The sequence below is a fragment of the Apteryx rowi genome, unplaced genomic scaffold (assembly GCF_003343035.1).
Source record: "Apteryx rowi isolate R43461 unplaced genomic scaffold, aptRow1 scaffold_173, whole genome shotgun sequence".
NCBI lineage: Eukaryota > Metazoa > Chordata > Aves > Apterygiformes > Apterygidae > Apteryx > Apteryx rowi.
Window position 1 is genome coordinate 149,851 of NW_020448008.1, and position 144,140 is coordinate 293,990.

Genomic DNA, 144,140 nt, shown 5'->3' on the forward strand with positions numbered 1-144,140 from the left:
TTTGTGATTACTGTAAGTAGAGGTCTCAGATGCTCTCAGCTCACTTAGTCAGAAGGGTGAGAAATCCTATTGCAGGTAGAGGCACCTCTGCACTGCTCATTAGTTGTCTGTTAGCTGCTATATGTGGAGAAGTACAACATCATCTGATTCTATTTGGTATTCCAAGAAGCCATGCAGAAAGTAAAGGGACTTTTTCATCTAGTAGGTTGATAGCTGCAGGGTTTCTGGCTATGATGAGCTAAAGAGATGCTTTAAGTCAATAGAGCAACTTGTGGTCTTAAAAATGAAGTAATAGAGAGCCACTAGGAATCTCTTCTTTCTTCTTCTTCTTTCGTACATTGGCCAAATTTAATATGTTTAACAACCCCCAGACAAAACAACAAATATTGCCTTTGGGAGATTTTAATTAAATTCTGGCAACTCTTAATATATAAAAATGTTGTTCTGAAACAAAATCACCACTTTTAAAAAAACATTAAATGGTATGTTTTGACTCTTCCTAAAAATGTTTGCCAGTCATTTCTGGCCAAAACTGTTTGCCAAATCTGAATCATTTCAGTTCTCTAAAACAGTGTTCACTTAAAAAGTTTTGCCATTTTCTTCTTGGAAGGACTTGGTGAGGGTGTGGTATTTTTGTTTTTCCTGTGTCACTCTGCAAGCTTGTAGGAATTCCTTCATCCATAAATAAGACCYGGCTAAGAAAGAACTGGGGTCTCATCTGCTCTTTGACAGGCTTGTTGTGGGGAAAGGTTAAAGATAGATCCTTAAATTGCTCAAATAACACGCAAAAACTTCTGATCTTGTTATTTTGTTTTACCTCTGCCTTCATTTATCCAGAACGTTATTCTGCTGTCCTTGTACTATGTCAAGAACATCATACTGGATAATAAAACAGAACGGTGAGACAGCAGTTGCCCAGTACCTAGTAGTGCTAGTTTCTCCACAGTGCTGTAGTATTTCTTATGTAAGCTCTAAACTGCTTCTGTTTCTATGAGTAATTGAACATGCTGCTGGTCACAGGCTGTAAGTGAGGGGAGGACCTGCTGGATCTCAGATGCTTGTTTCTGTGCCTTTCTGGAGCTTGTAACTCTACTTCTGTGCTGGCTTCTTTGTGGGACTGGGTTTAAACTGTTAAACTAAGCTTATGCTGCATAATAAGTCTAGGGTTCACAATCATTCAGGCAAAGTAATGGTCTCACTGTAAAATCTCTAACATTGTACTGTGATACTTGTTGTTATGGGCCCCAGAACTCTCTGGGAAGACTCTTGGTTAGTGCCCAGAGAGCTTGGTTAGTAGCAGAGAGCCTACTACTTTGCCTGAGAGAGGAGGCAAACACAGCAGAGAGAACCTGCTCTAACTGGATGTCAGCAGAGCCCTGAGCCCAAGGTATGAGAGGGAGAGGACTTTGCAACCAGGAACAGCTGCAAAAATGATCAGTAGACTATCTAGATTGCTTCACTTCTCTTGAACACAACCTTTTCCAATGTAAATGGCCATTACCTTAAATAACAAAACAAAAGCCTTTTATGGCAAAACTTGAATTTCTATTTTTGAATTAATCAAAGCTCTGGTTGAGTAACGTGGTAGTATGTGCAGATGGAGAAAACTGGGCTTTGTTTCTGCTCCTCTTCTCCTCCTAGACTGCATGAATTTAACCTGAGTGACAACAGACTGACCTCAGGCAGGTCAGTCATAAAGTGGGATTGCTCACTTGCCCTGCTTGAACTTGGGAGAGGAAGGAAAAGGAAAGTGGTCTGGTGATGCAGAGCACTTGGCTGTAATCAGGGCCTGATTCAAGCCCAGGAGAAAATGATGAAATGAACTAGACATCCCTTCTCTCTTGTATTTTGGAGAGCAGAAATCAATCAAAAGACAAGAAAATAAAGCAGCTAGTATATTGAACTTCAGCTGAATCCGTTAGTTCAAGAACAAGGAATCAAAACATGCTGGGCATCCAATCTAAACTGATTAGGAAGCTAAACAGTATGTGGCATGGCCTGGGTTAATAAGTCCAGCAATGAAATGTGCCCATTTATGCATAATAAATGGATTTTTGTTGTCTTAGCAACAGCCTGGAGATGTGTCATCTATCAGGATAACAGTCTGTTTTGATGTTGTCAGGGTGACAAGCTGGGTACCTGTCCGTGTTACTGCTGATATCCTTCAGCATTGCAGTTCTCTAGCTGACTACCCTAAGCTTATGCAGGAGATGTTTTATGAGCTCATTCTCTTGATGGTACACAGAGCATTCCTATCTCCAGCTACAGTATTCATCCTATCAGTAAGCTCATTGAAACTGTGCTCTGTTGCCCAGTGGACTGACTGGAACTGACTCATTCCAGGGCAACCTGGGAATTCTCATTTCTGCTAGTCCTCCATGTGCTAAGAAAGCTGCTCCATAACACTCTCTCCTTTACATCAGCACTGGCAAATATAAGAAACCTTGATGTGTAAGCTTGCTTAAGTTCTCTTTACTCAATGTAAAAAAAAGAATAAAAAAAAATTATGAACTCTGCATCTGGAGCAAAGCTGCACAGGTCCTATCATCAACCCAGCTCCCACACCAGTGCCCTTGACTCAGTTTCTGTAGTTAACAGTGTGACTTAGTGTCTCCAAAGAACTCATTTCAAGCCAGCCTGAATGCTCCAAGAGACAGGAGTTGGCTTGTTTATGGGCAGGGTTGCAGGTGTAAATCCAGGGGCTTGAAGCAAGGTCAGTCTTAGCCTAGAGATATAGAAAACATTTGCTGCTACTGGAACTTATCCTTTAACCTCATCTACAGGCAAAACTGCCATCCATTGACCTGTCTCTGGACATGGTTCTAAGCAACTCTGAGACAAAATGATTGTTTCCTCTTGAAACCATATGGAAGTTGTTTTCCAGTGAATTTTCTTTCGAGCTTTTTGGGTTTGTCCCAAATATCAAAGCAGATTCCTTTTAGTACATGACACTTCTGGCAGCAAGATTTAACCTCTGGCTTATTAGGCTGTCAAGGTTTCTAATATCACTCAGGTATTTAAAAGAAAAAAAAATACTCTTAGCACTGATGAAAGCTGATAGGTTGACAGTGCTGGAGACTGACACTCTTTTTTTGTTTACCAAACAAATCCACATTGGCAGTGGCAAAGCAGACTTTTCTGCCTTAGGGACCTCAATGCTGGTCTATGGGTAAGAGCTGCTCTGCTGCTATGGCTCAGTTGGTCATCTGGCTTCCTATTGAGGCAGCCCATGGGGACCATTTATGCATGGGGACTTTGGCTATGGAGAGCTGAGCACTAGCAGTGGAAACAAAGCTGCTATGTTGGAACAGCCGTCAGATCTATTTCTAAGTGTGGTGATGGGCAGGTATATACTTGTGCATTAGTGAGACGGACTGAATTTAAATCAGTGTCCCAGGACTGAAAGCTACTTTAGTGACCTGGGTTGCCCTTATTTTTAATTCTGTGTTTTAGTCCCTCTTGTTCCTGTCATTATGCCAAGATGACATATCCAAAGCTGGGGGAAGCAGATATCAATCAATACATTAAATTTTTATTTCTGCTGGGGATGAAGAGAAGCAAAATTCACAAGTTTGGTAACTCTAGCAAATTGACTCAAATTTTTTAGAAAGCAAAACAATGTTTGCTGTTCTGGATAAACACTGGATGTTCTTGAGTCTGACAGACCTAGAGGAGTGAAAACAGATATCCCCTACTTCAGAGATTTATCTAATAAACACATGAATCAGATTTATTATCCCAGAACAAAATGTGAGGCTATGTCCTAAGAGTGGAAAATTGTTTAATTGGTAATTTAGTCCTTCAGCAATGAACCTTAAGGTGTCTGCAGAAGCAAAGATAAGGGAAATGCTGTGGGTTACAAATGATCTCTTCGTGCCCCACTTGATAGGCAGGGATGCTTATTTAAAGAAGCAAGTGCCAGGTGCTAGAAATGCTGAAAGCATTTCAGCCTGTTTGGTAAGCGGTCTTCATCATGTGGGTCAACACATGGGTCATGTGCCATGTGACTACTGGAAGATCCACATCTCTGGGAGACTGAGAACCTGGTACATGAGAGAAACCCAGCACAGTGAAGGCTCCATTGATAACACAGTTTGCTGAACTTCAACCCTGTCTCTTTCACTGTGCTTTTTCTATAGTATTACTTAAAGCTGCAAGGAACTATCAACCCCTTAGCTGCTCTCTTCAATATCTTCTGCTAGTGATTTATACTGGATATTGATGTAAGAAAAAAGCTTGTTTCACAGTGACTGCTGCTTCAGGGTCTAGAGTGCATGAGGAGCTCAGGATGCCTCCTAGAGTGAGTTACAGGCCTTGCCATAGGTTAGCTTTCCCTAGATATGTGATGACAGAAAACAACTTACATTCTTCTAGACATCTGTTCTTGGCTTATCTGTGTGTCTTTCTCTGTTTCAGGCTCCTTGGAGCAGATTATAACTGCCCTATTTTAGTCTTCTCCCCCAGCTCCGGATTAGCTTGGTGAATGTGAGAAGTGACAAAAAGAGATGATCAAGAGGTTAGGCATGGGACTAGTGTCTGAGAAGTCATCTTCTACCTTGACTCTGTCAATGACAATGAAATCTTGGGCGGGACATGGGGCAAGATCCTCAGCACACATCTAGTTGGATGAGAAAAGGCCTGGGATGTAGGTATCTCTGGGCAGGGCTGGGGTGCTTTCTTGGCAAATCACTTATTCTCTAGAAAAAGAAGGGCTCCATTCAGCTGCCTAAACACAGGGATCAAGGGCCATTTTTGGATATCCGTCTGACCTCTGGCTTTCTTTCAGGAAGGGTCCAGGTCTCTTCTCTCATAGGTCCCATCTCATAACTATCACCCCTGGAGAGATGTCTTGAAAACATCAGGGCATTTCAGATGGCATGATATGCCCAAGCAATTTGACATGAGTGCTATTTATGTGCTAAGCAGAGGAGGAGGACGATCAGTGGTATTTTTGCCTTCTGCTTTTACCATCTAGTATGCTGATTCATCTAGAGTGACACAGACCTTGTTCAAATCCCTGAAGGACTTGAACACATCTACCGCTTCACACAGGTCTGCCATAAAAGCAGGTAGCAGGGCACTCTGAATCTGGTTGTTTTGTATCGCTCGTGTCAAAGCATCTAATTTTTYTTTGAAATACCCATTCAGCAGAGGATTGGTGTTTTTATTGGATTCTAGCTGTTCCAGCTGGGTATCCTCACCACCAGGTTACAGTGTTATTCAGAGTGTTCTCTGGCCCACTGAACATGTAGATATTTTCGTATGTGGGAATTTCACATGTAGGAATTTTTCCTTCCTTTTATATGAAAGGAAAGTGCTTCATCAGGAAGGACTGAGAAGTCCTGAATCCAGGATACACTATGAGAGGGTGGCTAGGCTGCTTCCCTCTGAGGCAGATGGAGAGCCAAATCTCCTCTGGCAGACTGAGGAGGTTAGAAAGTTGGTCTCTCCCTTCCTGGATGAGTGCTTGGGCTCCTGGTTATAAGGTACAAGCAGGAAGCACTTGCTTTTCCTTGTAAGCAGAGACCAAGCCTCACCCTTCCCTCCCATTGCTTTGTTTTCATTTCATGCAGGGCACTTTTAGACAGATGTCTGGTTTTATTTGCTCTGAGATGATCTCTTCTGCCCTTTCCTCCTTAATTGGCTACCTAACCTGAGAAAGGCAATTACTTGCGCAGCCTTTCTTCTGAATCTGTCCCAGCACTGAGTGCACACATGCTAACACATCTTTAGAGTTACCCCTGTGCTGGAGGCATTGTTGAAAGCCAGGAAGACAGTTTGGGAGGCTTCTGGATCTGTGGAGGTCAGACCTAGAAATAGGTGTCAAGCTGAAATCCACCCACCTGCTTTGGCTGAGCTCTGTCTCCAGTTTTAACATTCATTCTTCTTGATTGTGGTGTCATTTGCTGTGCCCTTGTTCTCTCCAATTTTTATAGGTGCTTGTTATCCAAGACAACTGGAGGTCTTCTCTCTGGCAGCTCTTTAGGATGCAGAATAGACCTGCTCAACTTTCTGCTGTTGGAGTGTTGTGCGTTTTGTGCTTGTTAGTGTGGGGATACTGGGGACAAATGCACTGAGGAATGGGTTAGGGTTATGTTGAACTAAAACAGTGGAGATTAATTCCAGCGTAAGCCAAAAAGAGAGACAAACAGATCAGAGAGGCAAACTAAATGGAAGTGTTTCAAGCTCAGATGTTGTTCTTGGGACCAGAAGAAAGTACTGTGAAACTTTTCTCTTTCTACACTCCTGGTTATATGAACATATGTAAGCTGTGGTTTCTACAGAGCAAAAACCTCAGAAAGTAAAAATAAATGCAAACCATGTGGATCTGTGCAGATTTCACTTGTGTTTTATCATCTGGGCCAAATTCTGGCTCTTCCTTTGGGCAGAGTGCTGCTGGCAGGAGAAACAGCTGGAGGCCTTGGGCAAGCAGGCAGGATGGGATACCCCCAGGGGGAGGGGGAAGAGGGAGGGAAGAGAGAAAGATGTCTGTCCCAGAGCTTTGTTTAATTGGCTTGGTCACGCGTCCTTCTGGCGTTGTGGTACTGCTGAGCATACTCTTCAGTCCCTCACTGTTCAGGCAGAGCTAATGGGAGGGAACACTTCATCTGGGAGCTGAATCAAGAGGCAAGAGAAAAGGGAGTGGGGATGGAGACACTTCTTACACTTCTCTCCTTAGCAGTTTTCCTTCTTCCCTTCCACAGGACCAACCAGAAGTTGAACAATTTCAACACTTTCTTTTGCAGCTCCCTCTGTTTCTGAGGAGAGAGCAGGGGAGCAGGAAGCATGTTGGAATAAAACTGACATCCTATCTTCCAAATCCATCTCTGTAGAAAAGTCATGCTAGGAGGCTAACACGTGCATCTGTGGCTTTTCAAGTGCTGTTCATAATACAGCATGTCATTGAACTGTTCCAAGGATTCCCTTTGTAATGTGTAATTACTTTGAGATATGCAGTTCAGTGCCTATTGCAGCTGCTGTTTTGGATAATCTTGATACAGTTAAAGCTGTCGCTGGATCAAACAAATTTATGCAGATGGAAATTTTAAAGTTAATGTAAAGAACAATTTTATAGTCTCTAACACATCAGGTGCTTAAAAATTCTGTACTTGGTGCATCTCTACTTGAATTTTACCTCTCATACCCACAGGACTTTGAAGCATGCTTCCAGCTGTCTGTTACCTCTCATGAGGTCTCAGAAGTGTCTCATTAAAGCTGATGTTAAGGCCTATTAAATACATGAATGTGGCTTCTAATGATGCATCTCATTTAGGTGAGTTGTCACCAGGAAGTGGCAGGGATCATTGCTACTCTGATCCCCCAGTGACAAGGGTAGCAAGAGCCACCTGGAGAAATGCAGGATAATACCTTCTTATGTATTGAGAGACAAAAGGCAAAGTGCCTTGAAAAGGCTGCTGACTTCCTAGGGAGAGACAAACCTTGCCACCTTCTCACCCTAACAGCTCCCCCTCTCCCCCTGCGAAGTGCAGCCTCAGCTCACAGAGCCTGCAGATGGGAGACATCTGTCCTTGGGCTCTTGGTGTCTCCAGCCAGTTAATTATTAATCATCACAATATCCCTTATGTCAAGCATCTTAAATGGCCATGAAGCATGGAGAACTGTTTTGTCAGCCAGATCAGAAAGGCTCTAGTGTTCTGCCAGTCATGTTATTTGTACAATTGCTATTCTCACAGAGAGCTTAGGTGCTCAGGGATGAGCAAAACCAAAACACTGGTTATTGAATCTAAATCCCATACCAGATGACCTGGTACCACCAGAAACATGGCAGGAGGGGCAGTATACATCAGGAACAGAGAAACCATAATAGAAGATAAACCTTGTGTCATGGATCCTGCAATAGTACTGGTGATGTACCATTGAGTGTTTAAAACTGTAATGCTACTGCAGTATAGGTATATTGCCCATTATAAGCACCTACTAGGATTTTCAAAAGCAGCTAAGTATTTATCTCCCTTGAAAGACACCTGAAGGCCCCTTAAATCCTGGGAGGAGCAATTATTTACCTCTGATTCTTGGCTGTCCATTGTGGCCCTCTCTGAGGTGCTGCTGCTTACTCTTCTACTAGAAACAGTGAGAAGCCTCAGCTTGCATGTGGCTCTAGGACTTGCCTGCTCTCTGTATTCAGCCTGTGGGCTAGTCTAAAAGAGAGACTGACCAGAGACAGATCAGGGAATAAACGCGAAGCAAGTAATTGCTTGGTTTGTATTGAGACTTAAGGCATGTAATGTTGGGTGTATTCTCAGACATGAGAACCTGACCCTAAGCCTTTTCCAGCTGGAACTACTCTATTGAAAAGGGAATGGCACCAACACTTTATTTCTGTTTTAGTTCTGATAACTTACATTGGAGCAGATCTGAAAACAAACAAAAACCCTAGCTACTTTCCATTCATCTGTAGGGCAGTTTTTCCAAGAAATAAATTTGTTTCCTTCTGTCTGTCTTCAGCAGAAGAAGCATTTTAAATAACATCCTACTCCAAGGATCACCCAAATACGAAGACAGAAATGTCCTGCTGTCTTTTTTTTGCAGTGACACAATCTACTCACCTTTTCTAAACAGTCCTGTAGCCTGCAGTCTGCACTCGTCGCGGTGGTATCTTTCATTGAATGCTGCCAGCCTTTGAGCACTTTGTAGAAGTTTGCCAGAGCACTCTTTAGTAAGAGCACATTTCTAATAAGCTGCTTCAGTTGACAAGTGAGAGCAATGTTATACTTCTCTGCCACCATTTAAAATCCTTGGGTGATGCAAGTAAATGAGTAAATGAACCCATTAAAACAGGATCATACATGAGTTAAACTGGGCTCTTTATTGTCGCTCTGAAATGTTTAGGGCCTCAGGTACTTGTATGTTCTCTTCCATCTTTCCTTCTTTCTCAGAACACCATGAAGAGCAAAAGAAATGATCTGACAGGATGCTTTTTTTTTTCCTCTCTCAGTAAATTGATAATAGATTATTACTAATTAGCACAGCCAGGACCCAGTTCACTCATATTCCATCCTCTATTAATAGAGCATGATAGTAGGATACCAACTCTTATTTATGTGTAATAATAGATGGAGAGATATGATTTTCCTCCCTTCAGTTCAAACATAACATCATGTTCAATGACAACACAATGTTTTGTGAAAAGTATAAGTGCTCTGAACATGTGGGAATCAAAAGCTCTAAACAGATTGTGTAATGCTGCCAACAATTCATGTCCTTGGACCCTAGCCGAGAACAACCAAACCTTCATTTTGAGTAAATCACAGGATTTTGAGAAATACCAAAGCTTTAGTCCTAGTTCCTACCTCAGTCAGTCTTCTGGCAAGTCGCTTCAATCTCTTTGCCGTGGATCATCTCGTCTGTAAGCAGGGAGAGTGCTTTTGTTGGTGTGGGAGGAGATGCTTCTGGGATGCTTGAGAGGTTAAAACGCTACCTGTTTTTTGATATCTGGCATGTAACTGCCTGGGTTCATGTGATTCCTAGAGGAATATGAAACAGCAGCAGGGTTTACTGGTGATAGGCTGAGGGACAGCAGCCTTACACCCCACTGTCAGCACCATCACAGCCTTGCTCCCACTGCCTCTGTGGCTGTCCCTGGCCTGTGTGTGAATCCAGAGGTCTCTCCTTCCTTCCCTCACTAGATCCTGCTTAAAGCAGGGGTGGGGAGGTTTCTTTTATCAGGCAACCCACACACCTGCTCCTGGCCTTTGCTTTAAGTGGCCTCTGACCCCATAAGGCAGATGAGTATTTAAAGGCAGCTGTTATTTCTGTCATTATCATTCAGGCTTCCTAGGAGAAAACTGCTGGCTTTGTGACAGCTGAAATCTGATTCAGAGGGAGCTTTTTACTTCAGCAAGTACAAAAGCAATGGGAGAATGAAGTAAGGGGGAGGGAGCGACAACACTCAATTTGTAGTGCATTTAATTCTGTCAGAAAAGCCCAAGCAACTTAAGATGACTGTGTGCAAATCAGACGTGCCTATTGCAGCACAGTGGATGTTGTTCAAGGGACTGAGAATGCAGAAACAGTGTAGCTGGTGAATGCTCTCGAAAAAGAAATAATGCAGTGCAAGCAGGCTGTGTGCCATGCTTCTTGCCAGGATACATTAGCTACCGCTGAGTTCTGTGCTCCAGGGGCTGCTGATGGTACTTGCTGGTTTAAAGCAAGTCTGAAAATCTCTGTGCTGTGTGGCTGTTGCAGGTACTGCAACAGGAGGGTACCCAAAAGATCTGCTAAGCCTTCACCCTAGTCATTTCTCAGTCTTCTTCAGTGTACTTCTCTTCACAGCACTTCTCCAGAGAAGGAAAAAAAACTGTTATTCCCATCTTACAGCTGAGAACCTGGCATGCAGACAGACTGACTTGTCTAATTCTTAGGTGTCTGGTAGCTGTGCTGAGTCTCTTGGGTTTTGATTTAGAGCTGTTTGTGAGACTGCTTTTTCCTCTCTTCCAGCTGTGACTGTTGAAAATGCTCAGGATTCTTTTTAAGGATGGTGATAGATGTCTCAAAGCAAAGCATTTTAGTGAGGCTTCCCAGTTTACCTGTGCTTCCCTTTGTTGTAGTTCAAATAGTTTCCAGCAGTGGAGGGGATTATGGGTCAGGAGTGCTCTTCCACTGCTCACTCCTCTTAAACTGAAAACACAGGCTCACTGTTGATTTCCCATTTAAAAGAAAACTCATACAATTTCATGTTGTACTGTGACACCAACAGATTCAGAGTTGGTTCTTCCCAAACCAGTTAATTCACATAGCAGCTCTGGGAATATAATTCAAGAGGCCTTCCAAAGACATGTCGCTTAGTGAACAGGGGTAGATGGGCCAGAGCATGAAGGATAAATGCCCTACTTGTTTCCCATGACTCTGTACAAGCCTTGAACTGAGATAAGAAGAGATGAGGAGAAACAATTGATCCTAGTTTTGCCCAGTGACTAGACGGCAGGATTGCATGTATGTTAATCTATCAAAATTCATCCTCTGCATTAGAAGTGAAAAAGACTGTTCTGGGCCTGTCTGAAGTCATTATGCAGGCCATATTACATAGGTTATCATTTAATTTGATGGCTAACTAATTTGAAAGTCTTCTCATGTTTTATCTGGGGCTTGTCAAAATAAAATCTCCCTAGGATTTGGGGGATTGGAAAACAGTTACATTACACACTAGTGCTACTTGAGAGGACGAGGTTAAATGCTGCATGTACGTATGTGCTCTGGGGACAGCTCAACAGACTGCAAGCTTTTGGAGAGAAGTAGCCTAGCAAAGGAGGGGGAAAAGCATCTGTCAGTAAATAGATGGATAAAAATGCTCTGTGCAGCTTTTAAGAAGCACCAATCATCTTTAACTTTGACAGGTGGCAACAGGGAGGAGGGGAAAGGGATTCAGAGAATTGTGTGGGTGGTAAAGAAATTAATCCTAATGAATTGGAAGAGAAAATCCACAGTGGACAGAAAGCTTTGGATTTCTGCCCTACTGGATATGGATAAATGCAAGAGAATCCCTTTTGCATGCAAGAGCTAATTGGGCAATTACAATGTAATCTTGAAACCTTTGCTTAAACTGTATCCTGACTATCAAAGAGTGAGGCGGATTCCCTCCCAGCTGTTCATAAGGCTTGCCCAGAGTCTTTCAAATGGGAGTTTGAAATAGGTCACCTCTTTTGGTTCTCTTTGGGGACTAAAACTTCTCTGTGAATTTTGTTTTTTTTTGTTTTTTTTTTTTGTTTTTGTTTTTTTTTGTTTTTTAATTACTGTGCTGTTATGGGAGAACTCATTTCCAAAGTTTCCTTTCAATATTTTCATTGCTCTTCAAACACAAGAATATACTAATGTAACAATGGCCAAACTGGCTCAGACCAAGGGTTCATTTAGTCTAATATTCTTCTATTGGTGTCTGCTTGTGGTCACTGTGGGAGACAGAGCAGGACAAGCATATATGACATTTCCATCTAACACTCTCCCAGCTTCCAAATATTTTCAGCTCTGGGGCTTTTCTGAGCTTGACCTCTGTCCCTTCACTAAGCTTTGGTGGATCTTTCTTCCATTCAGTTCTCTTGAACAAATGTAACTTTGTGCATCCACATCCTTTAGCAGGGAGTTTGCAAGTCTGCACACTGGTGGAAAAGCAGCGCTTTTTGCTTTGAACTGGCTCCTATTGGCTTCCTTTGATGGTTGTGTATCAGACAGTGAATAGTCAATTCCTATCTATGCTTTTCATGCCACTTATTATCCTGCAGACCCCTAATGTATCCCTTTGTCTCATGACTGGTTAGTTTTCTTGAAGATATTTGCTGAGGAATGTCATCAAAAATCTTTTAGAAATCTAAGTTAACTATGTCAATGAGATCGGCCTTTTCTGCATGTTCATTGGTTTCTCCAAAGAATTCTAAGAGGTTGGTGTCACAGGACCTCCCCTCACAGTCATGTTGATCCTTACACAAAAGATCATACTTATTAAACTGTCCACTACCTCTAACCTTTATTACAGCTTTTACTATTTAGTTCAGTCTAGATGTCAGGTTTATAGACTTGTAATTCCCTGGATCACATATGAACCCCTATTTAAAGTTTGGTATTATAGTTGCTACCTTCCTGTGCTCAGGTCCCAAGGACATTTTGCATGAAAGGTTGCCCATGATCTTTGGTAATTCAACTATTTCATCCCTTAGGTGAATATTGTTCTACCCCTAGGATTCTTTAGGGCTGATTCTGTCTATTTGTATCATAAACTTATCCATGTCAGCTTTAGATAGAGCCTCTTCTGATTTACCCCACTCTTCCTACTCCTCCTCCAAAAATAAAGGTGGGAGATTCAGGCACAGAAATCTCATCAGTTTTCTTCTGGTGGAAAGAAGCAAGCTCTGATGCAAAGATTTCATTCAGTTTCTCTGCAATAGCCATGTCCACTCTGAATTCTCTGCAATAGCCATGTCCACTCTGAATTCTCTTATAGCTTTGTCATCAGTCAGCCCTATGGACTTTTCTTTTCTGATATGTTGAAGGAAGGAATGAAGGAATAGCTAAATGTTATTAGCCTATTTTTTAACCTTTTTCTGGTCTGACTAGAAGCCACAAGAGATAATGTTTTCATCTGCTTTTGAAAGCCCAGGCTCTCGAGACAATTTGGATGGGCAATGATCAGTAAGAGAGCTCTTTACCTGCAGTGCTCTCTGTTGGATACCTTGGAGTTTTCCCACACCAAATTTGTGGGTCTGTGGTTTCTACATCTTTTACATGACTGTGCTTGAGCTAAGGCTTGAGTGCTATAATGACAAACAGTTGCACACTCCAAATAAATTGAGTGTATGGGTGCTTCCAAAAGACTTTAAAGCTCCTTGTATGATTGGTTCCTGTCTACTTCAAGCATCTTCCAAATGCTCTCTTGTGATATGGGGCATATTATTCTCCTTCCTATCCCTCCACTGAACATAGTCAATGTTCCTTCTCTCGGAGGGAGTGTTTTTCTTCAGATCGGACACCAACACAGTGATTCAGCATCAGACTGGTCTTGTTCACATCCTTCATCTATTACCATCTGACCAAACAGATGAAAAAGAGCCTGTACCTGGGTTGGACTGAGTTGGAAGGGAGAGCAAAGAAGACATCCTCAAATGCAAGTCCCCAAACCCCACTAGTCACAGAATCACAGAATCACAGAATGGTTGAGATTGGAAGGGACCTCTGGAGATCATCTAGTCCAACCCCCCTGCTCAAGCAGGGTCACCTAGAGCACATTGCACAGGATTGCATCCAGGCGTGTTTTGAATATCTCCAGAGAAGGAGACTCCACCACCTCTCTGGGCAACCTGTTCCAGTGCTCTGTCACCCTCACAGTGAAGAAGTTTTTCCTCATGTTCAGATGGAACTGTCTGTGTTTCAGTTTGTGCCCGTTGCCTCGCGTCCTGTCRCTGGGCACCACTGGGAAGAGTCTGGCTCCATCCTCTTGACACCCTCCCTTCAGATACTTGTACACATTGATAAGATCTCCTCTCAGCCTTCTCTTCTCCAAGCTAAACAGGCCAAGCTCTCTCAGTCTTTCCTCATAAGAGAGATGCTCCAGTCCCCTCATCATCTTTGTAGCCCTTCACTGCACTTGCTCCAGTAGTGCCACATCCCTCTTGTACTGGGGAGCCCAGAACTGGACGCAGTACTCCAGATGTGGCCTCATCAGGGCTGAGTAGAGGGGGAGAATCACCTCCCTCGACCTGCTGGCAACACTCTTCCTCATGCACCCCAGGATACCATTGGCCTTCTTGGCCACAAGGGCACGTTGCTGCCTCATGCTTAACTTGGTGTCCACCAGCACTCCCAGGTCCTTCTCCGCAGAGCTGCTTTCCAGCAGGTCAGCCCCCAACCTGTACTGGTGCATGGGGTTATTCCTCCCCAGGTGCAGGACCCTGCACTTGCCTTTGTTGAACTTCATGAGGTTCCTCTCCGCCCACCTCTCCAGCCTCCCCAGGTCTCTCTGAATGGCAGCACAGCCCTCCAGTGGATCGGCCACTCCTCCCAGTTTTGTATCGTCGGCAAAGTTGCTGAGGGTGCACTCTGTCCCTTCATCCAGGTCATTGATGAATAAGTTGAACAAGACTGGACCCAGTACTGACCCCAGGGGGACACCGCTAGCTACAGGCCGCCAACTAGACTCTGCGCCACTGATCACAACCCTCTGAGCTCTGTATTAATGTTCAAGTGATGTAACAACCATGGTTACAAGATTACACAAAATAGAAATGAAGCTCATGTCACCATTTCTGTCAAAGACGAAAAAAGATCCGTTGGTGGCTGGTATTTATATATTCAGCACTGTTTTCATGCCTGGTTACCAGGAAGCTGAAGCTGATGAAGTGTAGCAGACCAAGCTGTGTACTTGTTCTCATGGCTCATGGTGTATGAATGCACCTTGAAGGATAAACTAAGCTGGGAGGGAGAGTTAAGATTTTGCTTCTCTTGTGGCTTCATCCTTACGGAAGGAGGCTGTCCTCTGAGTGGGATAACTATTGAGACAGAGGGTGTAGGTATTTCCAGGGATGCTACAGCACTGCTGTGCAAGTGACCATGTTATGGAGGAGGATGTTTAGGCGAAAATTGTTTCTATGAGGACGCTTGCCATGAACAAATCACCTTTGGGAACTTCTGCTACAATACTGGGCCCAATTCTAGCCTTGGTAACATAGAATAAGTTGGACTCAAGATTATTAAAGTCAGTGGAACTATTTTACTGGAGATTAAAATGGTGTATGTGAAAGGAGGCTTATTGTCAGTCTTTCCATGGTTGGCTTTGTACACACTCTTAGGGATGTTTGCTYATCACTAGCAGGGCATCCCATGTAAACCAGAAAATTAAAATGTCTGTCCTTTAAGACTTAGTTGTATATTTGCAGACTTTATGTGTGTTTTTGTATATGTAATGTATGAGCAAATATATACTGTTTTCTTGTGCAAGTTTTATCTATTTTTTTTCCTGCAGAATGAGATAATCCTCTCCTGCTTACAGTATGCCGGTGTCTGCCTTGTCCTGCTATTAATGAATTATTTCATAGCAGCTGTGAACCCTAGCCACGAACTGTTATTATACTATGTTTCATGGAGACACTGTGTAAGGCAGAATAAGGGATAGTTCTGGCTCCAAAGAGATTAAAGCTGCTTTTCTACTAGATCTGATAGGTGAGTCTAGGATGCACGCAAGCAGCAATTGGTTTATTAATGCCATCTGACAACCCCAATTTCTTGCAAGCAGAGAGCTCCCACAGATGCAAACATTTCTTTGGTCATAATGTCTAGTCAGATGCAACCTTTGTATCTATAAAGTTGTATACTGATTTTTTTAATCCTTTTTTGTCTCTTCCACTGGAAGTGAGGCTGAGCAAAAGATTTTGAGGTGTTAATGTGATGCACAGTAAAAGAAGTCATATAAATGCTACCAAACTTTAGAGTAGAAATTGGGCGGTCTCAGATCTATCCATCTATCAAGCCACTTGCATAACTTTCATTGCTGCCATGTCTGGATACTTCCCTGGTATATAGGAATAGAAATCTTTCTTTTCTCCCAGTCTGCAGGATAATTAGCTTACTTAATTTATATGTTCTGAGAGCATTTGCATTCCCTAGCTTGCTTAAGGGAACTTAATGAAGAAAAGTAGTGCAGAAGAAATGAGATCCACATCTGTTGTACAGTCGGATTTGTCTCTTGTAGTGGTCATGTCCATAGCCTAGACTGAGTCCAGCTGTATGGAGTTCTGCCCTTGTTTACTTGTTCTATTGACTGAACATTGCTTAGGGCCAATGGAGCACTTTGGAAAGCATGTAGTGATTTTTTTCAGGTCAGGTAGGTCTTTGGCTCTTTGTGCAGCACTTCCAGGGGAGTATGGAACAGACTTTGGTGTAGTGTCCTATTATTAAGAGTATGGGCTTTTATTGTTGGTATTGATCAAAACGGGGGTGCGCTTGGAGTATGCTCCTTCACCCTTGCAAGTGAGTTGCACTGAGAAAGATGGTGGGCCACTGTCAGCTAGAACTGAATAACGGCCTTGTTTTGCTACAATAGGTACCTGGACATCTAGAAGGTCCTTAGAAGGACCAAACCAGAGGGCTAGTTTAATCTGAGAGCAGATGTCTCTGATACTAGAGGATGTTCTGAGGTAGATGAGGTATTTAAAGTGCTTACCTCTTTCTCCTACATTAGCCTGGCTACAGTTGAGATTAGCTGTCTACTCTGCATGCAGTAGAATTTTTTGGCAGGCCTCTGAGAGATCTGGCAGATGGTACCATTTGCATGCTGTGGTACAAATATACAATCACTTCCCTTTTCACTAAAATAAATAAGAGCCAAGATGCAGTTGCAGTATCTAATGGATTTTTGTAGAGATAAATACAAATATGAGAGGGGTAAAAGGGATATTCCCAGTGAAAACTGTTATATAAGGCAAATTCTCCTCCTTGACCTTGGAGTATTTCCTTATCCCCTTTCCCCCTCCCTCCCATCCTTGATCTCCCTGGGTATATTTCAGACATGGAGATACCATTAGATGAATGTACGTGAAGAAACTAGTTGGATGAATCACTAGGGTCATTTCAGGCCTATTTCTAGACATATGCAATACACAGTGGACTAACATGGAAGTTTTGTTTTGGCACAAGTCTAGAATTATTACTGTGCCAACAGAAGAGAATTATTTAGGGCAGTTCAAATGATATTCCAAGACTGGTCTCATGCATGCTGTGCTGTTTGAAGAAGAAGAAGGAGGAAAAAAAAAAAAAAGGATAGATTTAGCATTTTCTAAAGAAGCTATGTATGTGGCATGCCTATGCGACTTCTGTGAGAAGCAGACACACAGGCTGTCCTTTTGAAAGGCTACACAAATACCTGTGATTTTAATCTGAAGTTGTTTTAATCTGAAGCAATGTCTTCATGGTACAAAATGCTGATGGCTTGTTGTCAGGCATTGCTGCTAAGCATCACTTTTGTCTTTCAGAGATGGACAGGCTGCTAAATGGTATTGCAGAGCTGCACATGCAGTGCTGCTCATTAAATAAAGACAGTGGGAATCCTTGAAGGAAAAAAAAAAAAAAATCTCTGCAGCCCCCACACAAACCAGAGTACAGCAGGTTACATCAGAGTCATTCAGATACTCCTACAGCATTTAATTTTTTCTCAACCGTCATGGCATGCTGCACATATTAATCATCCTGTTGTATCTTCATGTGGTGAAAAAGCATCCTCAAATCAGTTTGTCAGCATCCAATAGCTAAATGTCAACAATTAGAAATGATGACTCAGATTTCTAAAACTATTAGTGTTTAGTATCATCTCCAGTTGTTTTAAACAGTGCTAAAATCACCCAGCGTAGAAGCCCTTGGGTTGTATTTTGTAGACAAGATTCTGTTTGAATTTTCCCGATCACTGTGTTTATACCAGTTTTGTACTTTGTAGAAGATAGTTCTTCAAAAACTCCAGTTTGGCATTGGGCTAGACTATACAGCCACACCATCTTTAGACAATTCCCTTCTCAAGGAAATATTCCTTGCTCTACTTTTTTAGTGTTATAACACCAGCATGAACCGTCTCTTTCGGGGAAGAAGTATTTAAATCTCCATGGCATAGCAATGTTTTACCATTGCTATATTTGACTTCCTTCCCTTCTGTTTTATCCCTAAAATTTTAATCTGGACGCCACTGCAATTCACTTTTGTAGTAATTGTGCTAGAACAGCAGGGAGAGAGTGAATGATTATGGCAAAAATGTATCCATATCCTTTTTCTTGTAGGAAAAGTAAGACAGTGCAGAGAGATGTGAGACAGTGTGGAATTGGCACTGTATTTCAGGAGTTTTATCCAAGACAGGACACAACACTGGAGGAAGAAAGGATAAGTCACCAGCTGAGGGAATCCATGTTTCCCAGTATTTTTCTAAGCTAAGCTGGTTAGAAAAACTGCCAGCCAAGCATGGTCTCTGGAACCTCTCCAGGAAAAATCTCCTATCAGATTGTTAATGGGTTTCCCCCATCCATGCTGGAGAAGAGATTCCCTTTTCAGAAGCTTAGAGATAAATATTGATTTTGCAATAGTAAATAATGTAAATGGCATCCAGCCAGTTTCCCTCATGGGTACAGTGAGGTATTTTGAACATGTGCCACCAAAGCCAGCAGGGAGTGTAGCTTCCTTTGGTACTGCCAGGCCCCCCCCCCCACCTCTTTTCTGACATTGATGCTGTTGGCTTACAGGGCAGATATAGCTGTTTGTTAGCAAGGGAATGAGACCTGAGTGAACTAGAGAGGAGGGGATTGGTCTATATGACATGTAAACAGTGGGCTTGATTTTAGCCTTAAGTAGCACTTGCATGGACAGGAGATTAGGGGAGTGCTGTATTCATTTTTCTGTTTACAGTGCCRACTAGAGATCTAAATTCTGTTTAGTGTCATTCATTTGTGGGTAGGTTTAACTCCTGGCGATGAGGCACTGTAGCTGCTGTTGGGAACTCTGTGGTTAGGTCTATCTCTAAAGATTTCCAGCAGCAAGCAACTCATACTGGAAAGGAGAGCTGTGACCCCAAGTGGTGGGGCCTCTGTGTGGGGAAATCTCATTATCTGAGTAGGAGGCCATCTGCTTTAGCTGTGGTGGAGTGGAAAGATCCTCCATTCAGACTGCTGATACTGATGGTGTTAGGCACTTCAGGGTAAACTGGAAGTTGAAGAAGTGTTTGGGGGAKCACAGTTTTGGGTTTGAATGAAGTACTGTCTTGATGAAATTTTAGTTTAGATCTGGGCCAAGGTAAATTTGTAGAAAGTCCATAGCAGACTGTGGAGTATGAACCTGAGAAATTCTTGTCTGGCATCCTATCTGTGGGGCTGTCCTTCATCAACAGTTTGTCTACAGATGTTTGAACATGCTTCCACATCCTGTCTGATCCCAATATCTTTTCTCTGTTTTCTTTTGGGCAATAATTTTCCTTCTTTTAAAGTCTGTATGCCTCTCAATTTTTTTTTTCTACTGAAGACATAGCTTTTGTATAATAAATTTAAGCCTGCCAGCCTGCAGATTCATTTGAAGTAATCTGTTGTCCCCCATGGGTTTCTGCACAACAGGTTAAACACAATGTTATTGTGCTCTGTATTAATGGGATGGAACAAAATGACTGTTTATTCCATTGCCTCTGGTGGTCTTGGTCCTTCTGTGACATCATAAAGGGACTTCTTAACCCTTTGTGATGGCTGTAATTACAATAACTTTGTTACTATCTCAGTCTTCTCCAAGCAGTTATCCATGTTGGAACTTGGCAGAAGTCACAAGTTGCTCTAACTTGTTATGCTTTGCTGGCATCAAGATAGTAGGTGCCCCCTTGTGTTTGTAGGAGACTATTGTCCTTGATGAAAACATTAATGAATTTGAGCTGTAATGTAAAAATGAGGCCAATGCAGCGTTGTCAATAAGATGTTTGACTTTTAAGGCTAGAATTCCTCTGGAGAAAGTGCAAGCTGAAATTCACAATTGAAACTTGAAAAAAATTCCTCCATATTCTCCTTTCTTCTATAAGCCTGTTTGTCAGATAGGATACGAGTTCTTCATCAGCAGGTGATCTTGTCTTTGGCAAAGGAAGCCATTGCGATAACCCTTTTCAGAAGAGGTACTATGGTAAATCAGCCCCATTCCTTTCCATTTTAACAAACATCATGATACTCTTGTGCTTGTGATATCACTTCTCTTTGGTGGGCAGTACAGAAGTGTTGTTGGATTGTTAAGCTTTGAGCCAGGATCTTGCAGCTCATCTCTGCTCCTGATTTGTTGCATCTCCATAGTTAAAGCACAAGCTGTCTGTGCTAGTATTTTTTTTTCCTGCCTCTAAAATTAAGATTATGTTTTCCTGTTTCACCCAGATGCTGTGAGGCTTAACAACTTAGTGCTTGTAAAGTGCTTTGAAGCTCTAGAAGGACTGCAAAATAGAGAAGCAGAGTGTTGTTAAATCACCTGTCCTAAGACTGAGTGCAACAAAGTCTTTGAGTGTATCTTTGAATGTATAGACAGTGTATACCTCAAAAGCTGTCTTCTCTACCATGCCTGGGAAGAACTTGCAGCCTCATGGTTTCCAGATTAGCAATTCCTGAGCATCTTTCCCTTCTCTCATTGCATCAGAGAAGTTTTTTTCTTCTCTGGGGACAGGCAAAAAGCCAGATGATGATAAACATGCACATTGTTTCTCTTCAGTTCCTGGGCTTCGCTTGCTCTTGCTCTGAGTTAAGCTTGCTACCTAATTCCTTCCACTTGGTAGTTAACTCTAAGCATTTTTTCCTCACTCCTCAACATAATAAGTCTTCAGAGGGCAGCACTTCAGGGAATGTTCCTGCCAAAATAAAGTTGAAAGTGACCTGCATGCAACTGATCTAAATTTTCAGGGTCATATCTATGACAACAGGGACAATTGTGTGCTAATCTCTTCAGGATAGTCACAACCTAGCATTTCAGAGACGATTTCCCTTTCCCATCTTACTAACTAGAGTTTGGATAAAAAGCAGACTGATCTTGGCAGGTGAGCAAGGCTGCAGATCTGAAAGGAGGACTGAATCTGTTTGTCTGGATCACCTGGCAGGTGTAAGTAACTTTCAGAGCATCACTGAAAAACACATTTCAGGAAGAAGAGTGGACTCTGCAGTCCACTGAGTCATGGAGCTCTGCCCCTTGTCAATAGGATGAGCAGACAGACTTTTTTTTATTGTAGGTATTAACTTTCTCTCACAAAGGCTTGATGGCTGTACCTACCAATCTGATCCTGCTGAGCAATACATTGTACCTGATTTACCTATGAATGAAGACAAAGTGGTGGAGGATTAGAGGTACCTTGTAGTCTGAAACACTTTAACATTTTGATGTTCTCATTGGAAACCTGAGAAGAGAACCCCAAAAACGTGCCTTAAATGGTCAGGCATAGACTACTGGTGGGCCTGAACTGGCCACGAATAGGTATTTGTGTTTGACCAGGCAGGAGCACCCGAAGAGAGAGCAAGCCATTTCAGAAGAATCTGTGTCCCATTAACATTTTGCTACTATGGGAGAGAAAAAGATTCAGATATCTGAGCATGTATCTAGATCAGTCACTGGTAGAAAAGTACTAACCACCAGTTTATTTGGTGGCATGGGTGTCTCTGTCTCTCCTGCTGGGACTCTTTACATGTATATGTGTTTCTTTGATGGAGAAGCTATAGTTAGTGATTAGGATGGTTATCATGGATATGACAGGCTGAAGTTCAAATCCCTGCTATGAATCTGTAGCAGAGGTATGAGCTGTGCTTTTCAGTATTTCAGGGACATGTTCCAGCTGTCAGGTGATTAGCTATTCTGAGGAGGGCCTGGGGTACATATTACCTGCAGCCTGGTTCTCTGAACAAAGGCAGATGCTTTGGTCTAGGCAAGATTGATATGTAGACTGGAGTACATGTTTTTGAGTGATGCACTGAAAGTCAGTTTTCCTGATAGCTGAGTCCTCTCTAATGCTGGACATCAGGACAGGGCTAGTCTCTCCTTGGGAGAGAAAGACTGGTAGAGATCCACAGGATCTGGATTTGGGCAGTCTTGAAGATGCATCCTCTCTTAAGAAAAAGCTGTGGCAAAAGTAGATTGTGTTCTGAAGTCTAGGCAGGTATTTCCTGAACACAAGCCAAGAACTGTGCACTTCTGAAAGCTTGGATCACTTTTCTTCTCCCCTGCTGTGACACTGGGATCCAAAGATAACACAAGAGGGAATCTGATATGTGAAATCACAAGCCGGTGATGATTGGCCACCTCAGCCTGCCTGCAGAAGACTTGGGGTTACTACAGCTGAACTCAGTGGCAAGTAACAAGTTGAGTCTCCTAGTCTGTGTCAGATCAACTCTCTTACTGTGGTTGTAGTTAAACTAAAATGGAGGAAAGTGTTCCTTATCTTGACTTCATCTCTGTTCTCTCCAAGGATTTGTTGCACTACCTGTGACAAGTTCCAGGGAGGATCCTTAACACCTGCCTGTTTGCTGTGTCTGTGGCTCACTGTGCATGGGAGATCCACTCCCACCTGCAGTTATTTTAGCAAGCAAATATTCTCAGCGTTGCATTTTGGAGACAAGGTGAGCCAGCAGATGCCGAGCAATACAGAGAGAAATCCACTAGTGCCTATATTTAGTGAGGCAGGGGAATACCTGCCATCTTCTGTGTGGGTGGTAAGCAGTATCCAAACCAGCAAGGATCCTTGCCAACAGGGAGAAGAAAGTGCTAATGATTTTGGCCAGAGCAGGGCCTAGACACAGCTTTGCTCCACATCTAAGAAATCTTTTAACAGCCCTATTTGTTAATTATGACAGTCCTAAGTTATGTCTGCCCTACAAGGTGAACTTCAGAGAACCCTGAATCCATATTACTGGCTTTAGTTTGGCCTAAGCATGCCTGGTAGCTCCAGGTTCAAAGCATCTGCACTGAGTGGCTGAGCTCAGATATCTCCTGGTAAACTGAGCTGTAGTGTCTTTGTCTCCCTATGGTTTTTCTCAGGCCACCTGAATGACCTTTGATAGGAAATCTGTTCAGTCACTTTCCTGACATGCTCTGAAGACTGGGCTGAGGGCTTACAGTGCACATAGTAGATGTGCAGGGTCAGAAATATGTTCAGCTGAGGATGTTAACAGCCTGCTAGATACTGACAGAGGAAAATGTTTCAGACTGTTTAATACACTGTCCCACACAGGCATGCTAAGGCTTTCTTGATTTCTGGCTTTCAGTCATACAAATGGGTTCTTGCCCTTTCTTACTACTGGCAAACTTCTAAATACTTAGCCTAAATCTCTCTTCTTTTTAAAAACTCAATGCATTACTTCTACTTGAATCATTTTGTACCATTCTTAAGAAGTCTTCTCCCATAATTCATGTCAGCCTTTCAAATGTTTGCAAATTTCTCATCTGTAGTCATTGCTTTGCCAAGCTATTAACTCTTTTAAATTAATTCTCTTGCAAGTCAGTCTCACCATTTCCCTGATCATTTTGCTGCTGTTCTTGAATTCCTTCCAATTTGTCATTGCGAATGTAGCTAAGGCAAAGGTGTTGGCACTTTACTAAGTTTATCACATGTCCAAGCTTCCCAGGCACATTCCCTTCCTCCTCCTCTCTTGTAAACTCACTGCTTTTGTCTGAGTGAAAAATAACAACTGTAATATTGTCTGATATGTCTGAATCATCCAGCAACTCATTTAGGCCGACGACATAAGGATAATTCTACAGCACATGTACAAGTCCTGTGTATAGCTTGTGTACAGCACATCTGATGTTCTTCAGTAGAGTTAGGCTCCCTGAGTTTGTGCTGTACAGTTGGTTTGAACACAGACAGCAAACAAAATGCATCCTAAAAGCAGAGAATTTCTTGTGCGTAACACTTCTACCAGGAAAACCTTGGTTAGAAATATGGCTACCCTAAGACTGAGGACAGGCAATAACCTCGTCCCAGGAGTAGAGACTACATCACTTGAGAAGCAGGATAAATATTCACTAATACTTATTCAACAGCATAATGGAAAAAGTGTTAAGGCTAGCCTAAGAATTAATGCACTTCAGTGTAATCCTTTCCATGGATGTTTTTTTTCTGACTCCATATACCTGAGAGATTAAGATTGTACATTAAAGTATTCAAAACCAAGGAGATGCTGCCTGCGAAGTGACAAGCAATAGTACAATAGTCCTCCTGCAGGGCTCATTACACGACCATGGTCTGTGATAAGCTGTCAGTATGGCACACGCTGCTCCCATCTCCAGCAAGCTGCCCTCAGTGGTTTCTATGTATGATGCTCCCAAACCCAACCCATCATCTTCAGTCACAGTTAAGGCTGTGGTTAAGTGAAACAGGTGGGGTTGGAAAAACGGCATGTTGCTTCTCATATGGCACAAATAATATGTTACAAATACTATGTTGTGTAAACAGTCACCTAAGTGGGCCATTAGTGTCATGACTGGTGTGACAAACCCTTGGGCAAGGGTATTAGCCTCTGTTGGCTTCTGTGTGAACTTGCAAACAACAGAAGACACAGAGATGTTCATCTGCAGGGACAGAAAATAGTTGCTTAATTTAGCCAGCTAGTTGTCCTGTCTCTCCACTGATGAGGCAGCTCCTCACTCAAGCACTGAAACATAGATTGGATGAGTGTTCGCTTTCCCCCCCAACAGTTGGCAATATTTAATGCAGAGCATGCCAGATCAGCTACCTTCTGAACAGCAAGTTACAAATGTGTGTGGCTTGAGGCAAAAGATACACAGTAGTGGAATTCCTCCCCTACGTAGCCATGGGAAGGAGGCTATGCTCAGAATAACACCTGTGTCAGTGAACAGGCTAGAAAGTGGAATGGTGAAGGAGAAAGCAGCAAATTATCGGAGACTTCAAATAATATGGGGATATAGAGCCAGGACTAAGCCTGCCCACTTTTTGGATGAGGGAATAAGTGGAAACACTGATGATATCCCATTCTCAAAACTAAATATCACTGATATTTAATTAAAAATATTCAGAATGCACACAAATGTTAACTGCTAAAATGCATACTTTTTCCTTTCTGCAGAGTTGTTAATATTTTATTCTGTCCTACTATTCTTCTAATAAAATCACATTACATCACAACATTGAAGCATAAGTAGATTTCCAACTCTCCCTTGGCAGCAGCAGCAGTTTTTAATCCACGTACAACACTTAGAAAACACAGAAATAAGCTCTTTATGCTTGATGATTGCCAAGACTTGAGTGCTGGCAGGCACATMAGGCAATTCAGAAGCATATTATAAATTTCTGAAAAGCCACAGCAACCTCCAAAGAAATCCTCCTGAAGAGACACCTAAGGAATTTATTTAGCCCAGCTTGAGAGGAAAAGATCCTTTGCAGAGCAGAATCTGGCTAAAAATCTGAGACAGAGTTGGTTCTTGCAGTCCTACAGAGGCCTGGCCTATCATTCCTCTCAAGAGTGCAGCTGAGTGCTGTGCTGGCAAATGGGTATGGTCTGAAGCGTTCATGTTGTCTTGGTTTGTGTCTCTCCTTGTAGCATTTGTGAGTTTGTGTGGAGGGGTATGTTTAGCAGGACAAACAGTAAATTCGGCCTTTCATTGTCCAGGAAGTTCTTGGTTGATTGAAGTGTATAAACATGAAGGGTGGAGAACTGCCTTTGGCAGAAGCTGAGAACGGCCAGTCTGGGAATTTAAAGCTTCTTTCACACAAAATGTAGTGGAGCAGAGTCAGAACTGGATGCCAAGAGACGACTTGTCTTTTTTTTTTTTTCCCCCTGTATTGTGATTCTCCAGTCAGTTCTTCTGAAAAGTTTTCATGTCCCACTCCAAGTCTGAAGTGGGGTCCTTGAGTCTTCCCTTGTATGACCCTGTATCCCTGCTTCATCTCAGTGCTACATCAGGCTGTCTGGCTGCACTGAAAGTGCAGACTTCTCAGCACTAGGATGATCTCCTGGAAGAGACCTCGTAGTTCCTCCAGCTTTGATCGGTTTTGCCAGAATCCTGATGTGATATGTTTGCAAAGATGCCAAGGGCAACACTTTGGAAACTGTTTTTCTTGAGACTTGACAGTTACTGGCCATCACAACTGGAGGCTGCATCTGTGAATTTGGTTGGTAAACAGGGACCTGCTTACTGCACTATTTTGTTTCTTTAATGTTGCCTGGTGTTTTAAGTGAGAGTTAGTGTAACTGATTAAAATAGGCACTTTTGGCTGATTGGATTTGGAATGACTGGATGGGCTATCACACCTCTGATCCATGCAGCAGAGGACTTGCAGATTGATACCTTTTGCCAACAGTGAAGAGAACCTGGCAAAGGAAGTATTCCTTCATCCAGGAAAAGTCGTGGTCTGTGTGTGCTGTTTAGTGAGCATCCACCCAGAGAGCTTTTCGCAGGTATGAAGTACTAAAGATAGGTCTTGGTCATCAGTCCCCTTCCCAATACCCTGTTAGGCTTCTCTTTTAGTTGTTGTTCTACCTGTGGCTGTAAATATGTGCTTAAATCCTTTCATGCTTAATCTGTATTCACAGTATATTAGGAAGRTAGCGTTTTGTGCTCGGTGAACATACACTCAGTTCTCCAGAGGTCAGAGGCTTGTAAAGGAGACACAGGTCACACTGCAATAAGCTTTCATCTCATCCAATTCCTAAAGAAAACTTGCTAACAGGAGCCATGCTGTATAATTTGATATCATCCCACATGTTAGTGAGTTTCTGTTACTAGAACTCCAGGCCAGAAGTGAAGAACAGAAGGACTGAGACATATTAGCAGAACTGTGCGCATGCCTATGGTTGTGGGGCATTAGTAATACTGCTGCAATATGACTGAAGTGTCTTGGAACAAGTTCTGTTGTAAGCCCACTGTCCTGCATGCCTGTAGCTGAGGTAAACCTTCCTTCACCACTGCAAGCATTACTCAGGGAATGAAGTCGGTGATTTGTTTGGGGCTCTCTCCTTCCATCTCTATGGGTCTAAGATTCTAGGTCCTGCTTTAGAGAAATGTATTAGGGGAAACTGAAACTCTTCTGGGGTTGTTGGTCATATGGGGCTGCAATTTCACTCACTGATTTCCTGAAGTGATGTTCTCTAGCTTCCCCTCTAGTTTTGTCTTTTTTGCTCTCATATTTCACATCTGGATCAATACATATCAGAAAAATAATGCTGAGATATTACTTTGCTCCCTTGGCTGGTCTGCTGCATCAATCAGATGTTGCCTTTAATACCACCTTTTGGATTGAGCGTTGATGTCACAGCGGATTTTCCTGATCTCTGAGATATGACAGATCAGTACATTCATGACTACACGCACTCGCCTGCATGTTTTCATGAAGCTCTCTAGGTAAACTGACAGCAGGGCCAAGCACTGCCCAGCTCAGGACAAAGCCTCCAGGAAAAGACTTTACACTGTGTATCTAATGAAGGAGAAGGTGTGACGGAATGCTCCCTGCCAGTCTGACTCCATTTACGGAGCACTCTAGAAGCAGCTGGGGCCCTTGGTGTCCTGTTTGGATCTATCAAGCCATGGGTCTCTTCCTGCAATGAGCCAGCTCCCCCATTCTCCAAGAGGATGCATCATCTCTACAAAGACAAATTTGGTGTTATGGTGTGTGACTTGGCTGTCAGGGAAAAAAGGATTAAAATCAAGACCGGGTGGCAGGGCAAATAGAGTCTGTTTAGGACTTCTGCTGGCAGGAGTGCTTCACACCCAAGACTAGCAGAGGGTGGTGATTTGGCCATTCTTTTCAGTCCCTTAACATGCTCCTTGTTCACTTGCAATGTCAGAGTACCACCTGTAGCTCTGCTCCCCCATTACTTTTCTTCTCTCACTCCTACGCAAAGCTTTGCCAGTTGACTCAAAGGGGTGGAAAAAAGGAAGTAGTCCTACTGAATTATATGCAGATGGTGCTTTGAGAGGAGAGACAGTGAAGTTACTGGTTCATAATCTGCACCCATCCTTGGTAAAGCTGTCTTGTTTAAAGTAGTGCGTGTAGTCGTACAAGGGCATCAGAACAACCAGACTAGGTCAAAACAAAGGTTCATCTAGCCTGGGATCCTGGCTCAGATGGTGGTCATGTGTGGATGCATAGGGAAGAGTGAAAGAGCAAGGCAAGGTTCTTCCATTGAGTACTCTCAGACTTCGCAACCATTTGCTGAAGCCAATCTGTTTAGCAACTCCCAGTGGATTTCTTTTCCATATGTTCATACAGATCATAAAAAAGGATGGGTTAGTGTCTGTTCAGTAATGGTTGGATGTGGTGGAGTGGGGTATCCAGTCTGTAGAGTGGTGATGAACAGAATGTAGTTTAGAGTGTCAATGGCTCTAGGGAGCAGCTCTCTCCTAGAGAGTTGGTTAGTTTTGCTGTTCAACACAGGAATGCAGGAAAGATTTTGGTGATGCACCAAGGAAAATAACGGTCTGAAGTGGTGAGTTAAAAGAAAAGTTAATGATGGAAACTTTAATATTATAGCATGGTATTAATTGATGGTAGAAGTTAGCTGTTACATAGATGGGCCTCTTGTATCTGAGGGCAGTGGAAACCCATGTTTCTGGTAGGAGAAACAGGAGCTTCCCAGGAGCTAATGTTCTGAAAAGTCACAGGATGACATAATCTGCTAATACCATACCGCCTGCTTGTCCATCCCAGACCTATCAGCAGCATATCAAAATACTGTAGCTGTTTAGTTTCATCTTTTTCTGGAAAGTTAGGGCATGGTTCACCAGCCTGGTCAGACTTTTCCTTCTATCTCTGTATATGAAAGATGGATAAATGAAGTGGATAACACAAAAGCTGACTCAGAGTATCTCCTGGAATTTAAACTGTCTCACCAAACATTTTAATCTCTGAGCAAAAGCAACCATGAAATCATGGAAGGCTTGAATACAAGCTGGAGAATTTGAAACTCTACCTCATCAGGAACCAAAATTAAAAACTTTTTAAATGATACACTGCAAAATGTAAATGAGAGGAAGTTCCTCTCTGGATTTGAATTTTGAGCCCTGGCTCTCTGTTGCTTTTGTGAAGCAGATACAATCTGGTTAGCTTTCCTCCTTGACTCTCTTCACTTATGAGCTGTTCTCTGTCTCTGCTGAAGATGGAAGTGAGACAGAATGCCCCAAGTCCCTCTGCGTAGGGTTTACAGCACGATTTTGCAGACATCATGCAATGCAGGCATGAATCACAGAACTTCCTTTGAGATACTGCTAAATTAATTCTATTCCCTGGATTTTTCACCTGACTCAGAACAGGCTACAGAATTATTTTTTCACTCTAAGCAATAACCAATTTTCTCAAGAGATGGGTATTTGCTGACTCTTGCTGCTATTCTTTTATGCTCAGAATTGCAAACTCCTTGGACAACAAGGCCAGCTCATGCATGTGTGTACAAACCAAGGTTCAAATCTGGCTTGGATTCTCTCTTCCAGCTCAGCAAGTGACTGATGTTCACTTTAGCACAGCTTCCTCTAGAGAAAACCTGAAGGCTGTGCCAAAGTCCTTTGAGGCATTTGCTGCATGTTCAACCACACACCAGAGGCAGATTCTGCAGCACCCTCGAGACAGGGGTGAGATGAGGACAGAGACAGTCATGATTCAGAGCTGCTTTGCATTTTGATCTTGATGATAGATAATACTGATGATTTTTTGCATTTTCAGTCAACTAAGATCCAAATCAAATCCTATATCAATAACACCCCTGTGTTATTGAAGGTATTTGAAAGAAAGTACTAAACTAGTACAACTTTCTTTTTAGTTCAAATTCAGGTATGGCTGAGGTTGTTTCTGTTCAGTCCATATTAGTTTGTTAAAGGGGTTCATACTGAAAAATGCACCATTTAAAAATGGAAAAAAACCCCGCGATGGTCATAATGCTGCAGCATCTGGTATCAGCCAGAGAAATACTTTTGTTCCTCCCTCTGGAGGCCAGGCATTGTATGTATTTCCAGAGCTGTCCTGCAGCTTGTCTCTCAGCTCCCCGAGTTGGACAGGGTGAGTTTCAGGAGCTGTGGTTCTGTGTTGGGAATGGGAGCAGTGCAAGGCAGGCAAGGGCAAAAAGGGAGAGGACAGGGAGAGGTGGTGATCTGACAGTGCTCCACACACCCGAGGTGAGAAGGCTGTTGCTAGGGAATGGATGTTCTTAGTCAGTACATTATTCTGATCTGGTAATTAAGGGGAGGTTTTCTGTTTAGTTGTTGTTTGGATCCAACATAGACTTTAAATGGAAGAAGAAAAAGCCATAGCTGAAAGTGGTCTTCAGTTTAACTTACTTGTTCAAAATACAAAGCCTCATGCAGATCAGCCTCTGAAGATGGCCCTGACTTTGATAATTGCCAAATCATTTCTAACTTAAAAATCTTCCTTCTTTTCCTGTTAGTTACTCCCCTAAGCAAAGCAGCTGGCATGATCCGGGCATGCTGAGCTTGTATTGTTGCTGTGAGACAATAACTCAGTCCAAAGGAAGAAGACAACCTCCTTACCATATCCTCTGGGAATTGTTACAGTGGGACTCTGTAGAAACCAGTGCTTCTCTGAAAGCTTACTTGCACTATCGGAGAGTTTGAGGAGTTAACCCATGAGATCTGGGAGATAAAAGAACTGAAGTGAGGGTCATGTGTCCATGGGAGAAGTGCTTTGGTCTCCTCAGCAGATGTGGCTGGTATAGTATGGGCTCCCCTATGCAACCTCCACCCCTTTCTTCCTGGTCAGAGCAGTGATGTTCCTGCTGCAGAGGACAGGGCGATGGAAATATGTGGAGAAGGGCCACAGAAAGCAAGGGTATGTCCTGTTCCTAAAATATTAGGTGTGGTTTCAGAAAGGGTGTTCACTGCCAGCTGAGGCAGGGCATTAGCAGAGTTTGGGAGGTACTTGAACTAGCTCCAGTCCAATGCTCTGATCCAATCCTAAAAGCAAAAGTTTGTAAAATTCAAGGGAGGAGATAAGTGGGTTAGTAAAGCCTGAAGAGAGCAGTGAGCAGGAGACCTGATAGGGTCAGATGGCTTGCTGGCTTCCTGCAGTAATCATTGGCATCATTTATGGCATCATTTATGATGCCAAAACTCACAAAGAACAAGAAGCATTATGGGATTTTCTGGAGGGAAAGGGAACAGCTATATTGCCAGAGGCAAGCATTTTTAGAGACAGGGATTTAGGGTATCAAGGCTGACCCCACACCAAGTCACCTTTGGGACTGCACTTTTCATTTCAAAGCTACTGTGTTTTTCCAGAGTAGCAGTGGTCACACAGAAAGGCTTTCCAGATGATTTATGGAGCTACTGCAGTCAATGCAATAATCAAAAATACATAAGCAAGCAGAATGAGGAAAGTGGATGAAGTATGCCAGACATCTGGTTGCCTGACAGAGTCAGTTCTTACTTGTGCCACAGCTGCCAGACACGGGGGAAGGAGCAGCTCTGATGTTCTGGCTCCATCAGAAGCTGCTACCAGACCCAAAAGAGAATTTGCTTCATGTTAGCTTAATGAACCAGTCATGTCATTGCACAGTGACAAGTGAATGACACTCACTGTCCTTGAGGCACTTRACAAAAATAAGATTTTGGTCACTCTGAGTTACTAAAGATGCATCTTCACTCCACACTAGCCCCTAGTGAACTGTAAATATACCTGGTACAGGGCAGTTTCCACTCATAGCCTGAAAACATCATTTCTATAGCAGCACAGCTCTGCAGCTAATCTAATATATGTTTGTGCTTAGTAGCAGGGCTAATTATCTTCAGTGCAGCACTGCCCTGGCATGGCTCTACTGCTTCCTGCTCTAGAATTAGCTTAGCTGTGGCTTGTTTGGGTGTCTGCACTGTCCTTCATGGTATGGTAGAGACAAGCCCTGAGCGGTGCTTGGTGGAGGAGGGGCGTATGCATGYACTGGACTGTAATAGCCCTCCGCTGTTAATGTGATGGGGAAGTGACGGACCTCACAGCAATGAAGTCGCTTAACAGCTCTTCTTGAAAATTTGTCTTTGACTTGGGTGAAGCTGTGGTCCCCTTGACCTAATTTTGGAGCTGCAAACACTCATCTCTTCTGAAAACAGTGCTTGACAGTACATGGTGCTTCTGAGCAAAATGTTGACTAGTCTGCTCAAAAGCTTTTTTTCTATAAAGCAACCACCAACGTCATACTGATAAGTACTGCATGGTGTTCCTCTGGCCTATGGGAGGAATAGATCTGTCTCCAAGATCTCATTGCCTAAATATACCTGCCTAAAAACTGCTTATTAAAAATAAGTCTTGGGAGGCTATGTAAAATGGTGTGCAGAAATTGTTTTGGGACTCTTTAACCTAAAATCTTGAAGATCAGATAAAACAAGTAAGTTGGTCAAATTGGCTTAGTGTTAACTATTTAAGCGAGAAGAGATATGAAAAATCAGACATCCGTCCTGTAGCAGCTGGGTCTATGTAGGTTCAGGTCTAGTTATATATAAATACAGGGAAAGGCCTTGCATTGAGAGAGTCAGATGAGCATTTTTTTTGGAGACCTAATTGCTGCCAGGTGTGCAGATACAGTGCCCACTTCTGGCGGTCTATGAGGATTCTCTGTTTGTTTGGCTTGGGACAACATCAGAATCATTCTTGGCATTAGAGAAGTTGCCCTGAGGAAGGGAGATGGGGGATATAGCATAGGCCAAGATTCTGTGTTTCTTTTCCACTAATGTTTCCAAATGTGGTTATTCTCTTACTATAGTACTGGATAAATGAATACACCTCCACCTTGGGGATTGGTGTCTTCCACTCTGGCATCGAGATCTACGGCAGAGGTATGAAGCATTTCCTTTTCATTACCTGTAGAACCTGGAGACAACTGCGTGGCTAGTCTGATACAGAAAAGGGTCCCAAATTTATAGGTTTTGGCAAGAGATGTTTTGAGGAGTGAAAAATTCAGCCAATTCTCTTTTAAAGTCCAATGCTGAGTCCAGCTGAACTCACAGAGTTCTATCATGAATATGTAGCATTTCTTATTTTCACCATGTAACTGCAGCCTCTAGAGCTTGTGCAGATGTGTGGAATGTCAGATAAGAGGGACMAAGTAACGTTGGGAAGACGTTCTGCAGTGAAGGAGGGAAAGAGAGAAGTGGACAAAAGTGGGAGGGGAAGAAAGAGAATGATCAGTAGTTGTCTCAAGTCCTTTATATGAATATTGGTGCTGATTCAGTGTTAGGACAAATCAGTTTTGTTGTAATTCTTTACCAATGTCCCATGATCTAGAAATCTTGGAATCTGGATTTCCAGGTCTTGAAAACTGTCATTTTGAAACAGCAGAATTATAAGGAAAAGAAAGCTCCTTGTGAGACTTTTAAAATGGTCTAAGGGGAAAGATCTGACATCACTAAGTACTGAACTAAGCCAAGCTTCCTGCAGAGATCAGAAAAGTAAAAGTCAATCAGTTCACTTATGGAGTGGAGACAATGTTGACTCTAGGCATTCACGTATAAGTCACTTGACTTCACTGAGGAAAGGCAGAAGAATAAGCATATGCAAAAGCATAGGTATAAAAAGCCCCACAGAGGTATTGATGTTGACTCTCATGAGGAGCAGTCATGAGGAAGTTCAGCCCAGGCCTCAAGATCTGCTGTAGCAATGCTAAATTTGAAATTGGTTCAGGGACAGGGTGATTATCTTGTAAAAAGATAAACCTTAGTCTTATTGCAGCTGCCTATGACTGCTTGAAAGCCCAAGGGCCTCGCTAAGTCACTCGATCAGAGTAGCTAAAAGGAAGCAATGCTACACAATGGTGCAAGGCTGTGACAGCATCAGATGGAGTGCCACAAGTAAATTGATCCAAGCACAGTCAGTCTGGGCAGCAGGTAGAATAGGGTYCAACAAAAGGAACCTGCCTGTGAGAGAAGTTAGTCTGGTTTGACCTAGAGAAGGAATTATTCTCAGTCCTGGTGGGAAGAAAATGATCTTACTGTTCAGAGAGGAGGAGGTGGGGTGAACAGGAAGATGGGCCCTTCTGTATGGTATCACATTGAAAATAGGTGGGAAGATAACCCAGGTTGTGTGAAGGTGTTGACGGAGGCAGAAGGAAGGAAGAGGAAAACACTTTCCCTCAGGGCAGAGAGGGTCACTATGATATTCTCTTCACTGGTTTTCTCATAAGTTCTGCTCTACACTGATAGTAACAAGCTGGTATCTTCTGAATAGCCTTTGAGTTGTTGCTCCTAATCAGTGTGGAAGTAACTTGTTTCAGTACAGCTCTTTTGCTGGGACTATGTCACTGTGACCAGCAGTCAGGTCGTGCTGGCACCAGGGTCACTGGGTTATATGAATCCCTTGCAGCAGAAGGAAACAAGCAAAGGCTCATATCCCTGCATTACTTAGGCACACGGTTGCATTTTTAGCCCAATTTCAAGCTGCAGTGGAGTGGTGAGGGATCTCTGAGGGCATGTTGCATCACCCCATTAGAGCTGTTCTTCTGCAGAACTGTTTTTATCTCCTCACTGCTTGCTTGCTATATTGAGAAGAATCTCCACGTGGCTCTCCATCATATTTTGGAGCTCAGGAACGTTAGCCAGCCTTGGAACAACAAAACAAAAGCTGATGTCATTTGAGATGGCAGGGTTGAAATTAGAGACAATTGCACGTTGAAACAAACCTAGTTATAATTTTGGTGCTTGTGGTGAACAGGCATGAGCATGAGAACAGATCCAGAAAAAGCAGAAGATTCTCTAGAAGTTCCACTGCCTAAAAATCTCCGAGTTTCCATATGGTTTTCCAGTATGATAACACAGTCCCATCTACTCTGTGTGGGAAAGACTGAGCTCTTTATGAACTGCTTACACCAGGCTCCTGTATGGACAAGGGACAAAGTGCAAGAGCAAGTTTCTGAGGAATCCAGGAAGGTCCTAGGCCATGGTATATTTATGTTGGTTTTAAATCTACATCAACTTCTGCGGATGGCATCAGGGAAAACAGGGAGCTGGTTCAGTTCCACAGAAATGGACAGGAACCTGCAGCTCATTGTTTCAGAGGGCTGCCTGGGTCTCAAACCCCAACTGCAAAGTGATGCCTTCTATAACCACCAGAGCATGCAAGATGCCTGAATGATATTTGCAAGGCCTTGATCATGGTACTGCCAACCCACTCTGACTCTTAAAGCAGTAAAATCTCAACAGATGCCCTTCTATGTCAGAGATTCCTCATGCTGTCTTTGGGATGAATCATGTCACAGATTATGGCTGAGAGAAACCAAATTAGTGATATTTCAGGCCTTCTTTAGTGTGGTGCTGTATCTCTGCCTTCAGATGGGAGATCTAACTCTTAAAAACACGGGATGAGGAAGGATATTGGAGAATACCAGCTATTGCTACTGGATGGTGTTGAAGCTGATTCGAGTGCCCATTGCAGAAGGAACAGTCAAGAGGTCTGGGAAAACAGCTGTAGTGCAGTGAAGCCAAAGGACAGAATAGTATTACAGGCTTTCAATTTCCTTCTTCAGCATTAAATAGGAATAACTTGGGATATCTCACTTGTGTTACTTTTGGCCAGCTCCACACAGTAAATAAAAGTGCCAGTGTGCAAAGTTGCCTCTTGAAAACAGGAGCTTTCACAGGTCATGCGAGATGGCCTGTGAAGGCCATCACAAGGCATGGTGAGGCCCGTAGGCTTGACTCGTGTGCTAAGGAAGTGCAATCAGCTTGGTTTTCTGCAAAGAATTCTCGGCAGTTGCCTACAGATCCCTCTGGAAGAGGACTGATTTCACCCTACTCTAGAAAACATTTCTTTCAGCTAGGTATCACCACTGATACCTTCCCATAGTATTTCTTGATGCCTCCACTATAGAACTTCTTTTCACTGTCAGGAAGCCATTTGGACAGGCACAAAGAGACAGACTCAGAGAGAATTTTCCAGGAATTGTGGCAAAACAGTATTATTAGCATTGATGGAGTCTGCTCTGGAGCTGAGGTTGTGAGGGTATGCTCAGAGTGATAGGTAACCAGACAGTTTTTAGAGTCTGGCTGAAACTGATTTTGGCAATAGCCCAGCCCCTGCTGCTGATACTAAGCCATGCATACAGCTGCCATAGACTTTTTCGTGACATAGCCTTCATTCATTACTCACAGTCTGTTTCTTTCCTTGTCAGAGTTTGCCTATGGAGGGCATCCCTACCCTTTCAGCGGGATTTTCGAGATCACACCTGGCAGTGCAGTAGAACTTGGAGAGACCTTTAAATTCAAGTAAGGGTGTTTTTCCACATCCTCTCCCACCTTGTAACCCCCAGTATAAGAGGAAGTCCTTTCCTCTGGGTCCAGTTTTCCTTCTCCTCATTAGTACCCTCACTGCCTTCTTACACAGTCCTGGTTCAAAGGCAGCCCTGCAGGGATTTTGAAGGTGTACATTAGATGGGGAATAGTGCTGAGCTGCCTTCTGGAGAGTTTAAAAGTATACTTACAAATGAAGGTAGTTCTCTTTCCCTGTTAGGTTTGTTTTCAGTGCTTCCAGTTTCACATGTCAGTGAGAATGGGAGTAACAGTATGTTATGCAGAGCCAGAGCACAGGAAAATAGAGCTAGTCTTTTTATGAGTACCACCTATTTATGGATATTGCAGAGAGAGGAAGTATTGGAAGTCATCTCCTGTGTTTATTACTACTCTATCACAAGGGACAGATTAGCTGCTGGAGGAGTCTGAGAGGAGGCCACATTAAGACACTACTCAAGGTGCTCAGTCTTTGGGACTGTGGTTCAAGAAACTGTTAATGGGAGATGGGGCTTGACCTTCACAGATTGCCAGTTGACATTAGGGGATGTTGGAGACTTAGCCTTCTAGAAGATTGGACATTATTGACTGAATATTGAGAGAAACGATAGGCTTAAGATATGTGTTTGTGTATAAAGTTCTCAGCTTGATTTTTTTCCTTGCCCCCACCATGAAAACCCTCTACATCATGTGCACTTCTGTCCTACTGGAAGTTTCTGCTGAGGGGCTAAGGACAAGGTGAGAAGCAAGCAGACCCAGAGCTGAGACTTCCCAGGTGGTGAGCAGGAAGCTCTCAGGCTGTTGCTTGTGCTGTACCTGCTTTGTGGATAATTTGAGGCTATTAGTCGGCCATTTTGTTAGTTAGGGTCTCTTTGTCAGCCTCAGATATGCATGCCCATGTTTTAAGCCTAGCCTTATTGCCAATGCCTTGTTATCTCCTTTTGCCTGGGTTCACATCAGCATCTTCACCATATCTTTCCATGTCTCCTGTTTTGTGTTTTGTTTTCAACTAGAGAATCCATTGCCTTGGGCACCACAGACTTCACAGAAGAGGATGTGGATAAAATTATGGAAGAGCTGGGCAAGGAGTACAAAGGCAATGCATACCATCTGATGCACAAGAACTGCAATCACTTCTCTGCTGCTCTTGCTGAGGTTGGCACAGCTATTCTTTCTGTATTTTTGCTGCCTGAAGTCTGCAGTAGTGCTCACAGAAGGGGAACTGGGGTCACCACATCCTGCAGGCCAGAGCCCATAGTCGGATCTACTGTCTTTGCCCTTAACAGTTTTGGAAGCCCTTTGCTATTTAAAAGGATGGGGTCAGGATGGTGGAGATGCAGCAGGTTGATTGCAGGTTTTGTCTAAACTGTGTGAGAAATCAGGAGTCTGCATTTTGGCTCTCTGAATAGGCTTCTGAGCAGGAATTCGAAGGCCAGGCCTGTCTAGCATGCAAATGTGCATCCTTTTTATAGCAAGGGTACAAACAACTCTATATGATCTGCAAAAGTCTTTCCTAGCAATGGAATAAAAATGGCTTATCAATGTTCTGCTAATACAAATTTGCAATATTCAGGAAGTGAGTGCCTCTTTCCTCATTTAATATACACCATCCAAAACCCATAAAAAAGGAGGGGAAAAAAGTATTGGAAAAACATAGATGTTTTTCTCTGTTGCTTACACATTTTAATGATCAAAAAAACCACTGTGAATTATAACAGAGCAGTTATAAAACTGAATAGAGGCTATTTAAACTCTGCCAGATGGAAAAAATTTTGGTCATTGAACATTAGAATAATATTTAAAAAAGAAAAAGAAAAGTTAAAATAATTAGTTTCTGCCATAACATGTCTTGTAATTTCCTTGTTGAATACCCTGGTTTTCAATACAAGGAGGTGTAAGATAAGCAGTATGACAGAAGTTACAAACTGCTGTAAAATAGACGTAAAGTGAGGGAAATCCACTTGTGCCCTTAGGAAAAAGCCAAACTGAAAGTAATTCCTGGGCTAACTATAAGTTCCCCTGCGAGGACCTGCGGGTTTGAGGTCCCAGCCATACCAATGCTTTGCAGGAGTGCTCCTCACTGCAGCAGTGGGCAACCCTGAAGTATGCTGTGAATAATGTCAGAGGTACCGAGAAAGACATGCAACTCCACACACTGTCACCAAGAGTGCTTTTTGGGCATAGAGAAGGGTAGGTGCATGCAGATACAGGGAATCCTGAAACAGCTTGTCAGAGGGGCTCTTTTCAAGACAGGAGCGTGGCTCATGATTGCCCTGCAAATCCACAGTGCAATTTGAACTTGTAGAAGGCAGGTACGAGGCAAGGCAAATGTATACTTTTAAGGCTTGCACCCCCATATATAAAGGTGAAAGGTTGACTGTCAGGGGTTCAAGTGCGAGCATATAAGAGTACAAGCCCTGCTGATGCACAGACATATGGCGAGTGTACAGTACCTGAGGACAAAATCTTTAGAGAAGCAGCAGGTTGCAGCAATGCTTAAATAACAGTATCTTGAGGATCAGAGGAAGGTCAGAGTAGTTTTCTTCTGTGAAAGTTTTCTGCTCCAGGTTCTTCTCAAGTCTGGTGATACTCTTCAGTACTGAGTGTCAGGATCACACCATGCCACTGTAACTTAAAGATTTTGAAAAAGCTATCGCTGCTCAGCCCATTCGCAAACAGAAGATCACTCATTTGACTTCCCACCAGCAATTTTCGATGCTTCTGAAGTTTTCTGTCCGAGATAAATCATGGAGCCCTGTTCTTATCAGAGAGATGGTAGTTGCTACAGCATTTCTCAGGAAAGGGCAACTCACCATGGGAATGGAGAAAAACATCGTTGAATCAGTACCTGAACCAGAAGATAAGTGGAATGACTCAAGGAAACCACTCTTTCTCCCTTCATCAGTGTGATTACTGCCAAGCAACTGGAATGATCACTATATAAGGCACCTTGCTTTGGGCCACAAGACACAATTATCAAAGAAGTGTGGCTTTCGAGCACCAGAGAAGATAATCCCTTTTATTCCCCTGTAGCCTTAACAGTGRTGGAACAGCAATGATGTCAGTGGGTCTTATGGGGTCTTTTGACAAAATATGAAGATGATGTTCATCATAATTAGGAAATGAATTGAGAAGCACTGATTGATTCACCTTTAAGACTGTTGATGTTAGAACTTTACCTGAGGACTGCAGCAACAGAAGGCCACTGTTTTTTATCATGTTTCTGCTCACTGTTCATGAAAGGGGTATGATTTCTTTCTGATCTGTATGCATAATTTAAGTACCACAGAAAAGGTCATAGCCCTCTGTATCTTGTAGCAGTTTCTCAGCCTGGAGTTATTCATCTGTCTTGCAGCTGCTGTAAAACTGCTCTACATATATATTGAAGGAGAAGGCAGGCAGGAGACARCTGAGTCTGTGTTAGTAGGACCAGTTTGGGTCCCTAGGAGCATGGTCAGAGAATCTCTAGCAGCCCCCAAGACAAAATATGGTTCAGAAATACTTGGGTGAACTGGGAGAAATTCCACTTGAGTCAGTAAAAGCTGAATTTGGCTGCAGGACTGCTAAAATTGCTCTGAAAAGTGACCTGAGGGATGGTGAAGCAGAGTAAATGTCCCTATTCACTTCCTAAATGATCACATCATTTTCTTTTATACCTAGAGAAAACTATCTAAAAATACTAGAACTGACACTGCAGTTAGTGCATGGTACTCACCCACATGTGATCATTCTTCAGAAGGCTCTTTAAGACCATCTGGACTTGAGGGATTACAATCCCTTGAGGAAAACAGATTGGAATTTCATCATCCAGCTTCCTTTTGTACTCATTAATTCTTTTCACTCCTTTACATATTAAAGGATCCATTCCCTCATTGCTCAGCATTTTCTCACCCAAAGAATCCAGGAGACAGGGCTCAGAGATACCATTTGGGTAAATGGCTAGAAATTGAACTAATTGTTAGAGCTTAACTTCGGTTTTCTGAGTAAACATTTTTTGTTGAAAATAACTCATCAAAAGTGGATCTTTTTAGAAGGATCTGCCAGTTTTAATAAAACTTGTAGTAGAAGAAGTTTTGTGGGTTCATATGGGATTTCTTGCTGGAGAGGCACACACGTCCTCAAGTGACAGAGAGGTTCCTGGATGGAGAGAAGCTCTTTGGGATGTGGGAGAGCAAGTTGGACCAAAGATTTATTCACCTTTTCTCCTACGTTCCAGCAAGGACTCTCCTGAATACCAGCCATGAGACATTTTGGAGCAGGGTGTCTCTCAGTCTCTCCTGTAGGAACCATCCCACCTCAGTAATTTACATAAAGGGAGATAATACATTTTGGCAGGAGAAAAGAGAGACCCTCAATCGGAATTAGCATGCTTGCAGTTTTAGAATATCATTTTTAAAGTCATGGGATTTGTGAAAGTTTCCAGAGAAAAAAGAAACTGTATTTTGGGGAATGGAGGGTCTTGGTCGTGGGCTGAGGTGGCCTTAGAAAATAGTTAACGAAGTGAGCTTGGACTCATTCTTCTTTGACACAGGAGGAGATGAGAAACTTCTAAGCACGTGAGGTGGTTTAGATCAGCTTTGGAAAGTTCTTTAACATCCTAGGTAGGGCTGGCCCCTACAGGTAGGGGTCATAGACTCTGTCACAACCAAATGCTTTGCAGCCAGAGGTTGTTTGAGAGGTCTTAGTGCCACAGTACTGGGACGCTCACCCTGGGAAGTAATAGCTCCCAACCTCCTGGAGTCAGCAGGTCTCTCTCAGCTCTGATCGTTTAAGAGGAGGTCTCCCATTGGAAATACCCTGGTGATTAGCAGGTGGAGTCTGCACAGTGAATCCTGCAACCTGATAGTTACAGAAGACTAAAGGAGGTATCTGGTATACCAACTATTGATGCTGACCCCATGGATTATTAAACCTGCAGGCCAGATTGAACTGAAGTGCTTGGGAAAGCCACACAGAGTGAATCCTTCTGCGAGGCCCTGGGTGATCTTGGTACAATCAGGCTTGCATGTGGATCACATCTAGGTTGGATGCTAGGATTTCTTTCTCCTTCTCTGTATATTATGGGTAAAGAGCTGTCCTACTGATAGTGGGGGTGACGAGGTGGAGAGGATTTGTCATTGTGTCAGTGTTATAGCAGCCAGGGAAATATGCATCTTGTGTAACTGAACTGCAGTGTAAGATATCTCTGCAATTGGTATTAGAGCTATGTCTGATAGGTATTTCTTTGGTGGTGTGGCTGCCTTGGTTGTCCTTTGTCACAGTGGTTGGAGCCTTGGTAGGAAGAAAGGGAACTTTACTGGCAGAGGGCATGCAGCTGTGCTGAAGTGCTAGGAGCTGGGAGCCAGAGCATATTCTTTTCTCTCTAGCTATTCACTTTTACTTTCTCAACCAAGACAAAACTGATGGCATATAACAAACTTACCTCAGTGTCCTGCTTTCCTTAAAGGAGTTTGACTTTCAGCAAATTCTCTGAAAGAGGCAGGTTTGCTGAGTCATGGACCAAACAAGAGGGCAGCTTTTTAACCATCAATGAATAATTCAACCCTAAAGCTTTTCAAGGCTGTCCCCAGACACATGTGAGCTCTGACCGTAACGTTATCAAAACCTAGGAAGCTTTACTTAGCCTGAAAGCTATTGGAGAGAAAGGATTAAACACCAGAAAAGAGAACTTCAGATGTCATTTGTGTCACAGTCAGAAGAGGCAGCAGCTCTTACAAACCAGACTTCAGCATGTCCTAAGTAGCCAAGTAATACCCGTGGTTTCCTTAGTCAACAATTTCTTTTCAGTTGTCTCTTTTGTAATGAGAAGGGAGGCTGGCTTTGTGAGAAAGGTGTTTTGTTCTATAGAAGCATGTGTGCTATTCTGTTGTAGTGGGGACAGAACACTTCAGACAGACAGTAAGGGGGAAAAAAAAAACCAAAACAAACTCAGGGCATGAAAGAACATCAGGAAAAGTTTATTTCCTGGTGCCTGAGTCAATCCTCACTGAAACGGATGGAAAGACTTGCTTGATTTCACTAGCCTTTGAATATCATTAGCTCTATGGAGAACAGGCTGTGCTTGTTTTGTTTTTTAAATACCGCACACATTTAGAAGAAGTTTATTAATAAAGACATCCTGCATCCATAAGTTATCCCCATGGTTTCAGATGGATGTCATTTTTCTCCTATTTCTGCCTGTAAGTATGCATGGTTTGACTGCATGGTATTTAAGCAGCTGCTATATTGCATTCCAGATGTGGCTCATTTGCAGGAGGAAAAAAGAGATTTCTAGATGTAGCTTGTATACCAGTTCAAATTTATGAAGTATTTGGGGACCCCTGGGAATGAAGGCTGCTATAAAAGTGTAAACTTCCATCATTAACCTTTCTACCCTTACTGTCCTGAAGGAGTCTTCTGGCCTAACAAAAATGATTGGTGGAATAACTCAGATAAACACCTTTCAGCTCTCTTAGTCCCCATCTATCTACTTGCACAGGGGAATGATACTAGATGGCAAGCAATTCAACTGCCCCCCAAATGACAAGTTACTAGCACATCATTTCAATTTTTTTGAAAATGGTCTGATTTTGCCACATGTGTCTCTGCAGTTACTTCAGGTTTCACTTTAAAGTGGTCCATCTAGCCAAAGAGATGAAATGTGAAGATATTTTAAGAGTAAATTTGAAAAAAAAGAATTTCAAACTCCCTGGGACTGGTGTCAATGTGGATGTTTTGCACTATCTATTTTGCAGTTTGATTTAACTGCATTTTTGCAGCTATCTTCCCAAAACCAAAAGCCCTGTGTCCTTACCTGTTATAAATAAACATAATTCCTTGGAGCTAAGTCAGTTCATACCACCTGGGGAATTAATCTCTAGTCATGTCATCATGAAGCCTTCGAGTCTATGTGTGTGCAGTTGCATGAGAACAGATGCCTCCTTTTCACAAATGAAGATGGTGAGGAAAAGCTCTGTCCTTTTCACCAATGTCAGTTGATAAATGGAATGTGTCAGAAGTGTAAATGAACCACCTAGGTGTGTTGATAGGCTTTTGAGGACTGGAAGCTTTACTTAGTAGTTCAGTGAACTATGGATGGCAGAAAGTCTTTCTCTGTTCCTGTATGTTCCTGGAGTCTCTCTCTCGCTCTCTTCTCATTGTGTCCCCATCCTCAGTAACTTGCTGTTTACTAATGTTAGGAAACAATGCTTGAGACTGAAACACAGGATTTTTTTGGTTAGCTATTCAGAAAAAAGATGCTATTCATGTCCATCATTCTATGGGCAAGGGTTGGCCTGGTCATGTTCAGTATGGCCATAACACTTGAAAGCATGACCGTCTGAGGCATGGCTGTTCTCAGTCACTGGTCTGGAAGCAGCACCTGCTAGGGGAAGAGGGTTTGTCTTCGCATCATGAAGAATGGCATGATTATATGAATGAATTACAGTTGTTCATTCATTTGGTGAGAACCATTATTTTAAATGTCACTAACAAGCCCAGACTTAATTATATTCATCTATGGTCATCTGTTATGAAGCCACTTGCTGCCTGCTATGTCATCCTGCAGCTGCTGGCTGTACTTATAAGTGCTGATTACAAGGACTTTCATGCTCAGAGCAGGTATAGTTATGTACCAATACTGCAGCAAGGCTAAATAGTGATGCCAGTCATAGTTTGGCTCTGAATGTGGTTCATCAAGATGTCACATAGTCACATTTGCAGCCACCATGCCTTTCCACTGGAGGCCTGGTCAGGGAAGGTGAAACATCACCATAAGTGCTGAGGTGCTGTAAGCCAGCTGTCTCATTTGGCCCAGAGTTATCTACTCCATCTTCTCTACCCTCAGCATCTCTCTGCAGACTCCCATGTGGAGGCAGGTCTGTCCCTCTGCCACAGGGGTGCAGAGATGTGTCTGACATGTTCCCACTACCATCACAGGGGAGCAAGACGGTGGGTATGAGTGACCCATCACTCCTCTCAGCACTCTCCCTTTTCCTGACTCTTGGCTAGTCCCAGTGAGGTGGTGTAGGTGTTCCTTCTGCTTTATGTGGGAGAAATGCCAGCAATCCCAGGGAGGGCTTGTATGAGTGGCAGTGCCCTGCCTACTGTGGAACAGTGCATAGAAGAACAGGAGCATTTTAGATAGCTGCTTGAATTCATTTGAAAGGCTTTTACCCTTCTTCCATTTGCCTGAGGATACTACCTCCCGGAACACAGCCTCATTACTGAGCTCATTCATCATCATCTACTATTTCTCAGTTGTTCCCTTTCCCCTGCAAGATACAGGCCATTCCTGGCTCTGCTGAATGCACGCTGCATACAGTTTCATGGCCCAGTGCTACTTAATCTATTCTGTTGATCTCCACAGACTAGTTATATTCTCTAAAGTGGAACTATACAATAAATCTATTTGAAGCAATTGATCCTAGCATGCCAAATCTACTAAGGTGAGACTATGTTTCTGGGTGTGTTGCAAAGGCTTGCATGTCTGTTTTCTTTCAGGAATGTTATTTTGAGTGCATCAGCCAATCAGGAATGCAAAGCTAGAGTTATGCTCCTTGTTGAGGCACTTAAATTTCCCTAGCTCTGCCAACACTGGGCACCAATGCTAACAGTTTTAGCTTTTGCAAGGTGATAAAAAAAGGCCTTCCTTTGCATTGGGTTTATGGTTTATTCCATATGTGGCCAAGTACTAATTTTATTACATTGCCATGCTTCTGTTTTTACATATATTTTCTGGCTGCCCAATCAGAGCCTGCAAGCTTTGCCTGGGCAGTTGTGCTGGCTTGTATGTAACAGCCTTACTCTGAAATTCTGATAGGAATCATCTGTGCCATACTGCCTAGCCCTTATAGGAGTCAACACATGCAAAGATTGTGGAAAGACTCCCCTTGGACTCTAAAGGCTTTGCTCCTACAGTGTTGCGGGAAACATGTTAGACGACTCAGGTGCCAGTAAAACCCTTTGCATTTTCTATGACAGACCGAGGAAGATACTATACAGCAGCACAATGGATACATGCCCCATGTGGAGGCTGCCTCAGTTTTAGCAAGGCTGCTAAGTGAGAGTGTCAGTGGGTGGTTTAGTGGATGTTCAGTGCTGAACTCTCAAAGCCTCAATGTAGAAACAAAAATTGGACTGATTCACATGTTTTGTTTGAGAGACATAACATTGCCTCTGCACGTCTTGATTTTAATGGATAGAAGCATTATGTGGTGTCTTTGGGAGAAACAGCTGGTTGGGGTTCTGACAGACCAGAACAAGAGCTCGGGCTGCCTGCTCTTTTCAGGAAGGGCCCTCTGCAGTTCTCCTGAGGTTTTAGAAGAGGTTGCTCTTCCCTCATACTTTGGACAGCTGTAGAGACAGTGATGAGCGAGGAGTGGATCTGACTGCCAGTATGCTGGCACATTAGTGGAGTAGCTGGGCCCTTCTGGCCCGCCATCCTGGTAAATCTGGAAACATCCTGTGTTCTTTTGGCAGGGCAAGGTGTGGGAGAAGGAATGGATGAAGAGCAGAGTAGAGCTAGAGTAGAGTACACCTAGAAGGCATTCCTACTTTTCTGCAGCCTGCCTGAGCTTAGCAATCACATCATCCTCAGAGTTCTGTCCCCATGGGAAAAGGACACCATTTGCCACCAGCAGTTTAGGGCTCTGGCAATCCCACCATAGCAGTGAATTTAGTGAAGTCAGTAACTTCCACTGCCTGTCTGGAGAGCGAGCAAGCACTGGTGAGAGTACTATTCAGAACATAGTTTGTGGCCCTAATATTATGCAGACTTCACTGACTACTGTTTTGTCAGTTGTTCTCTATAGCTTTGGCTCTGTAGAAAAGCCTGAGATCTATTTACCATGTCTTGCTAACTGGACTGCRTCATTTTCTCTGTCTCATGTTATCATCTTCAGTTTATTTTCTAGATATCAAAATGTCCAAGGTGATTTTGAGGATATTCTTATAAACCTGAATATATCACTACTGTTTAAGGAAACACTGAACTAGCTAAGAAGTGCTAGTTGCAGAATGTAGGATTAGAAGAAAGAGTATAGGATTAAGGAGAAATATAGATATCTGCATCCAAAATGGAGATCTCTAAAATCTCTGCTCTGCTAGAGCCACTAGATCTCCATCAGAGCTCACTTGGAAAAAAGTGTTTTGGGGTTTTTTTTGTTTGTTTTTTTTTAAGTTCCTTGTGTTACACTTTTGTGCATGGCCTGACTCGCCCCCAGTGTATCATCCAGCACAGCTCAGAACCTATTGCATACAAGAACTTAGGATCTAGAACTAATCAGCCCTTCATCTTCATTTGAAGGCTCAATCTGTTAGACTATCTCAGATCATGCTTTGTGTATGCTAATAGCCTCAAACTGCTCACAAAATATAGCACAGACTTTTACTCACTGTTAAAACATAGAGAAGTAAGAGGACAGCAGGTCATTGATTAGCATTGTCCTCTAGAAGGCAGAAGACTCAGCTCTTTCTGTTGCTGGATGGGATTTAAACCCATGTCTCCCAGCTGCTAGGCTAAGAGTGCTCCCCCTGGCCATGGTAAAGCTTTACAGTAAAGCTTTAAGTTCTCATTGAGTGACTATATGAATCCTATTTTTAGGGCATTTGGGGGAGGAAAGAGTCATGGGTTGTAGTCCTTACTCCCAGGGCTGTTTGTTCATTTTAGCCAGTGACTGTTTAGTGCAAAATGGTGTGGCTTAAGATGCTCAGAGGCTCTTTTTATATCCCAAATTAGTTGCTTCTTCATGAGTTGAAATGCTGGTGTGGATTTGACAGCTGCCCAGAAATAGCACCCAAACTGTCAGGTTCCATTTCTCCCTCACATTTGGCTTCTGCCATGAATGCCTGAACTGCTGTTTCCACTTGACTCTACAGTTGCCAGCTGAGTCATTTGCAGCTGTTGTGCAGAGTCCACAGGAAAAAACTGTAGCTATGAGAGACTCATCTCTCTATCATGAGGTGCCACACAGTGGAAGCTGCAAGTACGTGCAGCCTCCAGAGAAGTTTCTGCCAGAAATGGGGACTGGTCTCTCAGTGGATAATTACAAGCTACACCCACTATCCCATAATGCTGGATTTCAGTCTGTGGCAGTGAGGGTCTCAGCAGGGTAAGCAGAGAGTCTTCAGGGACCTCACAGTGAGGGAAAGATGAGGAAGAGTTATGCTCAGCAACGATGGGTGGACACTATTTATAGAAGGTTTGTAAAGCTTAGGGAATCCCTACCTTGGCTGAAGTGCTTCAGGCTTTCCTACTAGCAGCCCAGCCTCTCGGGTACTCCTCAGGGTTGCCCATCTCAAACACTGTTCTGCCTCAGATAGATGTCTAAGCTATAACTAACCCCTGAGCTATCTTTCAGACTTGCATCTCACATAGACTTAGCCCTTTTGTCTCCCTGTTTGCTTCTTAAAGTTTCTTCTCCAGTCAGCCAGATACCAACAGGCTCAACTGCTTTCTTGTGAAGTGTCAAGGTCAGGCTCCACTAAAGGTATGTTACATTTTCTAGAGTGATTGTTGGGTATTTCCTGAAAGGATGATATCAGGTTAATTTGATGTGATGGTCAAGACCAGTCATTCCTGACCCATAACAGTTTATCTGCTGAGTCTGAAAGGACATGCACATGACCTAACACAGAGAGAATTGCCCCCTTGAAGAAAAACACTTGTTTGGCAAGCGTGATACCTAAAAAAGAATTCTGCTGGTGGAAACAATGGGCGGTCCCAGGGTTATGTGAATTGTTGTTCCAGTGTGCAGTTTTCATTCAAGAATTGCTCTGAAGAGCTGCAGTAGGTAGATTTTCTGTGGATTCAGATACAATTGGAAAACACCCACTTCATCTTGCTTGTGCTGTTTTATTTAAGCTCAGCTGGCTTAATCCCATTACAGTCAGGTTTATTTGATGTTTTTCCATTAGCTAAGTAGTGCTGGATACTGGATGTATCAAATACATGCTGGATAGGCATTCCCTACAGTTGCCCTTTTGCTCCTGTTGAGCCTCATGTTCTGCCACAGAGCAGTATCGAGGCTGAACTGGCAAGAGACAAGGACAAACAGGACTGAGGAAAGGGAAACCACTTTTACTTCATCATTATTCTTAAGCTCCCCAAACTGCCCTTTGCTGATTGATAGCCTGATACCCACACATCTCTCAGTTCTTTTTATGGCTCTTCCTTGCCTCACTGATTCATTCTGGGTGATGAGGCTCCCATAAACAAAAAGAAAAGCCCACAGCATCACTTCCACATTGGGAAGTGCTGTTCCAGTTGCCAGGGATCTGCTTAGAAAAGAAAGCCAAATCTTAAAACAGTATTGCTATTCCAGGCGCTCTTACCTTGTACTGTTCTGCTGCTTCTGCTAATTTTCCAAAGCATCACTGTTATCCTAGTAATATCTGTGGGAAATTCTTAATGGCTTATGACTGCTTGAGAAGTCAACTCACATGCACACATACATGCACACATCACAAGTGGTCTAAATGGAGTCATTATCTGCATTGGTAATATGTTGCCTAAGTTCCTGGAGATGAAGAAAGAGAAATGCTACAAAATCCAGAGGAATTCTACTGTATTTGTTGGCTTTGGCTCAGGTTCACTGCTTCAGTAGAACACAGAATAAAACTTTAAAAACAATGTGCGATTCAGCAGTATTCTTCTGAAAATGATCAGATGTCTCTGATGAGAAAATCAAATGGATCAGCAAATTTTCTATGAATGAATCTAACAGGCGGGTGGAGAGGACCTATGTTTATGACAGACTAGCAATGGAAACTAGGGCTGCTAATAAAGGTATTGTCCCCAGAATACAAATTTTAAGAATACAGATTCATATGGTTGTGTCTGAGGTTAAGTAGAGCGCAGCACTGCTAAGAACTGCAACCAAAGTTCTCAGGTTGTAATTTATAAAGTAYTGGATAAAGAATAGGGGTCTATGCTTGCAAGTAATTTTAGCAGTCAAATTGTTCTGTTCACTCTCTGATGCCTAATAATAATGTCTTCAGTTTCACACATTGATTTCTCCACTTTGAAACAATGCATGCTGAAGTAAAGTGAGTTCCCTAGTCAAATTAGCACAGTCATGGTTTTGCTTTCTCCACACCTTTCTGGAAATTCCACGCTGCTGGAGTAAGCTAATTTCCTTATACTCAAGGTGACTATTGCAGCAGGACTTATATTTTTCTGTCAAGGACATACATATGAAGGATCTGCTGGTCATCTGCCATAAGAATTATAGTGCCACATGGCCCATCCTCAAGAACTGCTTTGGTTGTACAGAAAACCTGAAAACTTGTTTAAATGTCTAAGCAATACATTTCCATTGTCAGCAGCAGACATCTCAACAAATATTCTCTTCAGCGGATGACAAACAAACACCCTCTTAGCTTTTGCAGCAATTAGTATTTAATTAATTAAGTATAGTTTTAAACTGGGAGAAGGTGGGAGGAAGAGCAAGGAAATTTATTATCAGCATAAGATGCAGTATGGATGACTCTGGGACCACTGATCCACATAAAACATGAAACAAGGTCTGCAGGGTGGAATTTCCTCTCTTATCTGTCTTGCTCTAGAGGGGACAGTTGTGGGAGGGAAGGAGAGCTAAGGTATTGTGACTGTTGTAGCTGCCTCAGACTGCAGGCTCTAGTATGCCGGCACAGGGCCACACAGGCAGTATATTTACTACAGATCGATTCTTGAAGCACCCCAGCTGGTTAGTTCCAGATGCTCCTTCTGTGTCTGGTAAGGGAAATGGTAAAATGCCAAGGGAAATTTTCCTTATGTGGCCTAACCCAGATATGTGGCCAAATGCTAGAGAAGAAAGGGTCTGCAGTATGCACCAAATTGTTTCATTCTACTGAACATGATATGACTGCTAGCTAAACAATATCTCTGCTAGCAGCATGTATCCCAAATCAATGCCAGGAGCATGTATGATGAAACACAGGCTTTGTGAGATGCTAGGTATTTATGCTTGTTGCTTTCTTTCTCACATTTAGGAAATAATATACAAAGAGAAATTAAAGGGCAATGGGCTACAATAGGAAAAGGATCCTCAGATACAGTCATTAAAGCTATTTTGTGGCTTGACTGACCTGGTGTGCTAGCATGAGGAAGAAAAGTGAGCAGAAAGAATAGCTCTTTAGGCATCTCCATTCATCTAGTCAGGCCCAGCTGCCAGCTCAAGTCTGGCCAGCAACAGCCTAAATCTTTTTCCAACATTTTTGAGCAACTTGGAACATGAGTGTTGTGGTCTTGATTGAGATGCATCAGCTAGGCCTTTCCTCTCACCTCTGGACTGCCTGGAGAACAGAACCGCCAAAGGAGTTGAGGGCCACGGACCGTATTCCCTTGTCTCCTCTATGTTGCTGATCAAGGGCTGTGGCTGGCAGGGCTCTCTATGTGCGTCTAGTAGGCTAGTCACTTGAGTATAAAGCTGTTTCTGACTGCAAAAGATACACCCTGCTTTCAAACAGCTCTCTTCTGAGCAATGGAGAATTCACCCTGCTGAGATGGTGGTGCTGATGGGGATAACATTGCCACCATACATATGTTTTGGTACTATTAACCATGCTCCTTTCCCGTTTGCTCCACAGATCCTATGTGGGAAAGAGATCCCTCGCTGGGTGAACCGCCTGGCCTACTTCAGCTCGTGCATCCCCTTCCTCCAGAGTTGCCTCCCCAAGGAGTGGCTGACCCCAGCAGCCCTGCAGAGCCACATCAGCCTCGGCCTCCACAAGGAGGAGCAGGGGGACACAACAGACGAGGAGTCTCCCTCCACCTCTGCAACCCCCTCAGCCTCAGGCACCTCGCGAACCTGTAGACATACCCGTGTCTAAGCTGTGCCCAGTATGCCCTTGAACACCAGTCCCCTCTCTCTAGTACTATTTCTTTCTGATGCACCCTTTTGCACACCTTGGTTTCTCTCTCCTCTTTTTCTTTACCTGGCAATGCAGTGGGAGGGAAGCCCCCATCTACTGAGATGGTGAAGCTGCAGTCCCTTTTCAAAGGGCTGCCATGATAGTTGCTTAGCAAAATGACTGTGAACTTCAACACTGAGCTGAGGAGTGTGGTGACTAAAATGGATTCTCCTCCCAGGGCCTCTGTGCCCCTCGATCAACAGTGAACTGCTGGCTCTCTAGGGCATGAGAGCATACATACGGGCAGGGGATCACCATACTGTGAAGTTCCTTGTCTGGAACTGTTTTATCTTTTTATCTTTTCCCCCACCCACTTGAGCCCACCAGCCTCCTCTCCATTTTGGCTGGGGTTGCCATTCCCCTGCAACATATTTCCTGCCCATGCCCACTGAAGGAAGCAGAGCCAGAGCTCAACTTTCTTATCTCTTAGACCAGCAACAAGCTCCAGTCAGCCCTCCCCTTTTGTAATTATCAGGTTTCTAAATCATTTGAAGGACAAATGAAAGGTGCTGCTGTTCTACAACCACCAGTTTTCAGTACTCAAATTTAAGACCTCGAATCACTGCTCTACTCTTGAAAACAAAAACGAAAAGAACGTAGAAAATGAATGTGTTACCATGGCTTTTCTTTAGGATTAAAAAAGAGGATGGGGCTAGTGCTTAGAGGCAGCTACTGAGTAGGTGCAGAGATGACGTTTGGCCATATCAGTGTTCTTTGGCACAGACCCCTCTCAGTTCCCCTACTTCTAGGCAGTGTTCCTCATTTCCTCTCTTTCCCTTTTCCCCAGGTAGGGGAATCTCTCTCCTTGTTGCAGGTTGTACTTTGGGGAATGGCTCTCTGGAGCAATAGGGTGAGGATAAGGAATTTGCTGGGAAGTTCAGTATTTCCTTCAGCTTTTCCTCCTACATTCACAGACCTAAAACAAATCACCCTTCCCCAGGGCATCTTTGAGCTAACCCAAGAAGATAAAAACTATCTAACTGGTGAACCCAAAGAATGTCCACCTGTTTCCTTCGAGGTGGAGAGGGAAACCTAGGGCCATGTCAGGAAGCATGGATGACCCTTCCCATGTGTGGGCCACCAAGGTGCCTTCTGTTATGTGCACTATTTCAGTGGCATGAAAAATGGGCACAGCTGGCTCACTGGTTTCTCCAGGCTAGCTCTTGAGAAGAATCTGCCTGGTCCTTGGGTGCATTTATGCTCATTCTGATGGCTGAGGAGAAAGCTGAGGAGGAGAAAAGGACAGATACAGCAAATCTTCCACTCAGTTACCTAACCAGAAGTTCTATTCAGAAGGTGCAGGAGAGTGCCAAAGGGGAAATCCAGGCCCCCTTTCTCCCTTGCAGCTCTTTTGGCTACACAAAGGAGGATGGAAAAGTAACATACAGAGCATTGACAGGGGTTGCCATTTTAGGAACACTGTTCTCAACAGCTCCTACCAAGTCAGAATTTCCTCCTTCCATCCAGAAAGAAACCCAAGCCGTGGTTGTTTCCTTTTATTGGTCACAGTGAGACCAAGAGTGTGCTAAGTCAAACCAGCTGTTTCTTTAGCTCAGGTATGCAGAGGTGCGTGCTCTCAGGGCTGAAGGTCCTGGCTACGAGCAGCCCTGATGTACTCATGTCTGCACTTAATAGTTTGTTACGTGTGTGCATGTATGTGCATGGGCATGCAGGTACACACATGCACAGAGAAATGAAGGAAGATCAAGCACAATGTGAAGTGATTGGAAGGAGAATTAGAGAAAGCTATCAGACTCTTAGTGAAGCCAGATTCTTTGAAGTGATCTATTGGCTGGAAATACAACTGTCAGAGGATAGTCAAACTCCACCTCCTCCTGTGGGAATGCATGTTTGTGCAATAAAACCTTTACAACATGCCCCCGTTTTCATCCTGTGAACAAACTGCTGCAAGTTCTGCACAGAACGAAAATCATGTTCCTTATTAAACCTTGGCTACTCACAGCCAATACTGCATTATGAGTAATTTTACAACTCCTGGTATCCAGACATAGCACCCATCTTGATTAGCCTGGCCTGTCCAGGGATGTTTAATAAGATTTCCATCCTGTTCTCCATTCTGCTGCCCAGAAACAACATTACACAATGTACTGTTGCACTCTATATCCCTGCAATCATGGCCATTGTAGCCTAAACCAGCAGTGCAAGCTCCATTTTTCTGAAGTTCCCAGGTGCCCACCAATAACCAGCAGCGCGTTATGTGCAGTGGCTTTTAAAATGTCTTTTTAGGTCTGTCTCTCGAGGTAAGTGAGAAGAGGCATTCCCAGAGCTTTTGTGTAGGCAGGGAAAACTGTGGTCATAAACAGCTAGCTCCTGATGCAACAAAAACCATCCAGACATCACCCTAAAGCTTCCATTCTGCACCTGAGCTCCAAAAAACATCATGCATTGAGGGCAGAACTAGGGCTCCAATGGCACATGTTTCACAAGGAAAAGCCTCTACAGTATTTCAAAAAGTAAAGCACTTAACTGGCTATAATGTAAACCAGGCGGGCAAGCTGCATTCAGCGCCCTGGGGAGATGGATATGTTCTTGAGGTATTGGGAGCAACCATTGCGGCAAGCTGTCTGTATCATAAAAAACAGGTGTTTGTTTATGTACTTCTATGTTTGTCAGTCTGTTTATGGCAATGGAGGCCACAACAAGGATGACAAACATGAAACCTCTGCTGTAAGTCAAAACCAGAACATGTTCCAATTTTCAAAAGCGTTTCTCCCCACCCCTTTCTGTTCAAGGTTATTGACCAATGATGACAAGAACAAAGGGACACTGTGGAAATAAAACATACATTGATGATAGCTTTATCTCTGTAATTTAACAGCATTTTAGATTATTAAAAATGAAGACATTTTTAAAGTCTAATTTACTGTTCATCTCTGGCACAGACTGTTTCAGGCACTTTTCTTATCCTTCCAAACATGAAATTTGACTATTTATATTTAGCTTCACATTTCCTTTCTCTTGCACTTTCCAATTCTTCTGTTTTAGATTCTAAAACCATGGGAGAGTCTTAGATACCAACAGTTATCAATGAAAACAAGAGGGCGGTTTGTGAATCTTGAAGAGAGCTCCCAATGGCATTAATGCACACTCAACCCTTCTTCCTATTGCCAGGAGCTTTTGTGTCCTTTTAAAAGGCAGAGGGGGAGGCCACTGACTCTGCACATGGGCATCAGCAGCTGTGGGTTATTTTGCTTGCAGAGAGCTAACAGTATCCAAGTGAGACAGTAAGAATGAAGGTAAGGTAGAATATTAGAGTTATGAGAAAAGACAAACTGTTTCTAGGGAAAGCTAGGCTGAGAGGAAAGAGGTAAGTAATAACCTCTTTTCTCAGCACTTCTCTATCTATAATAGCAACTCTCTTAATTTCAGGATATTATTCTTACAGGATGTTTTTGTCATTTGGGTTGCTCCTCCTGAGTGTATGATTTGAGACCTACAGTTCTCAAATGCCTACAAAGTTCAGAAAGTAATAGCTTTTCTTTCAGAAACCCTGTGTGAATAAGTCCCTGAGCCTATGCTCTGTGACAAGTTCATCCCAGTCTCAGCACAGTGCAGAGTGAACAGAGCTGTCCTCTTGCTGTCATCACTCCCAGCTGAGAGTTCTTGTTTCTGTAATTCAGGCCCATGTCAGCTTCATGTTATTGATGTATGCAAGAAGCAATCATTTCCTGCTATATTAATTTTTTTTATTCTTCAGTTCTGTTTGTTTCTAGTGTGGAGAGGCTTCCAGAAAAAGTTAGTGGTCACTGGATTGCAGTAATGTTAGTTTGGCTTGTTATTATGTATGTATGTTTGACTTTCCTTTTTAGTTTGTGTGTGTGGTGGCTTGTTGACATGTTCAGAAAACTTAAGTAAAGCACCTCCACTGTACCCGTGATTAATGGAGAAGAGGAAAGCAAGTAATCATCAGTGTTGCATTTTCCAAAATGTTTTAAATTACTCTTTCTGTTGAGGCAGCAGGTGCCCCATTCCACTTTGTTAAAAGGGGAGCTTTCATTCTCCCAGTTCCACTCTGCCATTCCCACAGGGTACCAGCACATGGCAGAGCCTTTGGCTGCAGTAATACATGAAAATGTCACAGCTTGTGCCTGGAGGATACTTTTCTTATGTACTCTTATCCCCAAACTTCAGCACTCTACAGCTGTGCATGTGGCTGTGGCTGAGAAGCGCTTGAGAGGATGACAGGGCACACACAATTACAATCAGGAATGAATGACTTACGGTTCTGAGTCTCAGAGTAGACTGTCCTTTAATGCTGTCATAGCTACCTAGTTTTCAAGAGGCTATAAAAGCTTCTGCATCTGTTGGTTTAGTATTTTATTTTAGTGATTAATTCTGGTAGTCTCTGGTTGCAGGCTAAATGGGGCTGTTCTTTGTGGGGTTATGCTTCTTATGGCTGTGTCTGTGTCCCACAATTGATTAATCTGGCTGCCTAGGGAGAGGAGAACTCATAGTGCAGCCTTTCCCAGGGCCCATCTGCAGGCTCTCTCCTCTATCCAGTCGTCATTACAATTTTTGAGCTCTTTACTCCTCTGTCACACAATTGAAATGAACCAGGGAATCCAGTGTGATTCGGATGAGGGATAACAATGCAAGCAAACAGACAGTATGACCCTGGCAGCCTTATTTCCTTAGGAAACCAGACAAAATGAAACACATCATTGTTAGTGGCTTGACCTTGAGGACTGCTTTCATCAGTGAGCTTTGATGGAAAGTTCAAAACTACAGAAGGAGGATAGCCCTCAGTGAAGGTGTGTGTTCACCTACAAAAGCTAGTGGGGACTGCATGTGTGTAGCTTAACCATGTTGGGACAACTTGCTTTTTGCTACAAGCAAAGATTCAGCTGGTTATGTTCTGGTTATCCACTGGGTGAATATTAACACAGCCCTCAGGACTCACTAGGGTGCATAGCTAGGAGTTGCATATGTTTCTCTCCAATGGCACCCTCAGTGCTTATCAATCCTAACAGCAACGTCCCCTGCTATTCCAGTCCTGCTTTCCTTCCCAACCCTGCCAAGGCATCACAATTGAAAGCTGCAGAAGCCGCTTGCTTTTCTGACAAGCCTCCATCCCAGATGAGGCCCTCAGTTCTGCAGGCTGGCTTTTGAGATGTGTGAGGGGAGCTGAAATCCCTAGGTCTGATGAGAGTCAGTGCAGCTGAACCAGGCAGCATTTGAATGTGTTTTTGCAGAGGGTCAGATTTTGTCTTTGACTCCCACTTTGCCCAAGCCAAGTTCTTCCACCAAATAATCACCCTGCTGAAGCACTTTTATCGTTGATCACAGAATCACTTCAGAACACAGAAAATTTTCAAGAATTTGAGTCAAGGGATCTCACTGGAAGGTCACGKTTTTTTCAGGAGTTCAACACAAAACAGATAGGTATGTTCAGTGAGGCTATTAACCCCACATATTTGAAATACATCTCTGTTGCTGGAAGTCTTTACATAGTACGTATGTATGTGCAATGTTAATCTTCTCTGGTCCCCAAATCACAGTATCTAGAGCTCACTGAATAAGAAAAGGCAATCCTCACCTTGCTGACAGATGGAACAGCACTCTCTTCACTGCTGGGAACACTGCAGCAACTATCAATGCTCACATGGATTTTTCTTCATTATGCACAGCATGAGCCTTTGTTTCATCCCAAACRATTCTCTGCAGGCTTTTCCTTTTTTTTTTTCTTTCCTGACAACCATTCTCTGTCACCTGGCTCTATCTGGGGAAACGTGTTCTTTCTTTCACTTTCAAGATTTTTGAAGGGAGCCTCTCCTGAGGGACTCCCTGTGATAAACCATCTGGCCACGTGGTAGCACTGAGCTCCCTCTCAGCCTTGGGGTTATCTGGAGAGTCTTTTTCTCTCTAGTCTTTTGTTGTTGTTTTCTAATTTCTGTGGCTTCAAAGGTGTCTGTACTGACAGAAAACTCTGCTCCCTCTCTGCATACACACATCCAAAAGGAACTTTATCTTAGTAGGATACTTCAGGGTCAGGCCTGAGTTACTGCAGTTTTGTGGACGGTGCTTTCATCTCATCTTTAGGGACTATGCTGTACTGAGTAACTATTTTCACTGTCCTAGAATACAGACTGAACTACCAGTCATTAATGCAATATTACATTTTCTTTAATATAATACCAGAGTATATCTATACAATGGTTTGTGATATTAGTAATAAGGTCTTCATAGGTGCCAAAATAATCAACACTAAGAATAATAGTGTAGTGCTTAGCAGCCTCCAAAGGCAAGAATGCCACTGTGCTAGGTGTGGTACAAGCACATAGCAAGAATAGGGTGTCTGAACAAACAAGTTTCCAGGAGGAATAAAGAGCGGGCAGATTTCATTCCACATGCCATAGGTGACAAATAAATAAATAGGAGCAGAAATCTCAGAGGGGCTGCAGGTAGTCCGGGCTTGGCAACCATGGAGCCAGATCATTTCAAGTCTCACTTCCCCTTTCAACATTCACAGACTGTTACTAGCATCTCCTGGCTTTAAATCCTAGCTGCTTACTTATGCAGCAGATGCTGTGGTTCCAGACCCACCCTTTCTTTCCCATGGATACAGTGAAAGCTGCGTATGACCTAAGCACTCAGCTATGCCAGGTGCAGGACATGGGGATGCGCTCCCCAACCAAGCCTTCCATGTTTCTCCTGAGAAAAGCCACTAGGGGGGATGAAATTGTCCATAAGTCCATGGACTGCACTGTGTTACCATTAGGTACCAGCACGCATGCTGTGTATGCTCAACAAAAGTCCTTTAATTCAAACAACTTTTGCGATATGTATATGTAGATGCATGTGTATAACACAGAGAAGTCCAGTAAGTATTCTGTGGCCTTTTTTAATCAATAACTTTAAAAACTTTTAAAGCACAAACCCTCCATATTCTTGCCTAGTCTGGCAGAATGATGATTAAAAGAGACCTGCCTCCAAACAGGAAAACTGTGAGATGAAAACAGGAGTCAGTTAGAAATTAGCGTAAATGCCACTCATTTGAGCAAACCCATTCCAGAAGTGAATGCCCTGGCCCAGGAACAATGTTCAAATTGTACCTGAAATTTCCTGGAGTTTTGACAGGACTTAAATCTGGGGACCTGCTTCAGTTCGTTATAACAAAATGAGGCGCTCACAAAGCTCGTGTTCAAAGAAGCTTCTCGTAGCGCAAGGGAGGCCAGAGACGGCAGGGTCTGATGCGGGCACATTTGGGCACACAGCGTAGGCCCAGCTACAGCGCCCCTCACGGAACAGCGAGGGGAGGCTGAAAGCTGCTGCTGCTGCTGCTGCTGCTGCTGCTGCTGCTGCTACATGTCGCCCCGCCGCCCCCTCGCACAGGCATTTGGCGAAGGGCCTGGCAGCAGCGCTTCCAGCCGGGGCGGTGGAGAGCGCGGCCGCGGGCTGCCAGGTGCGTTGCGCGACACGGAGGAAGAGGAGAGAGGCCGCAGAGGCTCAGACGCAGCGGGGGAGGAGCAGCTCCGCCCCAGCCGCGGGGACCGCTGGCCACAGCGGAACCAGGGTTCTGCGGGCACGTTGCCCCAGCGCGGGGAGGACCGCTGTGGCGGGAGAACTCGCGCTCTTCCGGAAGTGCTAGGGAAGGGGCCGGAGGCTTGAAGGAGCCGCTCGGGGCCTATGGATTGGGAGGGCTCATGGAGCGGCTCCGCAGGCTGTGGAGGGGCAGGACGATGACTTTCGGGATCCCCCTGTTGGTGAGCAGCGCGGGGCGGGCGCGCCGGCGGCGGGGAGAGCGGGGGGAGGCGGTGGCCGGCCGGCAGGGGGCGGCGCGTGCCCGGCGCCGCGGCCGCCTCCCGCGGGGGGCGGGGAGGAGGCGGGGGCGTGGCCGAGCGAGAGCCCCGCCCCGCGGCTTGTGGCGGCGCCGTGCGGCCGCAAGACCCACACCCTGCTCCCTCCCCCCCGGGGCCGCGTGCGACGCGGAGCCGTTGGCGCTGCCGTTACCGCCCTCAGCCACGCCCCAACGGCCGGGAGAGCCCGCCGCGCCGCGCGCGCAGAGCGTGTTGGTGGTTTTCCTTCAAATGCTGCTTATGTGTCTGTGTAAACTCCTTAGCTGTTTAGCTGCGTGTAAGCCCCAACTGCACAGTTTATCTGCTAATCTGTACGTTCAAAGAAGGGGAAAGATTTTATGAGTTAAATGAYTTCATAGGTTATAGCTACAGTTGGGATCAAAGTGATAGGTAAGGCACGACGAGTTAGATAGTTGAGATCAGAAAAGATCTGAAGTCAGAGGGATAAAACAAAATTATAAAATAGACAGCATAATATAAAATAATTCACRCTTGTTTATACTAAATACTTATGCACACTAGAGGAAAAATTAACTCAGATGCTGTTAGTAAAAGCAGCAGTGAGGACAACTTGGTGACAAGATTCTGTTGATGCAATTCATGTCTTTTTTCTCTTTAAACAATTTGTTCATAAAAAGTAAGAAAATTTGAAGGTGGACAAAGAATAGGGCAAAGATAAATCCACTATTTTCAATACTGTTTTAGAAATTAATGGCATCCTCAAATTTTGAACAGCACATCTCAGAAAAATTAAATGGTCCAAAGAATGACAGTGGCACAGTGGCACCTATTAAAATTAGGACTATCCTATTTTAAGTATGCATTGAAAAGGTTGTTTATTTTAAAGTGATATAAGTAAGTCACATGACTGAAGTCTATAGAAAAAGGTACATTAGTGGAAATATAAATTGAACACATCTATCTTAAAATACTGATAAAGGCACTTGTAAGAAATGAAAACTAATAAAATAACTGTATTATTATAAAAAACAACTGTATGAATCATTTGGATCAGCAAATCCAATCCCTGGTATTGCAGACAACCTTGTCATGTAACACTTTCAAAAACTGACCAGGCACAATGTTAAAGCTGTTTAGATATCCTACTGCATGCATGTATACCTGAAAGACTGTCCAGAACTTTGCTTCTTTGATGATTTGAATTAAATTAGCTTGTTCTCTTAATTTTTTATGCATATTTTTTGAATGTTCTGATGCTATTTAGTTTAATAATATCCTGCTTGGATGTTTAAGGCTGGATGTATTTTTAGGTCACAGTCCTGTTCTTTGCCAGATTATTATGGACTCTTCTTTTGAGCTTCACTTCTTGTCTTTTAAAAGGAGGAGAACCCAAGCAGTTTAATACTGTTCAGCCCAATTTAACTCTGTAAAGGATTTGGAAAAACATTACATGATTGAGTTGTAGGTACTTAGAATGTGATGATCTGGTGGGGAAAAAAGTCACCATAGTTTTGCAATCATATATCAGATTAGATATTTGATAGGTTAACTGGTGTAAGTAGGTGAGGAAAAGCAAATTGTGCTAGATCTTGACTTTGATAAAGCTTCTGACCTTACCTTCCCCATGAAAATTATACATTGGAGAAAGTATGGCAAAGATGTACTTCTTATCATTTGTGTTCTCAAACAGTTGAGACAATGTTATAAAATGTAGTTATTAATTGTCTTCCAAATTGAGAAGGCATCTTATGTGTTGTGGCTCCTGGAAGAATCTGTCTTGGGCCTGCTTCTCTTGAATATTGCAATTGACAACTTGGATGATGGCATAAATTTTATGGGTGATACTGTAAACAGCTTGGTAGATCTGATCAGAAGAATTTTGACAAAATGTCTGAAATTAAGATGAAATACAGCAAAGACACATGTAAAGAGCTAAATTTAGGAAGAAGAAAAATATGTGAAAGAATAGGGAATAATTGTAGGTAGCAGGAATGCAGGAGAGAATTTGGATTGTAATGTTGTGAAAAAATAGAAATGTCATTATAAGATACAGAAACTGATGTAAAAAGTAAAATAAAACATGGAACTCTCTTCCAGTCTACTCAAAAGTTGTCAGCTGGAGTTATTTTCCAGCTTTGTGGTGCCATTGTAAAGAAGATGATGACAAACTCTGGAAAGTCTAGAGGAAAGCAACATAAAAGGTGTAGAATGCATTCCAGCAATGAGGGGATGCTTGAAGGACTTAAGTATATTTTAGAGAAATTTGAGAAGTTCAGTACAGCTCTTCATGTATAGAGGACTGTGATTGTTTTTCGTATCCTGTGAAAGAAGTACCAAAATAAATCAATGTTAGTTCAGACATTAGCAAAATATTTCTTTTTGTTAGGATGCAGCACTCATAATCCATACTTCCGAGTTTTTAAGAAGAGGTCAAACAACCATCCGTCAGAGATATAGATATACTCAGTTCTGCTTCAGTGCTGGAGCTGGGACTTCAATTTTTCAGTCCAAAGTATGTCTATGATTGTCCTTTTGCACGCACATGCGCAAATATGTATTAAGAGTATTTCCTCCTTTTTAGGGTAAATTAGCTTGATATTTTTTTCTATGTTCATTTGAGTTTGGTGCTGTTAGAATATTTAAGTGTAGAAGGGAATTTCTTAGTTGATCTGTAAAACCTCAAACCAACAACAGCTTTCAGAGTAAGATGTGTAAATCACAGTTTTCAGTCATGCTTTCTCAGAAGATAAGAGTGTTTTTTTATGAGTACCAACAGTACTGTGGGGGCTAGGAATTAAATCTGTCAGAAATCTTGATCAATGAGTGATGTTTTCTTTAATTCTGTAAACTTTGCACATAGGATATCTCTGCATGGCATAGCAGTATGCATGTAGGAGAGTGATGTAACCTGGCATGGAATATCTTAACAGCTTGAGTGCTACAGCGTGTGTAGTCCTAAAGCATGAAGATGATTACATCTGTGTGGATGTTGGGATGAACTCTAGTGACCTTATGGATGTATCTGTAAAACTTGCTGTTATGTTGGAGGACTGTACAGTCTCTGTGATATGATAACTTGTGCATCTTTGTGTCAGTTTCCTACTATGGTAATGTGAACTTTTTCCTTACCATCTGAAGCTTAACTTACAGGATGATTGGTTCTTTTTCAGAAGGAGAGCTTTAGTCACTGTTGCTTTATATTCCACAATCAACTGTGCCTGACCAAAAGGGTGTGTCTGCCTATGTCCTGTTATTGCTGTTACGCTTTTGTAAGATCCTGAGACAGCAAGGCTCTTTGGCATTGAAACTAGTGGATCTGGTGTCATACTGGTCCTCTGAGACACTGAACATGTAAGGTTACTTCTGCAGTGCGGTTAAAACATTTGAAGGTTGCTGGAAGTCATTTTTTAGGACAAGTATAAATTGTGACTCCAAATCATTGAGGAAACATGTTTAAGCTTCAAAACTGCAAACCAATAACAGTTTTTAAAATGTGTTAAAAGACACTATCTGCTGATCTCATATTTTCCAACACTTGGATTTGTGGTTCCATGTTTGTCCTGTTCCAGCCAAGGGTCTTTAAGACTCTTTAAGCTGCAAAAGGAACATACAAATGCAGTTTCAGTTTCACTGGAACACGTTGTAAGGGAAAAATAGAATCCTTAGGGTCTGAAGTGGCATTTTAGCAGATAGAAAATGTATTCTGTGGCTTGGTTGTTGATTTTTACTTCATTGCGCGCATAAAATAAATGTGTTTTGCTATATGTAGTGTTGTAAGTTTCAAACTTGCAGCATCTTGCAACAGTCTCTGTATCTATAGCTGTGGATTCAGTCTTCTTTTCATTTTGCTGTTTTTTTCCTCCTCCCACCCTGTAATGAACATGTTTTTAGAAATACTTCCCATGTGTATTTCCTTCTCCATCAGGATCTTGGCTTTGGTGTTTTAAGTGCTGTTCAAACTGTTGCCGTAAGAGAAGACTGGCTAGTTTGGAACTGCAGAAAATTTTTCTCTGAATAAACATGTTTCTAAAATCTGTTTCCATCAGCGTTTATGCACACAGACTGTACTAAATTGCCATCTACATTATTGCTTGAACAAGGCAAGCTTACTTCAATCAGCATTTCGCTCCTTGTGCATGATATATCCAGGACAAGAAGAAAGGTCAGACTAGAATGAAACACTAACAGTGCTGCAGCAATGTGGTCAGTGCTCCCAGGCACCATTAGGGAATGGCAGTGGCATCTCACACACTTGTTAATGAACCAGTTGTCTTAGTTTTTTTGACCAGAAGAAAGAAAAAAGCATCTCCTAGACATCAAAGAGCAACTCCACCACCTCACTTTCCTGGCCTGTCTTTCCTAAAAAGCACGTAGCCATCCATGACAGCACTCCAGTCATGCGAGCTATCCCACCATGTCTCTGTAATGGCAATGAGATCATGGCCCTGCGACCGCACACAGATCTCTAGTTCTTCCTGTTTGTTCCCCATGCTGCGTGCATTGGTGTACAGGCATTTCAGAGAGGTGATCGAGCATGCAGGTTTCCCAGGAGGGGTAAAAGAGGGTCCTCCATAGCCACATCCCACACGCACTTCCCTGGCTGCATTCACCTGCTGGAGGCATCCTGACTTGAGCTCTCTTTTGCCAGCTACCCTGGCACTATAACTCTCCCCTTCCCCCGTCCTTCCTAGTTTAAAGCCCTCCTTACCAGGTTGGCCAACCTGTTGGCAAAGACCCGCGTGCCCCACTTTGTGAGGTGGATCGCATCTCTTGCCATCAGTTGTCGATCTTCAGACAGGGTCCCATGGTCGTAGAAACCAAAACCCTGTTGCCAACACCAGCGGCACAGCCAGTCGTTGACTTGGAAAGTCCGTCTCCTCCTCCTCTCATCCATCACATCCATCCCCCTCACTGGCAGGATTGAGGAGAAGATGACCTGGGCTCCCAGACCCTTGACCACCATCCYCAGAGCTCTGAAATCCTGCTTAATGGTCTCCAGTTTGCCCTTGTGGCCAAGAAGGCCAATGGTATCCTGAGGTGCATCAGGAAGAGTGTTGCCAGCAGGTCGAGGGAGGTGATCCTCCCCCTCTACTCAGCCCTGCTGAGGCCCCATCTGGAGTACTGCGTCCAGTTCTGGGCTCCCCAGTACAAGAGGGATGTGGCACTACTGGAGCAAGTGCAGTGAAGGGCTACAAAGATGATGAGGGGACTGGAGCATCTCTCTTATGAGGAAAGACTGAGAGAGCTGGGCCTGTTTAGCTTGGAGAAGAGAAGGCTGAGAGGAGATCTTATCAATGTGTACAAGTATCTGAAGGGAGGGTGTCAAGAGGATGGAGCCAGACTCTTTTCAGTGGTGCCCAGCGACAGGACGCGAGGCAACGGGCACAAACTGAAACACAGACAGTTCCATCTGAACATGAGGAAAAACTTCTTCACTGTGAGGGTGACAGAGCACTGGAACAGGTTGCCCAGAGAGGTGGTGGAGTCTCCTTCTCTGGAGATATTCAAAACGCGCCTGGATGCAATCCTGTGCAACGTGCTCTAGGTGACCCTGCTTGAGCAGGGGGGTTGGACTAGATGATCTCCAGAGGTCCCTTCCAACCTCAGCGATTCTGTGATTCTGTGATTGCCTGTAAAAGCCCACTAGTATTACATCTGTAGCCTAGAAAAGCAATAAATACAAAACTATTTTTAGAATTTTAAAACAGTTGCTTCCAATCAGTGATTCACATACTGTCACTGTTAATGTTTCTATGACTTGTATTCTAAATATTGCTTAAGTTTATGGTGAGATATGTCCTCATTTTCTGCTGTGCTTCTGCTTTGCATCTATTCATCTGTGTGCATTTGAATCCACAGTGGAGTGTGGAACTGTTCCAGACAAAACCATCCTCTGAACTGTCTGTGCCAGAGTGGAAGCCAGCATGCTCAAGCTGAATGGGCTTCTGTGGATTCTAGTTTGTGCAGTCTGAATTAGCTGACTTCCATCTTTCAGTTGACTGTCAGGTCTTCAAATTTTTGAGCTTATCTTTTGAATCAATGAATTCTTTATTTATTTTTTTTAATTCTTAATCTTTGAGTACTATTTTCCAGATAAACTTTTGATGAACAAATAGGCACTTTTTATACTTCAGATTTCCCCTCTGTTTCATTTTAAAATAAAAAATGTATTCATGTTGTTTAATGCTGTTAGAATGGACTAATCTGACACTTGGGGGACTGAAGTTCCCTTCTGAGCCTCAGAAAAGAAACATAAACACAGACTTCCCTATTTTCCACTCCATATGTATAGTCCTGCTGTAAGTCTCCACCTTCTTCAGGCACAAGTGAATGTAAAGATATAAGGTTAATATTAATTGTATAGTACATTCAGTCTTCAGCCCCTGTCCAGCACTGTCAACGGGGAGGTATTTCTTGACCAGTAATAGTCTCTTTTTGTGTTTCTTAATGTAGATATGAGTTTATCGTTGTTTTAACAAAGACCATCAGGTTGCCCTCACATGAAAACAGTTTCTCATCACAGTGTACTTTGACTAGATTTGAACCTATGAGTAATGGGAATGGTATTTTTTATAAGAAATAGAACTTTAACTTTTTAGAATGTTATGAAGAAAGGGATAGTGGTATTCAGAAACTGCAGCTTGACCGCTATAACAGACTTGGTTTTCAAACAGCTGCAGCTGCTGAGTGAAATTCCCTTGTCATCTGACCAGTCCAAGTACCCTATGTGATGCAAAATGACAACACTGTGGCTGAAAATGCCCATTTTTGCTAGTTCTCACACTAAGGAACATGTGGGTTGCTGTCTCTTCTGCATTGTTCTCAGATTGGTTTATACTAAATGCATTTTCTGCACTTTGCAACCTGTTATGAAATGGACATTTTAATGAACAAGGGTTTTGTTTCTTCCTAGGACATGGAATAGTAGCACTGAAAGTATATGACCTGTTTCTGTTTTACTTTGTGGCCTGTAGCCATTCATATTTGCAATCTTCAGGCTCGCTGCTTTGAACATACATTGTATTGATCCAGATAACCTGATACCTTGAATCAAGTTTAATGCTCTGCACAAAGTTCCATATTCTATAAAACTACATTATTCTGCTCCACCATGCTGTTATCAGTGGCTCTGGTTTATACCAGCTGCTCTCCTGGGGTTGCCAGCATGGTATCAGAGTGGTCATATATTGGCATATTTCATTTGCTGTTTTTGCCGTGTAATGCAGTTCAGTCCTTCTGCAATTTGTGGATTCTATCATACACATAAGTCAGTGCATTCTCATATTTTGTCCTGTATTTGAATCAAATCAGTATTAAGGCATTTGTAGTTTTTGTTTTGTTTTTCCCCCAAAGGAGGCCTCTGACCTGAACTGAAAATAATTTCCATCTGCTGCAGAAAAGAAGGAAGAGGACACCCTCTTCTGCTTGGGGACAGGGGGTTAAGGGGAGGGAGGATTTAGTAAGTTTCTGAGAAAAGCCTCTGCACTGTTTTATCCCTTCTTAGCAGTTTCAGCGTTAGAACCAAGTGTGGAAATGGCTGTGGAAAATAAACACTGAGAGTTAGGACTCTGAGGGGGACACTTCAGGTCAGAGTTACTTGCCTAGGTCTTTTGTGGGACTGGCAGTTTGCAGTGCTGCTGCCCAAGCTGCTTTATTTAGGGAATAAATAAGAGACTTCAATCTTCTCAGCATTCAAATTGGCATCTTTCACCAGCCCTGAACTGCATATATGACAGTTCTTTAAAAAGAAAACCCCCAAAACCTTTTAACTGTGATCACTGCAAACTAAAAATTATTCACATGACTGTTATGGTTTTGAAGCTGCATGATGACTAGCTGGAGGGTTTTGCTGCAGCCATACTGAAGAAGAGGCTAGAAAATTACCGTGTTCCTTCTCCAGTGATATATATCATAGTGTTTTCCTGCTTTCTTTCCACCAATGCATAATCTGTGTTGCCAGCACTGAATATTGTGATATGATTAATTTAGGGATTTATGACAAAGGGAATGTAATTTTGTAATCTGGCTTTCACAATCAGTGCTACAGCAGGAATGAGTCTCTCTAGCAACAGGGATGCTGTAATACAGCAAATGGCTAGTGATGCCAGAGAAATAGTTTCTTGTTATTTTGTTAACCTAAGGGGCTGAAGATGACTGCTTCAGATTATGCAGGAAACTAAAAAAGCAGGGATCTGCTGTAAATGCAGGCTCTTGTGGGCTTCTTGGTGAACAGCTCATTGTAGTTGGTGACAAACACAAGCATTCCCCATCCTAAGGTGCATCTAAGTTATCAGTCTGATGCCATCCATGACTAATTACGTAACCTACATCCCGATGGAGAAGTGAACAAATAGAATTTTTAGAAGAATGTTATTAAAGAGAATTTTATGTCAGTTTTTTTTTTTACATAAATCATTTATTAAGGTTGCTGATTGTATGTGACAGATGGTCCTCTTATGTCACATCCTATCTTTCATTTTATTTTGCAACATGCAAGTCTTCCATGTGTGCATAATTACATTACAACATTGTGAAGGGGGCTGTGCAGTCACTGAGACATAAAGGAATAATCCAGTGGTGAGGTCTTTGATGGGGGGTTGTGCTAGCAGTACTGTCAAGCTGTTTGTGCTAAATAGTGTTAAGTGCTGGCTAGGTAAACTTCAGTGTAAAGAAAAAAGTGAAAACATACTATTGCTTTAGCCATCTGCTGAATGCATTCAAATAACTAGATAGATGATGTTAATTACATAATAACATTTCTTCTTTCCATATTCTGTACCATATAAAACAGTAGCCATTCCCTCACAGTAAAGAGTGCAGGTATATCTGAACCTTCCAGGTTGGGTAGTCTTTAGATGTACAAGTCCTGTCATTTTATGAAGTAAGCCAGGTTTCTGTATGATTCTAACACTGGAATGAAGAAAAATACATCCTAATATTCATTATATGTAGAATTACTCCTCCGCTTTCAGTTAACTGGAGTATTAACTTGTGTCCAACTTCATTACAACTTTTTCAGCCTGATTGTTTTATTTGTATTTCATTCTGAATAGCTTCTGCTAGGATTTGTCCTGTGTTTTTGTCTGGACTAGTGGATGGAATGTACTGGACTTCGCTTTTGTCCGTGGCTTAAAGTGAGATCTTGGGCAAATTCATCCACTATACTGCTTTTTTAACTTCAGAGTGTTTATCAAAGGATTTAGAAATTGTTATCTCCATCTTACAAATAGGGAAACCAGAAATATATGTGATACGTACAGAATATATAAAGCTGACAAGCTAATAATGTTGCTGGAATGTTTCACTTGAGGCTTATCACACTTCTGATTATTCTGACCGCTGAATCTTAATGTTTCATTGTTGTTTGTATGTGTGTATTCTTACATAAAATACAATTAACGTAAATGAAGGTAATGAGGACATCTTCCCTCATAATGCAAAGGAGAAAGGAAACACTTAAACCAAGGGTAACATTTCCACTCAACAAATTATGTCACCAAGACCTGTATTACCTTTAATACTATTATAGTTGCATAAATTCATTGATGCCCCCTTGTTTTATCTTCATTTCTTTTTAATGGCCTTTGAACACAGTTTTCAAAAATATAATTGATTGAATAGCTGTCCATTGCTGTTACAGCTTGTGTAGATCAAGGCAATTCATGTTCAGTGTTGTCAGCTAACTGCATTGATGTGCTGTTGGCTGGTTAAAAGTGTTGCATATAACTGATTCTGATACCCTTTTGCAATAAAATCTTAGACATTATGTTTGGTTCTTCAGAACTTTGGTCAAATAAGATTTTAAAACATTATTTATATTTTTATGCATATTCTGTGCTTTTGAAAATTATGCTGTATCATATAATCTTAATCCTGATCTTCCAGCATTACGCTGTTTAATATTTTAGCGACATTTGTAATTTATGACAGCATTGATGTGCTTTGACTCTGATACAGCTGAACTGATGTTTCATTGTAATATAAATCACCCATTGCAGTAAAGTGTAAAGGCATCCATACTGATGTGCATGTTAAGCGAAATGTGCAACTTGCCAGGCTATGAAGACTGCTTATGGGGTATGAAGAGCAAAAGTAAATCAGAATCTAAGCTTTTTGTGCCTTTAGTAGTATAAAGGTGGTGTGAGTAATATTACAGTTTCAGGCCAAAACCTGTCCTAAGGAACAGAGGTGTATGCGTATCAACTTCTTTATCATTTGTATAGTTAACAAATGTGAAATGCAGTATATAATAAATTGTTGCTGTCAAAAAGTGACAGGATGTGATGAGATAAAATACCTAGAGTAGGACATGACTTACTTCATGCAACAACCTTGCATGGTTTTAAATGGTCAAAGCTAAAGAATGTGGTAATTCTTTATTAATTGGGAAGTGACTTCCCTAAGCGACAGTGTATCTTTTCATTATGTTAAGTAATAGCTGGGTTATGAGGAAAAGGACAGTCTTCCATCTGTTCATATTGCATTTCAGAATGGTATACTTGATGCAAGTTTGTTGTTGGGCAAACTATTTTTTAATGGGTATCATGAGCAATTACTGCTTTCTACCTAGTTTAATAGCTGTGTACTGAAACCCTTTCTAGCGCAGCTGCTATAGCCATTCTTTGAAAACATGCTAATATACACAGAGACGATAAACTACAGTTGGTGACAGCTGTAAGATTTTCTATACTACTTCTGATTTCTGTTTGTTAGGGCATGAAGTTAGTTATGTTAACCCTTAGTCTGTTTATTAGCATAGTACTCATTAGCAAGTAAAGAAGACCAGTTAAAGAAAATTTATGCTGAGATGTCAACCATATTAGGATTCAATTACTGCCTGATCCTTGAGACTTTCAGCATTTTGTGTTACCATATCTGCAGCTGAAAAATCTTCTGCTTTGATTAAATAAATCTTGAGTAATATTCAGGTTCCTTTTAACTATTTTAAAGATTTTCATTTTCTGTTTCCTGTTACTCTTTGTTATCAAAATACAGACATATGGGGAAGAGATTTTTTTTCTTTTATATTAATACCTTCTTTTCAATTCTGTATTTTGGTGATTGAATGTTTGCAAGAGCATCATTAATTCTTTGAATAGTGATGGTACTAGTATGGTGCCAATTTGGGGTAGGTCAAATTTGTAATCACTAAAAATTACTTGCTACCACATGATGTTTTTCTGATTGGCTTTTTGAAGTTGTAGTCCTGTGACCTAGCAGCTAGATGTTCGTATCACAAAATTTTGATCTGTTTGTTTCTAATTGTCAGCTACATTCTCAGCCTTATCAAAATGGCCAAGGCAGAAAGAGTTTGCGGAACCTTTAATGCCTGGCTGCTGGTCAAGGGTTCCCTACTGTGTGAACAGAGAACATTAGTTTCTGGGGTACCAACCTGTAGGCTTTGTGAGGCTTTGTGGCTTCACTGACATGAACTTGGGATAGCATGCTGTTTGGAAAGAGCATACATTTTGACTTTCTGTGCAGCATAGTTATAACAGTTACTGAACACAGGCTGTTGCTATAAGCCTTACACATTTCATGTAATTAGCCAACATTCTGTAGAAAACACCTACCAGTTGCAGCAACAGCCTGTAATGAAGGAACATAACAGCAATGTGGTATGATAAAATAGGGTGKTTTTTTTATAGTTCAGGTCCTTAGAGATTCCTCATGTTTCCACCTTCCTTAGATGTGCAACTCTTTGAAGCCTTTTGGCCTTCTGTGCATCTGCCGGGGGCCTTAACAGAGAACAGCAGACGGAGCCTGTCATATCAGAGCAAGAGCATGAGCCCCAATTCTTCAACACAATAGCTAGATTTTTAAGCAAATTTCTAAGTCCTTAATGGTGTTTGTTAACAATACTCGATCTTTTGGTTGATCTGTGCATTTTTAATGATAAAGATACAGTGACAGTTTTATGATATCCCTCTGTCATAAGAAAGAATAGTTTAATGAATTTTTTATTCAGATTTGAAATTCTGCCTTCCCCCATTTTTCCCTTTATTATTATTTTTCATAAGCTTCACAGGTGTGGAGGGAATTGCAAGGCAGCTAATGAGGCAATAATAAAGATGCAGGTGCACTGGATTTGATTTCTTAGCCTACATGATAATGTGTCATTGAACCACAGTTCCAATCAGATAGTTTGTTTCAGAAGCTTAATTGTATCTTTTATGTACAGACATCAGTGTAAGTCAACATGGTGTTGTTACTGCCCCACTAAAGTTTGAAAATGGTGAGAATAAATCCCATGGCAGTGAGGTAAAGGTTCCTGTGCTGCAGTTATGTCAGGAAGCCATATGGGAAGGTAAGAAAAAAAAAAAAAAAGGGGTGGGGGAGGAAGCCCCTAGAAAATTTGAGTCATAAAGCAGCTCTTTCTGTATGAGAGAGGATATTTGTGAAATCTGTAGGTCCAGAGAGTGTAAGAGAGCCCTGACATCCCAGCTACTCCCCTTTCTCTTATACATGTATTCCACTGAGGTTATTATCTTTAACTCCTGGTGTTCTGTTGGAAGAATAGTAGGGTCCCTTGTAAATGCAGTGGGTCAGTATGCAAAGCGTTTATTTTATTTTTTTAAATAGTCCAGGCACATCTGTTTTTATTTTATTGTTTTTCAGCTGTACCTTGTTGGTGGATCATTTGGACTCCGTGAATTTGCTCAGATAAGATATGATGTCCACAAACTTCATGGCAAGGTAATTAAAATGGTTTTCCTTATTTTTCATATATACTCTGATTTGTAAAGAATTGCGAGAACAAGCAACATATTGGTATTGGGGATTTGCTTTTCACCACTGGGCCCAGGTCTATAGCTGGGTCTCTTGGGCAGTGAGTAGTGTAGATAACAATAAAGAGGTTGAAATGATGATAGATCTTTTTACTGTCTGTGAAACCGATGAACATCAGTAGTGCAAAAGTTCTGTCCCTTCAGTTGATTAAAAGTGTCAGTTCTGAATCCAGAAAAAGGAGGTGTGTCACATTTAGAATGAGGTTATTACAAAGATTTCATACGTGATTTAGACTAAGAAAACAGCGGTATTTTAAAAGGTGCCCGATAATGTTTCAATTCTGTTTTCAAACAACACTTGTCATCTGAAGTAGACAAGGTTAAAAATGGGTTAGTGGAGATGGCCAGTTGTTGGTGGTAGGTAGCCATGGTCTACTTGAAAAGATGGCTTTGAGTTGCCAAAGATAAACAAATGCCTTAATATTGTGCTCTACCCTGTTCTTTAAGCTTTATGCAAGAAGCAGGAGCTGCCTTCTCCTACCAGTCTTCATCAAGTCTTTACGCAGCATGCCAAAATGAAAAAGCCTTCCCTCATGTCACAAGGAAGAAGCCTCTCTTTAAATGAACTGGAAACCTTCTGACTGGGGGAAATAGCTTCCTTACAAGTGCTACTTAGGCTTCCAGGGCCCTTGTTCGTATTCTGAATTGAATGCAACAACTTAGCATTGATATGACCTAGCTGACTAGTAGTGACCTAATCTTGTTGCATCTGATTAAGGTTCCAAATTGTTTATGAAATTTTCTGGAAAGAGCATGTCATTTCAGCAAGAAGTAATATTGATTTGCTTTCTCTAACATTTTAATATCCGAGTCTTCCATTGCTGTGCAGAGAGGCTTTCTGTTTTCCATTTTGCTGCCTTTCAGATGTCATGGAGCTATGAGATACAAGGCCCTTTGGTTTTTAAAGGTCACACAGCATTTCATATAAAAAGTCTTCGTGTGGAATTCCAGACAGGATGCTTAAGAGGTCCATTACAGTGTTTGTAACCGATGGAGGAGTGGGCTTACTGTGGCTTTCTACTTTCTTCAGGTTTGTCAAATCCTGAGCTATTCAGGGTTTGGAAAACCCCTTGCTTTATCTTAGACACTTGTAGTTGGCCACCAAGTTCATTTAAATACTCTTCATTTTCTTCGGGTTGTGTACCTAACTATGGCCTTTGCAGCACCATGTGGCCCATTCATGCTCACAGCCCTGTATTTGGCGTAGCCTGGAAGAGAGGGGAGAGTAATCTTACTGCTCTTTTCTCCAGTGCTGTCTTCTGAGAAGTTATTCTCTGCCTGTCTTGGGCTTTTTGGCATAGTTGGACCCTTTACGTTTTTCTCAAACTAGATGGGGACCACAGCAGGGGCAAGAACTTGCCTGTTGTGTTTTTGTCGGTTCCTTGGTCAGATTCATGCTCTGAGAATTGGCTTCCATGATCTGCAGTATGTCCACAGCCCATAGAAAACCATGGTAATAGTTGTGCTTGTTCAGATATATGAGGCTCCTTGTCCCAGCGTTTATAATCAAGGGAGGCATCATTGAATTAGTAGTAAATGAAAGCTCTGAGGGAAAGCTACTACACCCTGGAGTTCTTAAACCCTGAACATCTAAAAGAGGACAGCTGGATTCTACTATAGCTTGTATTACTTAAGGGCTGCAATGTCTCTTTTGTCTTTTCTTTTTCTTTCCATTATTATTTTATTTAGGAGTAGATGGAAGTTAAATAGAGGACAATGCAGTATTGACTGAGAACTAGCAACACCAACATTGGCCTAGTTATAGACAGACAAATCAAAGCTGTGTGTTCTGTTTCTATGTTCATAAAAATAGTTAAGAACCATTCTAATTCATAGACAGGAGAAGAGATTTGAATATATTGCAACTGATAAAGAGAAGCAAACCTGGTAGAAAATGTCACAAAACTCAGGAAAAGAACAGTGATCAATGTAATTTAAAACAATATTGAAAATCCTGATGGTCGTAGCATCTGTTTGTCACTGTTTACGATATATTTTTGTGTTAAATAGAGTATTTTGTTATATAACACACTTAGACCAGCATAAGTCCTTATCAGAAAAGGAAGGGACAAGCACTCATTTTGAGGGGATGGGCAGTAATATGCAAATTGGAATAGACACAATAAAATAAATAGGATTTTTTGTTACAGTTGCTCCTTTGGAATAATAACAAAGCTTAATTAAGTGACACTTTTCCTATAAAGAGCTCAAAAGGTTTTCACAGAATTTAAATGAATTAAACTTCATAGCCTCACTGTCAGAAAAAACAAAATTATTATTTCCATTTTACTGCTGAAGAAATGGAGGTTGCAAAAGTTAAGTAACCTGTCCAAATGCAGGCTAGGATTTATAATACCTGAGTGCCCGTCTTTTTTGATTGAGTTAAAGGATGTGCAAGCTCCAGTATACTCCCTTCTGTGAGCTTTGCTACTGGATTTGTTTCCTTGCTAATTCAGCTGTTAGATGGACAAGCCTTAGATACTCCTTTTGTGGTGTATCTCTAGTACATCTCAAATGCTAAACTGTGATCCCTTCCCTTCAAAATGCTAAACTGTGATCCCTCCCCTTTTTCAGTCTAACCATTTGCTCTGTACTAAGAGGCAAGCCAGCTTAGTGGACAAATTCTGAGTTGACAATGATATTTGGGACGAAAAGTTATAGTAGAACAAGTGCCTGTGTTTCAGTGACTAATAGGGTTAATTGCTACTTTGAAGTCTTGTAGCCATAGTAGTGATATTGCCCATGTTATTAATGTCAGACCTTTTTTTTGTACAAAACAAGAATGTTTAGAACAATTTTGCTGTGTGACATGATGAACGTTTATAAAGAAGTAAAATTCAAGAGAAAGCAGTGGTTTGGATGATGGTGGGAGTATGATTTGGTGGTGATGCATAGGGCTGAGGCTAGGGTTAGGGTTGGAAGAGAGACAGATCCTAGAGCTCTGCTGGAATGGGGCTGGGAAGTGGCCGCCAAGGGTAAAAGTAGGTGCAAAAAGTATTCTACCCTTGTAAGTTGTTCATCTGAGCCATGGCTGGGGGTCTTGGGTTAGGACTCTGCTGATGAATAGTGCTAGAGCTGGGAGAGAGACAGCCTAGATCTGCAGTTGGAGCAGGGCTATTAGCATCCCAAGAACAGATGTTTTATCTGTTTAGAATAGCATCTTCGGATATCAGGGCATAATACATGTCCATCTCTTTCAAAAGCAAAAATATATTTCAGGTATACCTTAATTTACCCAGGATACCTAGATCAGTCGTATTCTCTCAGTACACTGTATGTTCTTAATTTACATTGAACTTATGCTGAGATTCCTGTTGATGTAAATGCCTATTTATACCAGTCACAATTCTCCTCAAGCTAGTCAAGGACTTCTCCATTATCTATCGTTGCAAAAATGTCTGTTAATGGAGAAATCTTTAAATTAGATATTTGTTTCATTTTCTTGGAAGAATTTATGCAAATCAGAATTGGTTGTAGAAAGCCAGATATGCTTATGGTAAAATCATGTAAAATTTAATGGAGAAAAAATGAATAGGTTTGTATAGAGATGATTCTAAAAGCCTATATTCCTTTGTCTTATTTTAGCATTGTATATGTAATTGAATAGAGATGCCTATTTAAAAGCTTTTTTAATAGAAATATTAACTTCTATTAAATTTACAGGAAGTCCTTCCAAAGGGAGAAGTACATAATCCCAAATTTTTTTGCTTGTTTGGGGTACATTGTTGTCATTCCAAAGCATGATACAGGCTTACTGATTCAGATCAAATTTTGGTCAAACATACGGAATGTCTTGGTCTGTGCAGCTGGCCTACTAGTTACTGTAGAAGGCTGAAGGGAAGCAACATATTAACTGTCTGGGAAAATCTGTGCTTTAAGCCCATCAGCAAAGCCTTCTGACTAATAAAACAGAACTTTTAAGCTCCAAAAATATTATTGCCAGGAAGAATCTTGGAGAGCATGGGAATGGAACAGGACTGAGCAAGGATACATGCACTAGAGCCACTTCTAGGAAAACTGGAATCTCAACATTGTTTGGCAGGAAGTAAAACATCATAGCCTGTGAAGTCTGCAAATAATTCCTAGTGTGGAATATGAATGTAAAATAATGTCACTATATTGACGTTCCAGTGTTCACAAAATATGTAGGTCCTGATTGACTTTTCCATGTACTTTGTCCTGTGAAAAGTGAGTGCATCCCAAAAGTAAAATGCTAACAGATCAGAAAAATAATGTTTTCTGTCTTAATGAGATATAAATGATTGCAGAAAGAGGCAATGAAGAGTCAAGATGACAGAAATGCAGTCTTTTCACCTATGTGATTTTTACCCTTGAATCAGTTGTTGTGCATTAAAACGTGTGTGGCCACTGTGTGGCACTCTAGGAGTTAAAATCCAAGCGTGCACTATGCATGAGAATAAAGGATTGACCTGTTCTTTCAGAACATCATCTTGTACAAGCATTAAAACTGCAAACTTAGAAAGATTACAAAAGGAGTGTAACAGAAGCCTAACTTAGTGACAGAGTAATGGTGATGTTGAGAAGAATACTCATTAGGAAGCGCGCTAGGAGCGTAAAGCTTTCTTTATGTAGTCTGAGTAGATTGCTTTAAAATTTCTGTAAAGGGAATGGCAATGTTTTAAGCTCCTCAGCTAATCTTTTTTTGACTAACTGACTGGCATGTAATTACCCGTGAGAGATGACTTATAGGCATGTGCAAAGAGTTAGTGCTGCCATTGTCAATTCTCTTTTTATTGTATTTACTTGGTGTCATGAAGTCCTAAGTCATGGAAGGATGTTAGTGTGAGGATCTCATCTTTCATTTTGTAATCCTAGTCCTTGGAGTTGTGAAGAAGGGCACACATGATGGGTGGAGGATTCTCCTGGGAGCTCTGTAGTCCTTCCAAAAAGAAGAGAATTGGGAGTGGGGGAGAAAAGAAGACTAATGTTATGGCTGATGACATTGTGACATTTTATTGTTTTACAACTGTTCTCATAATTGAGCTTGATAGTGATTTAATTGTGTTGACTGATTGGTTGGTCATACTTGGTGTTACAGCCTTAGAATGTTGTTGGTGGGTCTCCAATGTTGGCTTTTAGCACTGTGGTTTGAAGCCCAAGAATGGGTGTCGGGACACACAGCAGCATATGATTTAAACAACTGCTGTTGATATAACTGGGAATCCTGTTTGTATCTTGTTCAGGTTCTTGCTTCTATTCCCTCCTCTACCGTGGAACTCCTTTGTGTGTGTCAGGGAGTCACTGAATTTTAGTGAGTCTTAGTTTGTCTGTAAAGTGGAGATAATCGATCTGCTGCTCTACTTTTCACAGGGAATAGAAAAGTTAATTAATTCAAATAGAAGAAATTATTTAAATTCAAATGAGTATTTCAAAAAATATTTTCTCAGGTGAGATCCATCAATTCAAATGTTTTGGGCCAAGGTGAAATAGTTCAGGAGGAAACAGGAGCAGAGAATTAATCCATTTCCATGAGGCCTTTATATCTGGTGAGAATGTAGGGTTTGCCTCAGGAGGGCCCAGGAAATCGGTCCAGCATCTTCTGCTTATTGTAAGTGGAGTGCCAAAAAGTAAGTGGTATCTGTCTGTAGAATGCATCTGTGTTGTAGTCAAACACATTGCTCCAGTTCACGGACATACTGTAGTTTGAAACAAACTGTTGAGCTGAGATAATGACTACTGCAGCAGCACAGTGTTGAGAATGAGGTTGCAATATTTACCCAAAAAGGGAAATAAATTTGCAAGTGACTGGACAAGACTATGCTGTGCTGTTGGCTGCCACACTCATATTGCTGGCATTACATAAACTAACTCGGGCATGTCTACAGGAACTGCAGTCACAGGCATGCCTTAAAGTATCACCACTAAAATTGTCTGTTGGTTATTGCTTCTATCTTACCTAACTGTAAACTAGAACTGGACAGGATTTCTGTGCCCAGCAGATTGTGAAATTATCCTCTAAATAAGAGAAGGGGCTTTTGGGGGGGGGGGGAAGGGGTTGGTTTTGTTTGTTGATGTTGTTTTTTTTACTGGAAAAGAAGCATTACAGAATTTCATGTACTTTAAATGGTTATTGTAAAGTTTGTGTGGTTTCTGAGCAGTCAGTCTTGTTTCTGTAAATCATGCTATTCATCTTCTTTTAAATCATGTATTTCAGGTGAGATGAAGGTTTTTAAAAAAATCACCTAAATCTCTGAATATGTCTGTAGCATTTAAAATTACATAAATAACCCTATTTTTTTATCATCGTTTTAGAATATCAACAGATATGTTCCTGTCATTAAACATATTGCTAGCTGCTAATGTTAGACAGAGCTACTTTACTCCAAGGCTGTCTTGTCTTTCTTCATGTGAGGACCTGCAGCTGTGTTAGAAACGCTATTTGTGCATTTTTATATAAACCAAAACTATCAAAGATATTAAGAATTTAACTGGGATAGCAAACAGTATTATAACTGGATATAAAGTATGTTTTTACCCCTCCCCCAAACCCCCCATTGGTCAGTGACTGAAAACTGCAAGGGGTTTTTATTGCAGTTCTTAACAGATGTCTATGTTCTGTAGACTTTCTGCTTGATTTTGTTCCAAATGGATTTGGACTTATCTTCTAGACTCCCTGGTATGCCAACACCCCCTATGAATGTAAAGTTCAATTTAAATTAACACTATTAGTACTTAAAATAGTCTAGATTTGATTATTTGTATTATTAGCGTTATGTAAGTAAAATTTAAACACTCTGTACCTGCTCAGCCAAATCTAATCTAAGTGTTTGTGTTGCTGTGCACTAAGTCTGGGATTTATCTTGCTTACTTTTCCATTATCTTAGATGACGTGACTAGTTGGAGATAGCTGTCCAGGCAGCCTGTGTGGGTGGTTTGAGCGAGAAGTGCCTCCAGAGCATGCTTTATTCCATTTTATAATAGATGCTTGAGAAAGGCATTGTTCTCTTTTGACCACAGGAAAAGTAGGGAGATTGAGCTCAATGCTTAACTATTGTCACATTTCAGTGAGATGAGTGGCATCCTTCGTGTATGAATAAATTTAGTTTAAATTTGACCAGTGAATGGTAGGTGAGATAACTCCAGCTAACTTTAGGTGGAGAAGTGTTATCTAGGATTTTGGACACACATCTTAAAATGGGATTTATTGCCTTCTAGAGATACCTGTCTCTATTCAGTGACCGTAGGAGGAGCCAAAACACAGAGTTTATGCTTCAAGTCAAAAGTTTAGATGGCTAAAATTAGATGAGGTGAAACCTGCTATAAATATTCTTTCCCTGAAGCTTTATTGGCAAACAGTACAGGTGGGTGAAAGATAAAGGAACTCTTAATTAATCCGTTATTTTTCTTTTCGATATTGTATGATTCTGGAAAGAGTTTCTTTCAGCTTCTCCCATAATTTCATAGAAGGCAGTATTAAAAGTTCTGTTTGATTTGAACGTGATGAAAATTAAATCAAAATCTCTTCAATTGGTGTTTGGTAGAATTTTTTTGGATGGGGAAGGTATCTTTTCTAAATTTGTCAGCAAGGGAACATGGAATCATTGTAGTATCTGTCACTGAGCTTAGAAGAAAAATTAAGTCTTTTCATCTAGCCAGGCTTCATGCATTTAATTGGTTTCAGTAAGCTAATTAAACTAGCACTGCATACATAGCAAGGGATTGATGATGATGATGATTGCTCTTTTCTCCTTCTGCCTCCCCAGCAGATCAGGTTGGCTTGAGTCTCAAGTCTAATGCAGAGAAACTTTGGCTAATTCCCTTGTGTAAGCTGATTATTTCAAAGACTGAATTCATTAACGAGCTTGGTCCTAGGTCCTCCAAAAATTAAGAAAAAAAATACACTAAAATGTTGTTTGGTGCTTTAAGGGTTTGAGAGACATACATTTATGTTTGCTTAAAGGAAAAAAGACCAACTTTGTCAGTCATTTATCTGTATTTAATGAAGCACATTTTACTGAGTTAAACTAGACCTTGCTTTCAAGCATGGCCTACTTAGGGGAGGGTTTTAGAGTTTGGATATAAAATGAGGCAGTCTGGCTCCTGACTGTTGTCTAAGCAAGTGACATTATACTAGCTTTGTTTCTGTTGACAGGGGGAACTTTGAACTTGTTGCTTCTTTTGACCATGGTTCAGAATCAGTAATTTCAATTCTACAACATGGCACAGAAATGAAAGGATAGAAGAGCTTTCCATAGTGTGTATTATGGTGGTACCAGATGTTTGTTCAGACATCAGTTTTCTCTCTTGTTTTAGTTCAATACAGAGGGACTGTATGGAAATAAACTTTCTATCCATACTATCCTTAAAGATTTTGAGGTTCACTTACTAATGTTGGTTCATGTATTTGTATTTAGCATTGATTTCTGCAAAAACGAATCCATTTTGCTTGACCTCAGATGATTTCCCCACTTTGTCTCTGAACAGCTGCTTACTGAATTTGCTATGACACCAGATGGAGTTGTATGTTTTCATTTTTAGGCATCCTTTCGTTTTAGGATATTAACCAGCATTCTTCTGTAAAAGGCCAATATGTAGTCAGTCTTGGGTTCAATAAGATTTTGATGCTGTGTTTTTAAGGCTGATATCATCTATGTGCTATTGAATGGTTTTCAATGATTTGATCCACCTAGAGCCACTGCTTATTGTCACCACAAAGAGCTCAAAGCACTGTAGGACAATCTGGAGATAAGATTTTGCCCCATCCCTGCCCTGTGTTACTACCTTGTGTGAAGTTAAAGAAAAAGCAGACCAAGGCCATCTAGCCTGTTCTGGTGAAACTAGGAGACTTGGCAATACCTGAAGACTTCTATTAGTAACCTAAAGCAGATACAGCATCTTAAAATCCCAATATGGTTGTTAAAGTTGGGAAAATCTCATTAAATTAGGATATGATAATAATAATAATAATATTGAAATTCCTTTGGTAATATGTGTGTTCAGTGGGGAAGAATTAAAGCTGTATATATTGTTAACTTTGAAATATCTGGCTTTTATGAATCTTTAGTTTCAATCTTGTCATATTGGGTCAGCATAATTTTATGGCAAAGAATATAAAAACATATCGTTAATGATACTTAATATGGACAGAGACCTTAAATAATAACCTTCCAGATTCCCATGATACTGTCTTTCACTGAACCCTTATTAAGCGGTTTGAGGGKTTTTTTTGTAATTTTTATGAAGGAAAGCCCTAAACTTACCTATCAGTTTCCATGTATGCAGTGGTTACTGCTACAGGTTTTTTTCTACCATCCGTGCTAGAATGTCAGAAAAACCTTACAAGCATGAATGAAATATGGTATGTCACAGAGAGGCAGAGAGGTAACGTTATACAAATTGGGAAAACTGAGTTTAAGTTTCAGAGGCTAGATTTGGAAGGAAACATGGATATTTAAGATCTATCTAAACCTAAAGTTTTGATTCTTAAAACTTCCATTCAGCAGCTGCCTGGTTGCGTGTTACTTTCGAACTATAGGTCCCTTCTGTGCCTAAAATTCTGCTTTTGGCCACATTCTGTAGTACTTCAGCTTTCAAAGTGCTACATAGCTTGGCATCTATTAAACCTACAGAAAATCTTTCAGGCACCATGAAAATGTTTTTCAATCTGTGTTAGCTGAGATGTGAGCTCCACTAAGTGAACTGATGCATTCAACTCATCAGGCTTCATACAAAATGGAGGTAGATGTATTAATGCTACTTCCTCTTACCTACTGGTTCAGCAGCAGAGCACTTAGCCAGGATGCGGAAGAGCTGAATCCTGTACTCTCTACTTTTGAGAGAGTTTAAAGGCATATCTCCTTCCTCTGGGAAACATGCAGTAACAGTAAAATTGTGAATTATCTGGAGTTGCAGACATTATTGGCTGCCTTTTATAAAACTCTTCTTTGTATGGAATGAGAGAGAAAGTGTGATCGTGGACTGGTGGTTAGACTATGTCTGTGGAGCAGAGGAAACCTGGCTTATAATTCCTATGCTATTTAGAGTTTCTGTAATTTTATCAAATGAGTATGTGATATTAAATGTATTGAAGATAGGTCTCCTCTTTTCAGGGCAATGCTGTTGTTATGAGGTCAACTTGACCCTTCTCTGAGATGAAGGTTTATTCTTTTTCTTTAAAACAAATGAGCAAAAAACCTTGGCCACCCCCCTCTGAGATAGCTCAAGGTTATATCCTGCCTGGAAGGAGGCATGTTCTTGAAGTCCAGAATAAACTAATACTTGAAACAAATGTGGGAGGAAGACTTAAACTCTTCAGCTTCTCCTATTGTCTGTCTGTAGTGACTGCTGCTCTAATTGCTGCCTAGTGTGTACATCTTCCTCAGCCCCCTTTCTAAGCATCTGAATCTTCACTCACATTTTTTGGAGTCCAGACATCTAATTTAGGGCTATGGATTTTGCTACACAACCAGATGCTAGGTCCCTGTGAATCTAGTTCTGAATCTTCAGACATGTCTACTAATACGTATGTGTTCATTGCTGTTTTACCTGTCTTGGACTAATAAATACCCTGGTGGCCCCATGCATTGTTCCAGCTTTCTCATAGGCATACACAGACTGTGGGTCCACTTAGAAGATTGCCTTAGAGTGAAAACTCTCATATTTCTGTCCAGAAAATTCAGGACGGAAATTGGCTTCTCACTGGCATGTCTTACTCAGATGCACTCAGTAAGACCAACACACTTAGTACACTAGGATGTTCTGTGCAATTGTACACAAGGTAGGTCTTTGTTCAGATGCAGTAAACTCCCTGTGCATATACTTTGTCCAGGATTTCCAAGCATCAGGCAGGCACATCAGAGCTACTGCCTGACTGTGCTGCTTAGCATCTGGAAATTCCAGGCAAATGGCCAAATTTATCTTTTTCTGCCTGGACAGAATTTCTGGTTGGAAAAAAAAGGGCCATGTCTGGAGAAACCTGAATGTCTGGCAGCTTTATCTCAGATTGTTGAGCTACTCTGTGACAAAATTTAAAATAGAGTGCAAGTCTTCTGAGTTCCTTGATTTTAAACAGAAGCCATTTTTTTCATTTCATGACTTTTATGGTATGTCTTTTTCTGTTGTCAAGATTAGATTCAGTTCAAGAGAAGGTTATTAACTGGAGAAACTCATTTTTGGTTTTCCATGTGGCAAGTGGAACTAATTTCAGTATATAAATGTTGATTTCAGATTTTTATGTTTTATACAGTACCAAGAGTTCCATTTGGTTGTTTTAAATCTTGTCACATTGACACAATTAATTACTAGGATTTTTGTCTTGCAATTGAAGTGGTTACAAGTGTGTAATTTAGCTTCAGACAGCTTTTAGCTAAAAACATAATTTAATATCCCACTCTTTTTTCCCTCACATCTAGCTTTCCAGACTCTTCTGGTGAAACTAATGGCAGTGGTGTCAGTAGACTGGAGCTCAAGCAGAAGTATGAAGCTCTCAGTCCCTAGACCAGGATTTTCGGCTCTTAACTGTAGATATTAACAATTTTTACCAATAACGTGGACTTCTGTGTAGTAAATTTAAACTTACTGACACTCTTGCTTTTTGAAGCTGCCTTTTACAGACTTCTTCGAAGTAGCCCAAGTATCTCTGGTTGAAAACCCTTTGCCCTGTAATGTTGCTGTTCTAAGTGTGATCTCTTGTGATCTCTACTGGACCCCCCCTTTCTTCTCCTTTATGTTTTGAGGCTAAAAGGACTCAAATAAATTGGTTCTGTTACTGAGTACAGTTAAGCAGCAGTCTGAAATAGCAGAACCCAAACTCATATTAGGAATACAATCACTAATGAGAGGGGAAAACACTAATCTGTCTCTCTTCAATATCTGTCACTGCACAAAACATTTATAGTTTCAGTTGCGATTCAGTATGTGATACATTTCCCCTGGAGTCAGCGCTAACCTGCTGTACGTTGTGTCAGGCAGTGCTTAACTACCTTTTTTTGATGAGGTATAAAAATGGGGCTTTGCTTTTAGAACCTTAATGAGTTCTGAAATTAATGTTGTGGCTGGTACAACATCATATCTTGCCTCCCTGGAGTGCAGCTCAGGGAGGATAGAAGGTATTTCAGTTTATATGCTGTCCCTGTGTGGATAGGCTGGCACTTATGGGGTCAAGAAATTCACTCTCTAACAGTCCCTCCACTTTGGAACCCTCAAAGACTATATGCTATTCATAAACCCTAGAGAGTGTCATCTCTGATTCAGTGCAGGAGGCTAATTTAGGTATTCCCAGAGAAACCTTTCTTTCATCACTGATTATTGAGAGGGTGTAGGAATATAAGCTTTGTGGATACCACACAGAGAAGAGAGATTAATTTGTCTTATGAACATCTAAAACCTATGAATTAAAATCGTTTTCATTCAAAACTCCCACTGAATTTAGTAGAGTTGCTTTATTTGGTGTTGGACATTTAGCCCTTAGAAATATAATAATAGCCAGGCATAAGAATCTGTTATGTTTTTTAATACTGGAAGTATGGCATTTTTTTATTATTATTTTTCTTTGCTATAAATAGACATGTTGCACTTGAAACAATACATTTAGGCATAAGATCCATCTGATCAGAACACCCTCTGGCAAATCAGAACCGTCAGTTTTCTTTCTGCAAGTGTGAAGTACTAGAATAGCTTTTTTCCTCTTCCTATAAAACTTCACTAGATGTCAGTGTAGAAAGTATTTCTACTTAAATACTATGCAAACTTTGGAGTCAGAAGCTTTATTAACAGGTATAATGCCTTTAAAACATGCAGATTTAGGGTGGCAGTTATTGGAACTCGGTGGTTTGGGTTTTTTCAGTAGATAATTCATTTAAGTTCATGACAACCAAAGAAATTTTGCTAACTTCCCATAAAATTCTGCATTGTTCCTGTTAAAATAGCTGTAGAAGGAAAGTCAAAATTTGTTTCAATGTTTACAGAAAGTTTTTAGATTTGTGTTATAAATCAAAATGATGTTTTAAAACAATTCTTAAGAGTTAAAAAAAACAGCAAAATATTTTGTTTTTGTTCAACTGAATATTTGCAGTCAACAAAAATTTTTATATGTATTTTCTTGGTTTTGGTCTTTGAAAGCTGGACTCTCACGTGAGGACAACAAAAAAATATTTTTTTACCCATGTAATTATCAAGTATATTTTCACATTGCTCAACATAGGGCTTAGTCACTAACTTATTGATATAGAGAAAGAAAAATATGTACACCAATTATATGTATATATAGATATAATCTGTAAGTGTGCTTGTGCACATACAACTTTAGTGTACATTTGCTGACATTTGAAGAAGCAGTCTAACTCTCTTCCTAAATGGTAAAGTGTTTTGGGGGAGATCTTTTTTTTTTTTAATTGAAACTTCAGTGCCCTTGAAGTTTGGTCTTCCGTGAATTTGTTAGATTTTTCCCTTTAAATGAATTCCTCTGCATTTCTAAACTGATATGCTGTGCAAAAGATGGTGGCTTAGGTATGGTACAGTGCCTCTGGTTTTACTGTATTGCTCATGTAAGCTGCTACCACCAGTACTAGCTTACCAATACTGGCTTAATTGAACAATAAGAAAACACTTAAATACAGAGATATTTCTGCAGTAGTACAGAACTTATAAGGAGGACACCCTCTGCAATCCTGTTTTGGCTGCTAGTACAGCAATAAAAAGATTGTTTGAGACAAGAGAGGAACATGGACTGCTGGCATGGTGGCTTCAACTGCCGCTTCACAATTTGTCTTGAGGTTGCTTGCTTATAACATAAACTTAAGTGACCTTTATGTTTTTTGGAGTTGCTGCAGAGAGATTGGTTTTGTCCAGAGCTAGGATGTGACTAAGGAAGTGGAAAGGAAAGCTTAAACTCTATGTGCATAATTTTTCCAGCTTTAACTTGAGTTGTAGGCACATAGCAATTAAAAAGCAGTCTTTTAAAAATATGATCAAAAATGGTGACTCTGCAATTATTATATCCAAAAGTTACATTTTGTCATTATTATTTGCAACTATTTTTGCCTCTAAATGGAGAATACTTAAGTTCTTTTCCCTAAGTATCTGCCTTAAAAACTCACACTCCAAGGGTCTTCACATATATGTTGTGCCTTCAGTAGCGTGTACATTGCTCTTGGAAGGTTTGTGCAGATGGAAGCAATTAACCTTAAAATTAGGATATAGAAAATGATTCTTTTGTGAATGTTCAAGAAGTCCTATTTCAGTTCCCTTTGTATTTGTTCAACTTTTCTCCAAAGTAAAAGCTTTTGCTTTTGTCAGAAAAGATTACATATGATTCTGAATGCAGGAGTTCCACATTTTTCAGTGTAAAACTGGATTTAAGAAATTTTCTTTTGTGTACTTAAGTTAATACCTTAATAATAGTAACTAGATAACATGGGGATGGGCTAATTGAAATATGTTGAAAATGTATGAAAATGTGAATGTCAAATACATAATATTAACAGTGGATGCATCATAAAGAATTTTGAGTTTTTTAGATCATTTCAAAGTGCTTGCAGGATAAGTTAGGGTATGATGAGACCATATTTAAGGACTTAAAATCTTTTAGCAGGTTTTATGAGTTTTTCATAAACTGTACCCACTTTGAAGAGAAGAAGAACAAAAGAAAGTTTTAAAGTACTGCCTTCTGTAACATTTCCTTTTTCTGAACTGATACCTTAAGGGCATTTAGTTTATATCCTGTACTTCAGGATGTTTAAGTGGTTGTAATAGGACAGGTGTAGCATACTAAAGAGGCTTTACAAAGGTACCTTGGGAAATTGTCTTCCAGTACTTTAAAAATAGGTGTTTTATTCCTTGTGCTGTTTCACCCACTCATCAATGTTTTGTGGTATCCCGATTCAGCAAATTCTGCAACTCTGTTGTTCCAGGGTGAGTTTGTGACCAGTGGGCCCCATGTAGGAAAGCACATGTTACTGCCTTATTACATCCCATTCTGTGATGATGGATAAAAGCACTAAATCCTTTGCTAAGAAAGCAGGCTGAGCCACTCTTGTCTTTCTCACACGTTTTATGGCAGGGGTCTCTAAGCATGTTTTATCTAATTGACTTGAGAGATCTTAAACTTTGGAAGTTTCTTGTTTGAAAGAACGTAGAAAGGAAATATTGACAAGACAGAAATACATGAAAAATTGCACAAAATACTTAGCAAGTTCCTCCTTTTGTACTATTGGGTTGCAGGGAAATCAAGATGTAGCAAAGCTCAGGAATGCCAGCTTTGAGATCCTGTATCGGAGAGCTATGTCCTGACTTTAAGCTGAGAGAGATGGGTGGGTCTATACTTAGAATTGGTGCACCTTCAGGCATGCAGCAAGCTTAACTTTTCTTGCAGGAACTTTCAGAAAACACTGATAGTCTTGCTTTTAGTTGCACAGTTATTTATTTATTTTTCATTGGAATGTTTTATTTTATACTGGAAGGAAAAGTTCTTTGTGCCGAATTTTACTGTGAAATGAAATTCATGGTAGAGCACTCAGAGTCAAAGTTTGAGGTGCCTATTTATGTTTTAGAAATCAAATAAATAAATGTGCACCTGCAAATCAAGTAAGATATGAAAGCATGCAAATCACTGATTAAATGCTTGAGTACTTTTTTCTTCCATTTGAAAGCTATAGAACCCTTGTTAGTTTTGATTAATTATATATGAAGAAATCTAGATATGTTTAAGTGTCTGCTGAACCAGAGGATGGTTTGGTTGTCATATCAGCCTTTAACGTAAGTTCTGTAACAACTTGCATTATCATGTGAAAACATATGGTCCAGAGTTTGGGATTTAGGTCTATTTAAATCTTTTTTCTTTTTTTTTCCCCCGCTTTCTTTTTAATCTTTTAATCCACCTGGAAACAAGTAGCAGATTTGGATTTTGAGAGATCACTGGTGCAGTGATCTAGGTATTTACCATACTCTAGGAATTGCTGCTGTAATAAAATTTTTATATACCTCCTTTGGAAACATCTGCATTGATTTCTGTCAGGCTGTATAAAATATTTTTTATATTCTACTACGGCAGTGTTTCTGTTCTTAAAAAAGGAAAGGGCCTAAGGACACAAACCCAAATTTCAGATCTGGTCTCAGACATCCCTAGTGTTCAGAAGCTTGGATTCCTATCCAAGTTTACACAATAGCCTTACCTCAGTGTTTTATAGGTATTAAATATTATAAATAATATAGTTAAAGGATGTTGTGAATGAAGGTGCATGTAATGGAATGCTTTGCCTTGCCCTTCCCTGTTAGGCTTCAACCTTCTTCCCTTAATTCTTTAAGTAAAATGAGACTTAGTTTAGCTGTAGTTTGCACTGCGCTTCCCTACTGCTGGGATTTATCCCTTCTTGTCTAAAGCTTCTTAACCTGCTYATAAACCACAACTTGGAATATTTATGACAGTAAAAATTTATGGGAGTCTTCTCGAGGAAGATTGAAGCTGACTGATCCACTCAAGATTGCTGACTTCCCATTTAGAGGAGTAGATGTATGGTGAATGTTTTCAAGAAAGATATGCTTCTATAGAGAGAGCTAGAACTTGTGGCGCTGGGTTATTTTAGATTTAAAAAATGGGTGGGGAGAACAAAATACAGAGTTTTATATAAGTAGTCATTTTGTGGACTCTGTGCTGTGGATATTGCAGGAGAATTGCATCCCATCAGTTTATGCTGGTGTATGCAGATGAAAAAAACACAACATAGCTTAATTCATGTTCAGGAAATCCAATCCATCACCCTTTTCCATTTTCAAAGGAAAGGCTGAAATCTTTCTCAGTGGAATATTATTTTGTGGAGGGTAAAGTAGGACAGGATACTTATATTTTAATAGAAGTAACTAACCTAGTTGTAGGGTAGAAACTTCTACTGCATTCTGGAAATATTTATTAGAGGGAAGGTTTTGTAGGCCATAAGACTTTGTCTTACAAATATTTGGTCAGTACTAGCCAGCCTTTGGACACAAGTATGCAATTTATTGCACTGACTTGTGTGAGGGGAGACTGTTAAAAGCACAATCCTTTCCTCATGACTTAGTTGTCTCCTGGCAGTTTTGTTTTTTAGTATGAGTGAACCCTTAATTTTAGTAGATGTAATACATTCAAGATTAGGGTTGTGCTGAAACCTGTGGCCACAAATAGTAAGTATGTATGGACAAATAAGAAGTAACAGTTATAACTAAGAGGGAATGACTGCTTGTGGCAGTGGGCTATTTAAGTTACAAGTCCAGGTGTATATTTATTATTGATGACTGGGATGCTACCCTGAAAATCAGGACGTGAATCATCTTGCCTATCCTTTCTGAATGCTGAATGGGAGTGACACTGCTAATCTGCTTTGTATTCCTATGATTAGTGTCTAAAGGTGATAGTGTTGTTTTTCTTTAGGTTCTTTCATGAAAAACTATCCATTTTATACCCTTGAGGTAAAATTAGTGGCATTCACAAATTTCACAGTCATCCTCTGTCTGTATTATTTGCTTCTAAACCAAAATGAACTGTGGGCCCTGAGGATTAGCGCAAAGTTGTTAGCTAGAGAACTTTTTTTAGTAGCAGCAGATGTTGGTTTATAACTGTGCCAGAAATACGTGCATCACAAACAAAAAAATTCCTGTTACTCAGAAGTGTAGAGAGGTCAACGGTTCATCACAGCACACTGCAGGAGTCCCTTCTTGAATGGGGCCTGCGAGCACAAGGTATTCTTGCTTTGTTCTCCAGTGATATCCATAGTCTATCTTAGAAGTAAATTTGTCAGAAGATTCTAATTGGAAAACTGAAATGTCAGCCCTAAAGTGAGAAGTGACAGCCACGTTTTAAAAAGATTTTAGGCACTTACAGCCTCAGGCAGCTGCCTACCAAGATTTTAAAGAATATTTTGGTGTTTAAGTCCATTAGATTTAGCTGTCTAATAATTTTTTTTAAGTCTTTTTCTTTGGGAATCTTGAGAACCTTTGAAAATTTAGTAAGGGTAAATCTAAGGGAATAATAAAGGATGAAATGTGACAGAGTTCTAATTAAATAACTTCTTAAACCTCTTTTGAGGTTTGTCTATATACGTGCCCTCGCACTTCCAATTGATGTAATATTAATTAAACCTGTATAGTGCAAAAGACCTTGAAAATAGTGTTACACTCTTTTTTTCTGCAAGTGTCACATAGAAAAAAAAAATCAGGAAAAAGCTTTGAAAAATGGTATTTACAGTATTGGTGTACAAGCCTTGCAGACAGCTTCTCATGGAAGCTGTCCAAATACTTGCATCAAGTATTTCAATAAATTTTTCAGTAAGGGCTTAATGTGGAGTTATGCTGTAATTGGAAAAAGGACACACATGCCTGAATTCCGTATTTAGAGACAGAGCTTAAATTTAAATAGATCTTAAGGGAGCTTCTGAGATTTTGCTTAACAAGAAGTAGTCCCCTAGTGGAATAGGGATATTGTCTTCTGCTCCTTCCTGCCTCCTAAATAAAGGTGCAGAGGACACTGTCAGGTTGTTTCTGCATCTGGGCTTTGTCTGCTCCCTCCATCATCACTAATAATAAAATTTKTATTCATAATATAGCTGACGATTCGTTTGCCAGAATGTAGCTGAATACTTTTCACTCACTCAGCTGTGCATGTGTTGGCACAGCAGTCATACTGGAAGCAAAATGTATTTGTTTGTATTTGGACCATGTGGCAGAAGTGTAAGGTAAAGGAGTTGCCACTTTTGCATGGTGACTTTCCTGGCTCTGCCTACATTTTAAGTGTTTCCTGCTATGGTCTGTGATCATGGCTGATATTCATGTTTACCTGCCTTTTCAGAATGAAAATATGACCATTCAGTTTTTCTTTTTTGTTCTTGTGATGTTGCGAAGATCACAAACTTTGAAGACAGAACTTTACAATGTATTTTTTTCTCAACTATGGTGTTGGTTCTGAAAAAAAAATTGTAACTTGACTGTTTAGTTTTTTCAGCTGAAAAGTAGGGTTTTGCAACCAAGGGTTAGAACATGGAGATGACTCCATTTCTGTGCAGGGTCAGGTATGTTTCAGTTTTTCTATATGGGTAAGGATGTAGGGAATAAAAATGTTAAAGATAAAAGGAAATACGTATTCCCTCTCTGGAATTTTTGTGGAACTTCAAGCAAAATTGCATGTTCTGCAAAGTGGACTTAGGTCTTTTGTGTGTCTGTATAGTAAATGTTCAGAGGTTGCCAGGGTGCGCATATAGTTTGCCCTAAAAACAGGATTCAACCTGTCTTTTTCTGTAAGTTATTTTGCTGGATAAAATTCATGCTTCTAAAGAAGAAGCAATTTCTCTTCATTTCTCATTGGGAATTAACAGGGTAGCCTTTTTCTGAGAAATTTCAACTAGCCTTCTTAATTGCTGAGGTTCATTTTTTGTCAGTATTGCAGCTACAACATGAAATAGCTATGAGTATTGGGATTCTGTGTCTTGGTTTTAGCTAGTCTCCTCCCTTTTTGCAGGCAGAGGAGAGTTAATACACAAGCAAGTGGGTTGAGAACAAAAGGGCCTGGAGGGAGGAGAAGGCAGCAGTAACTTCCCTGCTTGTTTCCCTTTATACAAGTGCAGCCATGCAAACACCACACATTGAATAAACTCTCAAAATTGCTAGAATAAAACTTAATAATGGGATATTGAGGTGTCTACGTAAGTTAAATTCTGGCTGTGATTAGTTAAGTAAGAATGCTGCTACAACCGTGTTATCTTGGTTGCCTTGCTATTAAGTGAAAGGAAAACATCAGGAGGAAATAAAACTCTCTCTCCCACTTCCGTAATTGCTGGATCGTTTAAAATCTGTATCATTTATTTCCTGTTGTCTATATGTGTATTATGAGAAGCCCAGCCATAATGATAGTGTTTGTATTTAGTTCTGAATGCATGGAGATACATGATCACTCTTATCTCTGTAAAAGCATGCTCCAAAGCGTGTCTGGGTCCCCAGAGGGTTCCCATTTATGCACTTGTGATGTATGTGTTCCTTGTTCTGCCAAAGCATAGCTGTTGTGGGAGGTCATGGTCACAGAAAGAGAGCAGCAATCTGTCTTTAGTGAGGGGCAGTTCTGTGGAGGTCTTGAATACCAAGGCAGAGGCATAGCATTTCATTTTTTTCTGATGTGGAGGGCCCTTATAGTACTTTTTTTACAAAACTTTTTATTACAATGAAAGTGAGAGTTGTATTCTGTACAAACTTTAAACATTTTTAGACATTTTGGCTTAGTTCCCCAGTATAATGAGTTGCAGGAGAGTTGCAAACGCATGTGTTGCTGTGGCCAGAGCTCTGGTTGGATAGGGAGATCTGATCTCTGGCCATGCACAGGTGGTGGTAGACTTGGCTGTCTGAGCTTCCTTAGGAACTGAGGTCCCACAGGCTGCATACTAGCTAGCAGGCAAGTGTCTGTGATCAAGGGGGACATTATGGCCTAGGGGAGCTCCTCAGAGCAATTCCCATTAATATAAGGTGATAGATACATATTTTAAGTACCTCTGAGGATCAGGAGCTGGGGGACTTTCACATAGTCACTTGTTTGTGCTGGGGCAGAATCTCAAGCTGGATTCTCCCATGGCCCAGGCAAATTCTCTAACTTGTGTCACCTCCTTTTTCTCTTTTAGACTGCTTACAGAAATTTGAATTTGATTGTGATGAGAATACCAGACTGACAAAAACTGGATAAAACACTGAGCCCTTTTCACACAGATGAAGAAGCAGCTAATTAAGAATAACAACTTTTGTTCACTAAACTAGTCATAGTTGTATGAGTGAACTACACACGGTGCTCTTACACACCTAGTTTGTTTACACTGCTTGTATTTAAGGTCTAAAAATGAGAATGTTTATTCTTGGTAGATTTATTTGATATTTTAATTGATTAGCCTAAAGACAATATCCAAATACTGCATATTTAGCTGTTGTCTCTCTGAGGATAACATAGGATACTTTCTCTAATAAAGGAGAATGCTAATTGTTTTCTTTCCTTTGTTTTTGTTCTCAGGCCGGTGAAGGACAGACATGACTTTAGCAAAGGGAGGGATGAACATAACTTCCTCAGGGCTCAGTTGTGCAAAATTCGTGTGCTGTGGTTCACTGATATTTATATTCTTAGATTTGTTCCTTGAAGACCCAACTTCTCTAGAAAGTAGCAGGAATCACCAACGTTTTCTGATAYAGAATCAAAAGTAGGAGAGAACAGTGTGTTCACTGAAAAGTAGAAGTCTGACTCATGTTTAGAATTTGTAAACCAGAATATACTTCATGTCTATTCACTGAACACACCATACAGGAATAAAATATTCAATTCTATCACATTTTTCTCTTTACTGATCTCTTTGTTTTATTTGTTTGAGATTTTGTTTGACAGTTTCAAACTAAACAGTTCTAGATTTAAGTATCTAGGGTAATGGAATTGCAGAATATTCTCTAGTTAAAAATGTGCTTCCTTTTTGATCTGAAAAGAATGGCTATTGTTCTGTCATTTTTCATCCCAATTGTTATATTGTGTTCATCATCATAGCATCTGAACAAATGGCACATAAACTCTACTCTCGATTTCTGCCTTGTTTAGAGGAGAGGAGGGTCTGCATATGCCAACATTTAGTTTATTTGAGGTTAAGATTTTTTCTTTAAAAAAAAAGTTTTTTCTTAAAAGCAAACATTTTGGCTATATTTTTGTCTTACAGGTTGATCCCGCTTTGAAAGAAAAATTAAAACAGAACAATGTGACACTGGAATCTGAATATAAGGTACAATAAATCTGTTGCCCAGGGCACATAACCTTGACTACCCTTGATTACCCTGGCCGCTGGTGGGGTGTATCTGTCCCTAACTAAAATTAGATCAGCCATCTGCCTTTGATTCACTGATGTCCAATAAAAACAAGGTTTTATGTAAAGAAAGATTTTTGAACATGTACCGCTTCTTTCTAACACAGCTTTACTTTGATGTCCAGGTGTCAGGTACAGTGGTACAAATCCACTATTTCTGTGGTTAACCTAGTCTATAATAAAGTAGAGATGACATTGCCCTTAGTTGGAATGTGTATGTGCTTATGTTAACACTTCTATTGTATGAGTTGTAACAATCCTTAGAGCAAATTACAGAACAAGACAGTTGGCATGCGGCCTGTTACTATTTCTTGCTTCTCAAGCTTCTGTGTAGCTCTCAAACAACTGTCATTCTTTTTTCTCCATTTCAGAAAACTCTATAGAGAGGTATTTGTCCCTTTTCTCAACAATGCATTTACCTCAAATGTTACTCAGCTCGAAAATGGATGTTTTGGCCAGTTTAATATCCAGAGTTTCATAAATCTTCAGGCCTGGAAAAAGCCTTGTTAGGAAAACTGGAAAAAAACTCCCTGTATCCAGAAACAAAGGAGAAAGCTATTTTAGATAACTTCGAACATTTTAAAATTATGTGGATCAAACGTCCAGCTACCACTTTGTGTATCTCTGTGCTCTTTATGTTGAACACAGGTTTTCTTTTTCTTTCAATAGAACTTTACTACCACAGGCCTTTAAAGAGCTTGATTGCACCCACAGATCCTATATTTAGCTGTCCAAATGGCAATACATGTTTTTGCTAATTAAACCTTTTTCATTGCATTACTCTTTTGTGACTTGTCTATGAAATAAAAATAAAACTTACCTTTTGCACTTTTACATATATAATTTCACAGAACATACACCAACCTGCCAGATTTATGATAGTGATTTACAATTATTGGAAAGTTTTGAGGTATCCCCCTTCTACAAAGAATTGTAATTTATGGTGTACAGAATAAAAAGATTTATTCTCTGAGTACATATGGAAAACTCAACTGGAAACTCAAAACATACAAATGCATTAAGTTCTAATCACCTCTGGGATTCTTCTGTGTCTTACTTTAAATAGAACATACTGTAAGGATGCTCTGATTTATTTATATGGAAGAGCCACAAGCAGCGAAGAGAACCACATCCCTCCATTTTACTCGCTACCTAACCTCGAAATGAACTGATCTGTATTTCGATATGCCTTGCTTTCTCTCCAGCAAGACAAGTAAATAGTTGAAGGATAATATTTAAATGGCCATAATTGCATTGGCTTTATGGGGCAATCAATAGTAATAAAATACAACTGGCATAACAACATATTACGAGCCTGCTTGTGTAATGAGGCTTTTTCCTGATGGACAGAAATGACAGAAACAACTTATTTTTTCTTAATCTAAACTGCAGAGAGTCCCCAGGCTGAAATTTTACTAAAGTACAGTTTGGATGTTAAAGAGGGTAGACCAGTTCAGCAATTCAAACATATTTGAATTTCCACATAATTAGAATAGATTCAGATTGTTTTAAACTTTAATCTCAATTTGCTCTAATTTCTGCTCTACTGTGAGCACAGGCATGCAAGTGCTAGGCATATTCATTTCTTGCTTCAGTGAAACTTGAGGAACCCCCAGCAGTTCAGCAGCCATGTTCTTAACAGGCTCTGTATGAGCGTTTGATTATTTTAATCAATAATACCTCTCTATTCTGAAACCTAACCCATCACTGAGTTATTCCTGACATTTAGGACAGTAGTTTTCTGGGTCCCATGTGTTCCACGGTGGTTTTTTTTCCCTTGCTTTATTCCCCTACTTATCCGATACTTAAGAATTTATACAGCTCTTAAGAACATCTTGGAATTCTCTATAGAGGTCACATTGAAGGATTACACTAGTGGCTGTTAATAAATATACTATGATAGTAGATCAAGGACAGTTTAAGAAAATGTTGCTATTTTGATATGAAAAAGCCTTATTTTACAGTATTATTAGCATTAATTCTGCAGCTGTTGCTGAGGATGGCAAGCTATCCCTTTCAAAGTATGGTTACCTGATGCATGCAAAACTTCCATTCGTGCCCCAAGACTTTCAAAACTATCTTATTCGCCTTATAGAAATTTACATACTGAATACATACTGAATTTAGGAGGTCAATTTCTGCTAAAAGTTTACACCCTTTTGGGCTTATTACAAAAGATAAAGCTGTTTCTGATATTTTGAACATACTGGAGTCCACATCTTGTCTCCCATGTGATGGTGAAAAAAGATGTAATCAAACATTTAATTTATTGTGAGGAAATTAACATAAAGATATTTTCATCTTCGAGTTCACTAAAGATTATGATCCCAAACTATACAGTATTTATTTTATTTCATATAGGAGTATTTCTGGCCAGGATATTATTTTGAGAAGGAGAAAATTTGTATGTGTAATACATACTGCATTTCTTATCTCAGATCTGTTAATGATGCCATTCCTCTTGTGCCTTGGGGTGTACCAAAGCGCAAGCTACCTTTGCATGTGTTCCCAGTTGTTTATGCATTCCTTTCACACAGTCATGTATCCTCATATGGCCAATTAGTCCATGCTGCTCCCCTTTGCCTAATAAATCATGGCTCTGTTCTACAACTGGCACTGGTAGTGATGTCAGTGTAGTTCTACTGCTGAGCTGGGCCTTGTAGAACAAACTTAAAAAAAAAAAAATCAAGTATTGACCTGAGGCAAAAGTCTAGTGTATTTTATATGAAAGTGCAAAAATGTTATTCAAAAGAGGGGGATAAAAAAGTGATTATCCTGATGAATAACAAACATTCTCCTGGATGTTTAATGATTGCAGACATTCATTTTCATTGATTTAAATGCAATCTCAGAATAGCATTACTTATTCTAGCACTTGGTTTCTGTACTTTTGTGAAGATCGTGGTCTAGTACAGATTAAAAAATCTGGCCTCAGTAGGTCACATCAGACCCTGAAATAAATAATTGTTGCTTAGGAGTTTTCAACCAAATAAAAAATATCTTAAGCATTTATTAGTAACTTACAGAATTAACATTTTACAATGAAAAAATTGATTAACTTTGAATTAGATATGTTTTTAACCAATGGGGAATTGAAGGCAGAAAAAAGTACAATAAATAACAAATGTAAAACAGTTGAAAACAGTAAATGAGAAGTTATGAAGCAGAGAAATTTGATAAAGGAGGCTAAGGATGTCAGAGAGTTGTTTGATAGCAGGGCTATCAAGGATATGGATAATAAGATTGTACTATAGCAAAGTAAGAATAAAATAAATTTTAACAGGGATGTAAAATCATTACTGACCACATTGACAAAGTAAAACATTCCAAAAATGTATTTTTATTCTATTTAGAGAAAAAAAAGTCCTTTATATTCAAATCAGAAGAAAGAAGGGTTGTACTTCCAAACAACCAAACAAGATGTTAGTTAATATCTATTGACCTCTGGTGATTTATACCCAAGGGTTCCAAGAAAATGATGGGAAGATTTCTATGGCCACTGAAAATCTCAAAGTGTGGTTGTCCCTGCGAATTATCAATGGGCAGGAAGAAAAGATTTTTAAAAGTATTCTGTAAGATTTGGGACCTATCTAGGCACTACTGAATTTTTCTTTCAGTGATCTGGAAAGAATTGTAAAATCGTTGCTGATGTGCAAGTGACAGAAAGGTACTGATGTGATAAAAGCATAGAAAGGCAGGCACACAGAGCTGTTGGTATTACTTGGTAAGCTGGGCAAATGAGCAAAGTGCCTGTTAAAATAGCCAAAGTTATTTGTTTAAAAATGGGAAATGCAGGACAGAATGGACTGCATCATGAAAAGTAGCAAGTCTGAAAAAGATTTAGGAGTCAGTGAATAAATAATTCAAACTGATCTTCTGCTGTGATGGTGTGGCAAAGAGCTAATTCAGTCCTTATACATATAAAAAGAAATGGTAAATAGGAGGAGGTGATTTTATTTCTGAATGTGGCATTGATGAGGCTAGTACTGAAATACTGGATCTAGTTCTGGTGTCCACATTTTGAACAGGACTTTAAAAATGGGATAGGCTGCAGAACAAGCTGAATACATTAATATTAACTCAGGGCTGGAGAAGATGCCTCAGAAGAAACTTAAAGATTAAAATCTTTTTAAAGGTACCAAAAAGAACATTAGTTATGATATATAAATACCTTCATAAGAAGYGAGTGCTAGCTATTGAAGAGTTCTCTAATGCAACAAAGGCATTCTAATTAGAAACTAAGCCCAGATATTAACAGAGAGGATAATTAATCGTTTGAACACAACAAGAAGAAAAATGGGTTCTCTGTCTTTCAGCATATTTGTTTCAAAACTTTTAAATTCTTCAACCAGTTCCAAACTATTGGATTCGGCATGGGATAAGTGAGTGAATATAATTGTCTGTGAATAGTCAGTCTAGAGAATAGTCCTTCCTTGACTTAAAGTGTATACAATCAATTTTTGCTCTTCACAGTTTGATAGCTCACAAGAGGTCAACATGAGCTCTAGATAAAAATTTTGTAACTGTTCTGAGAATTGTAACAGAATTATGGTAAATATGGAATTACAATGATTATCTGAGACAGTTCAAAAAGTAGAAGCAGGTTGTGTAGGAATATTACCTGTATATCTATTGTCTGAAGAGTAAAAGAAAATGGAATTTGAATATGCTCTTCTAAAAATGGTTCAAGCCACTTAATGCTAATTTGAATTGACCTGAGGGATTGTAGGCACAGCAGAATGGACAAAACATTTTTTTCATGAAGTGACAGTGTAGCAATTTACAGTTTTGAAAAGATGCATCAGAGTGTATGAACATGAGAAATATTCTGAAAGATGATTCCTGAATGCCAGTAGCTGAAACCTGCAAACATCCTGTTGCTGCCATTATCAGTACCAGAAGATTGCTGATTTTGTTGTTGTTTAATAATTGCCCCTAACAGGTTAGCTTATTGAATTGTTTTACTTGGGTGTCTGCAAAAATACTACTGGCTAAACAGTTTTTAAATTTGCCAGTACTTTGTTTCTGCATCAGAGCAGTTGTCAATGAGTATTTCTGGGATCACTTGAAGAAATTTTTAAGTATTAAAATGTATATTGAAATCCTTTACTGTTTTTATATATGGGCTAAAGATAAATTCTTTCAAAAAATTCTTTCAAAAAATGAATGTGACAAATGCAGGAGAGGAGATGGGATAGGAGAGTGAGGCAACAATTCAAGTATGCAAAAATCAGACTACAAGAAAAACAGATTTACAAAAATAAAATGTACTTTATAGTGACAGTGCTTAACATCAACATAAAACATAGGTAATAAGTATCAAATGTGGGAGAGCTATGCTAGCAAGGAGGAAATGGATACTACACACTTTTTATCTGAATAATAACTTTTTTTTAAATGTTGAATGTTGACTCCTGTTTTAACCTCAGACCTTGACATACATCTGATAAGAGTTGAGTTTTGCCCAAGGATAGATGGGAGACAGCACTGACAAGTTGAGATGCTGAAAGAAATGCAGTACATATGTAGTACTCCATCTTGTTAATGGCATTCTTCCCAGCAAGTTTCTTCCCAGAGAGCCAGTGCCCTACTGTGCCATCTTATAGCTGTAGCTTGAAAATAAAGGAACCGCAATGCAGTTCAGAAACAAATGACCCTCCCACCACCACTCCACAAGAAAAACCCTGGTCTTTACCTTCTGAAACTTCCTCTTCATTCTTGTAAAGCTTTAAGTAGGTGCCTTGTTCCTTCTCAGATAAAATTGTCTTGCTGATTTGATTTCAAAGACCTGTTGGTTCTGATAGAATGAAAGGCAGAATTTATTTGCAAGTTACACTGATTTGCTTAGTGTATACTGAGCAGTATTGCTGAGAAGCAGTGTTATGACAGTTAGCAATATAATGGGGGACTGACACCCATATTACTGTTCTTATCAAGTGGACAGGGAATGTTAGCCACAGAAAAGAAATGGGAGGGTTTAATTTGTTTTTATGCCAGAAATTTGCCCAACAACACAAGTCAAAAAGTAGCCATTGACATCACTGAAAAAGGTATTTATGGCTGAAAGGTTTGAAGTTGTTCTGTTAACATCCAGCCAAAAACATAGTTTTATAGCATTATACACAAAAAGTGAAAAATTTGTTCATGCTACAAAGTGTTCATAGTCCAAGAAAGATGTTTGAAACAAACCTTGTCTGTGTTGTCAGCCTGAAGAATTCAGCAGGCTTTTGGGGGCTCTGGACAGGGATGAATGTGTAAATCCATACTGACCTCTTCCTCCCAGCCATAGAACTGGAGGAGTTTTCAGGTGTTGTTTGTTAATCCTATTGCACTTATACACAGTAAAAGATCTCATGCCCCATTTAGCCAAGCTCAACTGTATATAGTTGAAAAAGAGCCTGCAAACATCCCCCAAATCTGTCTCTGGCAGCTCCTTTTCTAGAGGGGTCTGCTGCAGTGACTAGAGGTACCTTTAAAAGGTTTGATATGAAGTTGACAAGATCGAGCACTCAAAGCTGGGAAGTTCCTTGCTCCCATTTACTTGGTTAGGTCACTCAAGCTGTAAATTCAGGGATACACCCTTACAACAAAGACCAGCACTTCTCTTTATGAGGCACATAAACCAGAGCTTAATGAGACTTCCATATAATACAGAAACAGAAACTTTCCCACATGCACTTCATTGCTTAATTAAAAATGGAATTTGATGAATTTTGAGTGTCTGATCTTGAAGGTATAATGTTGTGTTTTGCTATACTTTATATATAGAATGTTGCAGAATTTCAATTTTGCTCAAGGAAAAAGATAAGCTGAAAGTAAATGGCACATGCAATTTATGAGTTCTCTTGACTTTACCTGTAGAACTTCTGAATCCTTTGAACCAAGAAGTCCCTCTTGAGTGGTATACAGGTGTAATGCATAAATGGCACTGGCTTATCTCAGGATTTGTGTGGATTGTTCCTCATTTTGATGTTCCTCATTTTAAGATGGGAAACTGCTTGTCATGACAAATGTGACAAGCCCAAATTGGTGGTGCAGTTCTATGATACAAATCTTTTGACAACATAGCCAGTTGAATACATTTCCATTTTCTCTCTTCCTTATGATTCCTTGACCTGCGTGAGGTGTTTTGCCTAGTTTTGTGCTTAAATAGGGTTAATTCATAAATAGTACATATTTGTTTTCCTAATGCAGTTTATTTTTCTGACCTGGAGCACAGCCCCACATAGTGCTGAATTGGCATAACTAAGGGGAAAAGTAACCTATTGGGGAAAAGTCTCTTAAACAGGTCCACTACAGATTAGGTTAATTAGTTGTACCATAGGTGAATGAGATCGCACTGAAAGTGATATGCGGGTACCACAGTAGTTAGTGACGAAAGTTGTTATCATCATTACAATTTTTGCCAGACTCTGGCAGAACTGAAAAGAAAGATCTCTAGATGCTTACATGCAAAAGACCATTTCTTTCCTTGTTGAACAAAAAATCTTATCTGTAGCATTCTCTATCCTAACTTGCATATGTATAAATATATACTGACTTGCATGTATATTAATAACACAAAAACTAAATATTCTCTAGTTGGAAAAAAGTACTTTTTAAATTTGATGTAGACTTATCACAGATAACTAAATATAAAATTATGTCACATTCTAAAAAAAGTGTGTAGCAGCAAAGTTTTATTAAGAAACTGAGACATCAGAGTGGTGGCTCTGGGAAAGAGTTGCACAAAACCCAGTAAGGCTTGATCAGTGTGATGACAAAGTGAAGACATTCAGTCATACAGCAAATTCTTAATTCTGCATCTCTGCATCTTCATGTCATAATAGAATTCTTCAATGTATCTTTTATGGTCTTGAACCTATTTAGACACTCTTGCAAGTACAGACTGTTTTGATGCACTTCTTTCACTGCATCTTTCAGCCCTGAAGACATTCTTCCCTAGCTAATGTTTTATCTGCAAATGAGCATGCTTATCATAATAATGGGAAATATTGGTTTCTTTCGAATTAGAGTAATTTCTTCCAGTGGTGCTCATCACTGAATTTATTGCATCAAACCATGAAGTAAACAGGATTGTCTTATCCCCCTTCCACAGATAGGAAACAGAGAGACTAAAGCCAAAAATTTTTGCAAGCAACTACCTTGAATTAACTCAGTTCAAGCACCAATAGCTTTAAATTAATTTCAGCAGATTTCAATTTGTTCATTGCAAAATGAATACTTATCCTGCAAGAGTAGGACTCAGTAAAAAAAAATTTTAAGGCTGACAGAGGTTTATGATTTTTACCTACCATCAAACTATGTATTTGAACCAGCAATATAGAAGCAAAGGTCTGTCCACACCTTATGGGTCCCTTTGTGCCAGGCAAGCTGTTTAACAAAAATCTTAACATAGTCAAGTGTGTGGTGAACAGCTGAATATTCTTTTTTGTTCTCTGTGCCTGTCTACATAGCCACAGTTTTTTCTTGGAGTTACAGCTTCTGTCAGTCCAGTACTTTTAAGAGGCAGTTTAGCTGATTTAGGAAGTGAATCAGTAGGTTTAATGGACTTCACTGATCTTACTTTAAAAAGCTAATTTGCAATATCCTTTGGGTTATTTGAGACAAGCAGGAAAAGTGGTGCTGGTCTGATCTGATTACATTTCTTTGTAGTCTCCAATGATTGACTATTTAGTACATTTGAACCGTGAGACAAAGCTTTTCACTTGTAAGACTGCCAGTTTGTATGGATTTCAGTTTAGTAGAAGCTGAAAGTAGTTTACCATCATTATGTGATGTCTCTGTGAAATTAGGTGGGCTCAGTCCATGTGGCATTAAAAAATAAATAAAAAAATAGGCACTCTCAGTTAAAATGAAAGAGGTTGACTTAATCTGGGGACAGTACTAGCTTCTCACCTGAATTCTTACTGTATAAAACAGTTTCGGCAATCTGAAGGAACTTTGTAACTTTTCTGCCTGTGCTGTACCTACTCAGTGGAGGGAAAGAAAATAGCCCTTTTCAGGATGATCAGCCTGGCCTTATTCTCAGGGCTGAGATTACTTAAAAATGTGGCCACATACTTAGGTTTTGGTCTACATCTAATATAATCGTTCATCCTGGAGTTACACTGTTTTAAGGATTTATATCATGGTGACTAAGTGGAAAGGTTAGATTTTGTTTAGTTATATGTGAGGTGGATACACATGAAAATAAATACAAAGTAGACAAAAGCATTGAAGAACTGGAATTTTCAGGTCCTCTTTAGCCAGTGATTTTCCTTCTTAAGTTTATCTGAATGCAACAGAAGTCCTCTTTTCTTTCAAAAATTTGACAGCATCATTTTTAGGAAATCTGATTGTCTGATGATTCTGCCTTCTGATGACTGGACAGTTATCTGTCCCATCTGAACTACAAAATTTTTGCAGCAAGTTATCAAACACAGTCTCTACAGATGTCAAAAAATGTAAATGATCTGTATAAATATACTGTGAATAAAAAAAATACAATACCTCTGTGTATTCAGTAGAATCTTTAATTCTTTATTTTTTAATTGACAAAAACTAACTCTGTCAGTAGATCTCATCTGTTCTGGAGTTTGCAGCAATTCCATTTCCTCTGCATACCCCTTGGTGGTGTAGTTCTGTCAGTGTGTCAGGGTGCCTTCTCCAGGAACCTTTATGCATTTCTGTTTGAACCTGACAAACTTTTGTATCTTGTGTTAGTTTCTTTCGATTGTAGAGTTTTGAAATATTTCCTGTTTTGAACAAACCTTGTCTTAGAAAGATCTCTGAAAAGCCTTTGTGAGGTACACAGATCACTATGACCTTTTGGTAACGATCCCCACTATGCATCTCTCTTTTGATAGACTCCTTTAGGTAGTGTCTTTGGATACTACAAGTTTGGTTGTATACATTTTAAATGTTGCTTATTTTTCAGGCTTTGAGAGCTGAGCAGTTATGGGAAGATAAAAGTTTAGAACCTCACAAGCTGCATGGTGCCTCTGTGTTTAATAAAAACAGGATGCTTTCCTTCTGTTAAAGCACAAGGTTACTTTCAGTGTAGTTTCCTTGAAGTTTCCCTTTGAATTCTGAATTTGCAATCGGAGTGGGTAGTCGCTGATGCATAGGATGATGTGTGCTTTCCCTAAACACTGTCCTTCCCCCTCCTTCTCTGCCAGTTTAGATCCCTTCCAGTTGAAATGAAGGACCAGCTAATCATAAGATGTATAAAGTAGCAAAGACAGTTCTTCAGAAATACTTGTGCCAACTCCACTGTATGGAAAATTCAGCTGCTCCTACCTTGTGAAAGTCTGCTGTGTTTGCGCATGTGTTCTCATGTATCTTCTGCTCAATGTTGCCTAATTTCTTTTGATATCTGACTAACCTTATTGCAATTTCCTCTGGTTATAGAAGTGGCAGAAAAGTTTTACATAGCATGAACTAATAGTACCAAGCCTGTTCTATTTTAGCTGCTGAATTATTCTGCAACTATTTTTCAAGTCCCTCAGTTCCTCAATTTGTCATTTGTTTGGATGATTGATAGTAGACTGCAGGCTCAGGGCAGGGTTAAGCATCTTCTGGTGTGTTTTTATGACATTTTCTGAGATGAGGCCCTAATCACCCCCTAATCAGGGGTTTAAATCCCACTACAGTACATATCATTAATAATACACAATATTGTCCTCTTCAGTAGGACTTAGAATGCCCCTAATTAGAACAGTGGTGCAGCCCCCCTCATCAGTCTCCTGTGGGCAAAGTCCTGTTGTGCCTAATGTAAAGTTACATTCTTCAGGTTGGTACAAAGAGATGTGAGGTCTGTGCCTGGTGGGAAAAGAGGCTTCTATATCTCTGCTAGTCCTGTCTTCACAGTCCGACTAGCTCAGATATAGCTATTGTGCAAGAAAATAGAAGTCATCCTATACCAAGTGGGAGAAGCACCTGCTCAAATAACTATGGAACTTAGTCCAGAGTGTGTCATCTCCAGGAAAAAGGAAAATAATAGTGACCATCAGGACCTAGATTTGGGATGGAAAACTGCCTTTGTCCTTCTCTGCTGCTCTTAAATGAAAGTAAGTTCAGCAGTTCACTCATATCATGTTTCAGTGAATCTGAATTAAAGTAAGACTTAATGTGCACAAGATGTGGATTATCTTGTTTTGCTTTTGCTTATTTATTATTTTTTTGATCTGGAATGGGAACTGTACAGCTTTAAGAAATTGCAGTAAAATCTGTCTGAATCCTCTATAGCTATAGTGATGTCTGCTATGCTAACTAACCTGTTCTGGGTGTTTCTTCAGACATACTTTTTGGAGAATCATAGTGTACATTTATCTTCTTTGACAGCAGCATTTTGTAGGTGAGGTCAGGAGAGTACCTGTTCCTCCTCTTTTTTTGCACCTCTAAGGCTGGATAAAGAGCGCAATCATTGGTACTTTGGAGGGAGGATGATGAGAATAGGCAAGAAGGTAATTAAAATTTAGATAGTTTTTAAGTATCAGACAGTTTGAGCAGTTAGCATATCCCATGTGTGTCTTAATGAGAGATCTATCTATGATGGTTGGGTGCCCTATGAAACTAGGCAGCAGAAAGCATTGTATACCTCTCTCAAGTTAAAACAGTGTGTGTTGAAGGAGACTGTGCTGTTACCGACTCTCTTAGTGCTAGGCAGTTTTTCCTTTCCAGGATGCCTTTCATCTGTGCAGGCAGAATACTTCAGGTCACTAACTTCTAATCTTCTGGTTAAGCTATACCAATGCTTATCACTCCTTCTACCTTGGTACCAGGCAGAGTTGCAGTTGAAAAGCTGATCTGGAAAACAAGGTGAAAAAAGAAAGAGAGAGTGAATGCAAAATACTTTCCAGTCATGTTCAGGTGCTTCAGTGCTTCCTGTTTTACGTGTTCCTTATCTGTGGATAGGCAGTTACAGTAATGCCCACCTTAGGCATTTATTCAGCTATCTGGCTAACATCCCCATTTTTTTCTCCTTGTTATTGAACTTCTCATTCGGGGTGGGTGAAAGTTAATCAGCCCAGTGGTGATACTGAATTTCTTGTGCAAAAAGAAGCAAATTAAAATAATGCATGATTAAATCATGGGACACTCAAGCTGACACTGATGTTTTTGCTATTTATCTGCAGAAACTGGAAAAGTCTGACTTGGATAACTGGGAAAATATCAGAGGACCCCGTCTGTGGGAAGATTCCAGGACTGTTCAGAAGCAACGGCGGGAGTCTGGCCGTCTGAAGACAGAGTGACTGAGCAAGCCTCCTTTGGTGCCTCTGGAAAATCATGTCTCAGGCTGGACTATCTTATTTTTTAATCCAGTGTCAGGAACAGGCATGGGAGGGGGGAAGAGGAATCTGCACTGAGCAATCCATGCCAATGTATACACAGATTAACTGGGAGATTGATCATAAAGACACTATATTATATGAAGTTCTTTGCATCCATTTGCACAGAGCTCCACAGGCTATGTATATGAATTCTCAATTAAAAAATAGCTGATTATTCCACTGAAATTATCAGTCTTCCTTTCCCACTGTTTTTTGACAGCTATTGTTCAAAACTAAGATGCCTCAGCAAGGAATGACATCTCAAGAATCAGCTTGTCAGTACCACAAGTTGTCACCCTAATGAGAATAACAGTGCTGTCATCTAGATGTGTGTGACCAGATAAATGCTGCTTCAGAGAGCTCCTGCATGACTTCAGGCTCTTAAGCTTAGAAGGGACTCCACAGGCGTATGAGCTGTTCAGGAACAGCCCATTTTTGGCTAAATAATGGTCTGGTGTTTTGATTCCAGGAACTTGCCTATACACAAGCCTATGTAGAGTGTCAGCTGGTAATTGTTTAAATAACATTTGTTTAGCCATGGTCAGACTTCTGTAATTAGTTTATTGATACCCTGGTGCAGGCAGGGATGTTTGCAGTGGAACTTCTCAGTTTGATTTGGAAGAATTCTTTCTCAGTAAAAGCTGTGCTGTTTTTGTGTGAGCAAGTACAGTATCAGCATCTTCTTGACCCACTATTTAGTGGCAAAGCTTTCTTTACGTATTATTTACGTATTGTTATTATACATATTTCTATATGTATTGTTACGTATATATTTGTACACATGCATAGAGCTTTTTTGCCTTTTGATGAATTCTTCTGTAATCTTTGGCTTTTTATTTCTGGCTTTCTGTGCTAAATATTTTCTGTTAGAGGAAGCCATGATAACATTCAGGACTGTTCTCTGGAGAGGAACTAGAGAAACAATACAGCAGCAATGTAACCAAAAATGCTATAATGAAACAATTGAAAAATTAGAATATGGAGGCATTAAGCTGTGCTAGAACTAGAGAAGAGGGGAGTGGGTTTCATTAGTTTATTATTCCTTTTTGCTTAAAAGATAAAACAACATTCTCAAGCAAATAGCATATAAAATAGGACAAATAAGGATCAATTAAAACTACGTACCTTGCTAAGCATCTTTTCAACTCTAGAAATTTCAAATTTTGGTGCAGTGCCACTGGCAGCAGCATGGTGATTGCTCAAATGACATTAATGCATTAACTACACTGGCAGAGTCTTCTCTGAATTAGGGCTCTCACTGATGCCAGTATCACTGCTACTGTTAAGGTAAGCTGGACCGCTGGAAGTGTTTCTTTGAACTACCTAGCATACACCCATTTTGTGTGAATTCAGCAAATTCATTATTTCTTTCTCAAAGGATACACATCTTCCTTTTCCCAGCATTGATTAAAGGATAAGGGAAGTTGCCATTACTTTTTATACAGAAAGGCATGATTAGCTCCCTGTCTTGCAACATCGGTTCATAATGTGGACCAACACTGCCCCTGAAGTAAACACACAGCTYTTTAGAAACAATGTCTGTGGTCAAAATCACCCCTCTCCGCAGGGGAAGAAGCAAAGATGTTTTTGCCTGTTTCTCTTTTGTGAAGCCCTGATGGTTATCACTTTTCTTGATGAACAAAACACTCACTGAACTAACTTCTGTATTTTAGTAATTTGATATCCTTCAAAGACTATTTTGGGGATKGTCATCTTATTTCAACAATCTTAGTATGTGGATGTAAATAATTAGTTCTATGAAAAGCATTTTTTCTGTAGCAACTTAGGACCCAGTTTTGCCCTTTGATATTTTTTCATTGCTTGCCTGCTGGTTGTGGGTCCCTCTCTATCCCCCCCCCTTTTTTTTGCATGAAAAAAATCCATGCAGCTGTTAGTGGCTTCCCTTCTAAAACCCGGTGCTAAACTTCCTGTAGTTTCTGAGGGCATATTTGTAACTACCTTTGAAATGGTATCTCTGGAAAGTGATGAAATTATCTTAGCATCTCTGATATGCAATGGAGATCTATTCAGCTTGCACCGTCTCTTCAACTCCCCCATGGAGAGATACCCCACAATGAGACTATTTATTGACAGTCGATTGAAAAATTTTTTCTTTCCTTTTTCTTGTACACCTTTTTCTTATGCTGTTGACTCATTTATAATTTAAGAAGAACAGCAACAACTTTTGGCAGGTACAGAGGTTGTGCACTTGATAAAATGGGGAGAGTTGTTTCAGCAGTTTCTCTTGTCCTGCACTTGAACAGCTACTTAACTTTTATGCTGTGCTTTTCTTAGCCACAGAATTGGAAATAATGCTTATAGAAGGGGTCTTGAGAGAGTTAATTAAGGTCTTTTTAAGTTCTCATCCATCCTCAAGTAGAAGGCACTTCAGAAATATGGAGAATTGTTGTTCATGCCACTGGGGAGAGAGGCAAACTTCAAGTGGTTCACGACTTGTTCTTAGTTTGGCTGCTTATCTGAACTATCCTTTTGAAAGCCCTGTTATAGCACTTCTGATTACTTCTAAGGCACTTGTGGGCAACCCTGTTAAATTCCTGAATTGTCATTTAAAAAAAAAAAAATCACTACGTGAAATTTAAAATCAAGCTGGGAAGTTTCAATAGTATCAGCCTAAACACAGTTACGTGGCCACACTATGAAGTCAGTATGGAAGCTCATCGGCAGCCAGCAAAAAGATAAGAGGGAAATAGAAAGATCGAACAAAGGAAAGCAATTAAGAGCCTCGAGAGAGTGTTCTGGATGATTTGCAGGACCTGTGGCTGGGAGGTCAGAGGTAATGAATTACAATTGTCAGTCTGAGTCGCTGATTGACATTTTATCGTCCACTTTGGTAAGTGACATACCAGTCTGAGGGGAATGGAAACAAGGCTTTAGTGAGAGGTGTGAAGTATTAAAGGGGTAAAGGGAGAGGACTGAAGAAGCCATGCTCTTCTGCTCGGTGTTGTTGAAATTAAAAGTAGAAGACAGAAGGAAGTCTGGCTAGGTCTATCTGGGTATAGGGACTAAAAAATCAGTTTTAAAATCCRTGTTTTGACAGTGCTAAAGGAGAAAGTTTATCTTTCAGAGAAGCTATGGCAAGGCTGGTCCCTGGGGTCTTCCATAACAAGAAAACAAGTAGGGCATAGAAGTGTAGCTGTTTATGTGGGAATTGGGGGCACCTGCCTCCAAGGATGGGGAGAGCTCAGTATACTGCCAGTGGGTATCCATCTGGAGGGTTCCCAGCCTCTGCTCTCTGCAGCCTCTGCTTCTGCAGCCCAAAATGGAAACCAGCTCCTTGCATGAGATCTGCCCTGTAGCTCCTGCTAATTGAGTTTGTTTGTCCTATAGTGCTTCAAATTTTCAGACTCATGAATGACCGAAAGGAGAAAATGCTCAATATCTTACTTCAGCTGTAGCACAGATGAAGAAGAAATTTAGCTAAAGCTACTGTGATCTGAAAAGGCTTCCAAAACCTGCTCAGTAGCATAGCAGTTGAGTTTCAAAGCTCCTAAATACAGCTGGATGAGTAGCTGGGTATATAAAACTTAGAATCAAGATGCAGAGAACAATCTTGCCAATAGGGATCCTCCAAGGTCTTGAAAATGGCTCCAGCTACCCAAAAAAAGGTAGACTGTGGTGCAGTGAGAGAGGAATGATGAAATTTTTAGACCAGAATGGAGAATGGAGAAACTTCTGAGAAGCTTCTGATATATATCCCATCATCAGCTGGTAAGCAATCCCACAAAGACAGGTTTGATAACACTAATGGGAGTGCAAGGATATGTAGCCACAATGCTGAGTCCTTAGATCAAGAGAAACCTATTTCTTCACATAGAAGAAGCAACTTGGAGGGATTTAAATGTTACTGCTCATTTGGATTTTTTGTATGAACACTTCTTGCTGAACTATATGTACCTGTGCATAAGTGGGATTTAAACAGTAGATTTCACCTTCTGTAATAACTACACGGTCTTTTGTATTTCTCAGTGATCTTTCATTTACTCTAAGTTGCTGCATTTGAATTTCCAGCATAAGTTAAGGGCAAATTTCATTTTCATTTCTTGTATTTTCCAGAGTGTTTTCTTTCTGTAAGAAACAGGAAAGCCTAAATATCCTCTGCTACTAACTCCTTTTCTTATCTCCACTGGAAAAATTTGAAAGAAAGAAAAGAGAAAAGAAGGAAATGATCAAAAGCCTTAGGAAAAACATGAAGATGGTCACAGAATTTTCCATTAACTCTTTTTTTTTCAAAAGGCCACTTTTTGTCAGTGTTTTCAATGGAAAATTTATTGCCATCCTTCATTGGGTAGGGTTTGCAAAAAATTACCACTATATTTTAAACTAGAAGTTAAGACTCAAAGGAAGGTATTTGCTCAGCGTTAGACCTTCTTTACCTACAAGGAGTTGCAGTCAAACTCACCCAATGTACAAATAGTCTCTAGACTTAGAAACAAAAACTCCATACAGATGTTTTTCTTAAACTTTTCCTCACCTCAGGAGGCCAAAGCAGTCTTTCATACCACTGGAATCAGACCAACTGTATTTTCTTGTTGAACATGCACAGTTAAAGTCTTATTTTCCACAGACAAGTAATTAAAGTTTCATGCTTGCCATCTCCATCCTGCTTGGGAGGTGTGTTAAAATTAAATTCAACCAAAGCAGCAGCTGTTAGTGCTGCAAAAAAGGACATGTAAAATACAGATATACTTTGCAAATGTGAGAAGAAAACTAGAATATGTATCATAGTCACATGTCATTGGAGAAAAAGAAAACAAGAAATAGGGGAGTACTGAGTAGTAATTGCTAGTGCTTCTGTACAGGAAATTTATGCTCCTTCACCCAGCGTTTTTGGAGTCTGGCTTGGTGTGCTTCAGCTCAGGGAAAAATTACCATATTTAATTTAACATGTCTCTTGAAATATGACAATAAGGCCAGGTCCCTGGTTGTTTCTTAAATTATGGTTTGGAGTGGAGGTAGGTAGGGATGGGTTGTAGTAGGAATATTTCTAGTTTTGATCAGAAACCTTCAACGTCCTGCACTTCTTCCATATATCATAGGTCCAGTGAGTCAGCTCTTTGTCTTCTCTATTCTTGTTTTAAAAAACATACCAGCTCAAGCTATTGCTTTTAGAAATACTACTTGTAATCTCTTCTTTCTTTCTACTAATTCCATTAGCAAGGCAAAGAGCCCAGACCATTTTGGAGAGAGGATAGGACTAAATTTGTATCTGATGTAAATCATTATAACAAAGAATTTGCTTTTAATTTATGTTAATTTTCTCCTGTTCTGAGCATTTTTGCTCTTTGGAGAATTAGGGTCTTCAGCTTTGCAAAGTCAGTCTGCAAAATGAAGGGTAAGTTTTTTGTATCAAGAAACTATCCATAGAATCGCATCTGTTGCTGCCCAGAAAAAAAAGCAAATTGTCTTAGACTGAGTAGCTCTTATTTCAGTGATCACAAAATAAACACTAATAAAACTTTCTGTATGGGAGAGCAATGACCCCACTTCTAACAACAAAGTGGAACAGTCTCTACAGACTTTTTAGTGTTAAAAGGACAGCAACATGCAAAAATTATAGCCTTGTTCTTCCATACCTGTATACTAATGGTGCAGATAAGTGATCTCCCAATCTCCTGCACTTTGACTGTAAAATATGAATGAGAAACTTGATGGTAGTTGATGCGATCTTTGCTGTTCAATACCAACTCCATTGTGCTGGTTCAGTACCAAATCCATTATGGTATTCAACCTCAGGGAGACCCAGTGGCTCCCAAGAGTACTTCTTAACCCCAGGAAAAATAACAGAGGAAACCCAACTGTGTGCCCTGTAACTCCATTCCCTTCTTGGTCCCCTTTCTTACACTTTTCCTAAAAAGTGATAGTTCAATTCCTGAGCTCCTCAGTCCAAATGAAGCTGACTGTAAAGTGTCCCCCTCTTTTTTTTTAGAGTTCATTGTCTACTGAGAGCTGAAGAATAGTGGCTTCTAAATTAATTTGAAGATGTCCTGTAAAATGCAAGCTCAGAAACACAGACCCAGTGTTATATTTCCTTATGTATGGCACCCAGCATACACTGGATTTCTTATTATCTCTTAATACACAATGCTGTGCTCTCTGTTCTATGTACAAAGGAAATTAAATGTACTTTTTTCTTTAAAAGATGAGATCTTCATCCATCACTAGGTGTCAGTTGCTAATAACGTTTCCCAGAAAAATGTTATCTGTGATTTAGTGGCTTTAGTGGACTATCTTTTGTTGAACAGAGGACAGCAGAATAAGATTTCAGCTTAATATAGCTCTTTTCATACTTCTTGCAAATAAAGGGATGAAAAGAGGAGAGCAAGACCAAAGAATCTTGAGTTCTAGTCTCAACTTTCTTCTCTGTTTTGCAATACCTGGGGCATTTTAAGAAGGAAAAGGAAGGAAAATGAAAGTAAAAAGAAAGGAAATAAGGGAAAGGAAAAAGAAGTGGAAAGGAAAAAGTTTAGGGACAAAAATAGTAATGGAAAACAAATTGTTCTTTCTGACTGCTCCCTCTGGATAGAGTGGGAAGGAAAATATGTTTCCATCTCAGAAAACATTTTTGTGCTCAAAAACTACTGTTGTCCCAAATCAGAATGAAAAGTCAAATAGAATATTTTGCAAGCTAGTGGTTTCAGAAATGTTTTAATTTGGGTGAACTGAGATGTTTGATTTTGCTTTTCATGTTTTCCATTCTTGATTCTTTTTCCTCAGGTAGCTTGACTTTGGAAATGAAAAACCACCAGTGATCTTAAAAGCACATTTTTCACTTAGAAACTGTCAAAACAGAATGTTTCAACAGTTTCCAGAACTTTTCTCCAAAACATTCTCAATAAGAGTAATTTATCAAAATAGATCCTTCTTGATGAACAGATTGGAAAGTGTCAATCAACTGGATTCAAAAAAATTTATTGTAAAAAATCCTTATCAGCTGTACCGATCAATTCATTAGTCAATTTGTGAACCTGTATCATTAACATTCGTCTAGTGGTTATTTACCCACTTCTGTTGCTGTGTATACAAGTACATTGCTTTCTCCAGTAGATGTGCATGCATGTATTTGTAAGTTGCATGCTTACAACATACACAGCATTTTGTTACTCAATAAATCATAAGAAGAGATCTACTCCATTAGCTATTGCAGCTAATGACACTGTAACTTTTACATCATAAACTGACGAAGTTGCCTCTGAAAACAAGTCTTTTTTCTCCCTGCATTCACTGATACAACAAAATATCTTTATTTCTGGCTAGTTCATCTTAAATATTCAAAGAACATTCTCATATGCTGTAATTTAGTAAGTAGAAACCCAACATTTTTTTCTTGTCTAAAAAAGGCACTGTTTCTGTTTAAGTAATAGGTTTAGGTTTTCCATGATTTTGAGTTACCTGCCTAGCAAGAAATTGGCAAACAAAGACAGAAGGACTTCAGTATTATTCATGTATATCTGGAGTGACTATAATCCATCCAGGTTTTGGTGCATGTTTGGCTATTCACCTCCTTGCATATGATTTTTTGCCCTGCAAACACCCCGCCTGAACTGCAGATGATTAAAGTTAAGCACATGTTTTCAGTAGAGAAGTCTGAGCTTGCATATTTCTCACAGCAGACCTTTTGGTCTGTGTGCTCCCTGTGCAGTCCCAAACATCCTTATTGGTTGTGCTAGAATAATAAACAGCAAAATCTTTTTTTTTTTTTTTTGGTCATCCTATAAGTCAAGATGACTGAATGCAATTTGATCAAATTTTAAAAGTTCACCTTGGAACTGAGATGGAGGTTTTTTGGAAAGTTTAAAAGTGAATTATGACAGTGTTTTGCAACTTGACTTAGCGAAGCCATTCATTGCAAAAGAACAGCTGGGAACATGCACAGTATATTTCAGTTTAGCTAAAAAGACTTGTATTTTGTAAATATCCCCAAACTTAAATCTGTCTTAAGTACTTCTTTGGACACTGTTTTAATATATCTTCCATGACCAGCACAGAATGTGTCCTGTCTTGGTAACTGACACGAAGTTTCTGACTAACCCAGGTTATTCGGTTTCTGCAAGGAAAAGCTGCATATGGGAACCTCAACTTCCTACAGACAGACCCAGTTGCCTGATCAGTGATTTTGAAGGCTAATAAGAAGAGCAGACCTTTATCTCTTATCTTTCCTCTCTTCGAGATTTCTTACCCTTGTGATGAGTTCTTCACAACAGAAATTAGAAATTGTTCATCTTTGCCCCTTGAATCTACACATGGATGTACAATGTTATCTGACAGGTCCATTTTTCTAAACTACACATGCTCTGGAAAGTTTAGGTATGATTTCCTGGGGAAGCCAGATTTGCATATTACTACCTCAGACTAACCCCAAGAGCCCAACTAACTTGATAATATTCTCAGCAAAATTTCTTTTCCCCGCAAGGATATTTTCTTCAAATTTTTTTAAAAACTTCTACTGCTGGCAAACAATATCCACCTTAACTGCCACATATTCTATACATTCTTTTTGCATCTCCCTTTTGGTGTGTTTGGGTAATGCCAAGAAACCAGTGGGAGAACAGGTGTTACCTTCTGTGTTGTCTGGCCAGAAATACTGTGATCCAGGAATTCCTGCAGCAGTGGACGAAGATATTTCTGTGCCCTGTTCTTATGTCCTTGGAGTAGTTTCTTATGCTCTCAAAGGATTTCCTTCTCTGTGCTTTTTATGTGCCAAGAGATGTAGCAGGAAATCTGATATTTAGAAAATATGTGATACTTTTAGAGATCTCTTGTGTGTTGCCATATGACTGTTTAAGCTGTTCTTTAGAGGGTATGGATTATACATAACAGAAAAATATATATGTATGTATATATATATTATAAATATAAAGAAGTTTTATGCTGTTTCCTTTTTTGAAATGAAGTCTAACAACTAGTAAAAGCTGCTGAACTGACAGCCCCAAAGACTGCATTTCCCTGTCTATGCACACACAGCAGAGAGATGTAGCATAACCTCCCCTTGCAATCACAGCCCTGCCAGGGCAGGGACTTGGAGGGAGCACCTCTAAGGAGTGGGGATGGTTGCCGTAGCAGGAACTATCTCTGTGCAGTGATTGCCTGCCCAGGTTACACAGAAGAGCTACTGTGAGGGTGGGTTTGCTAGTATAGAAGAAGGTGGAATTCATTTTCTGGCAGGCGTACATGTAGCTCTGTAGAAATCAAGTGTCTGGACAAAGGCTGTCATCTAGGCCCATGCAGATGGTGATCACCCCATTCAAAGGCAGATGTCTGCCAAGGCAGGTACTGAATTGTGCTCCATTGCTTATTTCCATCCACTGATCTTAGAAGGTGCTAAGTTGATGAGCTTGGATCACTTAGCTTTTATAGGACTATCATTGGGTCAGCTGGATCCCAGGATGTCTCTTCATTTAGTATGAAGTCTGTGGAAATCCACTCTTGGTTTTCACAGAAGTTAAGAGAAAACCTTCTGATGAAAGTCATGTTAATTCCATCCTGATCAGTGTTTGCAAAAACAGTGAGGGCCTGTGCTCCGCTGCTAGTGTCCCTGGGCTTCTCTCCCTGGACCCTCTGGGAAAGGATTATGGAATCTGATCAAAGTCTGAAAGTTAGAGCATCTGTGATATTGCCATATTTTTTTTAATTTATTATCTCTTGTTTCTCTTGAAAACTGCTGAGTTTCTTGACAACTTAAATARAGATGATCTCAGTAAATTATTACTGCAAAGGTCAGCAAAGATCTGACTCTGTCACACTGGTATTTAGATGTAAATTGCAGTCCTAGCATTGCTTACTGCAGAAGTAACATATTTAAGTCATCTTTTTGAGGAGGGGAGCCGTGATATGCACAAGGGGAAGTCATAGTATAGATTTGCTTGGGCAAGACTGAATGCAGTCCTGCCTACTGGATGAAACAAGCTAATGCAATACATCTTTCCTACCTCAAAAGTAAAGTTTTACTTAGACTTCAGCCAGAGCACATGTTGCATGAGCAATAAAGTCAGAACCAGAAGCTCCAAGTCTCCTCCAGGTCAACAGGGAGCAGTAAAAAGATATTTTCTGCCATTGAAGATAATCTGGTGTGCAGGGTGGGGATTAACAGTGTGTCAGCAATTTGACCATGTGAGACTTTTCAATTGATGCTACTTCAGGTTTCTTGTAACATGCAAAACAGCATTATTATTACACTAGAAAACTGGGCACAGACCTTTCAGGATTATGTATTAAGCACAGCAAGTCAAATGCCATCTGCCTAACTTGATAAATTCTAGGTATTATTCCAAGGAAGTTTGCCTCGAGTCTCTTCTGCAAAGTGCATAGAGGCAGCTGCCAGTCGCTTTTATCCTCAATCCCCTTCCCATTATCACTTTTTGGCCTTTTGGCTAAGATCAAGTACGGTATCAGTTTACTGTCTTGACATGTCCTCTGTCTGGGGACTCTGTCCAGCCCTGACAGCAAGCTGGACTCAGTGACCTGCTAGCTTTTTAACCTCTGTAACTACTGTCATTCCTGCTTTTTAAGAGACCTGCAGCTTTTAGAAGTCAAGTCACCTTTAACAAGCCTTGCAAGTGCAGCTGATACATATTGGCCTAAATGACTTCTGTTTCAGAAAGCAAATGGGCTTCTGCTTTCTATAGTGGGAGAAAAATCTAGTACAGCTGGAGGTCTCAATTTCTTTCTGTTGAAGACCAACAAAGAGAATGTTTTGTTTATAGCAGCAAGTTCTTTCCTTTTTTAAATTTTTTTCATGCTCAGGTGAAATATGAAAACCAAAAATTCTGGAAGAAGACAACACAGGTAAGTCCTCTGAAAGCTTTGCACCCATGCCCAGGTGAGGTTCTGGGACCAGGCACACCATCTCTTACACAAGGAAGCCATTAGAATGGTACAGTGATAATATTTCCATGTTTTTCTAGTTTTGATAGTTGGAAGCTTCCTAAATCCAAACCCCAGTATCCTCAGGGGACACTATAGTTATCAGCCAGGCCTGAGTGCCTGAAGACCTTAGCTAGTCCAGACTTTTATACACAGATCTGTTAATCTACAATAAACAAAAACTTGATGGGGCAGTCAGAACAGTGGGAGGGTTCTGATGTCCCAGGTAAAAGTCCTTGGATGCTATCTTGTACTGGGATTTTGTTGGGACACTGAATTTTTCCATATGTCACCTTCCTGAGCTATGACCTGTTCACATGACTGTGACAGGGACATTAGGTCCTATGCTCTAATGCAGGTGGCATATCCCCTTCCTTCCCTGTTTGCTTCTCATCCTGATGCAACTGCGCCAGTCAAACTTCCAAATGAAGAGTTCCCCTCTGGCAGATCTGGGTCAGAGCTATGCATCTTTTTTTGGCAAATTTGCTTGGAGCGGTCCCTGGTTTGCTTTCTGGGATTACATGGAGCAGTTGCATCAGTGTAATTACATGATACAGCTTTCTTTTGCCTGAATAATCCCTCAGACATTCATGGAACAGGAAATCATATATATTATGCCTGGAAGGGACCACTAAATGATGTAGTGGAACCTGTTGTATAACTCAGATAAAAGAATTTCACACCAGCATTTCAACAGCAAACCCAGTAATTACAGGGTATCTTCCAGTCTTTGTGCTGGGGGAAATCACTTAAAAACTCCACACTTGTCTCTGCAGCTAGCCTTCCTAGAGAAGCTACATGGAGGATGTTGTGAATTCACCTTTCACCTAAGGAGAGCTGGCAAAGTGCGCTCCAAAACCACTTTAGGGGCAGTACCAGCCAGCTCTACATCCCATGGCATAGGGAAGGATGTAGGAGAATACTTCTGCAGTAAACTCCTCGCTGGCTTTTGTGGGAAGACAGCAATGTCTTTCAGAGTCTTGGTCTTCCAACTGATTTTATCTTGAAGATTTAAAACGGTCTGGTCTAATGACACAAGCTGTGGGAGGCCAGGCCTTGATAACTGTCTCTTGCTGGCTATTTTCAGGATGTGATTTTCTATTTCAGTTGGATGGGGGTGGAGGGAGTGTTGCTATGCTTTAGGGAACGCTGCAATTAGATTCAATCAAAACAATCATGATTAATAATGATGAATGTTTCATTACTAAAAAAGGAAAAGGTAGAAATAAATAATAAAGCTTGGTTACTTTGGATGCAATCTCTTTCTTTATTTTTCTTTGGAGAGCTTTGAACGGACATGAGGGCTGGGTTATCCTCAGGGGAAGCAAAGCCCTTGTTTCATACATGGCAGTGAGCCCTACTCCAGTGTAAGTAATTCAATGGGTTCAGTAACAGAAGAATTTCATTTAGCAGTTGGTGAATCTTGTTTGGTAAATCATGGATAACCTTAGCAGCTGGACAAATCTCAACTATGTTCCAAATAATTAGTGAAAGTATTTGAATCAATAATAGCAGAGAAGCCATTGGAACAGCTTTCCTAAAACAAATCAGTGAATGGACACTGAGAATTTTCAATCCAACTGAAATCTGTCTGTTTACCAAGGATAGCTTCTTCTTCCCCTCCCCCCCCCAGTACATGGCCTCAGGTCTGTGATGTTTAACAGAAGCTTTTAGTACCTGAAATCACACTTCATTATCCCATTAGAACCTGAACTAGAAAAATATCACCCTAGTTTGCTGGCCATGTTTGCCAACTTCCTACAAATCTGGTATCACAGTCTGGGAATGTCTTCGTGTCAGTAAATAGTGCTGAACTGGAAAGCTGCTGCTTTGCACTGCTTGCTGCACTGTTGCAAACAGACTGGGGTAAGAAACTGGTGAGAGCACCACAGTGAGTGTGCTGCAGGGAGCTGTAAGGCTAGGGGCAGGAGGGCAGCACACCACTGGTTGCTCAGTGCGTGGAGAGCATTCATTTCATCAAGTTTCTGCAAAAATGGAATATACCTATGCACTGTGGGCCTGACTGGATTCACCAGACAGCGTTGCCCTTGGTCCCTCACTGGCTCAGCTGCTCTGTGGGTTGGTCCAGGCAGGGTTCCTTCACTGTGAAGATACAGTCTGTTCACAGGTCCAGAGAGGATTCAGGCTGCCCCAGCCTTGTAGCAGGAGCTCTGCAGAATCTCCTTCTAGCTTTTCAAATCTCTCTTAGCATTTTCTTATATTCAGTCCACCTGTGACTTAATTTCCTAGGAGCTGAAAATCTGCTTCAGTTAGTTCGAGCACATATGAAAGTGTCTTTCAGTTAAAATAATCTTTTAGAAGTAATGAATTCCTATATTCTGTAACTTAAACAGTCATTCAGAAGGCCTTCTTCCCTTTTCTGAATTCTTCTGGAGAGGTAACTCAGGTTTCTGTGTTTACTAAAGAACTGGCTTCCACATTCCCAAAGGAGTAATTCATTATCCATTAATACAACTTTTATACTCAAATGATCTCTGATCAATAACTAGATCATAAGATGACTGTACTATTTTTGTATTTAAATATGTCCTCTTCATCTAACTTCATTATGAAGTTATTTGAGGCTTGCATACAGCTACAAAACATCCACCTTGAAAGGCAGGTAAGTACCTGTCTGGTTTTAAGTGAATCAAAAAGGTGGTGACTACAAAAGATGTGGTTAAAATGCCTTCAACCATTCAATTAACTTCTTCTAAAGTTTCAAGAATGAAAACTTTAGACTGCTCATTTAAAGAAATGCCTTCCTATAAATTCTAGCATTTTGTGTGCACAAATTAGAGGCATTAGGGGCATTTTCTTCCAAAAGAATGAAGGAAAGCCAAGGTCAATATCTGAGTTTTGTGATACTGAGAATGATCCTAAGTAGAAATGCTTATATTTTCTTAATCCTCCTAATGCAGAAATGCTTGCAGAATCTGTTACTTGAGGTAAAATTCTCCCTCTAACAACTGAAGTCTTGTACCAGTCTGATGTGTCCTGGTTTTAGATAAAAATAACCATGTTGCTGGTTTTCCCTTCCCTTTGACCCTCTGTTGCTGAGATTGATTGCCTGCCATTTATAGCATTTGTAACTTGCAATTAAAGCTTCTATTTTGAATACCTTACACACAAGCATGAATTACCATAACCTACTACTGTTATATGTCTTTCAAACCATAGCAGAAAATGTTCAGATGTGGGGTAAAAGAATGTAAAGCTAAAGAAATTTTATAATGACCTAATGTTATATGAATAAACTATGATTTTTATTAAATACTTTCACATCAGTTTGAAGAGCGCCCCTGCCTAACAGCTTTTGATGCCATCCATAGCCTGATTTTTTTTTTAGCAGAATTGCAAGTACACTGAGTATTTTGATCAAGAAAAGTTTAAGATTTTTAAGATTAATTCTTTGTTATCTAAAAACTCCTGTATTTAAATGCTGAGCTGACTTGAGTGTGAAATAGAGATTGATTTGATGCTCATCTCAGGTCCTGACTGAGTATTGGAGTGCCAGATTTATGCATCTGCAAGCTGTATTACCCCAGATGGACAAATTACCCAGCCTGTGCACTGGCTCCTGGGCAGTGTTTTGTTGTGTGTATACACTGGGAATCTTATGTTTCTGGGGAACATCAGGATTGCTGGGAGTATGATGAATCTCAGCACTGTGTGTTTGCTAAAAATTCAGTCTTAACAAAGAAAGGGCTGTGAGGGTCTCGGAGTAGCAAGATGGCCAACAGCATGGGAGACCTGAGCACTACAGGCCTAGACCTTTAACCATGCAAAAGGGCTGACAAACTGAAAGATGGGCAAGGGAACAGCACCCCTTCCCTTTGCCTGGCATCCAAAGAATTACAGCCATTACAGAATGACAGTCATCCAGAGAGTTAGGCTGGGCTGTAAATTTGGGCCTTGTTAGTATTGTATAAAGGGAGGAGAGAGTGAAAAGAAAGGAGAGCTCTTGTCCCCCAGAATGCCTTTCAGATTAAATCACTGTTTGTTGGTTAACACGAAAGCTGGAAATTCTGTTTCACCAGAGATGGGGAGTGGAACGAAAGCCCATGTGTATTTTTAGCATCCCTTATAATCATGTCACCTTTTGAAATGGAAGCATTCATGCATTAGAGCAGAGGAATTGAAGAGAGGACACATTTTACCAAGAGAAATGTCATGCCCAGGGTGGATTGACTGAGTCACATGAAGGCTTGGCACAGTGATATTAGCACTGGCCAGGGCTGATATGTCTCCTCCTTGCTGCATTTTCCTCCCCTCTCCCAGCTCCTCAGTTCCACTTGGCTTCCTCCTTCATGCATCCCCCTTCATTGTCTCCTCACACATCTTTTCCCATGTGATTCCACCCTACCAGAATAAAATCTGGCACATGCAAGATGCTTTGCAATGTTCACCCAAAGTGGCTCCCTGTCCTGCCCAGAGGGTAGGCAGCCCTGGCAGGGTGATGTCACATGCCTTCATGGAAGCTACTTAGCGATACTTATTTCTTTTATCTTCTTCTGTAAGAAGAAAGCAGATCTAACACAAGGAAGAGAGGAGGGTATCTGTTCAACAGTGAATACTTATTTGCTGTTCACCTCTAAAATGCCAATGAGCATTTGTAATGTCTAGTTTGAACTGACTATTGACCTTGGAGAAATTACTGACTGCTGCTCTTGGAAGAAATTGTCCGCTACTTTCTAAGGAGGTAGAAAAGAGGTAGAAAGTCTGCCACAGTCTCCCTCTGTAAGTATGGATAAATCAGATCATTCCTCTGCTACATCTAGGAAAAGGGGATAGTTCCTCTTTGTTCTCACCCTTTTTCTAGCCCCCATAGACTAGTAAGAGGGTGCAAACTAGTTTCTCTGCATTTACACAATACTGAGAACAATGATCCACACAGGATAAATTCTTTGGTGCTACGCGCATACAACTCCGACCATTAAGTCATTCGTAGTTGGTAGTAAAACATGGGTCATGTTACAGATATGAACAATGCTGTGGTCTTCCTTAGCTGCAGAGATATAGAAGAGACAAGAAAGGGAAAGTAAATGACCCCTGGGGAAACCAACCTGCTGTGATGGTGCTGGAAGAATGCAGGCTGGATGTGACTGCCAGGCAGGTGTCCTCTTCATGCAGCCCACAGCTTGAGCTACCAATTCCCATGCTGTAGTGACATGGCCTGGGAGGGCAGGGGGAGATGTCCTTCAGTCCAAGSTGAGTAAATGGCTTCAGCAGTGGTGGAAGAAGGTGCCCTCTGGAGTCCAATTGAAATGTGAGCTGTTCGCCCTTTGCTCACTGAACTGGCTCCAGTAGGGGCATGCTGGCACCAGCTCCATGAATCAGATGAGCTCTTTCACACTCTTTCTCAGCACGTGGTTCAGTGCTGAGTGGGATTTTCTCACCTCTGAAAGGGTAAAGAAGCAGGATGAACACAGCTGCTTAAGGAGGGTTCATGGTCATCTGCCAGGCCATTCAGTATGGTTCTCTGTGCTCTGGTAAAGGTGCCATCTGTGGCCTTCACCTTCACTCAGGTGACCTTTCTTACCTAACAAGATGGGTGTGCAATTAGGGCTGTAAACTTTTTAAACAGGTCCTGTTGTTAAGGAGCCTCCCTTTATGTGCCTGAGAGTGGCAGACAACCAGTTGAATGGGCAATGCCTCGCCATCCTTCCCTCTCCCTTCCTCTGCTTCTTCCCTTGAACACTATATTAAATGCATTCTTTGTAGTATTGGCACCATCTGAAGTGTGATGTTTCTTCAGTGTGCCAAGTCTTCAGTCTCATGTTTACCCTACGCTACTGCTGCATGACACCCACCTGTAACAGTAATTAAGCCACAATATTGGATTTTTTTCTTCTTTCTCTCCCTTTTTTTCCCCCTAAGAGTTGATGATCCACAGTACCTTTCACAAGCTGTTGRGAGTCCAAGATTTGAGGTGTATGTGATGAAAAATGAAATAAGTTGCCCTGACTTTTTTTTCTAAGAAGTGAAATACTGCAATATTTCCCACCTCTACTCATTGCACTGCTTCCTAAAAGAGAGGCAAAGCTTCCGTGGTGCTGTAGGTACCAATCTCTAACCAGGCCCCTCACCTAGGCAGCAAGAGACATAGAGGCCAGGAACCTCTGCTCCCAGCTGATCTACCTGCTCTCCAAGATGTACACAGAGCAGTCCTCCAACTCTTACTATCACCTGGGTTCCTTAACTAGCTGGTAGGAAGTAGTGGTACGTATATAACTCAAGTCAAATCTCTAGTATCATCTTTCCTGGGAGCTGTGTATTTTCACTTGATGTAAAACTGTGTAATTTGAAGCCAGAAACTGAAAACTTAATGCTAAGAGTATGGGGCGCTCCCTCTGAAAGCAGCAAGCCCAGTGAAATGCAGTCAGCAAATATCAGTAGAGGAAGCTGATTTGGGTTGGAAGGGAGCCACGACACTGGTCCTAGATGTGTGCTCTAATCCTGCCTCTGTCCTCCTATGAGACCCTGAGCAACTCACCTCAGGTCTACATGTTCCCATTTCCTCTCCTGTTCTTTTCATTTGGACCATCAGGACTTTTTCCAGGGTCTCAGCACTGCTTAAATCAATTAATATATTTAATAGTGCCTTTGGTCCTTGTATAAAAGGGTATTCAAAAACTGTAAGTAGCTTGACAGTAATGGGCAGCTCTCAGGAAGGAAAACTTACCTCTGCTCAAGTATTTCATGGCAATAAGGAGGAGCACAACATCCTTGCAGGCACACAGCTGGATAGGCAGAGCAGGATGTGGGGAGGCCAAACTTACCTTTCTACCTGTCCTGATGACTAGATGCTCCTTTGGCAGCTGAGAAGATGGGGACAGGCTGGCTGAGAGCCAGAGCACTCAGCCCCAGGCACACTGCCTGAAAGGCGTTTCTCGTTTTCACTTTCTGTCTGCAGGAAAGAAAACAAAATACACAAAGCCTTCTGGGGGAGCAGCTGGCAAGAGGAACCTTTTCTTGTGGCCTTTCCCAAGACTAAATTTTTCTGGAAATCTCATTTCCAAAATTTCATTTTTTTTACCCGATCAGAGATGAGAATTTTTTTAAAGAGTAAAAATGTTGCTTTAATAGTTTTTTGGGGGGAGGGGGGGGAGTTGAGGCAATGGACCCATTAAGAGGCTCAGTACAAATCTCCTATCCTCTTCTTTCTTCAGCTTACCTAGTTGTTAATGTTTCTATTTGCGCATTCATCTAAGTATCCCCAGATATTTTCCAAAGGTGGATATCTATTTTTAGCCTAACTTTATAGATGGAGAAAATAAGAAGTAGGTAGGTTTGTGCTACAACCTCCTTCCAGCACAGCTGTGTGTGCCAGGGATGAGGAAAGGCAAGCTGGCTGGTTGGTGGAGCAGTGCTGGCAGATGGAGAGGTGCAGATTTATTGGGGAGACCCTGGAGGCTTGCAGGCTGCCTGGTGCAGTGCATAGCTGGAGCTGGGCAGCCCTCCCAGCCAGATCAAGCTGCATCTGTCCCTCCATCTACCCTTCTTTTAGAAAAAGTGGAATTTTATGATCCAGAGTTGTTCTCCGGGTGACTTGGGTTTGTGGTACCAATCTGGGGCATGGCTCTGGAGTCTGTTTATGTCCACACTGATATGGTATGTTGCTAAAACATCCCCACCGCAGCCATAGCAAGAAGGCCTCGCTAGATCCCCAGTGAGTCTCGGCAGGATTAGGGACTAGCCCTGTGTACGCATAAGCATTTGCTTCAGGGACTCACCCACCAGTTAGAGTGGAATTAGATACTTAAGTGAAGCCTRAAGTAGCTTAGTTAAGTATGTAATTAAAAATTATGTGCTCAAAGATAACCATTTGTAGAGTTGAGCTCTCTGTCCTGCTTCCATTTCCCTAATGATACAGGCAAATTACATGTGCTCTTATATTGTTTCTCCTGGGTCCTATCATCAGTCCCGGGATTGGAGGGTGACAGACAGACAGGAGGAGAGTCCCCAGAGCAGAGACCTGTAGGAATACCTTGTTGCTCTGGAAAGTCATCTCAAAATCTAAGAGCATTTCAGACATCCAAATATAGCTGGACAGGCTTATTTAAATTTTGCACAGGGACAGGCCTAACTCCTGGATGTCCTCCAATCCCAGACCTTTCTTCAAGGGATCCTTCCCTCCATGGGTGTGCTTGGCAGGAGCCAGCAATGGTTGTTCTCAGTCCAGCTGTTAGTGAATCCATGTGCCAAGATCACCTCCCTACCAAGGCATATTTGATGTTTAGCAAGCTCAGCTTTGCAGACTGAATTCCTCACATACCTCCCCTGCTGGTGGTTTCTCCAAATTGATATCAGTGTCTGGGAGGGAGAGCACTGGAAGAACACAAACTGCCTCTCCTTTAGTATTGGAGAATACAACGAGAGCTGACTAGCCACTGTAGCCACAGCCTGTCATTGGAGAGACCCATCTGCAGCACTGAGGTTGAAAAGATAATCTCACTTAAATATCCAGACTGCAGTAGGCAGCAAACTCCTGAACAGGAACAAGTTTGAACCAACAATTTCATCAAGAACTGCCACCTGTTGATCAGTCAGCTCCCAGATGTTGGTGTCTTCCAAATAATGCTTTTCAGAAGGAGAGGTCACCTTAGTGACCTTAGTCCCCATGTGGCTTCAGCACGCTTCAGTTAAGGCCAGAGCTAAGATGTATTGCCTTGTAAGGAAAGGAGTGCTATGTAATAACACATTGGGAACTCCTACCACTGACTTTTCTTGTCACCCCTTTGTCTTTATTAGTATGTCTACGTGACCCATATTTGTATGGAGAATGCAGGGAATGCAATATGGGGAAAGGACGGAATGAGATGGGGAATGTGGTTTAAGGAACTAAAAATCATTCAGTGTTTGTGTGATTTTAAGTACAAGAGACAGGTTCTGTGGCAGCTTATTCTTTCCTTCTAATGACTCACACTTCCTTTTCAGGGCCAATTTGCCAGAGCTTAGAGAAGGTGATTTTACTCTTTCATGTGCCCCCTCTCTTTTTTAGAGGTCTGTTTGTCCTATGCTTCCTTCTCCCTTGCCCCTGACTAGGTGCCTTTTGCACCACTGCCTTCCCCCTTGGGCTCAGCAAGGTAATGCAGATGGGATTTGGTGGTAAGCCAGAATCCACTCCTTGGATCAACTCCTGTGGTCAGATCTATCTCTACATGCTTTGCAGGGACAAAAGGATGCAAAACAGTGTTTTTGGGGGGGCCTGAATGCCTAATCTGCCTCACTGAAATGAGCTGTGACTTTGTTTAATCTCTGGAAATCTCCAGTGAAATGTCTTGCTACACTGAWAACAAACAAATAGTTCACTGGCAAGGCTGCTCTACTTATTTGACCTGAGTTTCATCTTCATAAACTTCAGGTATTTTTGAGCAAAGAGCTTTTCTTTGGCCTGTCAACATGAAGCTAAGAGCTATAGTGAAATTTAGGAAGCAGATCTTATTCCATTTGAGTCAGAGCTGCATAGCATAACTACCCAAGCAGAGTAGTGAGAAATAGTGCTTGTACATGAACTGCAAGAAGTGTGTGTGTGGGGGGGGAAGGGGTCATTAAAGAATTGTCTATTCTGTAGTCAACACCATCAAAAAACCTTAGAAGGGAACTGTACTTCCTCCAGACTGTTTTCTTGCACAAGCCATGTCATATAATCTCATCTAGTAACACCTGCCCCAGGCCCAAAACTTTGGCTTAAAATAGAGCAGATCAGTTAAAAATGTTCAATATTTATTTTAAAATCTTAAGTTACAGAAAGCATTGTCCCAATATCTGATTGCTTGCATAACTAAACATTTGGGGCCTAACTTAACTCTGCAATTTTTGGCTCCTGTCAAACTTTTATCTGATGTATAGTATTCCATGGTACTGAATACCATTTTTCTGTGTGGGTATGTCCAGGCCTAAAATCCCGTGGTACCCTATGAGCCTCCTCCTAGCCAAGTTCCAGGGAGGGTGATTTCCTTTTAGCTGCATAAACATATCCCACAATGTTATTTGGAAATTGCCTTCTTCAATTCCTGTCCTAATGTGAGTAGCATTACTGTAGCTAATTAAATCTTTATTGTGCTCTACCAGACTGTTTCATTTCAGTGGTGGATGAAGTGACTCTGGGTAGTTTGTGTAGTTTTGCAAAGATTTTCTTTGATCCTTTGGAGAAGATGAACTGCACCAATGTATATGCTCATGGCTGATATACATCTTTGTTTTCTGCTGCAATGAACAGATCTTTGTCTGTTCATTTTCTATTTAGTAAAGCACAAGCCGCTTGGACATAATTTAATGGCGTTACCTACAGTATGTCTAGCGTTGTAGGAGAACCAAACCACTTCTCTGAAAAGAAGCCTCTGGAGCAGGTGGCAGTTCCAGACTGCAGTGAAATGGAAGATTCCTGGCCCACAAAATGAGTGCTACATTTGACACACTGAAACTAATCTGGCTGTCACAATAAACCTAAAAATGCTGTTTCCACTATTCAGACAGAAGATCATTTGCCCACACTGAATAATTTCCACTTTTTTTTTCCACTCCAGAGATCTCAGTGACAAACTTTGTGTAACTTCAATGTTATTGGTCAGTTCATCCTGTGTATTCAATTCAGTTTTCCACAGATTTTGGCAACCCTGTCTCTGCAGTATGAATAAAGCTTCATCCCATACCTCCTTCCTGTGTAGCTCCCCTCACTGTAATAAACCAGGGAGAGCAGGGCAGTGTGTGTGTCTGCCTCTCTGAGAGAGGCAGCTCTTTCCAAAGTTCGTGCCCATCGTACGGTTGTTCGGCAGCTGAACCCTCTAGTGTCGCCACTGTTCTCTTTTACACAGAGGCGCCTCCTCCTCTCTGATCTTTTGATAGCAAATGTTTCCTTTCATGTCCTACATCAAGGCTGCACTTTGGCCTCCTATGCCATTTGCTCCCCTTTTTAATGCTGTGCCAAGCATATTAATGACAAGCAATGCTGCCCTGGACCCCTTGACTCTGCCGTGACACCGAATACAGAATCCTCCATCCTAAACATCCGTCTGAGCAATGCTGCGCTGAGACAGCTTCTGGGTCCCCCCTACTTATGAGTGCTGGAGCGTGCCTCCTGCAGACTGCCAGCGTGGTGGGTTGGTACCACGGGGAATTTCTTGTTCTGGAGGGATGGTGACCTGGGCTGAGGTCAGCTCTGCCTGTGAGCATCTAAATGCATCTTGCTGCCCTCTAGTGAGAAATGACCGTGATCCAGGCCTGGCATTTAGGACCAGAACAGAAAGGGGACCCATAATATAAAACATTTTGCACGTGGATGTGTTATCAGTGCCCTAGCAATGACAGACCTGCTGCTGACCCCAGTGCCTGGCTCCTTTTGGAGCACGTGCCTCCTATCCTGCAGGCTTTGTGGGACGCTGTTCTGCTGTCTCTAATAACCCTGTTCATATGTAAGCTTTATCCTCAGTCTAAATATACTGCAAAACTATTGAAAATCAAGGACAGGCTGACAGTGAGACTGACAGGCTATAAAGGAAGTGGAGAAGAGTGAGGGAAGGTGGAAATTATTTGACAAGTGGTTATAATTAGGGATTTTCTTCCTATTTATCCTGGTGTAGCTCCATGCAAGCCAGTGGGACTGCTCTATATGTATCCTGTTGTAACTGAATTTTGCAGCAGCATTAGTATGAATGCTGCCCACTGCAATATGCAAGGAGAGGACCCTCATCATCCATATCTCTAGTACATGGTCATGGACTATCCAACATGACTGGTGTCCCGTGACATACTGCTGATACTCAAGCAAGTAAGGCAAGGGGTAATCCGGTCATTCTGTGCTACTGACAGGTCCCTCTGGGCAGCCAGGATACTGTGCAGTGCAACAGCTCATGCTTGCACTGGTTTAGCTGGTGATGAGTCACCTTGAGTGCCTGGGTTCTTGATAAATCTTGGGGGGAAAAAACAAAACAGGGCAGTTAAATGTCAGCCAATGGGGAAAATTTTCAGCTGGGGTAAGTGAAGGTAGCTCCACAGCTGTCAGTGAAACTTGGTCACCAACCACCCATCTCAAAGTCTGGCCGTATCCTCTGGCAAGTTTTGCTCTGTGTGCTTCTGTAGGAGCAATAGTGCTCACCTGCAAAGAATTTGGTGGGATGAGGCCAATGAGATGGTCTGCAGTTTTTAAGGAAAGCCTGAACTCCTGCTGCTCTTTTCTCTCTCCTGAGGCTTCAGTGTTCATATTAGCACTGAGGCAAGAAAGGCTCTGCCCTCCCTTGGTTCTTGGGAATTCTGGAAAAGCAGCAGCTGAGAAAATGCCTCAATTTCTGCCTAATCTACACTTCTTTCCAGCTCCTGAGCTGTCTCTCTTTAGTCACTTTAAAAGCTGATATGAATTATTGATCTTATTTACCCTCTGTATATCTTGACTGATTCTTTATTTGGAAACCAGAGTCTTGAGATGCAGAGGAAAAGCAAAAGCTTGTCTCACAGGCTGAAATAAAAATGTGCTTCTGCATATCTGAAATCTGTAAGAAGGCTTGTGTTTTCATGGATTGTGCTGCAATACTGAGCCCTCAGCAGGGAGGGGACTTACTTGGGGAAGACTGTGACCCACTTCTATGCTGTGGTCAGATTCTGGTCTCCCTCATTCTCTAGTGAGAACCTCTTTTGCTTGCACATGCATGTGTATTTCTCTAGCTTACCTGAACTTGCACCTCTGGGAGAACAGCAGTTCCTGTTCAGGAGGAAAGCTGCAGTTAGCGCTTCTACCTCTGCCCAGGCAGCTCCTTCATAACAGGGCAGGTCTTTGTGCTCCTAATTCAAGTCTGAGAGACAGACCTAGCTCTTCATTTTCAGCAGGTGTTGCACAAGCTTCTCAGAGCTGCAACTCTAGCAGCTCTGATTGTGGATCTTACAAACTTGCTGATAGTCAATCCTAGAGAGCACTGAGAGGAAACTTCAGTAAAGAATATAATTGACTCTTTAACCCAAGGAACAGTGAAGCCAGCTTTTCCAAGAGCTGTGCTCATCAGTGGGGTAAGTTTTGAGATGACTTGCTTGCAGGAAAGAAAAAGAAGAAAAATAATTCTTAATATGCCTAGGCATTTCTTCACCTACTTTGCAGCCATGTTCCTTCCCTGCCACTATGTCCTCTGCAAGAGCACAAATTTTGTAAGGAAAATTCCTGTGCGACTGTTTATAGTTAAATGCAATTTTGTTTATTGGATGTTTTAGAAAACATAAAGAGCAACTAAGTGCACAGACAGACTGTTGCATCCAAATGATTTATTGCTTTGTCTTTTAAAGCTCTTGATTACATCAGGTCACTGCATCAATATCTTGTCTATTACATTCAAGCCTGATGGACCAGCAAGGCAAGAATATGTGTTGCTGTTGTTTTTCAGGTGGAGTGGCAGTTATGTTATAGCTTGCTGGGGGAGATGTAATGCAGGACCCCCCCCACAAAGTTGGGAAACAAATTTAAATGCATGTGAATTCAGATGCTTGTCCAGCCCACAGATCTGAAATAAAAATACACAGTTTTCATGAAATATCCAGGATACTTTGTTTAGGACTATCTGGCTGTACTAGAGCAAAAACCTTGTCTGAATATTTCACTGCATCTGTCTTTTATCCAGGCTGCAATCTAGATGTGTAAATAGCTGTATGTACAGAAACATGAGTGGTGGCTATAGCCCAGGGGCTGGATTACAAACCTCTGAGGTATGAAGCTGTTTGAGTCCTTCTCCAGGCTGGGATTCATAAGCTTCATCTCCTCCAAAAAGTCAGCAGGGTGGGATCCAGGGCTCAGCATCCCCAGTATGCCATCAGGGTGTGGGTTCTCCATCCACAAGTCTCATGGTCCCCACTGGGGGAGTGCTGTGCTGCCCGTCTAGCAGTTGAGGAAGCATGTGATGTGATTTGGTTTTAGGGGCCCAGCAATGTCTGCAAGAAGAATGGATTCCTGATGTCCTGACAGCTCCTGCAGGGCCACATCCATTATCTGAACCCAAATGTATTAGCAAATCTACACCTGCTCTGTTGTGGCCCCCCTCCCTTCTCCGGCCTCTTTAAAAGCAGCAAAACAGCTTTTCTTGCAGGATGCAGAAGGCATCAGACCGAAGGTAGCTAAGGTTGTGTGCTCAATGTACTACCTTCACGCTGGCACAGAGGAGCTGGGATGCYGAGCCAGGGACAGGGGAAGGGTCTCAATGAACTTTGCTGAGTGAGAGCTTTCCTCACAGCAGGGAGGAGTGTGGTCAGAAAAGTAAATATTAAAACAGTTCATTGAGCTCTTGCTGAAAGTGGCAACAGTTGTGACCAGTCTGCTTTAGCACTTAAGCCCTGGACAACAACCGAATGGGGTGGGTAGGGAGAGGAGGAGGAGGCTCCCTGTTGAAAACCATTTTCATCAACAGTTCAATTTCCTACTGTAGCTAGAGCTTGTGCCTCACTCATGTACATCTCTAAATCAGATACACTTCATATTCCTGCTCTTTGGCTCCTCAGTAGACACAGTGAGTGATAGCAGGAAATTGAACACACGACTGCATGTCTGCAGCTGTGGGGAATGTGATGGCATTAGCAATATGACCAAATGTCTCTTTCTGGTGACTCCAGAACTCACTAAAATACAGTATAAAGCCTCAGATCCAATTTCCTGTTCTCCTTTATCCTGGATGTGCATGTCAGTCAGAGCCACCGCCTGTCATTATCAGGTGATCCATCATATTAAAACAAGGGAGAAGGAAAACCACAGCAAAAAGGAAAATTAATGCCTTGCAGTCTTTGAAGTACTTCCCCTTTCATCTTAGCCTGTAAAACTTCCATTTAGTTTTGTATCTCGACTAAAGGTTTGCCTCTGGCCCAGTGCTCTGACCTGCTCGTCCCGTTCTGCACACTGGGGAAGCCAGGCAGGACCTGCAGTCACGTGTGCTAACCTGGCCCATGTTAGCCTTCCCTGCTGCACACATTCGAGGCACGTGCCTCGCAGGAGTGTCAGTTCACATGTGCTGCCTAATGTCACTTCATGTTAGGGAAGCAGAATTGTTGCTTTCCCAGGCAATCCACTTCCCCAGCAGCCTTATTAAGCAGACGGAGTGTAATGCCAGGGCCACCAGTGACCTTGTGCCTGGCCGGTATGTGAGAAGGGGATTCCTGGAGCACACCCGGGGGAGCAGGATGTGCTTGGAGGTCTCCACACACGATGCACTCTTCTCTTTGGGGGCCTGAGCCCATGCCAGTGGGACTGCGATAGTCTCAAGTCCAGTTCAGGGTCAGGAGCAAACTGATGCCCTGTTTGTCTGTCATCTTGTCTTTTAGCAGAAGACATCAGCTCAGCAGTTGTCTTTAAAGGTCTGGTGATATTTTCCACAAGGGAGTTGGTAGCTGTAATGTTCTGGATAGAGTCCAAATTTCATTCTGCTTCTGAGAATTCCCCTTGGAAGGTGTTGGACACAGCACACTTCGCTTACTGCCCTCTGTTGCTCCGCACTGTTTCTCCAGGCTGTTAAGCAGCTGCTGTAGTGTAACATGGACTATATTGCTAATGGTGATGAAATTCCAGCTACTTTCTATAGGAGCAGGATTTGGCTTTATCTCAGAATAATTTGCACTTTGCTGAAGTGACTGAAAGCTGTCTGTATCTCCCCCTGTGCACTGCAGTAACACTGAGCTGGTCAGGACATCATTGCAGTTGCCTCGGTACACGCCTCTGGTAAGGGAGAGGTCCCAAATCAGTGGGCATGGAGAGGGGTGAGGTGGAATTGTCCTCAGATTGGCTAACAGGCCCGAGACAACTGCTTGCAGGTCAGGAGCTTGTATTTCTAGAACTGGTCCTACCAGATGCTGACCTGGCCAAGGGTGATGCAACTGCTCAGAAAGTTATGACTGCTGGGCACAAATGCCTTGATGCTGGGTCTGGGCGCTCAGTGCTTTACAGCCTGGAGGTCTGAGTGCAGAGCTGTGCCCTGACTGGCATGGTGAGGGTGCAAGAGCCCTTTCCAGGCAGCAGAGCCTGGGGGGAGCTCTGTGCATGTGTTATTTACTATGTGCTGGTGAGAAACCTGTGAAGGAAACTTCACCTGCTCGGCATCCTGGGAGACTTTTATAGCAAGGATGAGAGCTGGCCTGCATGCTTCCATCACAGCAAAGGGGTGAGCTGGTTTGGAGTGTTTTGTCTCTTTGCTTTCCCCATCGGTACCTGTGGTGAGGTACCTGTGGACTCAGTAGCTGAGAATGAACCTGCACCTGCAAATGCACTGAGGGAGAGAGGATTCAGGTCGCCACTTTCTGTGATGAAAATCACAGTCATAAAATTAATCGGTGATTTCACACTTCCTAATACACTATGAAAATGATTAGACACAGCAGCAGCTGGGGAAAGTGATGGAACTCATTGAGGCTTTGCTCCTTGTAATAATATATTTTTTTCTTTTTTTTTCCCCCCCTTTTTTGAGTATGCATTTATTGTTCACAGAAGCTCGTAATGGACTGGAAATCTTAATAAACCCACCAAACAAGTCCAGCAAGAGAGCTGCTATTGCAGCTTTTCCCCAACCACCTCTCTGTCTCAGGAAGCAACCAATAGAAAAATGAGAACAAAAATTAATCTATGCAGAGGCCAAATAAAGGATGTTTCCTGCTTTCTGCCTTTCTCAAGGCATGACAAAAGGAGATTCACCTCCTGGCTATAATGTACACTTTTCTCCTGCACACCCAGAGGATTAAAAGCCACCCATGCTGGAGGCAGCCGTGCTGCGCTGCAGAGGGCTGTCTCGGGCCGGGCTGCTTCCCACCAGCGGCTCATCAGYGTCCTGTGGCACCCAGCCTTGCTGTGCAGGGGAGCACGGCTGCCCCTCGCACCCAACACCTTGTCCTTAGCTCCTGCCAGCACCAAGGGGAGCACGGCTCTTGCAGGCTGCTGGCATTCAGCACGCGTAGCTTGGTTTCCTCTAAGGCATGGTATTTGCATGAGGTTCTGGTGCTCTTTCCATTAAGGTAAATGGCATTTTCTTGTATTCTAGCCTTTGTAAAGGGCCTGTGGGGTTGGCACTTTATCCACGCATATGAGACTCACTGAGTGTCCTGCTGTGACTTCCAGGCTGGCTTCCTGAGGAAATGAGGCTGTGTGATCGTGCTCTGCCTGTAGGTACCTGTCTGAGTTTCTCTGTTGGCCCCTCCTGTAGCTCTGGGACCCACTAGCCAACTGCAGAGAAATTTGATGGCAGGGAAGCAGTTCCCAAAATATTGATTTTCTAGTTGTGAGAAATTAGATGGGTGGGGAGAAGAGAGAAACCCTCATGATGGCTGGACTGAGGCAAACACCCAGTGCGTTAGGGCTCTACTGTGCGCTGTCAGTAGCGTCTTGTCTGCCCGGCTCTGCTCAGGGATATTGGGCCGCTCCTTTCTCGAACTTGGTTCAAGTTGCTGCTGTAGCTGTGAATATTAACAAATCTCACATCAGTATGTGGAACTGGGGTGATTTTTTTTTCTGTCATCTAGTGCTTCTGGTCGTGGACCCTTGGGTGAGACTGGATCATTCGGTGAGTAATTCTGTAAGTGGCCCTGCTCTCTGTGGGAACGGAGATTCCTGGAAGTGCGATATATTCCTCTGTAGATGCAAGAGTTTTTAAAATTCATTTAAAATACAAAAATGAATTTTAAAAAATGCACAAACAGCAGAAAGTTTATGCAAAATGGCCACAGCCTCACTCTGACAGGAATACCTGGGGAGCTCTGAGAGCTGGAAATGTTCAGCCCTACAGCTTGAGACCATCCAAGGTGAAGTGCTTCTGCCATTCTAGGTTATTTCATCCATTAGCTCCAGAGCAAAACTCTTTCTGCATATAATGGGGTGCAAATTAGTTATCATGGTGAGACAGACCTAACAATTCCAAGTTCACAGTTTAAGTAATGTGTTAACAAGGAGCAATGGCTAAACTCACATCCTTACAGCAACAGCAAAAGGGGGGTTTCTAAGAGCGCATGTGGTGAGAGGCGCATGGGCCAGAGGCATGATGGAGTGGGAAGCGGTGCACAGAAAGGAGCGGAGGACAGAGCAGAGGTTGAACGTAGAGCAGTGTATCGGCAGAGTCATGAACCACAGTTGCATCTGTACAGCTGTTTTGGTTTGCTCTACAGAGTATTGATAGAAATGAGGTACATAATGCAAAAAATCCTCTAAAAACAAAATCTGGGCTATGAAAGACCACCCTTTCTTTTGTGCGAATGTCTGAGCATGTCTTTCTTCTCCACAAAAAATTAACTCACTTTTGTCTAAATGCTTTTGACTACTTTGAAGGTGGAAAGCTATTATTTTATTGTCAGAGCAACAGTGTGTGATTACTTCAGGCTATGACACTGTGTCTAGACCAAATGGACGGTGTTCAAGAATACCTAAGCATATATAGGTGTATGTTGTATGCGCTTATGTGCATTTGTGGATGTGCATGTTTTTTCAAAACATTGAAGCAATTCTTAGAAACTCAACTTTAAGGAGAACCTAAACACTTTAAGGGATAGCCGATGTTTTATTCAGTAACACACACTTCATTCAAAAACCTGTCACATGTCAGAAGGACAGTTCAGCCCTGTAACACAAGACTTAAAGTCAAGCCTTCAGTTTTAAGAGCGGAGGCAGATCCTGCACAGAATCCCTGTGGCAGGGCTGTTTCCTGGGGGACTGTCTCTGCCCCCTGTACGTTGTCAGGGTGGTCTGGGGACAGACTGTGTACCAAGAGTGCTGGTCCTGCTTGTATTTCCTAGACCCAACCAGACCTGGGGAAAAGGCCACGTGTATCCTAAAGAATGACACATATCTACAGTGCCTCCATGCATGAGATTTTCACTCCTTTAATTAAATTGTTAACTTTCATTAAAAGCTGATGTTAATTTACTTTTAAAGGCCCTTTCCCCCCTCCTTTTTATAAACCAGGATCAGCGTCTCCTGGAGGGAAGTACAGCTTTCATCTAACTGCGCAGGGAGAAGAGACAATCTGGCGCTATTCACTTTGTCCCATATTTTTAAAGAAAGAGACACCACTTTTTCAGTAGGTCTCAGCTGTTTTGCTAAGAAAATTATTACAGTGACCTTAAGGGAATAGTAAAATATTATTCTCTCTTTATCCAGCATTTATTGTTATCCCCATTGGACCATGCTATCAAGGTCTGTAGTTGTGCTGTCTGGTAATATCCCCTGAGGTCTGGGGCCTTCAGCTCTGGAGTCTCACATGCTCAAAGCAGCAACAAACCATAGCATGAGACCGTGTGCCCAGTCCCATAGAAACTCCTCTGGGTACAGCCATGAGGTTAAGGGGCAGGGGCGCCTACAGACGATGCTCAGCTGAGCACACACAAACCCATGCCAGGAACTGTTAGCGTAGGTGGGTGGTGGAGGAAGTGCATGTGTAGATGCAGGGGTGACTGCAGGCCCCTTAGTCCCAGGCTGCAGCTGTGCCTGCATGCTGCATCCAGTTTTGGTCACCCGCCTTCAGAAATGATGAAGTCAAACAGGCACAGGTGAGAAGAGGAGGAAGGCCCCCTCTGTGCCACGTGCCAGCAGCCAGCTGAGGCACGTCGAGGAGGGCRCATGTGCATGACTACCTGAGCTCTGTGGGAGCAGCATGGTCCTGGGGGACGTGCTCGGCCTCCCCGCTGCACCCAGGTCACGGCAGACAGAGGGGCACAGCAGAGCATCTCAGCTCCCTCTCTCTTGGCTGCGTGTGCTGTGGCTTCTCTGATTTTTAAGGAGCTGGGGGAGAAACTGCAGGGCTGCAAAGCAGGTGGGAGTGTTTGAAATGCCAATGCTGTGGAAGGCCCTTAGGAACTGGAGGCCAATGCAGGGGCTAACATGCTCTCACTCCTCCCCATCTAGGATATCTGTACCTGTTACCTATATGCTATCTGCAATGTAAAATGACCATGACCATTATTCATTAGAAGAGCAGCATAATTTAGCCTATTAGTAAGCCCACTGGCCAAGCAGTAGCTTACCTAGAATTTGAAGGGATGAACACAGGATGAAGGAGGAAGATTTTGAAAGAAGCGTAAGAAAGCCAGCCTGTGCCCACGTGGCTGAACTACCAGCCACTGTTCCAGAATCTCTGTAAATCATCCTCTCCATAAAGAGCTGTTTTAGTTTTAGAAATGGGGATTTTTCTCATGTTATTAGCTAGCATGCGGTACAGGAAACAGAAAATATCTTGGTGCCAGTGTTTAACAGGGAAACCAGAGYGGCAGAGGCACAATTGATTTTGTCTTTGTTGGGTTTCAAAATCAATGAAATATGAGCTTTTCCCATTGATTTTTTGGAATTTGAAATGATTTGGGGAAGCTATTAAATAAATTGACAAGTTTTGGAGCCAAATCCTCTTCTAGAGCTTTGTAAGACATGTATGAGAACCCAGTGGAACGTGCTGATGGGTTTGTAGGCTTCTGTCCATGCTAATAATGTTGTCATGCCAAACCTCCTCCTCTTAGGCGAGGCTACTTGCTCCTCAGGGAGAGTGGGAGAGGAGCAGATGCAATACACTTCCACAATCTGACCTTCATGTATTTGTGCCCCAGCTAAGAAAATGGGTGTATCTCCAGTAGTGTTGGTGCTGGTTGCTAGTAACTAGTCCCTGCAGTTAAAAGGGACCTTCTGGATTTGCTAGTGACCTCTGGCTTGGCATGTAACCTGATGCTGTAGACATTAGTTCTTCCTGGAAAAATATTCTTGTGCTATAAAACTGTGTCAAAAGTACATATCCTAGCTTGTGGTAGAGGAGCTATTGAGCTATTGTTCTAAGATGCCAGCTAAGATGGAAAGTCCCAGGACTCCTCCCCCTGAGACAGTCCACGTGATCACCACCCCCAGCTGGCAAATGAAATGCTGGGAAAACCCTCTTTGAATGAGTGTCTGTTTTCTGCCCCATGATGTGCCATTTTGTTAGGCCTGTCCCAGTGTGGCAACTGCAGGGGGTTCCTCTGGAGCAGGAATGTTCCCCCACAGATATCCCCTCTCTCTGTGCCCTGCAGTGGTCAATCTATGGACAGACCAACACAATTTCTGATGCTGAAATGGAAAACTTCAGAATTAACATATCTCCTTGATTCCACCATAATCAAAATCTATTTTTGAGGTATGCCTTCACTTTCATTTATTTTCAGATGGATTTCTTGGATGGTGTCTCTTCTCATCAGTTTTCAGGGGGTTGACTTGCTGCAGATTCACAAAGATTAGCTGCTATCTTCTTTCACATAGCTAAGTTCCAGCCCAGCCTTTCTAGAGTCTGATCATCTTCTAGATGTTTTTGCTAGCACAAGAGTCTCCACTGGAAAATCCAAAAAAGGATTTTATATTGGCCTATTGCAGTATTTCAGTCTTTTGGTGAGCTCCCTCCTTTTCCTTGATGTACATGAATAAAGAGCTGGAAAGCATTAGTCCAGTTTTATCTCTACATGGCCAGTGGGATTGTTACTGAAGGCGCTGACCATACAGAGGGTTCTATAGAGGTTTAATTTTGGTGTCTGGTATCTGTACTGTCATTTGATTCATTCCATGTTTTGTTCCTGGTCTTCCAGTTGTTTACATGTTAGTGTCCTCCTGAAGTGTATCAGAGACACCTGGATACTGAAGAGAGGACAGTTTATTTCTGACTCTGCTCCCATGACAGTATGGTACACTCCCTCTGCCTGGGACTGTCTCCTAGTGGTGTCCCTGCAGGCCTTGTCCTTCACATGTCCCAACACATTCTTATGCCCTGTCCCAGCAGCATGCCGTAGAAAGCACCCCTGCCAAGTAGTCCTCTCATCTTTGTTCACTGAGCTCATTTTATCTTAAAAAATATATACGTTGCAGCAATAGAGAGAGGTGAGCTGGAGTTATGGGGATACTCACAGCAATATGCTCAGGCCTGGCCCAGTTCCACAAGTCTTCTGTAAAGAGCATACATGAATTTCTTGCAGTGAGAGTGTGGTTATTCTTCCCATCAACATACTTCTGAGAGCTACTGCCTCCCCTGACAGGAGAGCAATCCACACAGCCTATGAGAGGGTGTTTGTGAGAGACAGTGGAGAATCTGTAGATGGCATTTATCACAAGCTGGTCTAGGATCAATTAATTAAACCCAAATTGGTTGTCCACAGTGTCTGAATGCTTGATTAAGTTCATCTTTTGGGTCCATGTTCGCTTACATAGGACACTCTTGGCAAGCACAGACCAGGACATGTTTGTGGTATCAGTAACCTACACATGGGCTTGTCTTTACATTGCTCTGCGCTCAGTTGCTATGGTGAAGACAGTCTCACAAAGAACTGCCTTTCCTTCTGAGACAGACCTGAGAAACACAGATGCCGYCCCCCCAGAATAAACCTCCCAAGGAAGCTCTGCACTGAGCATTGACTAGGGGACATTATCCCTCCCTATGCACGTCACAGCCACATCTGTGGATCAGAGAGATTAAATGCATGTTTCATTCCTTCCTGACTAGTGCACAAAGGATAAGCAAAGAATTAGCAATGCTTCATCCTTCCTTGTGCATCAGTAGCAGCATCCCATTTGCTGGGATATGTGGAGGAATTGCCCACTAGTCACTGAAAGCCACGAAGAGACCATGAGCTGGCCCAGGTGCTTGGCTTGTCCAACAGGATCTTTCACACCAGTGAGGATGTGTGCATAAAGCCAAGCTCAGCAATCAGAGCTCCAGTTATGTTTGCAGAGCAGGCTTTTAGAGGAAAAAAGTAAAACACAAAATTTTGTGTTTAAGCTGTTTCATTTGCTCTGTAACCATGGCTGGCCTTGAAACTGCCTCCTACATGGTGACTCCTTCTCTTCTTTTCCGCTAGAAAGTAACTTTTTCTCAGATCTGGAACTTCATTTCAAGGCTCTGCAGATTCATCATACTAATAAATGTCACATTATTCCATCTCTTCTGACACTAGTGAGAGCAGGCACCCGATGAAAGCTGATGAGGGATGAAAAGCAAAGCTATGAAAAAATATATGACACATAACCCAGGTGCATCAAGACCAATTCTTGAATGAGAAAAGGGGGCTGTACCAGGCCCTTGGATACAAATGTATTAGGAGCAGTTGGGCCGCTTGTATTTAAGCAACAAGAACTTAGATCATGTTTGTGGCCATTCATGGGCCATTAGGACAAGAGTTGAAAGATCAGAGGAGGACAGCAAGGTGATGAGAGCAATTTAATTTCTCTGGACTTGTTCAACTAGAAATTTCCCAGGGAGGAGATGAACCTGGAGCTCTGGTGTCCACCATAATACAGTAGTAGTATGGCCAGATCAGTCTGAAAGTTTGGATGGATGCTGTGTGACATTCTTATCTTTATGTGTTAAGTGTGTATTTGGTGGATGAAGGGAGAGAACAGGTGTCTTCTGACTCAACTGATGTGCTCCCAGAGTTTCTTCCAGAATTTGTATGGCACTGGCAGATTTTTATGTCAATAGATGACATTGCCACAGCAGAGCAAGTGGATGCTTGTTACGTAAGCCATCTTTATTGACAGTGCTGCTGTCAGCTAACTTCTACTGGCAGCATCTTTATTTTCAGTGTGGTTGCTAGCAGAAGAATGAACCCATGGCATGTTGAAATCATGAATTAAATCAGAACAATCTTCTCTTAAGTGGCCAAGGAAAGGAAGAACCAAGCCTGCATTTCTTGCTCAGCCCAAAATCTCAAGAGCTCCAAAACAGGTTTGAGAGCTGGTTTAAAGTTGTGAAAGCTCATGAAAAAATGCCCAAGCAATGCCCTTCTGGTCTGCAAGAGATCTTGCATCCCTGGGGTTTCTATTTCAGGTTTCAGGCAGTCATGGAGGAGTCTGGAGGGGAATGAGTTCTGCTTTATAAATTTTGTTGTTGTTGTTGCTACTACTGAACGTTATAATTATTAACTTGTCATTCCCAGAGAGCAAGAGAAGCTTTTATGAAAGAAATAGCATATGTTCCTTTAAGATATTAGTATTTGATAGTCTTTCTGTAGTTTTATTTTAGGTTAGATAACACCTGAAACATCCTGTGATCTTATTATTTATTAAAAGTTGAAATCCCGGTTTGTTTAGTCAGACTGTGATGAGCAGTCCAGTAGCTTGAAATCCTTGTATTTTGTTTATGTTAGCTTTGTCAAATAAGTTTTTTTTTTTTTTTAATTTAAAGGTTTTGGATGCTTTCATCCCAGGTTAGTACCTTGCAAGCACACCTTTAAAACTAAGGAGATAAAAAATTTCATACACTCCCTGCTGTGATAAGTATTTTCTGCCTGAACTGAGCAACATAAGACCAGGCCCATATGGAACGGAAGGAAAGAGGGAAATGCCTAGGAGCATTTCTTAAACGTATTAGGCATGATTTTATGTTCTGAGTTGAGGAGATGAGGTGAAATGAAACATCTGTGTACAATAAAGAGCTGTGTCTGTCTTAGGTTATTGTCAACTGTAAATTTGTGTGTTGCCCCCAGGGCTTGTTCCTGCTGATGAGCAGTTTGTACCATTATTCCTCAACTCCAGGCCTGCTCTCACTGAGAGTTAAACAAAAACGATTGTTTGGAACCACTTAACAATGAGTTGTGGCTTGGGAGAGTTTCCTCATGTGCCAGGAAAGACGTTCTCCTTTGCTCAGAGTTGGAGGAGATGGTTGCTGCTACCCTAGGGACTGTCCCCCCATAACAGAGGCTGTGAGATGTGGATGTGGCCACATGGAGACATGGTGGCGCAGATTCACGCCAGCGCCCTTGGATCCCAAGGGCTTTAAGTGTGTATGTACCAGTCCTCCTCCAGGAGCCCACTGCCCCTGGGGAGGGCCCAGCGCTGGATGTGTAGCCGGGCCAGCCCGTTGTCACCAATGCCCTTCACATATGGCACAGGAGCAATGCTCATGCCACCAGCAGTGGCCCTGTGGCTGACACTGGCCACGGCCAGGCAACATGTAGCAGAATGGGCTAAATGAAACCTGGCCACATGCACAGCTGCCAGTGGATTAAGCAAAGCACTCGATGCCCACAGGTCTCCACGATCAACACTGTGCTGCCACTTCTATGCATCGATGTTAATAAGGGCTTTTCCACAGCTCCAAAGTGACAGCTGGGCATTTTAATGGCTTGGGCCACACGTGTGTGTATGTGTGCGCATGCACACCCCTGCTTACCATGGGGGAAGCTCTTTCCCTCCCTGATGTCATGCTGAATTGCCAGCCATGTGTGCCCAGCCTGGTGTGGGCACTCCCGAGCTCAGTCACCTCGTCATGTGTCAGATCTCACCTTGCTCTCTGGCCCTTGTACATCCATGCTACGTTCCTACCCAGGAGACTGCCTTGCTTGGGTTATCTGAGGACAGAGGGAGCAGCAGATGATGTTTGGGGCAATACTGTGCCAAGGCCTGGACCCACAGCATGTTCTACGCTCTTCCACGCAGCCGTCTCCTACTCATTCTCCCTGTCTGGCAGTAATCATGTCCCCTCATGGCCTTCTCCAGCTGCCCCATTGTCTCTGGGATTCCATGTCCCACTCTGACTGATAACTGTAAGTAGCCAGACCAGAATGAGTAACTGTTTTTCCAGGTCTCTGAATCCCTTTTATTAAGACTGTGGAGGCCAGGGGTTGCTCTCTGGATCCATAACCAGAGCACGCTAGTTCATTTTCAGGGATTTTCTGCAGCTAACCACAGCCCATTTGCAGCTTTTCTTCCCATTGTCATATGCTCAAGTGTTACCAGAAAGCTTCTGCTTAATAGCCCTCACCAAGTCACAGGACAAGGGGAGAGACCAGTCACCGGGGTATGATGGAGCAGTGGCAGCTTCTCTTTGGAGGATGAAATAGCCCATCCTTCAGCAGAACTGCTCTACTGTATGCAGCTGCGTCAGGGATCATTGCCTTACAGTATGTGGGCTTTGTGATTCTTTAAATAAGTGAAAAGCCATGCCAAAAGGTGAATCTTTTGGAGGCATGTCTGCCCCTACTTGCTGTGGAAGTGAACGCCAAAAATAGAGGGGATCACAAGGAGAGACAAACCTGTGTGCAAATATCATTTTGTGTCCTGTACATGACACAAAGCAACCATTCTGTTCCACGGCCATGGAAACCACCAGGCTAGTCATCTTCTGCCAAAGTAAAATAGCAACTTTGGAGGCAGCATATATTTTTGCCTCAAAATGACTTGCTGCCTTACATGTTGTTATTTGACTTTGGTTAAAAAAAATGACTAGGTAGTTTCTGCAAGCCCAAACCAAAGCATGCAGCTTCAGATGGATACCAGGACTGACTGCCTATATAATTTGTTTTCTATATTTAATCTCTGCGTTTGGCAGATCCTTTAAATTTAAGATATGCAATAGATATCTTCTGCTCTGAGGCTCAATTCCTGTATTCCCCCCCCCCCCCCGCTCAAAATACACAAAGTCAAGTCTATATACTTGGAGGATACAGGAGTGATTGCTGCTCAAAGTGTGTAGGTATATAAATATATATGTACTCAGAGATCACATAGAGATATATGTGTGTGGATGTGTGCATGTTAAAGGCAAGACAGCTGTTCTGCCTGTATTTATTTTGAAAAGGGTTTGCTCTAGTTTCACTGTGGCTTGCTTTAAACAATCTGAAAATCCCCCCCCCGGATTCGGAAGAATAAATATGCATGGCTTGTAATTCTGTTGCAGCTCTTGCTCCCAGCTGATAGGGTGACGTGGAGTTTGGAGGCTCGCAGATTGGCTTTTTGATTTGGCTTCTTGCTGCAGTTGTGCAAACCTCGCTGTCTCCCAGAAATCAGTCTCAGCGGTTTGCTGTGCACCGTAATGCTGGGAAGTCTGGACCAAGCCCTGATGGTGTGAGAGCGAGAGCAGGGGAAGCCCATCAGATTCAATTGCAATCTGGGGTACAATTCATTTTCTTTTTTTCTCTCGACCCCCATTCATCTCTGCCTTCCTCGTCCTCCCCCTTCGCCAGATCTCCCTTCCCTTGCCCAACTACACTGCACAGGGCTGAAGATCAAGGCTGGTGGATTTATCAACATTTTACCACCACCCCCACCCCCACCCCCTTTTCCAGATGCACCTCCCCATTCACCCTGACAGCTGCAAAAGAGAGCACAGGCTTTTTAGCAAGCGAGGCAAGTTGGACTGACATGCAAAGGAGAACCCCCCCATACGCGCACACACACACATCGTCAGTGATTAACCACGAGATGCAATGAGCTCCCTTTAGGAACCGGAAGGATTTGTATTGGGGAGCAAGCAGAGCCCCCCTAACCCTCCAAAAAAGTCAGGAAAGCAACCAGAAGGGGTAAGTAAGAGGCTTCTGTCCCCTRCTCCGTAGGAAATGCAAGGCTGGCGGTGAAGTTTCCTGCTATGAAGTGGGTCTTCCTTTCATGCATGCGAAAGCCCATGGAACCGAAGTGCTGGGGGAGGGGGGAGGGCTCGTTGCAGGATCATCTCCTGGGGGAAGGTGATTTAACGCTGCCCAGGCGGGGGGAGGCTGCCTTGGTAAATTCGTTCGTGCTGCTTTACCGGAGCCGTGATGGCTCTGTGTGTGTGTGTGTGTGTG

The 144,140-nt window shown here is 41.5% G+C and overlaps 2 protein-coding genes across 2 annotated transcripts; both read left to right on the forward strand.

The window, feature by feature from the left end:
* Window positions 1-30,574: 30,574 nt before the first annotated feature.
* LOC112963684 (deubiquitinase DESI2-like) lies at window positions 30,575-53,903 on the forward strand. Its single transcript, XM_026060995.1, has 5 exons — window positions 30,575-30,641; window positions 32,682-32,754; window positions 36,081-36,174; window positions 37,209-37,350; window positions 50,764-53,903. Exons 1-5 carry the CDS (start codon window positions 30,603-30,605, stop codon window positions 51,004-51,006), a joined length of 591 nt encoding a protein of 196 aa, XP_025916780.1. The 5' UTR covers window positions 30,575-30,602; the 3' UTR covers window positions 51,007-53,903.
* A 4,749-nt stretch (window positions 53,904-58,652) lies between these two features.
* LOC112963687 (cytochrome c oxidase assembly protein COX16 homolog, mitochondrial) lies at window positions 58,653-105,950 on the forward strand. Its single transcript, XM_026060998.1, has 4 exons — window positions 58,653-58,811; window positions 71,484-71,561; window positions 93,307-93,369; window positions 105,570-105,950. The coding sequence occupies exons 1-4, from the start codon at window positions 58,752-58,754 to the stop codon at window positions 105,684-105,686; spliced, it is 318 nt and encodes a 105-aa protein (XP_025916783.1). The 5' UTR covers window positions 58,653-58,751; the 3' UTR covers window positions 105,687-105,950.
* Window positions 105,951-144,140: the final 38,190 nt, after the last annotated feature.

What these genes read in the sequence shown, in the direction of transcription:
- LOC112963684 (XM_026060995.1), top strand. Translation starts at nt 30,603, where the DNA reads ATGGGAGAAGTGCTTTGGTCTCCTCAGCAGATGTGGCTG. An exon ending in CTCCTCAGCAGATGTGGCTG is followed by an intron (nt 30,642 to 32,681) that starts GTATAGTATGGG and finishes CTCTTACTATAG; the next exon opens with TACTGGATAAATGAATACAC. An exon ending in TCTCTGCTGCTCTTGCTGAG is followed by an intron (nt 37,351 to 50,763) that starts GTTGGCACAGCT and finishes TTTGCTCCACAG; the next exon opens with ATCCTATGTGGGAAAGAGAT.
- LOC112963687 (XM_026060998.1), top strand. Translation starts at nt 58,752, where the DNA reads ATGGAGCGGCTCCGCAGGCTGTGGAGGGGCAGGACGATGACTTTCGGG. An exon ending in CTTTCGGGATCCCCCTGTTG is followed by an intron (nt 58,812 to 71,483) that starts GTGAGCAGCGCG and finishes ATTGTTTTTCAG; the next exon opens with CTGTACCTTGTTGGTGGATC. An exon ending in TCCACAAACTTCATGGCAAG is followed by an intron (nt 71,562 to 93,306) that starts GTAATTAAAATG and finishes TTTGTCTTACAG; the next exon opens with GTTGATCCCGCTTTGAAAGA.